This window comes from Numenius arquata, chromosome Z (genome assembly GCF_964106895.1).
Source record: "Numenius arquata chromosome Z, bNumArq3.hap1.1, whole genome shotgun sequence".
In the NCBI taxonomy this organism is placed as follows: Eukaryota; Metazoa; Chordata; class Aves; order Charadriiformes; family Scolopacidae; genus Numenius; species Numenius arquata.
This window is the reverse complement of record NC_133616.1, coordinates 85,233,324-85,377,163: the sequence shown is the minus strand read 5'-3', so window position 1 is coordinate 85,377,163 and position 143,840 is coordinate 85,233,324. Positions and strand designations below refer to the sequence as shown.

The 143,840-nt window shown below is 50.3% G+C and overlaps 2 protein-coding genes across 2 annotated transcripts in view; both read right to left on the bottom strand.

Annotated features, from left to right (window-relative positions):
* Window positions 1–6,728, bottom strand: part of GRHPR (glyoxylate and hydroxypyruvate reductase) — a 7,687-nt gene extending 959 nt beyond the window's left edge. Inside the window, exons 1-8 of the mRNA XM_074166143.1 lie at window positions 6,633–6,728; window positions 6,405–6,535; window positions 5,916–5,988; window positions 5,367–5,483; window positions 4,759–4,847; window positions 3,972–4,076; window positions 2,675–2,810; window positions 1,893–2,023 (exon numbers count right to left, since the gene is read on the bottom strand). Coding sequence (XP_074022244.1) covers window positions 1,893–2,023; window positions 2,675–2,810; window positions 3,972–4,076; window positions 4,759–4,847; window positions 5,367–5,483; window positions 5,916–5,988; window positions 6,405–6,535; window positions 6,633–6,697 — 847 coding nt within the window. The 5' untranslated portion in view covers window positions 6,698–6,728. The remainder of the gene's footprint in view (window positions 1–1,892; window positions 2,024–2,674; window positions 2,811–3,971; window positions 4,077–4,758; window positions 4,848–5,366; window positions 5,484–5,915; window positions 5,989–6,404; window positions 6,536–6,632) is intronic.
* A 24,632-nt stretch (window positions 6,729–31,360) lies between these two features.
* On the bottom strand, window positions 31,361–140,951 carry ZCCHC7 (zinc finger CCHC-type containing 7). The gene is made up of 8 exons (XM_074166693.1): window positions 140,247–140,951; window positions 69,239–69,282; window positions 67,955–68,080; window positions 67,266–67,436; window positions 56,263–56,298; window positions 39,143–39,238; window positions 33,170–33,287; window positions 31,361–32,703 (listed from the first exon to the last, which is right to left on the bottom strand). Exons 1-8 carry the CDS (start codon window positions 140,932–140,934, stop codon window positions 32,261–32,263), a joined length of 1,722 nt encoding a protein of 573 aa, XP_074022794.1. The 5' UTR covers window positions 140,935–140,951; the 3' UTR covers window positions 31,361–32,260.
* Window positions 140,952–143,840: the final 2,889 nt, after the last annotated feature.

Below are 143,840 nucleotides of genomic sequence, written 5' to 3'. Positions count from 1 at the left end.
TGAACATCCGGCACGCCACTGCCCCAGGGGGAGAAGGTTCCCCAAGAAGGACTGTGGGGCCATGTAGGTCCTTTCTCCCCAGTGGAGAACCAGGCTGGTTCCCTGTGAGAGTAATGTCAGCCCTTCTTCCTCCTCTACTGACGCTGTGCTCCTCTGGCTGCTGAAACTATTTGGCAGTTTTGGTGAAATCTGCGAATAGTTTCAGAAGCCTCATCGAAGCCTCATTTCTGTGAAAGTAAACATATATGTATTTATTTGTGTATTTATATGTATTTGCTTTGTGTTGTTCCAGAGCTCTAAGATCTCTGAAGTCCTGCAAATATTTCCAGAAAGTCTCTGCTTTTAGCATTTCTCACACTGTCTACTATGGGAACCAAAGCAAACCAATAAAAAGTAGTTTTTAGCAAAAAGATAATCAAAGCCAACAGCTATAAACTTGTATTTCAGAAACAGACAACCAGTCATGGGCAGTTCCAAATTTTCATGCATGTCTCTACAGTTCCTTTTGGAACAGACTTTTCCTACTCCAAGAACATCCTTCCTGGAGAGAGGACACACACTCGCTGTTGGGAGGAGAGGAAAGCTCCCGGTCCTGCATCGCGGGGGAAGGGCCGGTCACTCACTGAGGACCACAGGAGGGAGGCAGTGGCCACCCCAGGAGCCGCCCCCAACTCATCCCAGCCTGTGGTGCCTGTGAGGATGGAGCTGCACTGGTGTGTGGCCAGGCCACGGGAAACAGCCCCCTGCACAGCCCCTCAGTCTGCAGCAACAAGGATCCCAGCAAAACACCGAGGGCTGCTCCTGTCCCACACCGAAACATCATCCTGCCCCCACAGCAGCTCCCAGCTTCTGGGGAAGCAGCAGCAAAACTAATAGTGACAGGCTACTGCCCTGGTTGCGGCTGCTCTGCTGGCAGCCCACCAGCGCTGAAGCACAAGAGTGGCCAAACAAGCCCGTTCCTGACTGAACCTCTTCACCCAACCCAACCTCCTCTGCAGAAGCCCTAGTCCTGGGACCAGCACCTTCCTACTCCCCTGGTGCCTGTTGCCACCCAGAAAATGGGCTGTCTGAGCTCACTGGGCGACCCTCTTGCCTTGGGCTGTCCAGTGGGAGGTGTCCCTGCCCAGGGCAGGGGAAGTGGAATAGATGATCTTTAAGGTCCCTTTGAACTCTAACCAGTCTAGGATCTATGATTTTATGATTCTAAGCCTCTGCTCATCCCATGGTGTGAGCACTTGCTGGCCTCTGCAGCTTGGGGAACATGGACGTCAGGACAAGGCCAGCACTGGAATGAACCGTGCTCCTGAGCAGGGCGCCAAGCCTGTGCCTGGCAGCCCCGCAGGGTGGGCTACCAAGCCAGTCCTGCAGCAGTGGCAGCGCTGCGGATGCCGAGATTCCTCCAGGCAGACTCAGCACCCAGCTTTGTAGACACACGGGAAGCTGTTCTCGCAGAGCATACGCCCAGGAGCTTACGGAACAACAGAGCTCAGTGGGACAAGAGCAGGGATTTGGTTTCTCATTCAGGCACCTGCTGGTATCAGACTCCTCTGTGAATTTCACCCCATGCCCCAGCCCACAGAATGGAGATCCATTGGGAACGTGTTAAAAATTGAGCCCATGTCAACTGCTTTCTGAGAACTAAAATACCTCCCATGCTTGTTTTACATCTTGTTGATGAGGTTCTTCCCACCTGGCAGCTCCCCGTGTTGTACGATGGTGACCTACAGTCTGCCAAATACACCCAATCTCCCTGTCCTTCCACATCCCAGTGCTTGTTGGCACCAGCTGGCTCCTGGGACTGGGAATCCCCATCCCACCATCTGGTGGGTCCAGGAAGCACCGGATGCATGGTGCTGGAGCCAAGCGGGGCCGTTGTCCCACCAGACACTCACCGCAGTTCTTGAGGGAGAGCAGGGGGTGGTCGGTGGGCAGCGGCTCCGGTGTGGTGACGTCCAGGCCTGCTGCTGCGATCTCCCCCTGGGCCAAGGCATCGTACAGGTCCTCCTGGTTGACCACGGCCCCCCTGGCACACAGAAGGAGAGGCCCACGCCACTGACCAGGGGCCCCACGGCCTCCCAGGGACACAGGGCCAGGGCATCGGCCATGCGCAACAGCCCGGGAGGTGGCACCCGGGTCCCCAGGGCTGCCCGAGTAGAACTCAGACCCCTCTGGACACAATGAGCTGCTCGGGCTCCAGGCCATGCGCCAGGGGGAGAAGAGCCAAGCGCAGCCAGCCATGGAGGAGGCGCAGCAGCCTGGGGCGTCCCAGGTGGACGCCATGTGTGGGGCTGCACGGGTTCTGCCCCACCACCACAAGACGGTGGCAGGAATGGGGGGCTACCACTGGACTCGGCCAAGGACCCCTGTCACAGCTGCCTCTGTCCCCAGAGCAAGGCTTATGGTAGTCACAGCCCTCTCCCAGGGAACCCCTCAGCTTCACCCGCCTGTCACCCAACAGTCACCCATCCATCCACCCCACTGGGCAGGGCCCTGGAGAGGAGACAGAGGCTTTATCCACCCTGAGCAGCTTACCTGGCTTGATCCCAAGGGACCAAGGGCTGGAGACTGCAGGCCCCATGCTGGGCAGATGGTGCCGGCAGCCGCGATGGCCGTACGTGCTGCACACAGTCTAAGGGATCCCCCTGCAGCCCCCAGGAGACTGCGCTGCAATTACCTGCTCGTGTTGACGAACACGGAGGTCTTCTTCATTCTGGTGAAGAAGTCCTTGTTGCACATTCCCTGGGTGGCTGGAGTCAAAGCGCAGGTCACCACGACGAAGTCCGACTCCTCGGCCAGCCTCGTGAGTGGGACTGAGTGGAGAAACACAGGTCACAGCTTTGCTCGGGGACCTCAGGGCACAGCCCACCACCCCCTCTGATCCCCAGGATTCACCAGCGAGTGCTGCTCTGGAGAGACGTGGCTGACCCTTCTCCACAGACGGGGAGACACAAGGACCAGCATACACCAAAGAGAAACCACGCACGTTCCTACAGACACTACTGCAGTGCTTTGTCTCACTTTTAAATTAAAATCAGCCCATTTGGGAATCTAGCAACACTTCTGCCACCTGGCTCAAAGGAGGCTCTGGTATGTATTTCCCACTCAGACAGCAAGGTAGGGCAGCAGCAGCTCACACCAGCTTTATCTCCCTCCACACAGTCCTACAGATAATGCCCTGTGCCACTTCCACTCCTGGGGGTGAGAGGAAAGCGCAAGGAGCAGGAAAAGTTTTGTCAGTGACTTTGTGCAAAAAAAGTACCAACTGGAAACGTGCTGGCTTTGGATTGAAAAATCAGCACTTGATGCACACCTTGGGACTCCAACAGGTCCACAGAAAAGTCCTGTTCGGCATCTCAGAGACATTCCCAGCCCTGGCTGGGCTGTGACGTTCATTTTAAAGCAGGAGGTTTAAAGCTGACATTTGTGTCCAGCAACCAACAGCTACTCTCAGTGAAGATCTGTGGTCCTGTCCCCTCCTCCCCACAGGACATCTCATACCCGTCCCATGGGGGATGCCCCGTGAGACCTTCCCCCCCTCACTGGGGCAGCGCCACTTTCCCCTCTGTGTCCCTTACGTTCCACCTCCTTGTGGGGATGAAACTAACTGGAAATCACAAACAGACGGACACGGAGAGAAGGTGAAAGGCCAAAGGAGCAGAAGTGGCCACAGTTCACGACTGTGGTCAGTTGGAGCCCCGGGGTGTCCATCCTCCTGGCCAGCACTGCGCAGCTCAGAGCAGGCAGGTTTCCCTCCCTGCCACCGCATGGGAGGTGTCTGGATCCACCATCCCCTCCTTTGGGGTCCCCACAGCGGTTCACAGTAAGGGGCCACCCGGAACTCCCAGCTCACCCCCTCCCTCCACTGTCCCACCCCCATGGGTGACACCCTCCCAGAGCCATCCCAGCCCACGCTGCCCTGCAGTGGACCACTGACCACCAACTGCCGCCACTGCTCTGGGCGCCTTCCTTACCGAACTCAGCTTCAAACTCGGCGGCGTTCTCCGGTTTCGGGCGACTGCCACTGTATAAAAACTTCTTGACCCCAAAGGGCTTCAGGCGTCGGGCGACAGCCTGTCCTAGGAGCGAAGCGAGAGAGATGTGTGTCCAGCCCCTGTGCCGGTGCGGGGTGTGTGGCAGGGAGAGACGCCAGGCTGCGGGCACCCATCAGGGCTCTCCACGCAGCCCATTCGTACAAGCTGGTGCTTGGTGGGGCTGGCAGCGCGGCAGCCAGCAGGACACATGGCTCCATGAGGGGCGGCTGAGGTGGGATTGCTCCAGCCAGGCTGCATCCAAGCCTGGAGCGTGGTGGGCATGGGACGAGGGGTGGGTGTCTTCTGCTGCTCCTCCAGGAGCAGAACAGCCTCCCAGCCACAGTGAAGCTGCAGAAAGGGAGCTGCAGGCCATCAAACCTACCTGAGGGAGCACACTGGGAAGTAAGGAGTAGCCACCTGCTGACAAAACTCCACAACTGAAGGGATGACGAGCACGTCACCTTGGACTTTGTCAGGGCATTTGTTTAACTCAAAGCTGAGGGGACGACGTCCAGTTTGCTGTAGCACTCAGAGGTAGTGCAACTGTTTGAACGCTTTAAAGGTCTAGGCCTGATGAGTCAAGATGGCTGTTTGGAGAGGCCAGCTCTCCTTGTTGTTCCCATAGATTTTAAAGAGGTGAGCACTGGGGACACCACCCTGGTTGAGCGTCCAAAATCACCTTGCCCTCGCTGGGGACACACAAACCTTGCACCTGACATGCACTTACCTATTCTCCCCAGCCCTATGATGCCCACGGTACTATCGGACAGACCATAGCCACACATCCATAAGGGCTTCCACGTTGTCCAGCCACCACTAGCAGAGAGAGCGAGGTAGAACCAGATGTCAGAGAGCAGCAGGGGAGAGCCTGCTCCGAGCCCAGCGCTGGAGAGCACAGTGCTGCGGGGGGCAGCCCCTCTGCCACGGGCGGATGATCTTACAACCAGCCTCTACAAGGTTCCTACTTCAGGTGACCTCGGTGGTCTCCTGCAGGAAAAGCTTGGACCTCTGGTGCGCAGCAGTGGCAGCCTCGGGATTGATTTAATTCAGGCATCACCAGCCACAGCCCTGGAGCGACTGCCGGTCAGTGAGCTCTGGCCAGTGACCTTTCATCTGTGTCCTACCCGAGGGGTCTGTGGTGGCCTCAAGTGTCCCCTCCTGCAGGCCCTCTACCTCACGCAGGGAGGGGAGCTCTGCCCCTCTCGCAGCCCCTGAGCAGCACATCTGCTGTCACAGAACTGCAGGAGACTCCACCTGGGCCTGCAAGACGCTTGGTGCAGCTCTGCCTTCGTCTGCCGGCGGCTCCCCCCGGGCTGCCCCCGCTCCCATACTCACTTCTTCACCTGCTCCACGGCCTCGGGCAGCCGGCGGCAGGCGGCCAGCAGCAAGGCCACCGAGAGCTCTGCGGTGGCGTCGGTCAGGACGTCGGGGGTGTAGCCCACGCGGATCCCTCTGCAAGGCAAGCACAGCTCGCCGGGGTCAACGCCGGCGACCGAGGGGCGCGACCTCAGAATTCCCAGGCAAGTGGCTGCCGTTACACCTCTTCCAGGTGTCTGCAGCAGCATGTGCAAGAGGACATCCCTTTGGCTCCTCAGCCCTTCCTCCAAAGACTGTTCTCAGCCACACCTGGGGGGATTATCCTGGCCTCACCCCGGCACCTGAAGGCTCCTCCAGCCCCAGCTGGGTTGGGGGTGACCCCAGCAAGAGGGAGGTGCTGGTGGCAAACCCCATCCAGCCCCACGCTCCACAAAAGCCCACCTGCCAGGCCCACGCGAGGTGACCTCCAGCTCTGTGGGACAAGTGACTGCTGAGCTCCGCCCTCCTTCCCTGCCGCCTCCCCCGGCCCTCCCCATCCCGCAGAGGGGCAGGAGAGTCAAGGCTTACCGCTTCTTGATTTCCTCCAGGGCGAGGTGGTCAAACCCCACCGACATCGTGCTGATGACTTTCAGGCTGGGCCCTGCAAGACACCACCGGCACAGGGCTGCCCTGTGTCAGCCGGGGGTCCGGGCAGGCAGGGGATGGGAACAGGGGGAGGGGAAAGGAATGGGAAAGAAAGGGAAAGCGGAAGAGTGGGAAAGGGAAAGGGGAAAGGAAAAGGGAGGGAGGGGAAGGTGCAAGGGCACGGCCGGGGGGGGGCAGGGTACGGGGGGGTTGGGGCAGGGTAAGGGGAGTGAGGGGCAGGGGGAGGGGCACCGTACGGGGGGTGGGGGGGCAGGGTACGGGGGGTGGGGGGCAGGGTGGGGGGCAGCGTAAGCGGGGTGAGGGGCAGGGTACGGGGGGGTTGGGGCAGGGTAAGGGGGGTGAGGGGCAGGGTAAGGGGGGTGAGGGGCAGGGTACGGGGGGTGGGGGGCAGGGGCCGCAGCCCGCACGCACCGGCCGCCTCCAGCACCTCGCGGTCGATGCGGTCCGAGAGCAGGCAGAGCAGCCCCCGCTTCCCCGCCACGCCGGCCAGCAGCTCGGCCCGCGGCACCGGCTCCTCCGAGTCCCACTGCTGGACGCGGCACCTGCGGCGGCAGCGCGGCCCGTCACCGGAACCCGCACCGACACGGGCCCGGGCCCCGGCCCCAGGCCCGGCCCGCCCCGCCCCGGCCCCGCGCTCACCCGCCGGCCTGCGACAGGACCCGCAGCCCCTCAGCCGGGATCCGCCGCGTCACGAACACCGCCATGGCCGCGCCGCCGGCCCGGCCCGACCCGACCCGCAGCGACCCCGGGCGGCCGCGGCGGGGGCGGGGGGCGGCGGGGGAGGGAGCACGGGCGCGGGGCGGGCCGGGGGCGGGCGTGAATGTACACACGCGGGGCACACGTGAGATACGCACACGCGGGGCCGGCACACGTGTGCGCGCGTGCAGTGCACACTCAGAGCACACACAGGTTACACACGCAGGGTGCACGTGCAATGCACGCGTGCAATGCAGGCACACAGGTTACACACACGGTGCACGCACGCAGGGCACGCATGGAATACACACACGCAGGGCAGGCACGTGTGCACGCGTGCAATGCACACACGGTGTGGATGAAGCCAGGACGGGTCCGTGTTCAGGCTGGGGGTGGGCCAGCAGCTTGTCGTGGGAGCAGATGGTAAACCATTGTAAAGTCTCAGGGGTGGGTTTCCCCTCGCAGAGGGCTTTGCCCACTGAGACCATCAGCACGTCTTTCCTGGGAACCAGCTGGTTTGGAGGCCTGGGTGGGCGCTGGCACAATGTGCTGTGCCACCGCCTCCACCTCCAAGGAATGCATCCCGCAGTGCGGCTGCCCGTGGCAGCACCCATCCTGCTGTCGGTGCTCGGGGGGTGGCAGGACCCCAGAGACCACAACAGCCAGGTCCTGCAGGTGCTGCTGGTGGGGCTCCCTTGAAGAAGCCGCTCCCCTCACAGCCTGCAGCCCCCCGACCAGCACAGGACAGATGTCCCCAAGCCCAAGTGATGGCCACAGGAGGGAAAGGCTCCTGGCCCTTTGAGCCGCTGGGGAAGCAGGGTCTGTGGGTACCTGGACAGCCTTGCCTGCAGGTGGGCATCCCTCAGGCTGGGACCCTGACAGGAACGTTTAAGTGTGGGAGAGGGGAGGGGTGGATTCCATCACAGAGTGGGAGGTTGGACCTTTCCATAGGCCTTTCAGACACCAGTAGCTCTACAGGACTTGGTGGGGAGACTGCAAATCCCAAGATGGGGAGCTCTGGTGGATGGCAGTGGAGACCTTCCCTCTGTTAGAGCTCACAGATGTCGGCATTCAGAGCACGGCTGCCACCGATCTGCCTGCCTGCTCTCTTCTGCCAGCTGGCAGGGGACTGAAATCTGCAAGAGTCCTGCAGGGCTTTTAAAAGAGTTTTTAAACCTAAGATGATGTTTTAATAAAATCTGGCTGGATTCTTACAGATGTCAATGTGCTGGTGGCTCACAGGAGCCGGGCAGGCAAACAGAAGGAGAGAACAACCTCTGTGTGTGTGTGTGTGTGTGTGTGCGCGCGTACACACAGGTACACATGCCGATGTGGAGACAAAGCAGCCCTTGGGGCAAGGTACACATGCACACACACATACACACACACATATGTGTGCATATACATTTGCATATGTTTATTTGGGTTCCTTTCAACTTTTTTTCAGATTCCTTACAACATCAGGGTATTACTGTGAGCTCTGCCATCTCGTCCAGAGCTGGTAGAGGGGCTACTACTGAATATTGCAAACTGTGACACTGAACCGTGTCCATCATCATGGTGATAATTTCATACCTTTGTACAAGAAGTACAGCTGTAATACTATAATGTGTAATGATATATAATATCATCACCAATTAGCCAAGAGCTTGGTAATCTAAGTAACCAAGGTGGGATGGGAACTGCATCAACCAGCTTTTAGACATGGCTTTGTGCCATTTGTGTCGTTGAAGCTGCGTTGGTGATGACCTGCACCGCTTTTTCTGGGAGATGGTGGGTTTCTGGACTGGCTGATGATACAGGGTGATGGGTCCTCCCAGATTCTGTTTTGCTGTGATCACCCAACTGGGTCCTTGACCAGAACTGTTTTCTGAGCTCTGACCTATTTCACTTCTGTCTCCTGAGGCATCATTTAAGCACTTCTGTCTCTGCTGGCCAAGGGGGCATGTAGGAGTCATGATGATACACGCTACTGGGACCCAACCTGTGTCTCTAGGCAGAGTGTACCTACTCTGAAGCACGAGTGAGAAGGTCCAGCCAAGAGGAACAAGCGACCAAACTTGCAGCTCCAGGAACAGCATTCATCTCCCAAAGGTCCCTCTGTTCAGCTACTCGAGGAGATGCTGCAGAGCAGCCCTGTCCTGACACATCACCCCACAGCAAGGGTCTAGGCTGAGCTGGTGGCCTAGCTTCATTGACGGAAATGGATTGTCACCTCTAGCAGGCAGCTGATGCTACAGGTATTGGGTAGTGTTTTGGGATGAGAGTTTCCACCTCAGAGCCTTCAGGGACTACTTTGAGAGGTTTCCGTAGGCAGAGTAAAGCCTCTCCCAGTGCTAAACAGACTTTGCTTGTTAATAGCCAGATTTCAATTTGCTGGAGACCTGATCTGGGTCTGCTTTATGATCACAAAATGAACACAGCTAGGTATGGGGAGGGGTGGGGGAGAAAACAGCACAAAAAGAAGACATGAGCTTGTATGGGCAAGTGGGATAAAACAGGTGTGTTATCCCTGGGAATGAGCACAGGGTCATACCAGTAAAGAAAACACATCCATGGATGTAGGGAAAATGGAGTTTAATGCCCCAGAATATCTAGCCAGGTTCCTTCTGCTGTTCTGCAGGCTTGTGCCACGCGGGAGATGTGGATGGGCTGCAGCACACACACTCCAGGAAGGTTTTGAGTTTAAAAAGAGGATGTTCTGCAGGCAGAGGCTGTGATTCCTGTCTGGCAGCTTTGATGTGGCCACGGGGCAGAGCATGGCTGGGTCACCATGGTCCACTGTGCCAGCCCTGCTGGGAAAACAAAGGGTCTGTTAGCTATGGGCTTCTTCCCTGTCATTGCCCCGGGAGATAAGAGCCTTCGTTATCTGATGGAACCATTAACAAGAGAGAGCAGAATGCACAGTACTCTAGTCTTAATGGGAGTTTTATAGCAAACTTGGAGGCCAGGGACTTACAGTACTTTTCTCTGCCACAAATCATCTGTGCTATATGAGGTATCACCTTATCTAATGAGACTGTACTCTACTGTTGGGATTTTCCTTTATCATGAGCATGTCTGCTCACACTGTCAGTATGTTGTCAGATTATGCCAGCAGAATCCATTTTATTTTGTAATAATTGCTTGAAGTTTATTTTATTTTATTGAGCTGGGTTACCAGTAGAGCTGACATTGTATCTCCCTCCCTGATCACGTAAGGATTTGTGTCAGGAGTATCTGCTCTCCAGCGTGACATCTCCGTGCTAATCTGGTGGCGCAGTGGCTGCAGGGGTTCCTCTCTTCCTCCCACTGCCCTTCCTGCTCGTCCCGGTGTCGCTCCCTCGGGGACCTGCTGGTGCCTCGTGTTGCCAGAGCCAGCACGTGGCAGCGGCAGCAGCGCCTGGCCAGTTCCTCCAGTGGCACCAGTACCAGCAAGGGGGAGACCCCCACAGAGGATTTATTTACAAAAAAACCCACACAATGCTGGCAAAAGTGTGCTTTTATTGATACATTTAAGTGGATAGAGCACTGTCTCCTTTGTTGTCTGGCTTCAGATTCAAAGTCTTTACTACAAATGTGCAGAAGCCATTTCCTCGTGTGCCCTGGCTTGTCACCACCATCCTGGGCCACCGTCTCCAGCTATGGGGCTCTGTGTGGGCTGCTCAGTGAATACACCCCGTGCACAGTCTATGATGCCTCAGAAAACCACTGCTCAGTGGCAAGAGCCTGTGACAAGACGATGCAGGCGGGGAGAAGGGGACATGCTCTTCCCTGCACGCAGCTGGCCGTCAGCTCCAGTGGGACGAGCCCAGCCTCTCCTGCCACACCTGAGGATATTTTGCTCCACAGACTCAGCCCTGCGCCTCTGGATCACGTCACTCCTGTAGTTTGGTGACAAAACCCTTTTGCATCACAGGAACTGGTGGCAGCCCAGCCCTACGTGCCTGTTCGCTTCACGGGTCACAGCCCACCGGGACAAGGAACTGGCTGCCTCTTGGAAAGACTTTGCCTCCTCAGTCCCTCCGGAGGCAGGGCCACTGTCAGTTCTGTGCTCTCACACTGCATCTTACGGGGGTCCTCTGTGGCGGGGAGCAGCTGGGAGCCACAGGGGCACTGAGGCTGGAGGTGCCTCCAGAGGTCACCTTGTCCAACCTCCGGCTCAAAGCAGGGTCACCTAGAGCTGGTTGCCCAGGGCTATGGCCAGCTGGGATTGGGGTGTTTCCATGGATGGGGGCTCCACCACCTCTTCAGGCAGCCGGTTCCAGTGTTCTGCTTCAGAGTGAAAAAGCACTTTTCTTCTGTTTCAGTGGAATTTCCTGTATCTCAGTGTGAGCCCATTGCCCTGCAGCTGGACACTGCTGAGGAGAGCCTGGCTCCTGTATCTCCATTCCCCCACCAGGTGTTTATACACAGGGATAGGTCCTCTGAGCCTTCTCTCTCCTCACTGGTCAAAGCTGTGTTGTCAGGCCAGGCACAAATGGGATTGCACTTGAGGCTGCTCCTGACACCCACAGCATCCCCCCATGGATCCCCTATCTCAAGCACTGCTCCGAGTCATGGTGTTGTGGGATTGTGTGCTTTATTTTAAAAAAGCAGGAGTTTTGTGAGCAGAGGAACAAGTGGAGCTTGATTCCCCGTGAGTCTGTGCCCTGTGGATGACTGCGTTCGGTGTGGGAGGAGGTGCACATCTCGCTGAAGGATCACTGAGGGATCCCCGGGGGATGAGGATGGAGGGGGTGAGGGCACCGATCGATGTCTCATAAGGCTTGATTGTGCAACACGGCCCTCCCTTCCATGGGATGCTGGCAAGGTCCTGGCCCTCTACCCACCCACCTCTCACCCTGAAGGCTGTAGGAATATGTCTCACATCTCCAGACAGAGAGAGCAAATCAAAGTGGCCCAATGTTTCTAAGCCCTCACGGTTCTTGAGCCAGAAAGTTGGGGGGGACAGGAGGAGAGAGCACCCGATGTCTTTTCTTTGAGTAGGGGGGGAACGTTTTTAGTACCTTGCCTTCCAGTGCAGGGGTGTCAGGAGCTTCTGCTACATGTCCCCTCCCTCCTCGCAGGGATGGGGGCTGTGATGTCTGGGTCTTCTCTGCCCAGATGTGGACACAACCTCTGTCCACTTTCACCCCTGCCTGGCAGCACCCCAACTTGCTCGAGCTGGGTGAGGGAGGAGGGCCAGGGCCGGGGTCCGGTGCTGCCGGTGCTGCCAGCCTGCCCATTGGAGCAGCATCCAGCCCCCCGAGCACTGGCCATCTCCTGCTCAGCCAGCACTTGTATATATTGGGGAAACTGGGAATGCTGCGGGAGAACTGGAGGGACTGGGGCAGGACCATCAAGTCTGGGGGAAAGGTATGGGGCTTTCGTGGGGGCAGCTGCTGGGAGGTGGAAAATGTGTAGGAAATCAGGCAGGAGACGGTGCTGCGTACCCAGAGGGGCGTCCAGCGGCCCTGACGCTGCGGGGACTGATGCGGTTTGAAGCCATTGCTGAGCTGGCACCCTGCTTGTCCTTCCAGCTTGGCGGCTGCACTGTCCCCCTCCGTCCGCTCCTAAGGCTGGCCCGTGTTGGCTGCTTTGGACCTCTCAGAGTGCGAGTATCAGTAAGCCACCTCAAGAAATAACCCCTATTAATTAGCACCGTTTGCAAAAGGTGGCAGTCACTATTTCTAAGCCTGAACTTTACCCCTTTGCTGCCTGGCTCAAGGGCATGCCATGCAGCGAAGGAGCTACTTCATCTCCTTGGTTTTGCAGTGGATGCCGTTCAACCTAACACATACATAATTTACATTTAATATTTTCTGTATTCCTCTAAGCCCCTTCTTTTGGTGAAATGCCAGCCTGTGTGCCTCCCTGCAGCCCTCCCTGGCCAGCTCTCCATCCCTTTGTGCACTCTGTGAGGGTGAACACACCAGGCAGCCTCAGGCTTAGCCATGGCATCTTTAGCTGTCACTGTATTCCTGTCCCACCTTTTCCTTCTGAACCATTTTCCTGATGCATTTGAGCTGTCACCTCCTCGGCCTCAGCAGGCCACTAACAAGGGTGGCTGCTGGGAGGCCAACACTGCCGTCCTGCTGCCCCTGCCGGCTCCTCTGCCCCCACTGCCGTCCACCCCCCCGCCTTTGCTGGCTCCTTCTGAAGTGCTGCTTGGTGTCCATCAGCCTGCCGGACCCGGGGATGCCTTATAGCCTTTCCTTGCTCTGCCACGCTTTGCTTCATCCTGGAGTTTCAGATCATTAAAGTAGTTTTCACTCTGAGGGTGGTGAGAGCCTGGCCCAGGTTGCCCAGAGAAGCTGTGGCTGCCCCATCCCTGGAGGGGTTCAAGGCCAGGTTGGAGGGGGCTTGGAGCAACCTGGTCTGGTGGGAGGTGTCCCTGCCCAGGGCAGGGGGTGGCACTGGATGGTCCCTTCCAACCCAAACCGTTCTGTGATTCTATGATTACTCAGTCTCTCATCCCTGACCCAGCAGCTTTCCTGTTATCTGGACACCCTGGTGAAAACTGAGCTGTAAATTCTGTTTTTGCCATCTGCTTTGTTTCAGACAGACCTGGAGACCATTTCACCCCTGGTAAACCCTGCAGAGCCTTGCAAAGCCTTGCTGAAAGCTGAAATGAGAGAGATTAATGGATGCCGCATCTTTCTCTGCTTGCTGGTTGCTGCTGGAAGAGCGGGGACACTGGGTGCCCCCCAGCCCGGTCTGGGGACAGCTTTTCTTTCCTCCTGTGCAAACTTGCAGGGGTCTGCCTTAGCAGCACATTGGTGTCATCACAGCTGGAAAAGCCTTGCTGTGGGATTAGCCTCCCTGAACACTGTTTTCACATTTCCCCTGTTCGATCCCCAACACTTTGCTTTTATTTCTTCTTGCCAGTGGGCTCAGCGGAGCCAGCTGGCCATCTGAGTCAGGATGCAGCCACAGGAGATGTGTCTGAGCATCTGTCAGATGCCCCAGCCTCTGCAAGCCACAGGCCATTGCCAGCGGGGCTGTGGAGCTGCTGGGAGCTGAGCACCCGCCGCTGCCGGGGCCCCTGCCGTGTGTGTGCCCCTGGAGGAGGAGGAAATGTCACCCTCTTGGGTACAGCCGGAGTTTGGTGGGAATTTTAGGAGTGCATGTCAGGGCAGGACAAAAACAACCACTGGCTTTCACTGTCCGAAGGTAATGTCCTTCGAAATATAAGTCACTGCTGGCAAAGGCTGCAGATCTGCAGGAGATACAGGAGTGTGGAGGCTCCTTGTGAAAAAACAGCACTATGGCTGGGTGTTTGTCCGTCCATCCATCCCCTCCTGGCCATACACGGTGGGTTTTGAGGAGCGATGGCTCTCCAGGGAGTGCTGGGGGTGTGAACCAATTTCCCAGGGTTTTACGTCAGCCTGGACTGGAAAAACACCTGCCAAGGGCTGGTGGTTGGACCGAATCCAGCCCAACTTACACCCACCAAATTCATTGGTTGCTCCTCAGAGAAAAGCCTATTTGCCGGGATCCAGCTGGTTAATTACTAACTCTGCCACAGGGCATGGCTGCGTTCCTATCCCGGGTCCTGCTGTATGTCTCCAGGGACAAAGCCAGGCACCAGCAGCGGTGCTGGCTCCCAGGAGGAGCAGGGGACCTGTGGGTCCGTGCCCTGCGGGTCAGTGCCGGTGGCTCTGAGAGCTCCTCATCCGCGGAGAAGAAGGCTGGGTGGGTCTTCCACCCAGAGCCCCTCGGCAGCCCCTGCCCCACACTGCGGGGAAAGGGTCTGGACGTGCCCCCACGCACTGCCTGCCTCCTCTTTGGCCCCCCTGGCGAATGTGGCCACGTCCCTCTGTGGTGCTGCTGACACTCTTGGGACTGGGTTCCTGATGTTCAAGAGTGAAGCTGGGCTGGGGGTGGTCTGCAGCCCCCACCAGGGTCTATTCACAGAATCACAGAATCGTCATGGTTGGAAAGGACCTCCGAGATCACCGAGTCCAACCACACACGTGCACAAAAAAAATCCCCACAATCTCAGCCACTAGAGGATGCCCTGAAGTGCCACATCTAGACATTTCTTAAATACCTCCAGGGATGGTGACTCATTCCTGACAAAATGGGTAATCTCCTGCTGGAAGGGGCTGCCCTGAGCCAGAACAGCCATCCCGGCAGCAGTACGCTGCAGCCGCCAACAGAGCAGGACCTTGGCAGTCACCCCCGTCACTGTGCCTACAGCCACTGACTGTCCTGGCACAAGGCACTTTCCTTGCAGACGATGTCCCCGTGAGGCTGGCAGCCCCCCCCTGCTGTGGGATGGGCTCATAGAGTCCTCCATCAGCAGGTCTGGTGGCCTCCTGCCACCCTTGCTGGGGCCGGGTCTCCTCCAGCAGCAGACACACAGCCCTGGGCTCCCGGACACTGGTGTTGGGATTTCTGGGCAGGAGCAGGGTCACCAGGGTCCCCTTGCTCCATGAGGCGGCTGTGGGGGTGGGATGGTGGAGAGGACCAGATATGCACAAGCCTGTGGGTTAATTTGCTGAGAAAGTGCCACTGGTCCCGTTATCCCATAAATGCCGGGTTGCCGGGCAGGGTGGGGGCTTGGCAAAGCTGCCTGGAGGTGTCATGGCCCTGCACGGGCAGTGAAGACTTTGGTCCATGGAAGGTCTCCATGATGTGGTCCCACAGGCTGTGCCAAGGCACCGGTGCTCGTCTATCCTTGCCCTGTCCTGTGGCTCCAAACGCCTCTCTGTGCTGCCCCTCGGCACCCCCGTGTCCTGGGGAGGGACTGCCACATCCCGCAGGGAGCCAGACTCTCGGGGTGGCTCCTCCGAATCCACTCACTTCCCACCGCTCATCTCCCCTCGATCTCCAAGCATCCCCCTCAGACAGAGGGACCCGGAGCTGCCCATGGGAGCATACTGCCCGCCCTGCTGGGGCCTGCGGCAGCAGGAGCTGGGCTCCCCCCATCCTGTCTGGATCTGAGCATCCTTCCATTGGAGCTCGCGCTTGCCTGGCTGTGCCCATGTCCCCATGTCCCTCGCTGTGCCCACGTCCCCGCATCCCTCGCTGTGTCTGCATCCTCTCTTGCCTCACTGAGCCCGCATCCCCACATCCCTCAGTGTGCCTGTGTCCCCGTGTACCTCGCTTTGCCCGTGACCCCACTTCCCTCCCTGTGCCCATGTCTCCACATCCCTTGCTGTGTCCATGTCCCTGCGTGGCTCGCTGTGCCCATATCCCCATGTCTCTATCTGTGCCTGTGTCCCCATGTCCCTCGCTGTGCTGGTGTCCCTGCATCCCTCGCTGTGCCCACAGCAGAGGAGACTCCTCTCCCTTGTGGCTTGCAGGGCAGGGGGGCTGCAAGGAGCCATTTCAGGCTCCATGGCGTTCAGAAGTCTATCAGTGCGATGAAAGTCTGCCTTTACTGCAGGGTGAATGTGTACTTAGGCTGTTAGACTATTACCACAAGATTATTTTTAAAGCATTTCCAGAGGTTTCCTGTAGGGAGGAACAAACATATCATCTCCATTAGGGATTTCAGCCATACCAGTTTCTTTAATCCTTCTTAAGGGGTAGGTAGGATTTTGTATTTAGGAGCAACCAAAACCTTTGGACGATGCTGTTCTAAGGAGCAATATTTTAATTTTCCTTTCTTAAAACAGAAAACTGCCACCTTTAAAAGGAGGCTCAAAATTCTACCTGGAGAGAATTCGCAGCCTCCACAGACCAGCATGGGCGGCACCATCTTTCCGATCCGGCCAGGCCAGTGCCGGGGGCAGGGGGTGGACACCCCCGCCAGCCTGGCCAGAGGGAGGGGTGTCCGGTCGGCAGCGTGGGCTCTGCACGTCACAGCCCCCCTGGCCCCACGCCTCCCGGCATGTGGGGAGGGCATTGGCCCCCCGGACACATGGCCTGGCACCTTGTCCCCCCCGGAGCTCTCCTCTGCTCGCCCCGACCCCTTCCCTGGCCAGGGCTGAGGCCGGGTTGGCCAAACCAGGACCATGGTTCCCAGGATGAGTGAAGACTGGTGAATCCCCAGACTCCTCCGGAGCCGGCTGCAGAGGCGCTGGCAGCTCTGGGACCATTTTTAACAGACCTCGTCCCATCCCCCAGTCTTACCAGATGAGCTTCCATCCCGGACAGCGATACTGGATTTACATCACTTTCCAGAGACATAATGGATGCCGAGGAAGCTCGTCCGGGGAGGCCTGTGTTTTATCGTTGCCATTACGCAGGGACCCAGAAGCCAGCCTTTGGCCGCATCATGCGATGCCCGGTGTGGGGACATGGCAGCCTGTGCTGCCCCTCCTGCCCCATGGTGCCGGGGCTCTCCCAGCACCGCAGACCCTGCTGCAGAGTGGCCAGGGGCTTGGCAGCCCCCTCCCAGGATCCCCATCCTGCCGGGACATGGGGAGGAGGGTCCATCCCGTGTCCCCCGCAAACGGCCCCGTGGGGAGCTGGGGATGGTGGCAACACACAGATGGGAGTGAAACCCCCTGAACAGGGACCAAACAGGGGACATCGTGATGAGGCACTATTTGCTGCTCATGGCTGCCAATTACCAAAACAAACCTTCCTCCTTTTAATGCTCTCTCAATAAAAATGTAGCGGCGTGCTCGGGGTGACTACCCACGGCAGGGTGAGGGGAGAGGGACTGAAGGCAGGGAAAGCAAGCAGGGTATGGCTAACAATGGAGCATTTAGAGAAAAGAGAAAAAAGGCAGGCAGATGGCATGAATATTAGTGCATGAAAATGACTAACACTCTGAGAATTTCCCAGCGTACTTCTGACTGGTTTGGGCTTGCTTTTATAATTAATTTATGGAAAGCACCTAAATTGGGAATAAACACAATCTCGCAAATCCCTTCTAATCTCTGACTGTATTTTTGAAACGATACCCTGAAGGTATAGTTTCTTACAATGATTAAACTGTTTTCCTTTTAAGAATTAAAAGGGACTTTTTCATGCAATTGTGCAGAGCATCAGTGGTCAGGACCAAACCCAGAACTGTTTTAGATGCAATCTATTGTTGGAAATGCCCGGATGGGGGCATTTCCCCACCAGACCACTGGATGCTAAATCTGCCAATATTTTCATTTTGGATTCATGTATTTTAACACAAAATATGACCTGGTGTGTTGTCAGCCACCTAATGACTCAGAAGTGTTCTGACATTAGCATAAATTTGGAAACTTCCTGTAAAAGAAAAAAAATAAATGTATTTTTCATTAAGTTGCTGGTTCTCTCAGCAATACAAGCAGAACTCCCTCCCCGGGGCAGGATGTGCAGGAAGTGCTGGGGGCGGTGGGGCGGCTGCGGCCGTGGGGGATGCTGGAGATCCTGCTCTCTGGGTGCAGCTCTGCAGGAGAGGAGAAGCCCAGAGAGACACAGCTTTGCCCCATGGACCTGTACCATGACTCCTGCTGCTCCTCATGGGGGGCCACCAGGACCCCCCTGTGGAGGCGGGGGAACAAGGGGCGGATGAGCACAACAGTGCCCTGGGATGTGTTCTGCTGGCTCTGGGGTGATGAGCGCCCCCCAGGACAGCTATGGGCAGCGGGTCACCCCTGGGGAGGTGCATGGCCGCAGGAGAACCCTGGGCCCGCAGGGCAGGTGCGTGGCATGGCAGGAGGGCTGGGGACAGCCAGCTGGCATGAGGTGTCATTGCCATCCCCCGTCCCATTGTGCCCATGCAGGGGCAGGAGGAGACCCCACGAGTGCTGGGGAGCCCCCAGCCTGAGAGACTGGAGCTGGGAGGACGGGCACTGTGATGCTGCGGTGGCTCTGATGGCACAGCTCCCCGTCCCTCCTGCTGATGCGCAGGGTGGTCCCTGCCACACGTTGTGTTCTGCTGCACCTTCTGCCACGGTCAGAGTGGCAGGTCAGCAGCTCCAGCGTCAGCCAGGAGACCCCGGCCCTTGGGATCTGCTGCGGTGGGCACAGGGACAGTGCTGGCCCAAGGAGGCTATGGCAATTTCGGTGGTGTTCATGGCCACAGGGCTGGGCTCAGAGAGGGGTCCGGTAGTGAGGACATGAGGGTGTGGGAAGGAAACGGGGTTTTTGTTACACAGCTTATTGTGTTTCAACCTGGAAATCAGGGTAAGAATTACCCAGGGCACAACCTGTCCCTTTGATTTGGCCTTGCAGCTCAGTCACGCATAGGAGAAGCCTCTTCCTTGTTCCCTCCAGCAGCATCTCCTTGTAATGGCTCATGGGAAAATATCGCAGCGGTGAAAAATTCTCCCACCCTCATAAAGCCGGTGGGAAGCGATGGGTCTGCAGGGCGGGCAGGGCGGTGGGGCTGCTCATCTCAGGTGAGTGATTCCTCTTCCGATGGCTCTTCACATGCGCTCCACGAGCTCTGGCAGTAATTCCAGCGACTGCCCAACAGATGATGAGAGAGGGGACGGGCAGAGGACGCCATGACACTGGTGTCGCTGGTGCTGCCGCCAGCACGCAGCTGGGACCTCTCACAGCCCAGGGGTGGCCACCAGCCTGGCCGGGAGGGCTGGCTTTGGCGCAGCCCCTGAGGCTGCCCGCGCTGCAGCACCTCCTGTCCCCTCCCGTGCCCTGGTGGTGTCGCTCCCCACAGCCTGCCGCGCGTCCCCAGGGGCTGCAGCCCCTGGAATCGGGGCCAGGAGCTGGGTTGGTTTTTGCAAAGCCCACGCCGGGGTATTCGCTTTTCTCCTGTTGTGGCCCGTTGTTTGATCACAACCTTCCCAGGGCTCCGCACGCTCTGTTTTCCTTAATGGTTCTCTCCTACACGTAGGATTGCTAGGTTTTAACATAGTTCTGTTCTTTAGGGAAAAAGAAGAGAGAGTGGGAGAGACTGAATGTGATCTTTGTTTTCAGAACATTACTGCAGTAATTAAAATGCTTGCGAAGATGTTATGTTCCCAAAAGCAATAAATAGTTTTGAATGTTTTGCCCCATTAATTGCATATTAGTTAAACACGTACTTTTTATAACATGCGTATTCACTCACCTGCTTACTCTGACAGTGAAGTGCATATTTAAATATGCATTATACCCTTTAATGCATAGTAATTATTTGGTAGAGAGCAAAGGCTCTTCCTGAGGAGTCCCTTTCAAGGGAGTAGATGTTTGTCTGCACGGTCTCGCCTTGACTCGGGGAGGTGAAACACCTTGGCTCTGCTGAGGTTGCGGGGCACGGCTGGGCTGTCCGTGTCACCCTGCCGCAGCCTGGCGTGCCCCCGGCACCAATACGGCACCCGCAGCCTCCTCCCGCTCACAGGGAAACACCCCGGCTTTTGTGAGGATTGGGCTTTGGGGGCGAAGAGGAAGGGCTGGTGGCCGTGCCCTGGTGCCCCGTGGCCCGGTGTGGCCGGGGAGGGTGACAGGCGCTCTGCCAGCGCAGTGGCATTGGGTGGTGGCATAGGGCAGCAGCTCTGCTCCCGGGGACCATGAGCATGTTCTGTGGCAGAAGTGCCAGCAGGAGGGGTCCAGAGAACTCGCTCGGGCTCCTGTTCCTCCTCCAGATCTCAGCAAAAGAGGCCCCAATCTCCAATGCCCAAATTCAGTGAAGGCTCCGGACCCGGCGACCAATTTGCCAAAGGGGCAGCTCCTGCTGCCTTTATCTGGGCGTTTTGCGTTGTTGGATTTTGTAGGAAACAACAGTCGCACCTTTCCATGGCAAGTTGTCCGGTGCCTTGAGTCAGGAGCTGCCTTGATGACGCCGACCGGTGATCAGTAAAAGCTGAGACCTGCCCGGGTGAGGGGAGCGGGACCACCATTCCCTGGGCCAGGCCAGGCCAGGCCATTCCCATGGTTGCCGTCACCCCTCAGGATTACCTGGTTTTGCTTTTGGACTGTAGGACATGACAACAAGGGCTCAGCAGAGTCACCATCTGTAAGGGGAGTGCAAATACCTTTCGTTAGGTCATTTGCTAACTGGGGGGCTCTCTGTGTGTCTGGAAGCTCTCCCGCCTTTCTCCAGCACACCTGGATGTCCTCTCGTGGTCTGCCCCTGCGCTGGGGGAAAACAGCTGGCAGCTCCTGGTGCCTGAACCGGCGCTCCATCAGAGATGAGGTCCACAGCCTGGATGGGACAACAGGATGGACACACCACCCCCTGCAGCTGATGCACCTCCTCCTCCTGGGAGCTGCCAGAGCCCCAGGGCCAGCGGCAAGAGGGCACCTACCTCTCCCCCACCATGGCTGGGTCCTGTGGGACATTTTCAGTGGCACCACAGGCTCGGGAGAGGAGCTGTGTGGGTGACACACGTGCTCTCGTCCCTCCGGTGGAGAACCAGACCCTAGACTGCTGCCGCTGTGATCACCTCCTCCTTGGCTTCCACCCTGGAGGCTGCTGGCCGCTGCACAAGCCCAGTGGCCCCATGGCCCTGCTCCGTGGCCATGCCCTGCCTGTGCCACCCTCCTGGTGGCAATTTGCTTCTGGGACAGCAACGCTGTGGGGAAGACTATCGCGTCATTCACCTGGTGTGGTCCGGGGCCAGCTTTCGTGGGCCAAACAGGAGAGCGACCCAGCCCCTTGCCTGGGGACCCTTGCGCTGCCCACGTCCTTGCTGTGGCCATTGGTCTTGGGTGGGACCAGGCTGAGAGCAGCCGTCGAGGGCTCAGTGTGGCACTGGACGCCCCCTGGCAGTGCCGTGGTGGTGCCCCCTCCCCAGGAGCCGCGGCGGCCCCCACTGGCATCACCGCTCAGATGCGGCCGTGCTTCCAGCGACAGGTCCGGCTGCAGTCTTCTCAGGAACAATGCACTCCTACTGTATGGTACCAGATTGTACATCAAAACTATTATTTCCAACATCTCTGGCTTAATTGTGAAACTATAATACAAATGACATTGGGGGTTTGCTGGAGTTAAATTTTAATAGCAAGCCAGCGCCCTTTTAATGACATTTTATACATTTAAATTGGGCATGATCCCTTTGGGAACAGTAATTTTATTCATGGAGATTATGTCTAATTTGAATATAAAAACACCACTAAAAAGATATTGGATTTGCTATTTTTCACTTCCAGGAGCTCCGGAGTCCAATCTTCCCAACTGACTGGGCTTTGGTGGATTAAAAAAAAACAACAACCCCCCCCCCCGCCACCCAACTTCCATCCAGCAAAGAGTGGTGCAGAAATCTGTGTGTGCACAACTGCCCCCGCTCCCCCTGCACTGCCACCGCCTGCCCCACGGCTGTGGCCCCGGGCACGGAGGGGCAAGGGGGAGGAAGCCGCAGGGCAGCCCCCGGGACAGGCCATGGCCGTGACCAAGGGGTCACGTTTCTGGAGCAGCCGGGACGGCTGGCCCCAGCCCTGCTGCGGCCGCGCTGGGGATCTGATGGGGATGGGACGTGCTGGAGCTGCCCAGAGCCTCCAAAATGCAGCACCAAATTCCTGTGACTTCTGTCAAATCGGCAGAGTTTGGTTGGGGCAGGATGAGGCGCAGCTGACCCCATGCACCGGTGGTGGCAGTGCTGCTTGTCTCTTCTCCTGATGCCGAGGTGAAGATGGACAGCAAGAGGCAAAGCTTCTTGGAGGATGTCACCCACCCACACTCGCTGCCCACTGTGCGTGTGAGCCCCTTGGTGGCCCCTGGACCCTGGCACACACCCGGCACCATGTTCACAGGGGCACCGAGGTGGCTCCTGTGGCGGGGAGGATGCTGAGCAGAAGATGCCACCTTCATAAGAAACAAGCTCGAGTCCTCCCTGTCAGGGAATTGGGGCTGTTTCGGTGCAGACCCTGCTCTGGCTGTACCTGCTGTGCCTGCTCCACGTGGTGTGGCAGGAGGGGCATAGAGAGTGGCCAGGCAAGACCTCCAGATGGAAACCAGCCCCACTCCCACCCAGGGACCGGGAGAAAACCTCTGGGGCTGTGACCCCCTCTTTGCTCGCCGGGGAGCGTGAAGGGAGGGCAGGAGTGCTGGTGGCCTCATGCAGGAGAAGAGGTGCTGGTGAGGACCTAGGGGCACAGGGGGGGCTGCCTCAAGAGGGCTGTGCTGGGCAGTTGGCCGTGCGTAGCCCTCCCTGGCCACCAGCCGTGCCCCGCCGAGCCGATAACGGCGCTGAGACTGATGGGCGCCTGCACAAAGCTGCAGCCTCATCTCCAAGCTGGGATAAACTGTTTGGCCTTTGGACAAGATTATTTCTGTTCAGAACAGGATTGTTATCACTTAATTGAAAATAATTATCCAATGCAAATTGGCTTCAAGTTGGCAGGCTGAGTTGAGAAGACAGTGCGTTTCCAAGCTGTCCTGAGGAGAGCTGAGCGTGGTGGCAGGGTGAGAGGCTGGGACTGTCCCCAGGGCTGGGGGGATGACACCAGGGGGGCAGATGTTCCCTCTGCAAGCCCCCAGGAAAAGCTGGGAGGGGTCGTCTGTCCTGCCCGCCTGGTGCTCTCATGCCCTGGGGCCCTCCAGTTTGCCTTTCCAAAGCTCAGAGAAGCTTTAACTCTCCCCTGAGAGCAGGAAGCATCAGCCCATCGGCAGGTGGCCCCAGCCGCCACCACCTGGCTCTGGTTGCTGGCGTCAGCTGCAGCCAGTGGAGAGAACGGCTGCAAAGGAGACGAGATGCCCCTTTGGCCTGGGGCTGGCTCCGGGTCACGCACCAGCATCCACCCGCTGGGCACCTCAGGGGCCGGACACATCGTGTGGTGAGGGAGGGCTGGGGGGCCATGGTGCCTCCACAGCCCCCATGAAGGCGGTGGGAGAGTTGGCACTGGAACCAGCTCCTCGAGGGACCTCTGCTCAGGTGTAACGGGGAAGGTGTTAACGAGCCCGTACCCCATCCTGGGGGTCTCACCTAGGGTTTCTCCACATGAAGGATGCATGTCTCCTGCTGCTGGTCAGGATAGCTGCAGTTGTGTCCAAGGGATGGAGACAGCAGGTGCCGTAGAGGGGCTGGGCCACAGCTGGGACATGGAAACCTTCAGAGACCCAGGCAGAAACAGACCTTCTGGAGCTCCGACCCAAGGGGCACCTAAGCCTCGGCTGGGCTTGTGCCTCTTCTGCTGAACCTGTTCTTGCTACACACAAGGAGCCCATCGTTCAAAACCTTGCCTGTGTCAGCATGTTCTTGCTAGAAAACTTCTTCTAAGGAGAAGCAGAGATGCCTACACCACTTCAATACCTGCTGAACCTTCCACTTCTGGGGTCCCTGTGGCCACCCTTGCCTGCAAGCTCAGCCTGAGGAGGGGGATCTGCCAGGGAAGACCCTGCCTGGTGGAGATCATCACCTGGGGACTTGTCCTGCCCTGGGTGAACATGGGCACATGTCTGGTGAGGAGCCTTTGAGCTCTCCCTGTCTGTCTGCCACGGGGACAGCCACTGGGGCCAGCCACTGGGGCCAGCCGGAGCCCAGGGAAAGGCACAGGGACTCTGGTTGTTCAAGACCACCAGTGGGGACAAGCCCTCTGTGGTGAGAAGACCCTGGGGCAGAGCTCAGTTTTTTGGCTTCCCTGTCAAAGGGGAATGCATCACCCATCTCACCAGCTTCCCGCTCCCTTTCCCGGTCCTGCTTCTCTGGTGGAGGGGTGCAAGGGGGCACCCCCTGCGCAGGGGTGCCCGGCAGAGGAGGCAGCAGCAGATGACGGCTAGGATGCACCACCAGATGACCACGCCAGTGTCCGCAGGCCCCAGCCACTCTCCCAACAGGCAGGACCTCCCCCGCCGTCCAGGGGCTCTCTGCTGCCCTCCTGCCCCTCGTGTTTTCTCCTCTCCCTCTTCTTTTTTTCTGCCTCTAGGGGTTTGGATTAGAGGAGACCATCCTGAGTGTACGCAGCGCCTCTGCCAGCACACAAATACGCCAGAGAATACTGAGTTTCCACAACAGTTTTTACATGATTTGACCAAACTGGTACAAGGTTAATTAAAAAACCCAATGTTTAAATGCAGTCTCATCAAAAGAAGTGTAAAGTGCTTCTGCAAGAATCTCTGTCAGGACTTTTCGGAGATAGTGTACTTTACCTGGCAAAGCACAATTAGACACAGTCAAATATTGTCCTGGTTAAAGACTATTAATTTTCCTTACATTTGTCATGAATTAATTTTTTCTGGCTATATCAACAGTGTTTCCTTTATAAATACAACTGGCTCCTTTACATTGAAAAATTAAATTTGCTTTGATAATGAACTGAGGTGCTAATAATCATTTTGCAATGCAAAAAAGTGCAATTACTGGCAGCCGTGCCAGAGTCAGGGCACCTGCCTGAGCATCTGCGCTGGGGAACACGGTGACACGGGACAGTGGGGTGACTGGGGTGGCAGAGGCCGGACCGGCAGGTCTGAGCGCGGAGCGGTGCCGAGGGGCCGTGGGTGCTTGGCTGGTCCCCGGTGGGTCCACGGGCTTTGCCAGGGCTGGACCCCACTCTGCCACTGCCCAGGCTCCTGCAGGCTCTTCTGTGCCGCGGGTGCTCAGGGTCACCCCCATCCCATCTCCAGTGGCCTGTCCCAGCCATCACCCTGGGGTCCTGCCACTGCCCCACTCCCTGCCAGCGCCTGGCGCTGCCAACAGCCTGGCAGCCCCCCGCGCTGTCAGCAGCAGCTGGAGTCAATTCCTGCTCCCCCAGAGGCTTGGAAAAGCTGTGCCAAGGTGAGGAGACTTTCCATCCCTCTCCAGGATGTCCTCATCCAAGCCGGCAGCGAGGAGCAGAGGGAGATGCAGCCGCCAGCTTGTGTCTTCTTGCCTCAACGTTCTGCCCAGGCTGAGGACGGGCACAGGACTGGAAGCGACAGCTCTTCAGTCCCCACACTCCTCGGAGACATTTCCACCCGTCTGCGCACACACAGGTTGGGCACGAGTCTGAACTCCACTGGCTTCCTTGCACCCATGTAGAAGACAGAAAAGCAGAGGATTTTAGGTGCCAAATCAGCACTTTAAAGATGATCTAACATCTAAAGATGTTTGGTCGATCCACAACATCCCCTTTAGCTAGTGCTTCTTACCTTTAACTGAGGCAGTGCTACTAATGTATTTTGAAAGTTAAAAAAAGCTCAGAATATGTGAATGTGTGTATTTTTAAAAATACATAATTTTATAGCTTGGTGTTGACTTTTTTTTTTTGTTGTTGTTGAAAGTGAATCATTAAAGGAAAAATTATAAGACAAAATGAAAAACCACTGTACATAGAAAATCCAGCAAGAGTCCAATAGAAACCTCTTAGCGCACAAGCAAGGGGAGGAGGATAAAGCTCTGCTTGGTCTGCTTCAGCACGTGCAGAATTTCCCATACAGGCTCGCACGGCGTGATGGAGGCTGCTCAGGCCACAGGGGGGACACAGGTCTTGTGTGTCTGGCAGAGACCAGAGGTGGTAGGTTCTCCTCTTCCCAGCTGAGACCAGGGCTGCTGCCTTAAAACACAGCGCAGTGTTTATCAGACAAAGCGGGTTAGGATTGCCAGAGCGGGAGGCAGTGGTGCCCTCTGAGTTGTGCTCTGCAAATGACTCACAACAAGAGACCACTTCTTGGCAAAGGCCAAGGGCTGAAAGCTCCAGGGCTGCTGAGCCGGTGTAGCTGCAGCTCCTTGCCTGGGGGAAGGAGGATGGTGTTAGGGGTGATGGGGGCCGTGCCTGGGCTCAGCTCCTGGCTGTGCAGCAGGTCTCGGGTGTACGTGTCAGGGCTTTGGCTCCACAACAACAGAATGGGGTGATAAATGCTCCCTCCTCAATCCCCCAGCACGTACCTCCTCGGCACCAGGAGACCCTGCTCCATGTGGTCCCACAGCAGCCTCTGCCCGGGCAGGACTGGGACATGGCTCTGCGCTGCGGTGTCCTGATGCCACTGGGAGCTCAGGCACCAATGTTCTGCTGCAGGGACCCCCCCCGGGGCAAACACCTTCACCGGCTTCTTGACAACTTGGAGAGCTGTGGTGGCCAGGACAGCGTACCCAGTGCTGCTGCCGGAGCAGCGGTGATGGCTCGAGGAGGCAGCAGACCCCAGTCAGACCCGCACAGGACCCCACACCCGGCCACAGTGTTGTCTGGTGGGGGAAGCCCCGAATTTTGGCCCTGCCGGCAGCAGGACCATGCTCATGCCTGGTGCTTCCCTGAGGATGTGGCTGGAGACCCGCAGGGTGCTGGTGACATGGGAGCAGGTCCCCTTGCATGGGAGCAACCCCTCTCTGCTGCAGGGTTGAGACCTCTCCTCTGGGGGTGGGCGCAAGGGCTCTGGGCTGGACACAACCATGGCCCCAGGTGTCACCGGCTGTGCGGGGACACGCTGGGTGGCTCTCAGTGTGTGGGCCAGTGGTTGCTGGTCCCAGCGGTGCGGTGCAGTGTGGCCGTGGCTCAGACATGCTTGGGTGAATGACTTTCCCAGCAGATTCTACAATAGCTTGAGCCGAGAGAGATGTATTGATATTTCTAGGCAGACTTCAGGGAAAAGACAGCTTCAAGAGAAGCCAGCCCCCTGCTCCACTGTGCCCCAAAGAGAAGTTTAATCCTTTCCCAGTGCACACTGATGTGCTGTGGAGATGTACACCTCAAATCGCAGCACTCCTTCCCTCCTCAACCTTGCTGTGCAGTGGCTGCAACAAATGATAGACCAAATACTCTCTTCTCCCCTCTGCACTCCTGGGACAACTGCCCCCATTATCAAACAAGACTCTGACCTTTGGATCCATCCATCTTGTCTCCTCCACAGAGCCTGGGCTGAGCTACGGTGCTTTATTTATTCACGCAATGTAGGTTTCCTCCTGCTGCTTCACCAGGGCACGTCAACTGTGACCTGGAGACACCGTCCTCTCCTGGGATAAGCATGTTTTTCAGTCCCAGGCATCTCTGGAGTAAAGAGTGACAGTTCTTTAAAGGAGGGGGCAAAAGCAGGTGGGAGGAATGACAGGCTGAAGTACATTTTGGTTTAATAGGATAAAATGGAGCTTCATGAAAGCAACAGTCTGAGAGTCCCCTGGTCCAGAGCAGGATTTAATGCAGAGCTTTCCTTTAACTAGCGCCTAATGTGGTGACAGTTTTTGCTGGTGGAACTCCCACCACCACTTCCTGCCATTTTTCTTATCCTGTCCCCTCATCTCACGCAAAACCATCTTCAACTGTATTATTTTCACACCAAGTTCTGTAAAATTTGTCACCTGCCAGACAGAAGCCTTACTGGCAGCACTGGGAGGGACGGGTTACCAGTGAGCACCCACTGGTGCCGGACACGACCTCTTTGGTTTGCAGTGGCACAAGAAAGAGACCTGGGAGCAGATTCCTGCCACGGGCACACAGAGCAGACCCAGGTTGTGCTTCTCCAGCAGGAGGCAGAGATGGTCCTGACTGGTCCATATGGAGTCTAACAACCTGGGAGAAGGTTCACTGATCAGGTGTGCACCGTGGGACTCCATCTCTGGGGCTGGAATCCTGTCTGCAAATGAGGGTCCTGCCACAGCTCTGATGGTTGGCAAGGGACAAATCCATGCTGTCTCACAGCTCCTTGCTGCTCCCAGGTGCAAGGAGGCTCCAGCATCCCATTGGAGAAGGTTCTGAAGCTGGAGCAGAGCACACCGGCTGTGAGATGTGGGGCACCGAGTTTCAGGCTGGGGAGTAATTGCCGAGGATGGGGCAGTCCCACGCAGCTGCTGGGGTGTCAGAGTCTTGGTTCTCCGGCTCAGGATTCCAGCAGTGCCTGGCCACGGGCGTGATGGACCTCGCTATGCCCAAGAGCAGCTGAGGGCACTGCTGCCTGGGCTGCGGGGAGACCTGTGAAGGAGGGACCTCAGCCGTCTGTGCACCCACCGAGGTCCACCACCTCTTCCATCTCCGGCAGATGTTCCCTGAAGCCCACAGCAGGACTGCGTGCTCTCCTCAGACAACTTGCTGCAGTCCACTTGTTGTCTTTACCATTTTAAGATCTTTTTTCTCAGCTACACTTTTCTTTCTGTTCTTTAAGCGGGTGTTTCATTGTCCTGGTCACCCCTGTATTAAGAACAGCCATTTTCCTTTGCACCTTATTTACCCAGCTGATTTTCTCTAGAAAAACCAGCCTTGTTCATGCCATTCTTTCCTTGCCGGCTGCACTACCTGCACCCACTGATTCTCCTCTATGTTCTCTGGTGGTCCCCCTAGAGCAGATCCACTCTGTCTTCATCTGCAAAGCCTGACACCATTCAGTATTTGAGCCGATGCCTCACCCCGCAGTGACCGGAGTGGACTTGTGGTTCATGCTCCAGTTTGTCTGTTGCTGCAGTATCTTGTCTCTTTGACCACGGTTTCAGATCTGCACCGCGACACCGCTCCCTGCTCAGGTCCTGGCCTTCACCTGCAAGGCTGCCAGAGGGACCTCCTTCATCCACCTCCCACCTCCTTCCAAATGCTGCTGGTTTATCTTTTTCTCTTCCCATAGTTCTAAATACCCCACTTTCTCTGTGCTTTTGCTCATGTTCTTGCAACCACAAGCAACAGACATCTATCAGAGCAACAGCCAGAGAGATGTCTGTAGGACTGGGACTCAGAGGGAAAAAGTGAGATGTTTCCACCACAACGCACCATCTGGTGCTGACAACAGCCACCCCAGTGACAGGCAGAGCCGTGACCTACAGGAGGCTTCTCTGGGTCTCACCCAAGCTCCTGTGTAAGTTACTTTGCCTGAACTTTCCACTGTTGCCTTCCCAAGACAAGGCAGGGGTTTGCTCACCAGTTCAAAACTGGTTTTGAAAGAAGAGTCCAAGGTGGAGCATCGTTGGCTGAAGCCTCTGAGCATCAGAGAAACAAGTGGGGAGTCCCGGCTGGCTGAAATCCTGCCAGGGACCAGGCACCTTGACTTCGGAGGGGGAGCTGGGGAAAACTCGGACTCTCTCCACATCTGGCCCCCTCTGGACACTGCCCACGGACACCGTGAGGGCATCGGCAGCTCCTACGTGCTGGGCTGCGCTGCTGGAGTTCTGGCCTTGCCATCCTGCAGCAGCCCCACCAGCGCGGGTATCGGCAGAACTCTTGTGCTGAGCGATTTCACCACGTGAAATTTTCCCAGTCCCGATGTCACCCTGCGCACTGGCTGGGCTGCTGAGGAACACGTCATCAGATAAAGCCATTGCAGGATGCCTGAGGGAGGGGTACATCACACTGTTTATTGCCTTGCAGGTTCCTTTGAAAATGCAGACGAGAATGGCGGAAAGGGGGCAGTTAGAGACTCAGAGAAGACTTATGTGAGGAACCTCTCCAGAGTGTGCCATCAGAATAATGGTCTGCTGGCCTCCATGTCTAAGAGCGACTCTCTCATTTCTTTTACGGCTTTTACCCCACAGCACCCACAAAACACCTCACAAACTGACCGAGGGCTCAGAGCCATCTCTCGTGAGATGTCGTCACAGTTCACAGTGTTCTCCTTGGCCTCTTGGACACTGCTGCAAACACAGCTGCTCAAGTGTCCGGGCAGTGAAGAAGAAAACTACCTGCTCTTCATGTTCTTCAGTAAAGGAGAGGTGAGGAGGATCTCAACATCCTCCAGAGCATGGACCAGTCCTCACCACACTGCTGTACAGTGGGGAGAATGGTGAGACCACAACTTCACTGAATCATTTTTACTTTGAAAAAAAAGCCTTAAACTTACTGAATACTAGCTTCAAAACAATGGAGAAAACAGTTCTGGGAAGTGATTCCCTAAAATCTGCCTCACTGTGGGGCAGGGGTTTTGCCCAATCTCTGTTTTTGTACTTGTGTGCTTTGTGGTTATCCCTGGAGGTAGAACTGGAACACGACCATCTGAGCGCAGCCGCACTGTCACCCCTTGTGAGACCGTCCATCCCCACGCTGTCCATGAACAGGTTCATTATGTTCCCCCAGACAGAGGTAACTCCTGATGCCGGAGCCATCCATCTTTTGCAGGAAGATGGTCTCCTGAGCTGCTGGTGGCTCTTCAAAGGGTGCAGCTCCTGGAGATTTACTCACCCCATGACAGCCTTGCTGGCCACACGACCAAACCGGTGCTTCGGAGAAGCTGGAGTTGATCCCAGCACTCCATCTAACCCAGCCCTCCTTCCCCATCCACCCGCCCACCTGCTGGTTCAGCTAAAGGCTGCTGGAGACTTCTATTCAATTAGAACCAGGTACTGATAAAACGGGATGTAAAACATGGCACGTGGGAGAAGATGAGTTCCAGTGTCAGGGGCAAGTCTTTTCAGGAGTAGAATTAATTTATTACTTTTTTAATTAGGGCTAAAAGTGATTTACTTTTTCAAAATCACCAAGAACTTTTCAAATAATCAGCAAAGTTCAGCAAAAGTAAATTTCAGTTGCCAATACGGAGACGCTTAATCAAAACCGGGCACTGGGCTCCCGAGCAGTGCGTGGGTGCAGCTCGACCCCACACACCCCTGGGCTGAGGTGACATGGCCACTGAAACACCAGTGTTCTCTCTGGTGACTTTGCCAAACAAAAAGCCAATGAAATTAGGGAGTACCAGCAGGCAATACTACTGGCAGAATGGATTTTTTCCTAGAGTACCCATTTGCCCTCCTCAGAGACCCCTGCATTAGCACAGCTTACAAATACTTTCTAATTTTAAAGCACAACCATGGCCAAAGGCTTGTTTATGAGTAAGAATTAAGGGTAGAGATGCACCTTTATGAAATTGTGACGTTACTTTTGCTAAGCCTTAGACAAAGCAGTGGTAAGGTATAGAGCGGGCCACGAATGAGTGTAGTACAGATAATTTCCTTTTCAAAACCAGAAAATCTCTTGCCAGAGGTGATGTAGTTTCTGCTCAGCAAAAAGAAGCAGACAGTGTTTTTAATTATGCTTGGTAATGCAAGAAAATGTAGAACAAACCTGTGTTTTTTATATCCCCCATGTAAAGTTTTATTTAGGTTGTTCTTTGATGAAGCATTTATTCTTACAAAGCTTTTAACAACACACTTGTTTAATTCCAGTGTACAAAAATAACTGTCCTTAAAAAAATTATTAAATTTTAGCACAGTATGTCTGGAATCAAGTACATTTTTCATACTCTGCTATTTTTCCTCCAGAAACAGATTCCACATCCAGGGGAACACAGATGTATTTAATTCTGCTCCATCCCTCCTGCGGTACCGAGAGTCAGCCGGGGCGGGGAAGGGGCTCGCGCGGAGCTCGCCGGCGCTGGGCGGCTCGATGGACCCACCACCATGTCGGAGCATGAGGCGGGAGACCACCACGGCCCTAAGTGCAAGGCAACGACCTCGCAGTACCTTCCAGAAGGGAATGGAGGAGAAAAAGAGAAAATCTGCCCAGCTGCACTCCAGAGAGGATTAAGTGGCCACAGGGAACGTGCTTTACACCCACGTCCCTGAGCTCTATCCCCAGTTTCCCCCTCCAGCGTCAGCTCTGAAGGCATCGTGCTCCCCAGCAGCAGAGCCTGCTCCTGAAGGCAGAGCAACATCTCATCGGTGAAGAAACAAAACCTACCAAACCCAGCATGGCCCCTTTCCCCCCCAACCCCCAAGCAAAGAAAATAACGTTACAGCCTATTCTGGGACTGCTGAGAAGTGCAGCATTCCCGGCACAAGCCCCGTGTCCCACCAGTGGGCTGTTCCCATAGACACAGTGCTCTGTTCAGGAGCGGAGACGGACGTCGGATTGTGGCTGGTGCCCGGACATGCCGGCATTGGGGACGGACTCGAATTCAGTGTGCTAAAGAGGGACGAAAATAAACAGAAAGCAGAGCCAGAGCCAATAACCAGTGCCACCCATCCCCTTCCTCATCACCAGGATTTCTGTTTGGACTTCTTCCTCCTCTGTTTTATGAGGAATAAATTCTCGTTGACATCAGGACTATCGTCCTTCTGCTTTTTCCACTTCTTCTTCCTTTTAGCACCTTCCAGAGGCCCCTGCGTGGTTTTGCTGCCTGAGAATACCCGGAAAATGGACTTGTGTCGGATTTTGCTGCCCTTCCGTGCCTGCCTTTTACACCCTCTAGGGAAGTCCTCCTCCAAATTGTGGCCGATTTCAAAATCACTTCTGTGTTTCTCTTCTCTGTGTTTCTCTGCCTGGGACATCTTCATCTTTTTGTGACACTTGCCATCTTTGTCATGTTTCCTGTGGTCTTTCCAGGGCTTGCTCTTTTTCTTATGACTGTGCCCCCCATGTTTTTCTTCCTGCCATGGTGTCTCTGCCTGTTCTGGCAGAAGGCCGGCTTCCTGCAGTTCTGTAAAACACAGCAGTTTATCTCAATATCCATGCAGAAAACCTAAAACCTAGAGCCTAACCCATCAGAGCTTTCCCATGTATGTATGAAGTTAGTTAGAAAAAATATATGTCTCTGATATCTCTGATACATTTTTTCATAGTGTTTTTTTTCCTGTCAGCAGACCAGAATCTTAACCACGTTTAATCCTCTTCCTGCTAGTTTATAGCATTTTTAATGTCAGTGGGTTTTCTAGAGTGAAAACACCTGACAATGCCCACCTAGTGGCTTTGACGTAATAAATTCCCATGGTAGACCAGGTGAATAAAGTCACAAACCTTTCACTGCTGTTAGACTGCCTGTTCCAATCCCTATAGCTCATGAAACACGTGAAAGTAATCCCACAATATTTCTAATAGCAGCAAGTGCAGGAGAAAGTATTTCAAAGAACTGAGAGGCAGGAGGGATCTCCCAAAATATACCGTACCTGCGGCCTTCCGTTGCAACCTGTTCGCTCTTTTCTTGATGTCGTGCTCATCATCGTAGTAGTAGATGAATGGAGAAGTAGGGAACATGCTCCCTTGCATCCGCTTCTCTGAGCACTCCTGCAAAACACATTGCAAGTCACTCAGCGTGGCCGAGTTGTGATTTTCCTGGAAGGGAAACGGGTCGGATTCTGCAGGTGCTGCTCCGTACCTGTGGATGATGTGGCCAGCAATTTTTTAAACACTGATCATTTTATTACCATCCAATAACCCTCCTGTGCACAGAGAAAAACACGCATGACATCAGCCAAGCTGCAGTTCTCGCAGCAAAGGAAGGGCCCCCCACTGCACGTCTGCAGCTCCGCCAGCAGCAGCAGAGCAGGAGTGGGTCAGCACCAGGTGAACTGCAAAGGGGGCTGTCGGGTCTGGGAACAGGGCTCTCCTACCCAACCCTGGGCTTTCCCCACATCTCGCTGCCCGCTCCAGTCGCCCAATGCAGCCGCATGCCTGTGTCCTCTCCAGGGACAAATACTTCCTCTGCCAGGGGAGCTCTTTCACCCTGGACCATTTGGGTGGAAGTACGTGCAGAAATGTGGCTGTCTCTGGGGGCTGGGCGGGCTGAGGGAGGAGCGAGCAGCAATGAGGGAGCAGGGGCACCGTCCTCCCAACAGTGTCCATCGGCGCCCCAACGGCGTGTCTGACCCTGCGCTGTGTCCTCACAGGCACAGACCAAAGCAAACCCCGCAGGAGGCTCTGCTGCGGTGGCACATGGGACCTGCAGGGAGGAGGAGGAGAGCCCCCAAGAGTCGGCTGTGGTGAGGAAGGGGCTGGCTCTGGCTTACGGGTATGTCAGCCTGTTTCCCAGACACTTCATTCAAGAATGTGAATTTTTTCACCGCTGTGCACAAAGTTTTAGCAACGACCCACGAGCCAGGCTAACTGGGATGCTTCCTATGATTCTGTCTTTTTTCCAGGGTACCATGTGCCATCAACCGATGCTCTCTTATCCTTGTAAACTGCTTGTTGACTGCTGTACTTTCAGTATCATCTTTCTGCTTCTGGGACACTGCCCAAATCTAGTGAACTCTGGGCCTTGACATCCTCAAGAAATTGTCAGCAGCTTTCGCTCACCCTGGTGTCTCCACCACAAGCTCAGCAGCTTTCCTTCCTGTGTTTGCTCAGTGCCAGCTCTAACATGCTCCTTCCCTGCGTGTCCTCTGCCTCCTACCCTCTCTTTTTTAAAGGCAGAGTACATCAAAGATGCATTTCAGATGTAATTCACGTTTCTCAGCTTGTATTTGGTCTTTGCTTGGCTGAAATGAAATAGAGTCAGGTTATTCCCTGTGCTGTACTCCAAAAGGGTACTGTTGGGGTGTGTGACATCTGTCTCATCTCCACGTGCATGGAGGAGCACGAACCAGCAACGGCGGCTGGAAGCTGGAGCCCACCCAAGCCTGAGGGCTCATCCTTACCACCTGAGAAATCGGGCTGACGGGTACCTCGCAGGGGATGTGCATGGCCATTTGCCGCCTGAGGCCGTTCTTGGCAGCTATTAATCTGAAATATCCATATCCTGGAAGACGGACTGGATTTCTCACCAAATACCTTCAACGACCAGCTATTGCCCCACCAAGAAACCTCCTCCCTCACCTTTCCTGGGTCCTCCATCCACCTCCCTCAGACTTAAGAGGAGCGAAAAGCACAACAGAGAAATGACACTTCAAATACCTGTGTTTCACATGAGTGAAACCTAAGAGTGGCCTTTGGGCAGGGCAGGAAGCTGCCTGCCTATCTGGAATAAACAGAATAGAATATTATCCCTAAACTTTGCCAAAGTTGTTACTGATAACAACAGAGATTGGCTTCACACAGGAGTATGCAAAGACCCATTCATCCTTCTGTGATACCTGTGAAATGCACCGATTGAGACCTCACACCAAATCCAGGGCTTGCTCTGCCGGCACGTGCCTGTTCATGATTTTCTTTGGTTACTGTGCTGGCAGAGAAGCCCGAGTGACTGAAGCGCAGGTGCCACCCGAATTGCCGCTCCTCTCCTTCTCCCTATCTCCCCCGCACTGATAACTCGGCCCAGCAATGTCCAACAAGTGCTGGCCGTACCCTCTCTCCCAGGGAAGCTGCTCTGCGCTGTGCACTGTGAAACGCTCTCGGGGGCCCCCAGTGCCGGGGGGACGTGCAGGGGATGGAACAGAGCCCCCGGCACCCCGCAGGAGGGGTTCTCTGTGCGCTGGCACACAGGGATGTGAATGCCAGGCACGTCCATCGGATCCCTGATGCCAGCTGCAGGAGAACTTGCTGCAGCCCCAATAATGCAGTGGGATCTCCCTCCTTAACTCGCCCTCCCTCTTAATGTTCCTTCAAGGATGCCCCTTAAAATGCGCACATCTTTGCTGTGGAGCACAAGAGACAACGTTTTGGATGTTTGAACTGCTATGAAATGAATGATGATGTGAAGTCTACTAAAGTAAATAAGATTTCCTGTCCTTATTAAATCCTTAGTTTACGTAAAAGCATGACTGTCTTAATACTTTCAGGCTGAAAGAGTTGGGGAGGTTCAGCCTGGAGAAGAGAAGGCTCCGGGGAGACCTTAGAGCTCCTCCCGGTCCCTAAAGGAGCTCCAGGAAAGCTGGGGAGGGACTCTTGATCAGGGAGGGGAGCCATAGGACGAGGGAGAAGGGTTTGACACTGAAAGAGGGGAGATTGAGATGAGATGTGGGGAAGAAGTTCTTTGCTGTGAGGGTGGTGAGAGCCTGGCCCAGGTTGCCCCGAGAAGCTGTGGCTGCCCCATCCCTGGAGGGGTTCAAGGCCAGGTTGGAGGGGGCTTGGAGCAACCTGGTCTGGTGGGAGGTGTCCCTGCCCAGGGCACAGGTGGGACTGGATGATCTTCAAGGTCCCTTCCAACCCAAACTGTTCTATGATTCTATGATAAACAATACAGCAAATTCAGGAAACATAACTGCCAGGTGCTGGGGCCTCTGACAGTTTGTGTTTTAACTATTTCCATTTCTACAAACATCAAGAAGTGATCCGCAATGAGCTCCTTATGGGAACTGCACAGTTAACTCTGGGATTTAGCATATTTTCTGCTCTTGCCTCTGTTTTTGGGAAAGGTCTCACTAGACCTCTGGCAAAGAAAAGGAATTTCAGATGTTCCTAAACTAGATTAAATGGTAATGTGAAAGGAAACGGACTGCAGTGGGAAGCACTGATTATGATGCATCTATACATAACCAACCGCAGCCTCTTCTTCTTGGTCAGTTTGTTATTCCTGTGCTTTCACCACACAAAAAGGCCAAAGAGCAGGGTTCCTGTAGTACAGAAGAGGTAAAAATGTTACGAGATGCTTGTCGTCAGCAGTATTTTTTACCTTCTTAAAAATATTTACATTTAAAAAAACTCTGTCAACAACCTCCCCTTTTCTTCCCCTTCAAACTATGGGCAGATCTTTCAGGCCCTGACGAGCTGCTCACCGCAGTGACCGCTCAGGCCCTGGGTTTTCTCCAGCGGGAGCTGCTCATCGGATGCATTCACTGCCCAGGCACCGGCTGCCAGTCCCATTTTCTCAGCTGTTCTTGGACAGAAGGTTCAGCGATTTGAGGGCAAATACTCAGTTATCATTACAAAATCCGATGTGTGTCCTGGGCATTTTTCTGTGTGGATACAGAAAGATACCTCTCTGGTATTTCTGCCCTTCTGTGTTGTTACTGACTTCTCCAGTCATTGCTCAGGCTGTTTCTGCTCCTTGTAAGCTGTTAAAAGTACTGTCTTATCTTCTTTAACTTTGATAGCCATAAAGTGTTATCCTGGAGGCACTTTTCTCCCTTACTGATTTTATACAGTTTCTACCATTCTCTATCCAAGTAATTACTACCAGCTCCTCCCACATATTTACTAATTATTTTTACAGCAGCCATATTTGTATCCATTTAAGTCTGCCTCCCTTGAACGGCATTTTTTCACAGTTTAATTAAATGCTCCTTATCGGCTGCCAGCAATCGGTCTCACTTCTTTAACCCTGTCACTTCAGTTTTTACTGTACATGCTCCTTTTAGTGTTTGTACCACTGGCAGGGGCTTGATTCTGGTTTTGTTTCGCAGGATCAGTTCCAGGGCTGCTTTCTCAGGTTCTGTCAGCTCGAGTCCCCAAGTACGGGCAGAAGAAGCTGTTTTTCATGGCCGCATAGCTGAGCTCTCACGGTGCCCCATGTGTAGCCGTGTCTGGAGCGGTGTCTGAAGCCAAGGGCCGGGACTTGGGGCCGTGGCAGTGCTGGTGGTGCCGCTGTGCCAGGGTGCTGCTGGTGGTGCCAGGGTGATGCCGGTGGTGTCACAGTGCTGGGGTGATGCTGGGCTGTGGGCAGACGCCCCTCTCTTACCTCTCTTGGGGTGCAGTAGCTGCTTATGGCCCATCCCTCCAGCCCTGTGCAGGCAGCAGCCTGTCCTGGGACTTGGTGCCCCCCTTGACGAGGAAAATCCTCACTTGTCTCCAGGACAGCCTGGCACTAAAAATCTTCCATTCATCTTTCAGCTCTGCCGTGAGAAGGTCCCAGCATACCTGCCCTGCCTGTCCCACCGTCACCCGCAGGGATGATCTATTTTAGACAAAAACAGCAGCAAGCTTTTAACGATACATCTTCAGCAGTTGTAGGAGTCAACACACAGAGTGTGCAGGGGAGGAGGAAGGAAATCGCTGGGAATTTTCTCTCTCTAAGCTGAAGGACAGGGAACTGCTGGAGAGACTCCAGCAGAGGCTACGAGGATGATAAGGGGCTGGAGCATCTCTTTGCTGAGGAAAGGCTGAGGGACCTGGCGACGCTGATCAATATCTAAAGGGCGGGTGGCAAGAGGATGGGGCCAGACTCTTCTCAGTGGTGCCTGGTGACAGGACAAGGGGCAACGGGCACAAACTGGAACATGGGAAATTCCATCTCAACACGAGGAGGAACTTCTTTCCTGTGAGGGTGGCAGAGCCCTGGAACAGGCTGCCCAGAGAGGTGGTGGCGTCTCCTTCTCTGGAGACGTTCAAACCCACCTGGACATGTTCCTGTGGGACCTGTTCTGGATGGACCTGCTCTGGCAGGGGGTTGGACTAGATGGTCTCCAGAGGTCCCTTCCAACCCCTGCCAGTCTGTGATTCTGTGAAACTATAAACTTAACCCATTCAATGCATGAATAACATTCATTTTCTAGAATACGTGTGGCTCCTGGACTTATTCCATAAAAGAAAAGAACTAACATTTGTTTGTTGTTGATACCTGCAGGCAGAGAGCTGCACTTGTGACAGGGGGATTAGAAAGGTGACAAACAACAGCAAGCAGTCCTAAAAGATGCAGCACACCTCCTGTCTTTGCTGAAGCCACATAAGGCTCACGATGCCCTCCTTCACCAGGTCGTGTAACTTACGGAAGGATGATGCCAAACATAATTCAAATGTTAAATGAAACTAAGAAACTACTAATAAGGATCATCAAAAGCAGGCAGAAACAGAAAAATCTTGAAAAAAGAATACAAATTGTTGGGCTGATTGTGGTGAAAAACCTTACACGATATTGAACGGAGCACTAAGGCACTAATACTTCATCCTGTGAGTCACAGGAAAACAAAAAGAAAAGAAGGAAAAAAAAAAAAAAGCTGTGTTCAGCAATTGTCTGTTTTTCAATGAGTGTTCTCTTTCCCAGGCAGTCTCATTTTGATTTAGGGTTCAAAAAACAAATCAATAAACCTGCCAAGGAGAGATAGTAACTTTTCTTTTCCTCCATATCTTTGAATTAGATGTGTGAGATGGCTTTACGCATTGGCCTCCACTGATTGCAGCAGTGCTGCAAAGTCACAAACATTTAATTAGAATGGCCCTTAGAATGGTACAGCGTTAGCTCCTTCCTCCAGCCACAGGCGCTGGCAGAGAGGGATCTGCAGCCGGAGGGCACCCTCAGCCCCGTGGCGGGGGTGGCTGGGACTTACATATCCGAAGTGTCCTTTGCGGGAGCAGTTGTAGCAGTATGCCGACGCGGAGCGCTCCGGGTGAGGACTGCCTGCCTGGATGGGCCCTGGCTTTGTCTGAAAGATGGAAACGGGCAAGAATCAGGTCTGGCAGTATTCCAAATGTGGAATTAAAAATAAATTAAAATTACATAAGTATAATTTTATTATGCTTAAATCAATACATCCCTGCTTGCTGTTGGAATATTAAGTTTGAAAAAGAAGTCAGTGGCTCATGTTACTGTAATTTTGCAGAGCAAGGTTCATCCTGAGCATCACAAATGAGGTGGGAAGAGGCATCCCCAGCATCTCTTCCACCTGGCCGTGTTATTCCAGCTCTGAATACAAGAAAATAGGCTGCTGATTTATCTCTCTCCCCTCCTCCTCCTCTCCCAGCCCCCTCTCGCAGATGCCCCACCATCCCCTGGGACGGAGAGGGTCATCAGATATTGCATCCACCAGCTGGAGGCACATTTGTGTGCTGTTGAGGGCAATATGGCAAAGATGCGACAGGGATGCAGGTCCTTCACCCGCTGTGTCCCACAGCCCTGCCCAGAGCGGGAGAACCGGTGCAGGGACCGGCCCTGCTCCCAGCGGGGCAGACACGGTACCACGGCCGGAGCCGCTCTAGGGGCTTACGTAGGGCAAAGGAGGATTCAGCACCCTCCATAATTCAGGGGAACCGGCAGCTCATTTTCCTGTCCCCAGTTAGCACCACTGATGGAACACGGGAACATACCATCTATTCCTTTACGTTTCACCCTGAAGAAGGGGCTGCCAGGGACCCCCAGCCTGGCAAGAGCCGGCACAAGTACAAACGAGTTGTGCACGAATTCTGTCCAAAAATCACCGGGGTGGAAGAGCAACCTTGCTGCCTTCAGCCTTGCCTGCATCCCCTTCTCTCTGGCCCGAAAGGGGTGGCCTAGGTGTCAGAGAAATTAGTACGACTTGGTAAAGCTCATTACAGGAATTGCTTTTTTCTTTAAATCTGTAGCACCAGGCTCCACTGCGAGAGCCTCTGTGTTCTCCTGCACAGCCTCCAAAGAGTGACAGCGCTGCTTGTAAAATGGGCAGAAACAACAGAAATCTTCCAATGCCCTTTTTTTATGAATCTGATCACACTTGCAGGGTCACCTTATTTTGAACCTCTTCAGCCTTGGGTTTAAACGTGTGTTTTGGATTCATGTTCCTCAGCTCATATTCACTCACCAGAAGGGGGCTAAGGGAGGACTCAGAAGAGTGACACATCCAACAGTGATTTGTGACAAAAGGCGGGAAAACAGGGAAAGGAGAAGAAACACCACCTATGAAGTAATTTGTATATTTCTCATCCCTGTCTTACAGTGAGAGCTCTCCAGCTAACAGCAGTGTGGAAGCGACTTACTAAGCCGGCTTAGTTTTTCAGGTGTTCTTTTATCATAAATACATAGACCAGACAAGGGAAAAAAAAACCCAAATGCAAACATTTGTGTAATGCCCTTGACGTAAAATTCGTCAGTTTAATTTACTGCATCAATCACCTGTATTCTAGTTAGTTTTCAGCACGAGGAGCGGCCCCAGAAATCACCTCCACTTTGGTCAGGGCAATAATCCCTAAGACTGGTACCTTTCTCTGCCTTCCCACCACGTAGAATTTTACTCATATTAAATCTATTTTCCAAGCTGGTGCCCACTGAAGCCCACACTGGAGGAGGAACCCCAGAGGTTCCTCCAGTTGGTCCCTGTCTGCTGGAGAGCTCTGTGACCCCAACACCTGCACAGGACAGATGGCCTCAAACACAAACCCAACGCCACCAGCTCCACCTCAAAGTGAGCCATAACGTCCCTCTGAAAATGACATGATTACACTATCTGGTCTTTGCAAGGTGCAGTGTAACTACAACATGCCCTTACAAAAAACACGTATTATTCCAGAGGCACGGTCCTTGCATGACGTCTGCTGGGACACCCGCTGAAGACCCTGACACCTTCATCTGCTGAATGGTCGTCCTCTGACATAAATAATGATGATCTTGGTCATCGTTTGTGTTCTTACAGTGAAACTCCAGTAAAATTTGCACTGAGTTCAGAACGCTATTACTTTTTACCAAAAAAAGAGAAGTAAGCTCTTGTGCTGTTTTAAGTTGGGATTCTGAAAATAAATGCCAGCTGTGTGGATATTGACAAGAAATGGAGCACGCTCAGCACCGTCCCCAACACTGTCCCACCCCTGCCCCTGTCCCTGTCCCCCCACCGAGTGGCCTGGCCTCACTGGGGACAACCGCCCCAAACCTGAATATCAACAGACACCCGGGGCTTTCCCCGGCGCAGGAGTCCCTCGGGCTCTCCCCTTCTTCAGGAACGCTCACCCCGAGACCCCAGCTGCCCCCGAACCCTCCCCAGCTGCCTCCCCCCCTCAGATCGCCTTTTGTTTAGCCAATAGAAAAGGTCACATTTAAGGAAAGAAATTAAACCGAATACTTGCAGGTCAGATTACAACTCTACATAACTTTACTCCTTCCCAAAGCCAAACAAAAAGGAAACCCCCGTGTTATAAACCCTCTATTTTCTTATTATTTAAGGCTTAAAAAAGCACCTAAAGACTCCAGCCATATGGGTACAAAATAAACTATTCATGAACGTAGCTTCTTTATGTTATAGTTTTTTTGTTACAAACATTTAAATAATCTATATTTGTAGGGTGATATCTTGGAGATTACTTCACTATCAATATATAGAAGTAATAACCTGGTAGATAGCATTACCTATGAAAGGTCCATCCCATCTGCTATTCTTGCTGAAAGCTTTTCATGCACCAGTAAACTCAGTAAATATCAGAAGATAAAGCATAAGCCTACCACGCCATGGATTTACTCCTAATGTCTCCTCAAAGTGCAGCCTGATGCAACGATTACAAATGATTTTTCTTCTAATGTCATTTTACATAACCCTTTTTTCTGCATGAGTAGTTAGTGTGGAATGAATGAATGAATGCCATTAAAACAGTTAATCATTATCTGGGACACTGGCCTTCCTCCCTTCTCAACTAGGAATCTCCATGACAAAGGCCAAGAGATCAAAATGCCAGGGCTGCCTCGCTGGCCTATTTCTGACAGTAATTTTTTATGCAAATGGCCCTGCTGGGCAGCTCCCTCTGTGACCTTGAGCTCCCCTTATCTGCACCGACTTTGATCCAATGAGGGCTGGCTTTTGTGCAGCTCATTACTACTTAGGATCTGCAATCTGGCTAAATCTCACTAATTAAGGAAAATCTTCTGACCTCCGTTTCTGTGTATTTCTCCGCTCCTCCGTGTTACGCGACGCAGGGACCTCGGTGGTGCCAGACCCTCTGGTGCCACTCGACCTGCCCACGTTGGCCAACGTGTCTCGCAGCTCGCCCTGGCACCGACGTCTGCCCTGCACACGCCATGGCACGCGCGGGGGTTCCACTGGTGTGATGGCACACCCCCCCTCACCCACAGCCCGACCCGGGCACAGCCATCTCTCCCGACTCACAAAGACGCAACGGACCCGAACTGATGAAGTATCTGTCAGAAGAAAAGCTTCCCACCCTACCTCATGCACCACTGAAACTACCCAAACTAAATAAAACTCAGAAAAGTTCCTCATGCCGTCCAGAGTCTCGTGATCAGATGAAACTAAGGTGAACGTGGTGGAGATGCCGTCCATCGGCCCACCAGCCTCCACCGGCCACCGTGCAGCCTCTGCCTAAGGCTCACAACAAGTTCTGGATTTTGGATACCTCCAACACCAGTTTGGGCAACCCCATTTTGGCCTGTGAGGGAACGATTTTGTCAGCCCTTCGCTGAGCACATCCCAGGCCTGGCTTGCGATGGCTGCAGACACCACCTCCAGATCACCCAGCACTGCTCTCGCGTGCCGAGAAGAGACAGTTACTTCTTTTCATCCCTTAGATCAATTGCTGTGCTCGTATTAATCTATGTCATAACTTTTAGGGTTATTTCTTGTTGCACTCTAACGATAAGCAGTTAAAGGGTGGATTATGGAAAGAAGCGCAGGGGAGGACACCGACACAAGCCCAAGGGCAGACGCGGGGCCCTCCTTCCAACAAGGTGCCCACCACAACCAGTGCTCGAGTTCCGCAGGACGCGTGGTCCGGTGCTGCGCAACTCACCGAGACAAACCAGACAGAAGGCTGGGAGTAAAACTCATTAGCAGCGACATTTCACCAATTTCTTGAGCTACTGAAAGATGATCATCAAGTGAATCATTAGACGCTGCAGGTTGTAGACTGGAGCCGGACAGGGAAAGGGTCAAACAGCTCTATCACTGAAAAATATACATTTATTTTCCCTTTACAAATTACCATAATCTACTTGTATAGCAGCTGAAACAATGGCAGGTTAGCATCACTCCCTTATATTCAAAATTGCCAATATAAGATATCATGTAATATTGTAATTATATTGAGGGTTTTTGTTGTTGTTATTTTCTTTAACCATGTCATGCACCCAGTAGACTTGCATTCCATTGGGTAATTCCTTAATTAGGCAGATTTTTGAAACAAGAATTATGTACACAACAGACCGGAACGTCTCCTTTGGAGTCTTCCTAGTCTATCAGGTGATTGCATCATTAAGCCACACATGCTACGTAGTAAAAATCCTTATGAAAATTCATGACAGAAACATACTGAGCTTGATGCATGCTAATAAGTGAGAAACATATAAATCCAGTATTTTAACTTTTAAACCCTCCAAACAATTATAAATAGAATAATTTCTCTACCAAATTTTATTTCTTCATTTTTTTCAGCCATCTCAAAAAGCTTGCTCTTCCAACAGTATCTGTGGAGGTCGCATCTTGAGTATCTTTTCACAAATCGCACCTTGTAATTGAGTTTACTAAATGTGCTTATAACATTCCTTCCACCCCTTTGGGTATCAACAAAACACAGAGAAATAACCAAGAAAACGGGGATCTAACTAAACTTTTAGTTGTGGTTTTTTTTTTTTTTTAAAGTGCATGATACACCGTAAATCACAAATCAATGGACAAAATTTTATTTTTTGACTGCGCAGTCTGAAAAACCAAAGCCTTTCCCAGAATAAGGAATATAACTTGCTTGGTCTGCAGTACAAGCACTGTGAAGTGGTCGTTTTCTACAGAAATAAGACATTCATATAATGCATTTTAAATAGATGCAAATAGCATCTACAATCGACTGTGAAAACGCTAAAGGAAGAGACAAAAAGTACAATATTATATATTTAAAAGAAATGAATGTAATCTTTCAATACTCTTACAAGCAGAGAAAAAATACTAAAATATTAATTCAAAAAGTCTTTTCTGAAAAATGGACAAAAAAAAATCTCAAGTTCATAGAGAAAATGAATATATGCAAGATAGTAAGGATAACAACAATACAATCCCTGAATGCCTCAAAATCTTCATGGTTTAAAAGGCATCCCAATTTTCTCCAAAGGTGGTGGCATCTATCCAGTCGTCCATGGCTAATTTTACACGGAATGCAAAACGTTATTTAAATAGGACGGTGCATTAAACTTCAACTATTTCTGATGTAGCTCTCAAACTACAAACCTATCTTTCTTCTATTTTAATTTTAAAGTAAGTTAGCAAACACTTCCTTCTTAATCCCCAGAGACTATCTATAGAGTGACACAAACGCACAAATTTATGACAGAAACATAAATGCTCCTCCGAAGTAATGTGCAACATTAAGTGAAATCGTTTCCTGGAAAGATATTATAGGTATCTATATTTTATTTGCCATCTTAAACATATCTGGGTCTTTATGACCTTATTTTTAAAATGTATTTCCTTTTTACATTTCCTGGTGCAAATGGACTGCATAAATAAGCAATGTGCTATGAGGCTTCAGACTAGCCGATAAACCCTTTCAATTTTCATGCCAGCTTCTTCTTTTGTAATTCAAATCTGGCTGAAAACTGGCAGCTCTGAAAACTGAAACAAGCACTGCCACAAATACCTTGTAATGCTATCGACCTTGTCTGCCCATGCAGTGAGAAAGGGGGATGCATATGTGTCTGCAGTCATCCAGATAACACAACTCATTTTTTTGGGGGGATAACAGAAGCCAGCCCCGGACTGTGCACCAAAAGCAGTCATTACCAAGCAAGCTGGAGAATAAGTCTCTTCAAAATACACAGCGCATTTAAAAACCATATACAGGGCTCAGCCACTGCTTTCATTACCAATTTTAATTTAGCTCCTTCAGTTTGCCAGCCAGATAAACTCTTTAGTGCTGTTTTTTAATCTATTTGCCACATTTTATGTTTAAGATTATAGTAATATGGGACAGGAGAAGGAATCACTTTTAGAGGAAATAAAGAAATAGATCCGCTTATCAGCGCCCATCAGAAAGTTCATTAATCAGCCAGGCTTTGTGCCCCCTAAATTGAAAGGTTAAATAATCCTCTCAGGAATATTTCTCGGCACCACCGCCAATTGTCCGGAGAGAAGCTGCCATTCACAGCGCTCTGGATCGGTGACAGGGTATTTTACCACCGCTTGGACCCCAAACAATGATGGACAAATGGCCTGGCTGACAAAGAAACCTTTTAGTACAAGGATGGAGAAAGGACCACAAGCTTTGAAGTGGGGTGGGGGAGGTGGGCGCGGGAATGGGCAGGGGGGAGGAGGAGGAGGAGGAGACTCGTGCAGGGGGACACGTATATTGTATGTGCGTGTTTATCGGGGACGCAGTGCCTGCGCCCCGCGAGCGTGTGCGTACGGACACATACACCCACACATCGGCCCGAGAACACACGTCGCAGGGCGGTAAAACCGGGGGATGAACACAAGCAAAGCACGGTTATGTTTATTAGCCAATACACTGGGGAGCCCGACAAACCCCAAGGTTTTAATTTTTACTGTCATTCTAGATGATTACAGCTTCCTCCCTCTCTCTTTAACCTTTATGTCGTCTACTAATCACCTTTCACCATCAGATGCAGAAGGAGGAAGTACCACGTTTCAAATAACTTTCTTAGAGGAGCATTCTTAATGGATATTTACTTTGAGATGATTTCTGATCACAGCCAAAATTGAAGTAAACAGACAAAATACAGTGCTGCTGGAGGACAGGAGATGCCGAAGGAGGGGTGCATCAGTTTGCTAGAAGTGAGTTTTTGCTGGGGTACATTCTAAATGAACAATAATTCAAGATATTTCTTTAAACTTCCAGCAGCTAGGCTGCAATCCTTTACTGATGGACAATTTAACAGAAACATTTTCCTTACATTACCTACACATTAACCGCAAATGTTAATGTTCATCAATTTCCTCAGAATTTTTTCATGTATTCTCCACTGCAGAGCATGATATATATTCAGTAATACCATAATTATTTCTACCTAGCTTTATAACTAGTGATATTCATTCAGAATATGCCCTTGAAGAAACGCCTGACAGCCCATTATATGATTATATATATATATATACATATGCAACCATTAACGAACAAAAGCTTTTCCATGTCCTTCTTGCACGTCTATTTCTTTAAATAAGTCTCAATTCCATGAAGTTTTTACTTTCATATGACTCAGGACTTTCTGAATAGTCTAGAGCATCTAGAAGTGGATCCAAAAATTTCCAATTCTCTTCCCTCACATCCCATCAATACGCCCTTGAGCATCTCCAAACCAAGTTTTGAGTGTCTCACTGCCATTATTTTCCCTCCGTTTCCCTCCTCAGACCATCATCAGAAAAGCAGAATTAATTTAACCAGGGTCTCATCTGCCATCAAAATAAATCAGACAGGAAGTGGATACACGTGCAAATCCAATGCCATTAATTTTAAAGCAGCAGATATTTCAGGGTTATTACAGCCCACAGAAACCCCTCGGTGCTGTGGACGCTCGGGCACAGGCGCTCACCACGACGTTTGTTACATGCCAAAGGAAGTTACACCTTACAAACAGAATTAACTGCATAGTAAAGAAATAACGTGAAATTGCTTTCTGTTAGCTACGAGACGAGTAGTTACTACAGGCAGAGAAACTGTAAGTTTGAGGGGAGAAAAAAAAAAAAAACAAAGAAGAAAAAAAAAAGACAATCAGCTTTTGGACTCGACGCTGCCTCTGAGCAGCCTTCAACCCAGGCAGTGACCGTCCATTTAGTGCACATCTGTCACCCGCTCCGCTCTAGAAATAGCACCTCTTCCTGCAAGCACTGTCCCCTCCTGTCCCCGGAGCCAAAGCCCTGCCGAGCATCGCCCCGGCACCCCCTGCGCCACCAAGGGACCAGTCTCGGGCACCCTCGGAGCAGGCACGGACCGGGCGAGAGTACAACACCCGACGGGACCCCAGGGCCTCTGAGGGACCAGCCGCGGGCACCCTCGGACCGGGCGAGAGTTCAGCACCCAACAGCACTGCCTGCGCCACGGGGGGGACAGCCACAGGCACCCTTGGAGCAGGCACGGTTCGGGTGAGGGTACAACACCCAGCGGAACCACCGCAGAAGGTTGTCACCTCCTGAGGGTGGTGCCAGCCTGGGCAGCGCAGTCAGGGCCTGTGATGGTGCTGCTGAGCGCGGTAGAAGAGCGGCTGTGCCCGTCTCAGCCGTACCCACGGCCATGTGTGTCCAACGCTAATTTAATCCAGAATTAACATTCATAACCAAGTTAAGACTGAAGGCCTGACTTCCCCCCTGACGCATAAATTCCAAGGGATGGCTTCTTCCCCAGCCATAGGTGGGTACTACCGCATATATACATACCTCATGTCAACCTCCCGCTGCTCGGAGACTCCCCCAGCGCCGGGGTAAAGCTGTACCCCCGTACGGCAGGAGGCTCCACGCCACCCACCGCTTCACACGGGGCTTTGCTTCCCTCTAGTTCCCTTTATGCCTGGTTTTTCAAAATTTGAAATCAGTCAGGCTAATACTGCCAGCAGGACAGTAACTTTTCTATGCACATGACAGGAGCTAACAACATGTGTTACTATCGACATGATATCGACATGATATTGACCTCTCAGAATTAAACCAGTGAGTACTTTTAGGGAATCCTAATCGCAGATCATTAACGTGATGGAGCACAACTCGAGGACGTTACCGTCCAACCTGCCCCGGCGCAGGGGTCGCTGGTGGGAGCGAGGGGCGCTGGCAGAGAGGCAGGGCGCTGCCGCGGTAAATACCTGTACCTTGTACACCCAAAGCACCGGGACCATAGAACACAACAGCTTCAGGACCACAAAAGCACACCATTCAGGGAGTGGACACAAGCAAACGCTGCTCCTCGTTAGGATGTTCGTGCCAACGGCTTGTGGAGATTTATGCTCTACTGGCACTTCACTTTTTTTCCACTTTGCAATACAAAAATGCACCAAAATATCTTTTACGTCACCCGCACCAGTGTAATTTATATATGTTTTGACACGTCTGCTAAATCACAGGTAATTTTTTGTTTCTTATGGAATTTTGAAACCGACTCTAAGTTCTAACAAAACGAAGAAAGAACATCTGCACATCAAGTTCAGGGGAATAATTTTCAGCAATATACTGTAAAAAATTATTCGGAAGAATAATTTTCAGGAATAATCTTCAGGAAGTTTCAGGGAACTTTAATACAACTGTTCATATACAGAATTTACTGCAGAAAAAGGGCACAGAAATATTTAATTTTTTCTTTCTCAAATAAAACCCTGCTTTTAAAATGCATGGGAAATCTCATTCTGGCTCGAAAATTCTATTTTCCTTATTTGGATGGTTAACATTTAAAATAGTAAAAATTATTTAAATAATCATATAGTTTCACTTTTTCACACTAAAGGATAGGGAAGTGAAAATTTGTACCAAATCTGAAAGCACCAAAGAAAAGATCATCTCAGTCCTTTGGCTTGAGAGCAGAGCAGTTAGGCATACGACGGGGAGACATTTGAGCAGTGACTCTTACCATGATTATCCTGTTTTCTGTTTAATTAACCACATACCCAACAACGTTGGTGTAGCACAACAATGGGTGTGAGGGCAGATATGGCATGTGCGGGGTGGAGGGGGGTGCACAGGGCCTTTTTTGGGGCGAGAACTCCTGCCCAGGGGTCTGCATGGGGGGGAGCAGCTCTCCCCGCTGGCACAGCACTCGGAGGTGTCACACACCCCACAGGCGCCTTCCTGGGCACCCAGAGGCCAGCCAACCGCAGATTTAAACATTCAAAATACTAAAATATAGTAATTTCCACCCCCTGCTCTTCTCTCCTTTCCCATGTAAAGGCAGGGTCAAAGGGTATCGCTTTACCAGAAAACCGAGTTCCTCAAATAACAGGAATGGGCGTACTGAAGTCAGGTGTCCTCCGAAGGATGCCACTTCTCAAAGACACACGCTTTGAGGGGGTTATTTGGAACCCCAAAGTCAGAGCAATGGAGAGCCAGTCAGCCAAGCTTTCTGTTTGCCCCCAGTCCCAGACTGCTTCCAGAAATGTATCCCCCCAGCCCCCCGATTTCCTGCTTCCAGAAATGCATCAATACGCAATTTCTGGCCGAGGCGTAATCAGTCTTTCGCCCTCAGTTCAGAAGCACCAAGTATGTGATTTTCTGGGGGGGCAGGTGATGCCGGGGAGAGCAGGGAAAGTCCCTGCCACGCTCACAGCAGGGAGGGGAGCCGCAGCCCACGGGGGTCACGGAGCCCACCCAAACCCTCCCCTCGGGGGGTGCGGGCTCTGCGTGTTTCGGGTCCATCCCGGCGGAGGCAGGGTAAGGACCACAACCCGTGTGTGGGACGGGCACCGAGCGGGGACCCGTCCTGCAGCAGAGGCACTGGACACCCTCCCTCCGCCCCAGGACGGGCAGCGCCAGCGCAGGGACCTTCTGGCATCTCACAGATAAACTGCTCTCAACTTTCTGCTTCAACTCCGCCGGCACACAAACACCCCTAATTATTCAGTACTCGCTACCGGCACGGGGGATTAGTTAAAACCCAACATTTTCATGAAAAGGAAAGCTCTATACAGAGTTCAGAGTAAATAGTTTGCAACTATTTTTTGTAGGTGTTACATATATATATATATATATATATAAAGTTATTGTGGCTACGTCTTTTTCCTGTAATATTTTAAATACAGTTTTAAAGTAAAAATTGGGGAAGAACCCTGTCTAGCATGCTTTCGTACCGAAAGTGATAGCATGTGCTTTGTACTCACACTTATTTCAGGACCTGAAATTCTGCTTTCTGTAAAAAAATAGCAGAAAGAGTACCGTCTTTTGTGAAATTTGATCTCTTTGCAACAGAAACAAATCTTGGGTTTAGGTCTCCGACAGCCTCAAAAATACCTGAAACCTGAAATAATGTGGGACACATTATAATTATTGGGGGAAATAAACAGACAGTGAAATAAAGCCCACAAGAGGCTCTGGGCAGCACGGAAACCACCTCTGGCACCCGTGTGTCCACCAGAACGGCGGTGCAGGGAAGGCATTCCCGAGGCATCACTGTCACGGAGCGGTGGGACTTGGGGCTGAGCAACGCCAACAGATAATTTAAAGGCAAAATATCTGCCAGTTGTGGTCCAAGACCGGCCCTACCTCCTCCCCTGGCCGAAGAGGCCAGCACGCATTTCCAGAGAATGGAGAATCTGGAGCCCAGGCCCCCAAAGGCACCTTTCCCCATCGTGGGGACAGGGTCACGCTCCAGGTGCTGGTGTTTCCCCAGCCTCGGCGGGAGGCAGAGACATCCTCGCCCTAAATTCACGTCCCCAGGAATTTTGGGGTTGCCTCCCCTGGGAAACATCCCACCGAATATCCTGCTACTGATGTGCTGACACACGAGGGCCTGCGCTGTGATTCCAGAACAGGCAAAACCACACCATCTATTGCACAAAGTGGTATTTTTACTAGAGTTAATAAAATCAAGCTCAAAGCACCTGGAGAGAGACTGGCCAAGCGGTGACACACTGAACAGGGACCCGACGATGAGGTGGTGGCAGCCGTCCACCGGGCCACGTCCCGGCAGCTCCGCAGCCCCATCCCCGCGTGGGGACGCCGGGCTCCATCTGCCCCCGAAAACACCTCCAACCCCGTCCCTCACCGCACAAACCCCCGAGCTGCTCTGGAGACCAAACACTCTTGCCCTCAACCTTAAATGTTTTTTTTTTTGGCAGAGTCACACTTTAAATTTTCTCTTTCTGAAAGTCACATTTTCAAGGACACAAACGGACTTTAAGCAAGACTGCTTATGCTTTCATTTCAGAAAAAAAGTGGCAGGCCAAGAGGATTTTTAATAATGCACACAAAGAAATCCGAGCGCAAAATTTAAGCACAAAAGGTGCATTGTCCCTTCATGTCTTTTACACACAGAGGCCAAAACCAGCCAATTCCTGGTTCACCTTCTTTTATGTAAGTGGATTAAAAGTAAGATTAACAAACTGTCAAAAAGCATGTTAAATGATAGCTCCTGCTAGTTAAAAATTCTGATGGTTCTAAAACTCTGTTGGTGGCCATCTTGGCCAAGGAGCTTTAATATAAATGAGAGTGGTGAAGGCAAGGGATGGGAGAAGGAGTCCCGCAGCCCGAGCAGTACCGGGGGGGAAGAGGTTATTAAAAATGAGCAGTCTCTACAGAAAGAAAACACCTAATTGGAGCGGGATTTCTGTTCTCATGTATGCATCTGTACTGACAAACACACTAAAAAAATAAATATTGCGCTCTCTCCCCTTTTTGGGGAGGGAATGTCACCCCTCGGTAGACGTTTGCTGAAGGAGACACTAACAAATTCCCCTTTGACTGTAGCACCCGCACCCTGGCTGCATTCACACTCCCTCTGTGTGGCAGGGGAGCAGCAGGGCAGAAGCAGGTGCTGCCGCAGGTACCCCCCTTTGTCTGGCAATGCCGCCGTGGCCACCGGCAGGTCCTGCTGCCCCTGCCGGGGGGCTGGGCAGCTCTGGGGGGGACATGGATGGGGGGACGCAGCTTCGCGCCCGGCACAAAACACAGGTCGCTCTGCCCTGGAAATAGATTTCCTCTTTATTCTCCGCCGATGTCGCCTGTTGGGTGGAAATGCGGCAGCTCACACAACGCCTGCCCCCAGTTCCTCGGGCCACGGGACAGCGGAGGGACAGGAGCGGGTCCCTGGGCCAGTTCGGGTGCCGCGGGCAAAGGGTCCCTTCCACGCGTGGTGTCCCCACAAAGGCCAGCCCCATTCCGCTGCAGCCCCCGCTGCCGGCAGACCCCCTGTCTGGGGAGAAGGGCCGAGCCCCGGGGAACACACCGACCCTGCAGCCAGCCCCCGTCCCCGGGGTGTCCCGGTGCCCGTCCCCCGACACTGTACATGGACCCGATGAAGTGGGAGCTGCCAGCGGATGCGCAGGGAGCCATCGGACAGCAGACCAAACTCGGGCAGATGAGATTGCATTTTTCTTAAAATATACTGCAAAACTGAACCAAATGAATCAAACCCATAATGTGTCTGAATCTCACAAGTTTTTCCACTCCTTTCCTTTTTGTAACTAGAGGGCTATAGACTGGCCTCCACTTGAGGACAAAATATTCCATAAATGCCTCTACCTTCACAGCTGGAATCTGAAATGACCAGAGGACGGGAATGAGAAAGAGCCAAGCGTTCTGGGGACGCAAGCGCTCTGCCATGGGCACCCCCAGTATCCTTGGGACACGGGAAAACGGGGTGCGATGGCACATCCTTTGGAGCACAGACCGAATTTTCCTGGGTTTTGGAGCATTTAGAAAGACAAAATTGTAAACTAAGCGTCCTCATAATCTAGAACAAAGAGCTTTGCAAGGCCTTCCAATACCTCGTCTGTGAAAAAATTACACGTATTATTATTTACACTGCAGTGAGCTATGATCAAAACTGTTTATCCCGGGTCTGCACATGAAGTCCTCGTGTTACTATTTGAATTGATAATAACAGCTTTGATAAACATAAGCGGGTATCAAAACCGGCCTATTTATTGCAAATAGATACCTATATGAAGCAAAACCTAAAATATGTTTTGACAAATGTAATTTCCCTCCTCTGATACAGGAGAAATACATAGAGAGCAGACACAATGAAAATGATTTGTAAAAGTTTTAAATCACCATCTTAAAGAGGTTATTAAATATTATTTTAAACCTCAGTGGGAATTGGATTGTTCTGCTGACTTTGATTGGTTTTTTGCAGAATAATTTTAGTTAACAGAGTTGAAAGAACAAGTTTAAAGAAACTAACTTCATCCAGTTATAAAGCTTTGATTATCATAGAGCCTTTAAATTTAAGCTTCATTGAATACAATATGATAATCTTTTTTCCATCAAAAGGTAAATTAAAATATTCCGCTTATAATCCTTTTTGCCATTTCAACTACTTGTGAGACTTCTTGCACTGGCAGTCTATTTTGGTTGGAATAAGACATTTCTGCCCATATAACAAATTATTTGTAATGTGCCAAAATTTGTCACCACAGCTAATGTAAACAAAAACCCACCACCATCCATAACAGCAGAATGGTTTTATTATTTAGTCATTGTTCTAGTCAATCCCCGTTTCTGTGCAGCGGCTACCAGGAGTCAATAGATGGCAGTCCATCTCTTAGGAAAGAGCCAGATAATGAATAAAATCACCAAAGCTTCACAAAAGAGAAAGGTGGAAGGCTGTGTGGTTTTCCACAAGCATTCACAGTAATTAACTAAGAATACTTTATAGAATGCAAAACATTTAGACAAACTTTGTCATGGCTGTTTCAAAGCAATGTTATAAAAATGGTCTTTTATTACAAACCCAAATGCCTTGTTTTATTTGTGCTTACAAGTACCTGCATGTGTGACACTTGTGATCAATTTACCAAAATCAATTTAAATCTAGTGATTCTATCCACAGCGAAAGCACAGGAAAAACTCACCGTGGCCTCAGTCTGTTTGCTAAAAATCAGGCACAGCGACAGTGACAACCACAACAGTATTTATTTTAAACTTCTATTATTTTTCTTTTAACAGTTATCCTGCTTGTACAGAAATATTTATTCTAACCTAGGAAAATTATAAACTAATTTCTATACTTGAATACTACTATGCTGATATGAGAGTAAAAGATCCCAGCATTTTAGTTACTTTTCTATATATATATAAAATATACATTATTCCTACAGAAGTTTTGATTCTTGTGAGAACACTATTTACTTCTGTTCTGCCTTGGGTGCAAAAGAGAATATTTAAATGGAATAATAAAAGCTGAGACTCGTACATTTAAACAATTTTGATAATGCAGTTTACTGAGGTATAACTTACTTTAAATATCAAGCATGTCTTTTACCACACAAATTTTCAAATTGCAGGCTTTATCTGGCTACTAATGTCAAAGTGAGTCTTCCCAGCCAAAAAATGGAGACGTGCAAAGCATTTCCCACATATCAGAAATCTGGATTATTTGCAGATAATTCGAAGTTCACGGCAAAATAAAAAATTATTTATCAGTAGCCAGGGCCTGACTCAATGCCAATTTATCTGCGCGTGCCCACATTTCAAAATGTCCCTAAAATGCACTAAGCATTTCCAAATGGGTGCTTTTAATAATACATTTGTATTCATAACTACTACATTTTCTAACAAGAGCTTGTTTTGACAAACGTCAGCTTTATACTAAGTAAAATGTAAATTCAGAACAGTTTCTACAAAATTCACAGATATAATTTTCTACCTCAGACACCTCAAATTCTGCCCCAGTAACCATCAGGGCAGGTTTAAGCTCCCCCACACTTTTATACAAAAATAAATATTTTCTAAGTGTTGACTGCAACTCACTTTTAGAGGAATTTTCAATGGCAAGCAAGACTGAAATCAATTAAATCTTAAACCTCAGTAAAAAATAGAACCCAACATATTACTACATCTATTATACCTATCTGGTTATTAGATTCTAAATATCATAAACATAAACACCCTTAGGGATTATAATGAAAGACAGTATTTACCTTCTTCCTTCATGCAATTTTAAAAAAGCAAACAAAAATACTCAGTGAATACACCTTTTACTCATAATGTTGTTTTTTTTAAAGTCCATACCAATTCTGTTTAAAATAAAAGCAAATGCTTAGAGAAGGTGCAGGATTTCCAAAATAGATCTTTGTTTTAAAATCATTATGCAGAAAAAACAGGCAAGACGTTTTAAGCACAGATTTCCCTCATCATTGAATTTAGAACCAAAAACAGAAAAAAGAGCATTCCACTGCCATGAAGACGTGGAAGCAACAAATTATAAAGCACATCCTATTTATTGCTCAAAAGAAAAAGCCCACACCAAAGACCCATAGAGAAAAGTAGTGGACAAACTTTTCCACTGTGTTCTGAGCAGACAGCAGTGATTAATTATCTGCAGCAGCTAAATACGTATGAGGCTGATATGGACAGCAATGACAGCAAAGATTTAGATTAACAGCAAAAATCCTAGTCTTTAAAGGTGTTTTTATGTATAATAATTTTATAAATTAATATATTGAAGATTTGGGATACCAATCCATTGAAAATTGTTTTAGCCAGTTAAATATTGTTCCAGGTATCAGTATTAGCCAAATCTGAATGCATTTTGTTTTATTTTTATCTCTATTTTACATATGAGGAAAAACCTTAAGTAATACAGTGGTGCAGTTCACAAAGTTTTATTTTCTTGTTTCAACGATTAAAGATCAACTAATGCAGGCCAAAGAAGAAGTTATAGCTATAGCCTTGCCAATTAGAAATTATCTGCAAAAGTTTGTAAAGTGTATTTCTCAAATTAACATCTACACTCTAGCAGAGATTTATTTTACTCATTTAAAAAGAAAGCTTTGTCACACACAGTGATTAATTATCAGCATCTGGGATATCTGAGATGGGATTATTGCTTCTGCTATGCATTTCAACTTAAAATTTAACCCTCTTTATACGTGTAAATGTAGTCACTGAGAGGAGAGAGTGCTGCAAGGCACTTGTTTAATGATTACAGTATTAAAACGAAATCATAAGTTCTAAAGATGTTTAAAAAATAGTGTTTCATTGCATTCTTCAGTTCAAAAACTCTTCAGATGTTTATTATCTTCTCGCCAAAGATGCTTGTCTATATTTTATGGTCAGCAGTTCACAGAAGAGTAAATAGGTTGGGTGTAGAAGAAAATAAAAAAGGTGTTTCTACTTACTGTTAGGTGATACTGCCTCCATATTTCTGGGCAAGCCTGGAAAATAAAAATATTGATCAGCTAGGAGCATGAAACAAGGTGCTTTACAGCCTGTTGGTTTTGGCATAACACAGTATCCACCGGTGTCGGTCACAGGAAAATAAGAAGCTTAACTGAAAGGGTCTGCATTTCAGCTTCAAAAACCTGGCTAGACAGTTTAATTGAATTTTACACTGGTTTAACACACTCCCTGCCATTGTCAGAAAGCCAGTAACAGTTTTCTCTCACCCCTTCTTCTCTGAAGGTTAGAAGTTTGGGAGACTAACGTGCTCTTAACTCTAATAAGAATTAATACTGAAAAACTTGCAGAAACAAGCAGAAATGAATTTAAATTCTAAATTTTCTGACATCTTAAATTTACATAACGTTTTGGAAATTAAGTCACAATGTACCTTCCTTTCATGTAGGAACAGAAATATTTTAGTATTTTTGTACATATCTCTATCCTAATCAAAATATAATTGTTACATGTAATAATCCTCAGTAGCCTGATGTCAGATGAGTTGTAAACAAGAACCATAACAGATTGCTTTAATGTTTCTATTTTTACAATGGCTTGCTGGACTTTTTTTAAATTGTTTTTTTATTTTATTTTATTTTTTTAAAACTTGCCAGACTTGCACAAAAAATTCTAAATGCAGCCCATTGTAAAAAAATTTACAGAGCAGATTTTTGAATCCCAGCAGTAACACAATAGACCTGAGGAATACATAAAAAACAGGAAAGAGGAAAATGTGGATCTTCTTCTTTAAACAAAATCAGAATGTTTTAACGATCACTGAGACAGAGGTTACTCTCTCAAGGGTTCTTAATATTTTTACAAAATTTACAACATTTCTGCCTTCTCCTATGACCCCCACGCCATAGAGATGCAGAAATAGTGGTATTTCGTCTGTTAGCCATTTTAGTGTTTAAGAGAGCGTGCATACAGCTACTTCAATAGAGGTCTTTCACTTCTCTTTAAAACATTTACCCTTTTATTAAAATAGCTCCTTAATCATTTGAACAATTAGCAATTTGGTTTGCCAATCTCAATTTTCAGTATTTTAAGAAGAAATATTAGTTATTCTGTGGCTTCTACATAATATGCTGTAGCTCTAATTTCAAACATTGAAGCCTCATGACTACTTGCAAATGAGTACTATTAACATTTCTTTAGATTTCGAATAAATTTTTCTCTCATGCCTAAATTCTTGCCTTCTTTTTTTCTGACAATGCATGTTAATTAAAAAAACCCCACCCAACAACCAATATTAGCAACTGAATCTCTCAAAAAATAACCCAAGTTTCTGACGGTCACCCCATGGCATACACAGTATGTTTTTCCCGGATGTGATGGAAATTATATTATTTATTATTCATTCCGTCAGTAACACAATTTTCTGGAGAAAAATCTACAATCTGTTCTGTGTAATGGCTCGACATTGCTCCTCTTACTCAAATACGCCATGTAAATATTTGAGTTTTATATTAATATTTCTATAAAGGAAATGTGTGAAGTGCATCACACATTTCTAACAGGAACAGACCACGACGCCTGACAGTTTGAGCGCGCCGGAGCCGTCTTCCAGTGCAGACAAAAGGATTTTCCTCCTTCGCTAACTTACGGGGGATTCAGAGGCGCGATATATAAACACTCTCTGGCGTATAAAAACACCGTACCAGAGACCCTGCCTTCCCTCTCAAACCGGCAAGAGGCTTCAGCCGTACAGGAGACCTTTGCTGGCTTCGCGCAGGGGTAGCAGACAGTTATTTATACATTAGTTCTGGATAGTTTTCGATTACCACAGTGTCCCCAGACTAATATGGTTGAAAAATCGCAATCAATGAGTTGTCACATACTGGCAAAACGCCACTCTGTGATATGACCTTTACTCACACAGCAGCTATTTAATAATAATTAAAAAAAATTACTTTATTTTTGAATACTAGTTGAGTTGGGTTTTTTTTTCACTCTGGACACAAAGACATCCCTTGCAGCGAAAACCCGTAACTCGGAGTAGGGATGGGCAGTTGGCAAAGCTCTTGCCACAACACGGGGAGGGGGACGGTCCCCACCCCTCAGCGCTGATACCCAGCGGCAGATTTTATCATCATTGTCTTTAAGGGTGTTTTAAGGCTGTGGGAAAAGTTAAGGGAGGTAGGAAGAAGGTGGCCAGGGGAAATTGGCCAAGCATATTTCTTCATTCAGATGGTGATTCAGTGCAATACTTTTGGCCTTCACAATGATCACTTACCAACTTTGGGAGTTGAATACAATAGTGCAAAACGGATGCCTGGCTAAACAACAGCTTTTTAGAAGTGATGCTTTTAACTAGGAGTCCTATTACCTTGCATCAGCTCGGAGTTATTGTCTGTATCTTCTATCACGGAACGACAAAAAATATAATTAACAATTACTACTGAATACTGGCTTCTCAAATGAAGCAAAGAGGTTTGCCATGGAAGAGAGCATAACCAAATACAACAACCACCGAGCCCGTGATCTTTCTTATTTATTTAAAAGTACTTAACCATGAATGGCCCTCATTTAAAGAAAAGCCCTTGTGGTATACAAGTACGATGGCAGTGTGATGAACTACATTAAAATAAAATTGCATTTATTTCCTGCCCCAGTGGTCTGACCTTACCAGCATTTAGATGTACCAGCACAAAAGCTGCCAGCGCCCCTGGCCGCGGGAAGCGCAGGCGAGGAGGCTGCCCCACACCTTTCCCCACCGCCGCCCACCTTTTGCCACACACAACTGATGGGCAATTAATTGTACAAAATCTGTTCTGTCCCCCCCCTTCCCCCCCCCACCCCCCCCAGTCTGCTGTTTTTTGTTGCGGCCCACATTTGTTTAATTTGGAAGGGCGATTATCCGGACCCAAGCCCGCTCCGGCTGAGGCTGCCACACCAGATGAATCCAGGCTGGATCCTGCGCATTTTGACCCGTATTGAATTTTATCAGGTGCTAATTATTGTTTTACCAGAACAACGGCTTAATGCATCTGTTGTTTAATTCCCACTTCCCTATTCTCAAACGTGAACATCAAAGAAAATAAAACACTCAATCTCCAACAGCCCCTGACAGCAGACCAGGACTCGAGTGCTCAATAGACAAGGCCCTTGCCACCAGTTCTCATATTTCCACAACAATGAGCAAACACAAAAACAGCACTAAGCGGCCTTTCCTCCTTTCCGCTCCCTTGGCCGGTGTCTGCCCTGCGCGGCGCGGGCCGCGGCGGCCCTGCTGGGAGCGGGCCGGGGCGAGGATTAGCCTCGCTAACATGCGGGCGCTCGCCCACGGCCAGCAGAAGCCCCGCTACTGTATTTGGCGTATGAATAACCAAAATGCACGCGCTGACAGGAGACCGGGACGGGCCTGCGGCTCCCCGGGAGAAAATGTAGCTGTGATGAGTGACAGGGCTTTCAGGAAATATGTTCACAATCACAGACAGTGAAGGCCATGACCTAGATCGTTTAAGAGCTTGTCTTGTCAAATTATCAAAAGCTTCTTCCTCTCTGAATAAAGAGTGACATAAGTGAGTGTCAGAAAGCTGCAGGCTGACAAGCCAAGCATACAATAACAGCATGCACGTCACATACTTGCCGAACACCGCCACGGCTAGCGGCAAATCTTAATGAGAGCGCGGCTGGCCCAGGAGACTTGGGTCCCTGCTGGCACAGCTACTCATCTCGCAAAAATCCTTCAGCTCCAAGTCAGTTATGGTCTGACACGACGACTACAATTACTAAACACAACTTTTTAACAGAATCCTCTAGTGCTTTGTCAAAGCGGCGGCTGCTAGGAGCTGCCCCGCCGCAAGCCACCACAATAAAACAAAAGATTTGCCAAAACACACACTTTTCATCACCTCCGCATGGGAACTGCTGCGGAAAACACACAATGCCTCCCTTCAGAACCACTCCCGCGCGAGCAGATGTCAAGACCTCTCCCCGGCGCAGACGGCTGCCGCGGCGCGGGCCGAGGTAGTCAACCGCCGGCGCCGGGCAGGCTCCCGGCAACACCGCCTGACGCCTACCCTTCAGCGGACACGGCCTGACTGCGGGCGTGGAAACGGGGCAGGAAGGGCAAACCCCGCGCTGTGAGGGCCACTGGCGCAGCCCCGCGGATCTCCCTCTGCCACCAGCCACACCCCGGCCCACGGAGGCCATGTCCCCACGGCAAGCACCGAAAACGACAAAGGCGGAAGGAAATCTCCTGGGAGAGAGGCGGCCAACGGTGGTTGAGGTGTGAGGAGGAGTCCCTGGGAAGGAGCGCTGGGTGCAGGGTGCCTGGGTGTGCAGACATGGAGGCCTCTCCCTTCACGCCCCGGGGCCAGCGGGGCTGAGAGCGCGGGGCCCTGGGCTCTGCTGGCTGCGGCTCTGGGATGAGCTGGGGCCAGTCACTGGGCACCGCAGGCCGGTGCTCCCTGAGCACACAGGGAGACCACGTCCCATCACCTCTGCCTCCCCCCTGCCTCATCATCCTCTTTGTGAAGTTCTTTTCCCCGCCTGGCAGGAGACAGGCCCCATGACACCCTCCCGACCACCACCCAGCCTGCCAAGGCAGGACGATGGCGGCACGGGGCTCTCAGCTCGTACAGAGAGAAGTATATATACGTACATGCGGATATCCTCATTCCTAGGAACACACAGCGCTGGAGGAGATGGACGTGCTCTTTCCATATGGGACAAACAGCCACCCCTGAAACGTCTGAACACCTCTGCTCTCTGCTCCGCCAAGATCTTCCCCAGGAGAGCACATGCGGATGAGCTCCTTCCAACACCCCTCCATCTAAGGAGACTCCATACATTCTCTGGGCTGTTTCAGGGGAAGTGACAGACCTAACAGATAGTCAATGTATTTTCCTGAAAATTGAGCATTTCTCAAATCAAACTAGGCAAAGTGCCTTGAGCTGCCTCGTGTTCACTTCTGGACGAAGGCATGACCATGGAGAGTCGCTCTGGGACAGACTGGGCACAGGAGCTTCTTCTGCATCCTTCATGCACAGCAAAAGCGAGTGAACTTTCTGGGAAAGACAAATTAAAACTTTTCTTGAGCATCCCAAGTATTTGGTAACAACTAAAAAGAAATCAGGGAATATATTAGTCTTTTCCCCAAGACTGTATTAAGATCTGCTGCATGAAGGCTGCAACAGTGTTTGCAGAGTGTTCTGGGGAACTCTGGGGAACGCTGGACTCCTCCTGCCCCAGGCTCAGAGCAGAACCTGAGGCTGGCCCGTGGACAGCAGACACTGCCCCACAGGCAGCCCAACCACAGAACCATCACCGTAGCTGGGCTCGGTGAGATGCCTTCAGGCTTCCTGTGCAGGACTCCTAATTCTTTACAGAAAGTAATTAGCAGAGGCACAGAAATATGGACCTGTTATGATCAGCTTACATCGCCATGGTCTCTAACTGCGGCCATCAGGCGATGCCTCACGGAGCTTAAAAACGGAGCAAGCACACATCCCTTCCCTAACGCTCCTCCACACTCATCTGCTGAAGCTCAGTGACTGCACGAGCTGGATAAAGTTTCTGTGTGTTCGATAACCTTCCATGGATTTCTCTTCCATGAACTGGTCCCGTCTCCTCTGGAAGCAGAGCAGACCTCTTGCACCCCTCAGTAAGGAGCCTCATGGGTCTGCTGCCTATTGCACCAGGAGTCACCTCCTGTCTCTTCTGAACCCACCTCCTGCTCCCTTCCTCACATGCCCCCTAACTCTTGTACTGGAAGAAATGACGAACAATTGATCGTTAAACAGTGTCTCCCATCATGGATGATTTTGAAGCTCTTTTCAGATTCTTCCCTCTGTCCTCTGGCTTCCAGGCCGAAGAGTTGTACCCGTGCTGAAGGACACACAAGAGAGGGACCAAAGTTGCACCAAAGCGTCCGTTGTTTTCCTGTCAATTCCTAATGTTTCACCTGCTTTTTTTTTTTCACAGCTTTTGAACACTGAACTGATTTTTTTGGGGGACTGTATCTCATAACTCTAAAATTTGAGTCCTGAATGGTCATGGTAAGCTCAGAGCCCATCAATCCACATGCAAAGATGGGATTATTTTTCCCTGGCTATTTTACTTTACATTTATTGCCACCCAAGTTCATCTGCCATTTTATTGTGCTCTCCCTCTGTTTCTTACAGTCCTTCGGCAGTACTTCACAGTTGGCTCACAGCACTGACACTCTAAATAATTCAGTCTTCTCAGCAAATCTTGTCGCCCTATTGTTCACCCTTTTCCATGTCACACTAGCATATCCTACCTTTATCCTCTTATTCCATGCCTGTTTAGTTTCCTTAAAAGCTTTTGGTCAGGAACTTTGTCAAATGCCTTTTGGAAATCGTAGACTATGTCAACTGGATCATGTTTGCACACATGCTTGTCGACCTTCTCCTTTGAAGAACTCCAGAGATTTCCGAGAAGTGGGATTTTCTTCACAAAAGCAATCTTGAATCCCCCCACGTATATCATATTTATATATCCATCCCAACATGCCGCTGCTACTGCGTTTTCTGGCAGTTTGCTTGGTGTTCACGTTGGGCTGGTAGGTCTGGCAGCCCAGCTCTCCCCGGCACCCATCTAAAGGATTGTCGCTGCATTTGCCACTTGGCTTCCAGCCGGACACAAAGCAAAGGGTTACACACTGCCATCCTGATGCGGGTATTCACCTCCCAGTCCCTCCGCAGCTTGTGGGTAACCGTTACCCAGCTCCGGTGGTGAGTCAGTGTCCGCAGGTTAGCAGTAACCCCGACATTGTCTTCCATTTCAGAGGGGCTCTCTGACTCCCTCCACACCACAAAGTCAGATTTCAGTGTGGGAGCATCCCCGGTTTCTCCCACTGTGAACGCCGGATGCCAAAACACTGTATTTAGGTTGTTAGCAATGGCCTTATCTTGGCTGCGCGTTCCTTTCACACCTTGATCATCTGTTGGCCTCACAGGCTCCTTGCTCTGATGTGAAGAACGATTTACTGTTGGTTTTGATTCCTTTGTGAAATGGCCCTTGAACTCTTTTTAGCCTCATTTCTGCACTTTCACATTTACTCTGGCCAGAGCTCACCATCCTTTCTGCTCTTTTCATTTGCATACACTCACCAGGTTTGGCAGGACACCCTCTTGCTTTTCGCAGCTTCTCTGACCCTGCTCTGCCCCGCAGCCTCCCTGTCCACTGCAGTTCTGCCGAGCCGCCCTCTCCCCTTCCCAGGACGGGACAGGAGCTGGCTCCCACTCCCCAGCGCTCGCTTCGCGGGCGCCGCACGCCCGTCCTGCAGAAACGCGGAGAACTGCCCCAAAGTCCCAAAGACAAACCCTTCCCTTTTAAGGTGGACCTAAATGAGCAACCAAAATACATGCTGTGATGTTCCTTATAATCCACACAACTCTGGTAGGATTTAAATTGTGGGATGATAGAGGACTCATAGTTTTTTAAAAAAAAGAAAATTACTTTACGAGAACTGGCTTAATAAAATGTGTAAAATAGAAAAGGTGGCAAGAGACACAAAGAAAAGTTACTTAAGGTTACAGTTCTAACTGCTTACCAGAAAGGGGTGCAGAAATACGCCATTCTTTAAAGAAATGGCACTGTGCACACATGAGCTATGAGCAAAAGTGCAGCTGGAAGAGGAAGGTCAAATTTAAATGTCTAACATTCAAATACCAAAAGAAATACTGAGCCCAGTCCCTAGAAAGCAGGTGAAGGGACGTCTCTCGTGTCCAACTGCTGAAACACGGGGTAAATCCTCCCACCGAAAGGCAATTATTCTGTGATTCGGTGGTAAGGGGATTGCGCATGATGACAGAGGTTACGGAACAAAAGCTTTGCCAGGCAGAAGAGTTATTCGGATAAACTTCTGTTTTCAGGGAAAGGGAGGAGAACGACGTCCCAGGTTCTCTCTCATTCTTTGACCAAATGCATGAAACAAAAGTAGGGAGGACACATTTAGAAAGAGATTAAAATATTTCTGAATTTCGAAAAAACCCAATGTTTAGGGGAATCAAACAGAAGTATTTGAAAGACAAACATTTAAGCCATATTTTTAGACAGAAAATGAAGTAGAAATGTGTGCTGATGTTATCACAGCTTGCCTTTTATCTTCACCTTTTTGTACTTAATTTGAGAAAAAAAATAATATAAAAGGTTAATTACTATGTACAAGACTGGATTTCTGGGACATAATAATAATATGGTAAAACCATAATAATATCACACAAGGTTAAAAAAAGATAAAATACTTAATCGTTTTAATTTCCATCTGTGTTTTATTTTAGTAGATCCTATCAAACTCAAAGGCCTTCGAACTACTTCTGTCTGTCTCTTCAGACCTCACAGCACCGACAAGCCACAGGGAAACTAAAGAAAGGACACAGTAAGTCTTCTACCTGTACTTGTGAAACATGAGGACAAATCTTCATGTTACAGTCATACCTGAACCACTTACTAAATGGAATTGTGTCCTACTGTCTATTAAACTTGAAAATTTTGCTTGTTTTGCCAATCTCTTTTATTCTTCTACCAAAGTTCCAATTGCTATAGCATTTAGCACTTAAGTCCAATTGCTATAGCATTTAGTCTTAAGAATATTAAAGAATGCTTTTGTATAACAGTCTCCTTCAGAGGTGGAACATTCATGCCAAAATAGTTCATCCTGCACTGAAACTTGACATGAAATTGCTCCTGCAGGAAGCAAAAATTTTAAAACCAGTGGTGTGTAGCTTTAAGGTACACCATACTTAAAAAATAAGCCAAAAGTTCCTGGTTTGTAAATTCTCTGAGTTGTTCCAAAAAAAGTCTGCTTATATATATATATATAAAAAATTATTTTTTTTTTTTAAGTACTGATAAAAGCTTTACTTAGGCTACATGATGTTCGTAATAACTGTAAAGGCTCCTGCTCAAAACGTTTAGGTTTCTTTCAGAGCAGGCAGTGGTGGTCCTTGACATTGTGTTCCTCACATCCAGGGTTCCTGGCAATTGGTGTAGAACTGACCCAGCCTACTGTGCGGTGTCACAGAATCACAGGATAGTTTGGGTGGGAAGGGACCTTAAAGCCCCCCCAGTGCCACCCCCTGCCCTGGGCAGGGACACCTCCCACCACACCAGGTTGCTCCAAGCCCCCTCCAACCTGGCCTTGAACCCCTCCAGGGATGGGGCAGCCACAGCTTCTCTGGGCAACCTGGGCCAGGCTCTCACCACCCTCACAGCAAAGAAGTTCTTCCCCAGATCTCATCTCAATCTCCCCTCTTTCAGTGTCAAACCCTTCCCCCTCCTCCTGTTGCTACCTGCCCTGGTGTACAGCCTCTCTCCATTTACTAACTTTCACCACCAGTAACAACAGCTTTGTGCAGGCTGTCAAGAGCAAAAACAGTTTCTGCCTGTTTCAAAATACGTTCAGAAGAACTGAAGAAATATTTTTAAGACAGGAGACCCTGCACTGAAGGGTGTGTTTCCATCACAGTGCTGTTTAAATGATAAAAGTTCTGAGAAAAGAAGTCTCAGCCAAATGAAGTCCATGACCTTCCCTCCCACCTACTTTTGGGAGCAGAGGACACCCTGTATCTGGATGCCCTTTAACACTCCTCAGTAACCTTACAGTACCTGAACATTTTTGGTATTTCCATACCTAGTTTTGTGCCAAAGTCACTCATTCCTTTATCCAAGACAGCTTTGAATGCTCAGTAAAATCTAACAGCAGAAAGTGTGTATTTCATGGGGCCCCCATCTCCCTGTAAAATAAATGGAACCCCTTCCCCCGTTGTGCTGCTCCACCTGAAAGAAGCAGTTAAGCATCTGGTGGGAAATAAGCTGAACATTCAACCTTTTAGGAGAGGAGCTTCCATGCTCCCCCCAGAGAGAGGCACTTGTGTCTGAATACAGGTGCAGGATCGCTAACGCCTCTGAAACACTGCTTTGTTAGGTAGGGTAGGGAGATGATTATTTGCAGTAAATACTTTTTTCTCCCCAGTGTTTGTGACACAGCAGCAGCAGAACACAGTATGAATGAGGAATCAGAGTGACTGGCAACAGGACCAGCGTCCACCCAGCCTAGAGCCACGCTGGTATAAGTAGAAAAAGTTGAGGTTTGATTAATAATAGTGAAGATGGAAAACATCAGTGCAGTTCTCCTGGGGTTAAGGCAACACATTGGTACGTTCCAGATGTTAAATGTTTCTATCAGTATTCTTCTCTTAATGGTAGAGCACACAATTTTGCAACTGTTCCACTACTTTACAAACTCTCTTACACTGTATATGTGATGGGCCTGTCCATAGGGATACAGAGGTGGAGAGACAATTAATTTCATCATTATCTTTCTTCTTGCATGTTCATAAATAATAGAGGACTCTACTGAAAAGTGGGCAGAAACTAAGCTAAGGTGTGTGAGTATGGTTGTAGAGCTGCTTCCTTGTAAGCTGATGTCAGATGAAACTTTTATTCACCTATACGTCAGTAAGAAATAAATGGTACCATCTCCATTTTGTTCCTAAAGTACATTTGTAATGTAAAATGTAGCACAGTTATCAATGCCCCTCAAACCCATTCACACATTGGTTTAAACTTTTAATATTTTCATTGATGAGTATGTGATCACAGTGGAAAAAACACGTCTCTGGAACTCTCGGAGCATCACAGCATTCTTTGCCTCTGGACAGCAGGCTTGCAGCACACCACGTCTCCTAAGTCCAACCTCCCTACACCTTCCGTTCAACACAAACAAGGCTGTTTCTCACCACCCAACTAAACCAGACAGAACCAAACCAAAGAGTGTTTACAACGCCCCAGTTTGTCTTTGAACCACTCCTCATTAAGACTGTGATACTGCTCGATAATGACTAACTACAATATTTTCATAAGCTTATACAAGTATGCACTATATAAAATTAAAGAAAACATGAGATGACTCCGTTTGTCGCAAATTCAATGTCTGACAGATACAAAGCCAGTAACGACTGAGCTCTTTGCCGTGGGCAATACTCACATCAGCGTAATGTCCCTTCATGTCGCAGCGATTGCAGTGTTTATTCCAGTAGGCTCTCTCCAGACATTCCCTGAAGTAGTGCCCGGGCAAACAGCAGTTCAAGCAGAACCGTGCTGGGCAGCTGTTCTGTAGGTGCCCTTGTCCTGCACACAGGCTGCAGGGGGGAACTTTCTGTGGGGAAATAAAAAAAGAATTATGTCAAGTGAGAATATTTCAACAGATTAAAGGAAATGATAAAAAAGTCCAAAGACGAAATGAAGAAGAAACCACCCCAAATAAATGTCTGCTGCTTACTAGGAACTGCAGAGATTATAAATCAATAAAAGCAATGACCTTCGCAAAACAGCCAGCTAATTTTAAGTAGTGATGTGGTGGGCTGGCCCTTGCTGGACACCAGGTCCCACCACGCCGCTCTATTGCTCCCCTCTCAGCAGGGCCACGGCGGGGCTGCGGAAGAGTGGCCAGTGACCACCTACCGGTGACTAAACAGTCACTAGAAGTGACGGGCTACCAGTGAGGGCTCTCGGGGGAAAGCGCACTCGGTGCCCGCCGGGCCCAGCACAGGGGGAGTGACCCTGGGCAAGCTGTGCTTCGGCCCTCAGCAGCCTCCCATGAGGTAATAAACCACGGAAGCACAAAACAGCACTAGAAACAGCTGCCTCTACTGGCAACCGAAGCGTCGCACTTGCCTTTGGAGTGGGGCAGTTCTTGGAGAGGTGGCCCCGTCTCCCGCAGCTCCTGCAGGTCACGTTTTTGTCGGGGGTGTAGTATCGCAGGCTGCTGTGCCGCACGCTGGCGTAGTTGGAGATCTGTGCCTGCCGAGACAAGGAGCGAAAAACGGACTTATTGTTTGGGATTCTGTGGTTCAGGGTTTGTTAGAGCTGGGAATTTGTAAAGGTCCCTGCTGGCAGGTTCAGTCAGAAATCTAAGTTTTTACAAGTTCAATCTACACATCCAGGTTTGAAGTGGATAATTGTGTTATGGAGAAACCTGCACAGTCTACAAGAAAAATATTGTCTCCTTCAAACTTCCACTTTGGGTCATTCTTTTTTTGCTGTTTAAAATTGCAGTTATGAAGTTATGCTTTCTCTTGATTAGTCAAGACACTTTTACTCACTATGCTATTTCATGATGAACTGGAATTTTTCCCAGAACAGAAATATAACTAACATTAATTGCAAATGCAAGTTAACGCATCCCCCTGCACACATGAAGGGAACCTTCTTGGACAATGCACAATGCTACACAAGTCTAGACCAAATCTGCAATTTGCAATTGTAAAGAAAGATTTAAAAAGGAAAAGGAATAAGAAAGGGAAGAACAACTCTTTCTCTCTCAGTGACCTCACACATGCTTTCTGTGCAGGCAGAAAAAACTGAAAATCCTATCTTCAACCTTATTGCTTAGTAAACCACTATTTTTAAAAACTGAAATAAAATGTTGGACAACTGAATGGAAGAGGTACAAAAATACCATTTCTCTTCAGGGAAAGAGTTTGTTCATGTCACCCAAGTGTGTGAGCTTTACTGAGCCTTGGCATGAGAAACCGGAGGAGTCGGACCTCAGGGCCGAAGCTCTCCTGATGCCACCACATCCAGTGCTCCAGGTCCCAGCCCAACCACACCGACTCCCCAGCCCCGCCAACACAGAGGGCTCACGGTGCCGCTGCTGGGAGTGGGGTTTGGCTGCCACAACACAACCAGGGGTCTCTGAAGAGATGGGGCCAGCGCAGCCGAGTTCCTCCCCACGGGGTCTGCGGAGCAGCTCCGGTTCCTGGCATCCGCTTCCCGCCCCGCTGGGACCCGAACCTCTTCCCACAGCAGCAGAGCCAGCCTCCGCCTGCCCTCGGGAGGACACTCCTGAGGATGACCCACAAAACTACAGGTGGACTCTTCAATCCCATTTATCTTGCTCTGCTTGCTAATAAACATAAAAAATAAAGAATTATGGAACAATTTGATTGTTTGTGTTACCTCTAAGTCTTTATTACAGATGGACCAGTCCACATCAACTTCTCCTGAAAAACAGAAATAAAATGAATTATACTTAATTTATATGAATATTTTTCCTATAATATATTCAACATTGTGATTACTGCACTTATTGAAACTGGTAATAGACTCTGAATGTACCAAAGCAGAGAAACTACTTCTGTCTCCAGCAGAGGAAAGCCTTCAACCCGCTCGGCACCAGGCACCTCGGGATCAGCACAACTCCAACCGCTGGGTGGCTTTATTTGACACCACCCTCTCCTCCTGCCCCCGGGGGACGAATTCAGGCAAGGATTTACTCTCTTCCAAAGCTTCCAGTCCCAGCCCTGGGAGGATGCCCCACCGGAGCCCAGGGTGGGAGTGCAGGAACAAAAAGTTAACGCACAGCATAAAATACACTTTTCCTCCTTGCGAATTGGCAAGACCTGTGTTTTCAGCACTGCTTTCTGGCTGCTGCATGCCAAAGCGGCTGTATGCATACCCACAGCATAACTGAGACTGAGAGCTGAGTAACTCTGTTCCAAAACAGGGCTTGGTAATGTGCAGTAAATCAGGGCGACACACTGCATTATCAGCTGTCACACCATAACCTCCTCACACACAGCCTCTGGGCTGGCAGAAGTAAAAAGAAAACATCAAAAAGGAAGTAAAAGGCAATAAGCTAAAAGAACAGGGATGCAGTTACAGCTGTTTAAAAATTCTGCATGTTGACTCTGCTCGCTTCTCTCCCGCACAGACAGCTGAACCTCCACAGCATCCTTCCCATCATTAAAGCAGGATCCATGTCAGTGGAGGCACTCACCTCACCTACACTTTCACAGTAACCGTTACAACTTGTGTGTAAATTAATCCTGTGTGTTTGCAGACTTTTTAATGCAAAGTGCTTCATCCTGCCCCCACTCCAAATCTGAAGCACCTACACGTGCTATTATCAGAAAACACAACAACAAATTCAGTGAAACATCCAGATTTACAAATGTTAAAAATACAACAAAAATTTATCCAACTGATTCTGATTGTACTACACATTTCCAATAAAAGGCAGATGACTAGAAATTAAAATTATACCGTCTATAGTATCATGTCTAACCGCCCGTTTACTGAAGAAGTCTGTGATTTCAGGGGAGGTACCCGGTAGCAGGGACGTCGCTCGGACACACAGAGCTGCTTCAGAGCATCGTACCCGCCTGCGGCTGTTCTCCACCCAAAGTCGGGACATTACTCCCTGCTCTGATCGCAGCGGCACTCTGAAACGTTTCCAACACTCACTAACAGCGGAAACGCTAACGACCGCCACGGAAACCTTACTGGCGGATTCAGTGGCCTGTCTGTAAAGCCAGGGGCTTTACAGGTGCTGTGTCCCAGCTGAGCCGTGGCTCCGGCACCGCCGCAGCTCGAACACAAGTGTCCAGGGGATCCTTCCCCCCAGGACCAGGTCCCCACCAAGGGACCCCACCACGGGAGGAGGACCATGTCCTGGAGAGGGCTCCTGGCAGAGGGGACAGACGGGACTGCATCGCCTCAGCTCTCCCCGGGTAGCCCAAGGGAAAAGCAGGCCCTTCGGAGTCTAGTCGTTAAAAGTAAAGAAAGGCAGTGACATATCTCAGTGCGTTATTTATTACTGGGAAGCCAGTTAAGGAAATTCATTCATAAAGGAAAAGACATTTGTAATTCAAAACTCTGCCCTGGCAATCAGCACCGAGCGCCGCGTCTCACAGAAATGCACATGCAGAATGGCTGACGGCTTACAGACCAAAATTACCAGCAAATTAACTCCTGTTAATCATCAGGCACATCCTTCCTGAGGACAAACCAACCAAGTTTCTCTTCTTCACTGTCAAAATCCCCTGCTTCACAGGGGAAAACCATGATACAATGATTCAAATATTCCTCATACTAGAAACTAAAACTGCTCAAATCAGAAAATAAATACAAGAGCTTTAATGCTGAATGAAATGTTACAACAGTAACGAGACAGTTCTCCTTACTAAATCCGTTTGGTGACCTAGAAGTTAAGTCTAACTCACAACAGAAAAGCGTAAGGATTTATTTTTCACGCAGAACGCGTTCTTCAGACTGAAATACGTGGGAAGAGCTGTGCTTCTGCCAACAACTGGAAATCTGCCTTTGGGGATGCACAAAAAATCTGCAACGATTTTTCTCATTGACCACAGCACTTTGTCTGGCACCAAATCACGAAATAAACCACAAAACTCGGCTGGAGTTGACAGACGCCTCCCCCGCCCCGCTTTTGGTTTGCTGAATTGGGTGAAGTACCTTGTCCGGGGCCACCCGCAGCCCCCGGCGCTGCGGGCTCCTGCGAGGGGCGTTCTGGCCGCCCCACCGCCTCCGCCAGCCCCCCCGGGCCGATGGAGGCTGCTCTGTGCCACGCTCTCCCGCTCGGCAGCACCCAAACCCCCCGATTCCTCCCTCAGCGCTGGGAGGGGGGTGGCTGTGGAGGAGGGTGGCTGATCTGGGGGGGACCCCAGCCCTCCCAGCACCCACACGGGACGCTCGCCCGCCCACGGCCCCCGGCAGCCCCGGCCCCCGTCCGGCAGCGGGAGGCAGATTTTGGGTCAAAGCGCAGACATGAAACACGGATGGGAATTGCTGCAGGTCCCCGTGTTCAGCAAAGGCTGCTGCAACGGAGCCGGCGTCTCCCAGGGCTGCGTTAGAGCTTCCCACCCGTTTCAGACACACGCACCCCGAGGGGGGTTTCTGCCCCAAGGAAGGGGGCTGTGAGTGTCTTCACTCCTCACGGCTCCTCAGGAGTGAGAACACCGCTCAGATGATCCCTGACAAGACTCCCCTCTGCCTCTGCGGAGAAGCTGCAGACGTAAAACTTACGCTATTACAGGGTCCTGTGAGTTCTCACAGTGTATTAATAAAATCCTCCCAGAACACCTTCAACACATTTGTGCTTTTATTCTGTCTCATCTTCATTTGTTAAAAGTGATCTCCTTTTAAAGATTAATTTCTATTCTTCAACTAAAAAAATACAGCTGACTGCCATATGAACTTCTTGTGTTTATACTTCAAAAAAACAGTTTTGTCAAATTGTAGAAGAGAGGAGAAAGGAAAGAAGAGGCCAGAAAAAATGACAGACAGGATGCAAAATATATACTGTTGAGAGGAAAATGGAAGCTCTGTGCAAGGTTCTTCTTTTATAAAGTGTCACACTTTGGCTGTCCTGTGCCCCTGTACAATGCGATGAATGGTAAGCAACAGCTTTGCCTTTATTTAAAGAAAAATTTTGAAAGATCATTGAGATTCACATGTATCCCTCCACCAGCATGAAAATGTAAATTTGGGAGCAGGGCTCACGGCGAGGGCAGATTTAGGAGCAGTGTTCAATGTGCATTCAAGCCTTCCCTCTTTCATTCCAGAAAGGGAGAGGAGGGGAGGAGGGAGGACAGGACCCGCCGTCAAGACCCCAAATTGCCTGGAGGAACAATCCCTTTCCACTGAACAAAAAACTGCCTCAGAATAAACAATAAACTGTTCAGAAGGTCTCCCTGTGGCCGTGCCACCGGGACCCCTCGGCCGGGCACCGCCACGCACCCAGCCGGACCCCGCCAACAATCGCAGGTGTATCTCGCTGGCCGCAGCCACGGCAGAACCCGTCCCGTCCCGTCCCCTCTGCGGAGGGAGGCTCGTTCCCTGCTTCATCCCACAGCACAGAGAAACCACGGAGCCTGGACATTCAGCCTTGGAAATAAAACACTCTATTTTCCAGAAAGGGAAGGCAAGTGGTGCCCACCCCCCCCATTCCCCCGTTGGAATATCAGTGCAGACCTCTGTTTTATTTAGTTTACTTTATGATCAATTCACTGGAACAGGCTGCTTCAGGCTCTGACGGTACCATGTGTGGCCTGAAGGGCAAATATGTTTCAAAGCTGGGCTTTAAAAATTGGATTTTGACTGCTAATTAATATAGCACATTACAGAATAGAGAACCCTAATTACATTCTACTGTAAGACCTCTGTGGCAAGGGCTGTTTCAGACGTATCTCTGAACGATATTCCACGTCAGGACTCAGCTTCTGGCTGCTACTGGAGTAGCAAGTAAGATTTAAAAATTATAAGCTTTAAAACCCTAAAAATTGTCTAGACTGTAAGAATTTCACATTGTGACATTTTCCGTATATCTGGAAATTCCTGTTTATGTTTGAACCGAAGTGATTCAAGCCTTACTGTGATGCCGTTTGCTGTGGCAAGTGTTGCATTTCTCGTGTTCCAGTGGCCCCTGCTCCAGAACACAAGGAATGGACGCGGGAAGTGGCACCAGCCCAGCACTGTCCCACAGAATCCCAGACCCCCCCATCAGACTTTGCCGAGCACAGAAATGGGGGTTTCTCTGCGCGAGGTTGCACTGTACGTCCCCCTCTTCTGGCGAGGTGCATTCCAAGTACCCATGTGTGTATATATATATATATATATATATACACACAGGGGTGTGTGTCTATGTACACACAGTTGTGTGTCACCAGAAGGTTTTGAAGGGAGCGATGCCTGCCCTGCAGCCCCCAAGACGAGCTGTGACCGAACCGGAGCCTTCCTCCTCCTGCTGCCCGAGGTTGCGCAGGTGAAGGGGGCTCTGCGGCCGAGGGGGGGTCCTCTCCCACCGACCCCTCTCCCCGTCACCCACCACCCCAATTAACCCCTGCGCAGAGGAATAGGATTGACTGACGGGTTTTTCTTAAGACACTTCCAGCGATTTCACAACTTTGCTTTGACGAGGAAAAGGTGGTTTACTTAAAAACAATGGATTACATGTCAGTATCTCTTCAGGGCAACTTTAAAAGAGATCCATGAACTCCCTCAGAGAAAGCAGTCGATGGAGTCATTGACAGATGCTCAATTTGAGAAATTTTCTCATGGCAAGGGAAGACTCTCCTGCCTCTCCCCTTGATATTAAAAAAAAAAATATATATGCATGCAGTAATATACATATTTTTTGCTAGTGAGAAAATACCTGCAATACTTTATTTTTAGTGACCCTTATATGACCCAGCGTGATGTTTTTGAAAAGCATCACAAAACCGGAAAGACAACAGTGAACAAACAATGAATCCCAACCCGTTTTGAGACGGATTGATTTGTGGGAAGCTGACTGAAGCAAAGGCAGCGTAGGCCAAAAGCGGATCAGAGTTTAAAAAGAAAAAACCCCACGCTTCTGAACAGCCCTGCATAAGTGAAAAAAACCATCCAAGACCTATAAAAGTAACTTTAAGCAAACTCAAGCAGCCATTGCCCATGGAAGAAAGACTCAACCGTCGCTGCCAGAGAGGAAAAGCCTGGGGGCCGGGGGCTCCGAGGTGGTCCCTACAGTCCCCGGGCAGGGTGATGCTCGGGGCCGCGGCAGAGCCAGAGCTGCGGCTTCCGACGAGGCTCCGGGGTCGCCGGGTTTAATACAGGTGAATCAGGAGCGTTCCACCGAGCAGCGAGGCGCATTTCTGATTTCCGGAAAGCAGGCACTAAGGGACACAGGAATCACCCAGGTGTCCGCACACGCTGCCCCCTCCCCGCCATGGCCGGGCCCCCCCTGCGGCCTCTCCCCGCGGGGCCGAGCTGCTCACAGCTTCTCCACGGGCAGACCCTGCCCTCCCGGCCCCGCTGCGCCTCGGCTGCGCCAGCTACGCCGGAATAAAAACCTGCGGCGAAAAAAGCACAAGACCGGTCTGTAGATCGCATTCTGGAGGAATATGTACACTATAAAATTGCTGAAGTGCACAGACACATGTTAGAACACAAATACGTGGTGTGCCTTTTCCATTATCTAAGTTTGCATAATTTTCTGTCTGTTTTTTGTCTGATGCGACAAACGCTGCTTCCTTTCCTCTTGACCACTGCTACCAATGCTAATTCACAAAACTCCGCGGCTCATGATTTTCAAAGCTTAGCGCAACATTTGCAGAACAAAGTAGGTTTTTCTCTCTTTTTGGTGGGTACAAGTATGGGGACCACAGGAACAGTTAAATTCATGGCATGGTTGGTCTACCACACAGTCGGGGGAATTCTTTAAATAGAGCCTGTCACTCTCTTTGCCCATCAATGGGATTTCCTTCTCAAACTGCTGATTCGTTCAGGTACACAACAGAGGAAATTTCAGTTAACCTTTGTTTCACCCCGGGGAAAAATCTGTCTGAAAAGTATAAAATGAATAGATTAAAAAAAAAAAAGGCAAAAAAGAAAGAAAAGCTGCAGGGTTATTCTTTCTAGTGTTCACAGCAGTCAAAGTTAAACAGAGAGAAGGGGGCAAACATGAACATTTTATTCCCACCAGAGAATAAGGTATAATATATGATTTAGAAATTCCATTGTCTATACTGTGATTTCTAATTTAGAGAAGGAAAGACTGAACACAAATCTATTGTTCTCATCGGGTGCATCAAGAATTCACTTTTTGACTATTTCCTATATGACTGAAAAAGGAATAACAGGTTACCCTGAAGAGAAAGCCTTTTTAGCTATTTGATTAAGTTGTCTTAAATACCTTTTAGATTCCAGCAATCCTTGGTGAAGAGAAAAATAATAAACGCTAACTCAGAATCACATGTGAAAAAATGCACCCAGAGAGAAAATCAGAAGTACAGTCATAAAATAATGGGAAGTTTCAGGACAGATTACTGCCAAAAAGCGCTTTGGACTATTCTAAGTTATTAATAAAAAAAAATAATAATCCTGTTTCGAGATACAACTATAATTTCAAAGTGGGAATAATAATTTTCCTTTTCTGGTGCTATTCACCTGACGCCAGGCCTGCAGAATTCACGCCGGGGTGGAGGTGGACGTTGCCGTAAGCCCCCCCCAGCCGAGGGCAGGTCTGCGCCCCGAGCTCCGGGGGAAGCCACGCTCCGGAATTTCTTACGGGATGGACGGAATGCCAGGCGCTGATGCTATGGTACCCACTTCCATGCCACCAAGACCACGTCCATGTGGAGGTGATCGTTTTGTCAGGGGCGAGGCAGGACTTCATGGAGGGAGGCTGTGAGAGAAGCCTGAGGCTTTGCAGCTGCACCACCACACGGACCTTCACCTCTTCATAGCCCATCCAGAGTGGAATCCATTGTAGTTATCAATATTAGTGTCCATAAGCCCAACCAACGCGTACCCTTTGTTCTGATGGTCTGTACAGGCTCCCACACACAGCCGGGTAAAATGGCAGGCAGTTAACGGCCGTGCCTGGCGCCTGCAGAGCACCGCTCCTTCACTTCTCAAGTGAAAATCTAGTGCTGCATCTTGGGAACCCATTGTGGCAACACATTGCATCTTTTCCCACCAATACAGAAGGAAGGGGATATAAATGTGAAAGAGGAACCAAAGTCCACGGAGCCCTGTTCTGGTGAGACTTGTGGCGTCTGATCAGGCAAAGTCTCTGGGCCTGAAGGAGGCCGTGTCAGGGACGTGCCACCAACGGGTTCTCCCTGCTCTCCCTGCAATGGAGAGGAATCCAGATTTAAAGCTTCCATATTTTAATGCTTCAACTGAATCACAAACCTAAAACATCAGCCTTCAGCTGTGTCCTAGTAGAACAGCATGGCTCTCCCGACGCTCCCATGAGGATGAGGTACGGAATAAGAATAGACAAATATCTGAAACTTGTAAAGCTTAACTGGGGGCTCTTGCCTCTACTTTTGTCACGAAATTCTAAAAATTTTTAACTCAGAAAAAAATAAAAATCAAATTTCAGCACAGACGAACTGTCAGTCTTTGGGTATGGGCTACAGTTTTGGTTGAACTTTCTTTCAAGCTGATAACCTGTCCCACTGGGCAAAACCAGCTAAATCATCCCAGTTCTGACAACTCCTTCCCACCCCCAGGGTCAGACCAGGCTCCCATGTGGTGAGGTGGGAGAGGAACATCTCTGGGAGCTTGGGAAGACCCACCACGGGGTGTCCAGGACGGGGCAGGCCCAGGGTGGTCTCGCTGCTCTCACCTTCTTCTCCTGCGAGCATCCAAGACAACTCTGCAGTGACTGAACTACCTCTGGAGAACACAATAAACAACAACCAAACATCGTGGCTGATTCTGATTCCGCACTTCTGCTGTCCTTCAGAGAAGCAATTTAAAATTACCACTACCAGACTCAGGTCGTGGCTGCAGCTCTTCAGGTATAAGTTACACATCACATGGGGCCTTCAGGGGTACAGAGGAGGAAAACCCTCAGCACTTCTAAAGGCAAATCTGGAAACGTGAATGCCCCCCGTGCCAAGGTGTAACACGCCAACAAGCCTGGGAGCATCAGGTCAGCAGAGCCCAGACGTCACCAAGAGATGGTCTAAAACCACACCGGAACAGACTGTGGGAGAGGGGTTTACACTGGGGTGACCTCCAGGTGGAAGGAGCCCCAAAAAGCCTGATCGAAACCGGGATGCAGGAGATTGCATCACTGTGGGAGCAGGACTGAAGTTTGAGCTAGAGCTGATTGGGAGATCTGGAATGGGTGAAATCCTGCGGGATATACCCCTGGTTTCTCTTTTCGATCTTCCTGAGGATTACAGCAAAGAAGGAACTGGAAACAGGAGGCTGTTTTTGGGGGGGGTGTTGGTGGGTTGTCTTTTTAAGGAGGCTCCTGAAAAAATATTCACAGTGAAAGGAAAACTTCTACAATTCAGGAACAGAAATCAACGTCACTCCATAGATCTTCCACAGATAAAAGGTCTGCCAAAGGAAACCTCCCCATTTGCCAGGCATGAGGAATACAAACAGCACCCTGGGGACTACAGGACCCCTCCAGATCCAGTCACAGAATCATGGAATCATAGAATTGTCCAGGTTGGAATGGACCTTTCAGATCATCAAGTCCAACCATCAACCCAACACTGACAAACCCACCACTGACCCATGTCCCTCAGCACCACGTCTGCCCGGCTTTGAAATCCCTCCAGGGACAGTGACTCCACCACTGCCCTGGGCAGCCTCTGCCAAGGCTTCACAGCCCTTTTGGGGAAGAAATTTTTCCCAATCTCCATCCTAAACCTCCCCTGGTGCAACTTGAGTTTGTCCTTTCCTCTTGTCCTGTCTTCTTCAAACTTGCACTTGCTGGGAAAAGGAAGGGGTGAGACGTGGCACTCAATAGTGCGTGGCGAGGTCGCGCTGTGCAGCTGGGGGTGTCTAACAGCAAGGTGTTATTTTATGGGAGGAAAACTCAGGTGTTAACATCGTGCTCTCATTTTGGTCTTCCTGACCTTTTGTGACCTCATTACCACACAGGCAGATTCTTCTGTCCACATCTGAAGGCAGCACCACAGGCACCACGGGAAGAGCACAGAAGATCTCAACACTTCCTTTGTGGCTTGTGAGCGTCCATCAGGACGGTATGGTGGCTCTCCCGAGAGTCACTGCCATGGAAGAGTATCGTTTGTCCCACCAAAGATGATCCACTGCTCTCTACCAGACATGAAGCTCTTAGAAGATAAAAGCACCGAACAGCATTGAGACGGCGTGGAGGCCTCGAGAGCTGAACTTCTAGAGAATGACCTCATGCTGGGCTCTGAGGGGCAGAGACAGCAAAGAATTCAAAAGAACACACCCTCCTTTTCCATTTCACTCCTCATTTTCTGGCACACTTTGTTCCACAGGACAAAGACATCCTTTTCTTGGGAACAGAAAACAACTAGGATGGACAACTCCTCAACATCGTTCTTCTGCTTGCAACAGAAAACAGAGTTTTCCCGAAACACGTAACTTCCATACTAAGAGGCACAATTGTAAGGTGATGAAAAATGAATCGGCCCTGAAGAACCACAAATTCTCACTGGCTGGGGCAGTTCTGTCCCTGCAACAAGGACCACAGTGGAAAAGATGTCACTGCCTTTCCTCCTTTTCCCAAAGAAAAGAGAAGGTGGGGAAATGTGGCCTCTACTCATAATCAGCATATAACAACTCTCAATGAGATAATTAAATTTTTGCTTATTGAAAAATTATTCAGTGGTGCAAGGAAAAAAAAAGAACAAAAATGGATTTGAGGCCCTTGCTTTCACCTCCGTTTGCCATGTTCAGCAGCGCCGTGGGATCGACGGCAGGTGCGGGGACCCGGGGGTGCAGGCAGGGAGAAAGTATCTCCTTGTGCCGTTAATAAATGAAATGAAATATATTTTACAAATAGTGTTTACTTAATCTTTTTCTAATTGTTTGGTTTTTTTTTTAAACTTTGTGTATGGTTTATAATGTACGTAATACATTAGCACAGTGCATGCATATAATTTATAAATAAATAAACATACATATGTTGTGGGGGGGTTGCTCAAAAATTTATCACTATAGGGGTGTGTGATCAAAAACATTTGGAAACCTCTGCATTCGGGCATGGCTTTTACAAGTGGCCACAGACTTTCCAAGGAAACAGAGTGAAGTCGATTTTCTCTACAAAAGCCTGTGATGGATCAAAAAACTGGGGTTTCTCACACTGCTCTCTTCCCAGAGCCGTCGATCCTGCACAGTGAGCGCTCGCGCCGTCTTCCACTCCTCCAGGAGAAAAGCCGGGATCCTTTGGCTCTGGAGGAGGACGCAGCGAAACCGCAGCTGGCACCAGGACGGCTGGGTCAAAGCGCCCACGCGAGGCTGAGGAGGTGTTTATTCACACCGCAAGTATTTGTATCCGCAGGTTGGGTTTCTGCTTTTTTTTTTTCTTTTTTTTTCCCTCTCCTTAAACAGATACTACAGCAATAGGAAAAACCTCCTCACTTTGACCCAAAACAACGCGTATCTTAATTATGCTGTTGTAATGCATGAGAACTGTCTTCCAGATGCACTAAATTTGAGTTCTCTGACACGGTGAGTTTTTCAAAGCCCTCATGTCCGTGCCGTGGGCTCCCCTCCCCGCAGGGACATGGGCTGCGACCCTATGGCTCCAGGGGGGGCTACCAGCCCCTTGGCCACTGGGCTCGGGGGCTGCCAGCCCCTCGGCCACCGCTCCCCCGTGGCCGCTCTGCTCTCTGGCCACCGCACTCCAGCAGGGGGGCTGCCCCACATTTTTCAGCCAAAAAGGTAAAACGTGGCGTGTCCGACTGGCCCAGCACGGCTGGAGCCCAAAAGGCAGGTGCCAGGTTTGTTTAAGAGCCCGAGGACCATCTAAAGAATTTTGCTGGTATTTCCTCCAAACCTCCGAGAGGGAAGGGAAAGGCGCCCTGCACTGGTGGGGGGGGGCAGAGCCGGCCCCGCCGCTGAGGCAGCAAGACAATGGCAACGCCGAGGCCCCGAAGGGCTACTGTCCCGGCTTCGGTAGCCAACACGCCTCAGACTGGAACCACAGGGCTTTCGGGCACAGACCATGCACTCGTGCTGTGCTTTTGCTCAGAGAGAAATCGGGTATAAACACAGTTTGTGTGGGACGTGGTCACTGCCCCGACACCTGCAGCCAACCCGCGCTGCACTCCAGAAGCCCTGTTCCATGATAAAACACTGAACCACCTGCAGGTTGTCCGTTTGGGTAATACCGGGGGGCGAATAAACCCGAGCCCGTGGTCCCGCGCCGCATGGAGGCGGTGGGTGCAGGTCTCCACGGCCCGTACCGGTGTGCTCGGCCGCGCGGGGACAGACAGGGCTCACACGCCTGTACTTGGTTCTAAGCGTTTAAATTCTGAGAGTTTAACAAGCCTTTGCTGAAAGTGTGAGAGACAACAGAAGTAATGAATAGCTAAAGTGCATATAATTACTTTTAAGATATTTAACAGTGCTTTTTCCTGACATTAACAGAACTGGAAGGTCTACTATACACCAACCCTTCCTACCTGAATTTAAAGTACTGCAACTCTCAACTTCTTGCTGTTCCAGTATGAAACTGTTATGTGCTTCATATTTATACACCTAAAAATTTAATTTATAATGGTTTGTTTGAGCAAAGCAATTTTTTTTTGTTTCAGTGCTGATTTTTAAACACTAATATTCTTTAAAATATGTAGTTATTTAATTCAGCTCAGTAACTTCGTGCATGGGACTGACACATTTGTATTAATCCAAGAAAGCTAAAACATATTTGAAGTTGTGATTTAAGTCATTCTTTTCTGATAAAGGCTGAATAATCTAACCAATTTAACCCACACACCTCAGGTGAAAGCCCCTTACCCTGGTCGTTGCGGTAGAGCTACGGTTTTACCATGTAAATTTACTGAGTGCACTTCCCATACTGCAGGTCGGGGTAGCGCTTTCTGAAATCTTGGGTTCAGGTTTTCCCCCGTCGCGGGGAGAAGCGCGAGGGGTGTCGGAACCAACAGTGGGAGGGCTGGTGCGGAGCGGAATCCGTTTCTACTTGGCAACACTCGGAAAAAAACAGCTCATCCTACCGCTGAAAAAAATTATCAATGCCTCATTTAAAATGTGCAACCAACCAAATTTCCTGAGCAGCGTGGTGGCTCATCACCCCTTGAAAAACAAATAATGCAGACACCCTCCAACTCCCACCTTCTTTCTCCGGGCCGTAGACAGGGAGGAAGGGGACAAGAAAGGCAACAAAACACCACGTCGGGTGCTCTGAGCCCCTCGCCGGGGCAGGGGAGAGGAGCCACCACCCCTCTCACAAAGACCGACCCCACTTCTGATGGTCCTGAGGCACTGGGGAGAGGGAACACAAGGTACAGGAGGTACTCATGGACAAGGACAGGTGCACTTAGGACACAACTTTAGCAAAGGCCAATTAGACTTTAGAGGAGGAGGCAGGAGATGACTCGCGTCCACCCTCCCACTTTCGGCTGGTCATGAAGCACGGACAGGACCAGCACGTGGGGCACGGCACCGGTGGCCACTCGTGTTTGCAGGGGCTCTCCAGAGACACAGAACATCTGTCCTACTTGTCCTGTACCACTTGTCCTGTCTTCATACAGCACCTGCCCTGGGCAGGTTTCACATGCTGGGGGTCTACCAGACCCTCTCCTGCCAAAAGCCCCCAGCACAGAGGGGGTTTGCTGCCCGTGCTGTTGATTTTGGTGCTGGATCAGGCCCCAGATGTCTCCACCTGAGCCTGAAAGAAACCACGGCCGGTGAAGGAGTTTTCTCTGGAGCAAGCGCCCAGAGCGGGGACTGCGGCCATCACCGGTGTCACCGCGTTGCTGATGCATGGGCGCTGTCATGAGGGTGTCACAGCCCCACGCACGAGTGGGGAGCTGGCACTAAGGCCATCACACGCGTGTCCACTCTGAAGGCCACGAGCTGTCACACGGATTGGCTTCCATGCTGAGTGTGTGGCTTAGGAAAAATAATCCAAATCTACATAAACAACTAAAACCAGACTTGGAGTGGCCTTTCCATGGGCTCAGCTCCTGGACGAGGCGAGACAGGGGCAGGACATCGGGGCAGGACAGGGGCAGGCGTCACCACCGCTGCGTGGCAGCTACGGCCTCTCTGAAGAACAACCCCCAGTAATTTTATTCCAAGCCCGTGACACCCTAGCAATAAGGAAAGGCTGGGATGGTAGAGCTCGCCCCTCCTTTTACCCTAGGTCAGTGGCTCAGAAGATCCACTATGACTGAATTCAGACGTATATTTTAGATCTACTGCAGAAGTTTGGAAATCATATATTAATTTTCAAGAAAATGTGAAGAGATTGCATGTGAAATGCATTATTTGCACATTTGCTTTAGTGTACTCCTGTGTTCATCTGAGGTCAAGAGCTCAACGATGCAACAGGAAAAACGTGATCGCGTTGTTATTGTTTTTTTAACAGAAGTGCAAAGAGAAGCATAAGGGAAAGATAATCTGCAATTTGTTACCCAGTAAGACTCTTCAAATGATTTTTAAAAATGAAAGCACAGTATGAAAGTTGAAAGCCACCTACTCAACATAAATCCATCCAAGGTAACAAACTATTTAAGCGCAAGAGATGACATCACTCACCGGCCACGTTCAAAGCACAGGGAAAGGTGTGGGCCAAGCACCCGCACAACTCGCCTCCCTCCCTTGGAAATACAAAGAACGACAAATTAACTGGTCGCTCGAGGAGAATATATCTTAGGATTTGTAGAAACACTCCTTTCCTTTTCTGCCATTGTCTCTGATGACATGCTCTTTGAATTACATACCTGCCTCCAGCCTTCATTATTTCTGTGTTTCATTATAATGAAGATTATAGGTTGGCTTCCAAGGCTGCTCGCCATTATAAAATCCTGTAAAACCTTCCTTTCTGTTGCAATCTTACAGCGCCACAATGAAAACAACACAGAATTCTTCCATGTATTTCTGTTACCCCTCACACCCCCCTGCCACCACACAAACCCAGAAAAGGCAGAGAGACGAGGGCGCAGGGAGCCCACAGCCACTGCTGTTCCCCGTCTGGAGGGGGGTAACGCTCAGACGGCAGTGTCTCGGTGACCTGCTGCAGTGAACAAACAAGTGGAAAATACAAGTTGCTTAATCACAGGCAATATTTGCACTGTTAAAAACGTTCAAAAGTGCTGAAATACCCAAAATGGTTAATTTTTTACTGAAATCTCCAACTATTTTATGAAGTGCACACGAAACTTTCATTTAAATTCCCCTTAATTTTGCATTGTCTGGTCACCTGCGGGCAGACTCGGCTGACGTTGCTGAAGCATCAGTGCGAGGACACTTCCCGTGACGTGGCCGGGGACTGCGCTCGCGCGACGAGTAACTGCCAGAAAACCCAAATGACGAAGCAAAGGGTGCACCGCGACCTTCTGTTTCTGCCCTGGACGTTCCTCTGGCAAAACAGAGGAGCCCCAGCGCCAGCACCGTCCAGCGGCTGGAGATGCTCCAGGCGTGAGGGTGCTGCTGGCTGCACAGCTGGATCTGCGCTGCACAGCTGGATCTGCACCCAAAGCCAGGCACACAGCTGAATTTGCACCCAATGTCAGTGGCACAGCTGGCTCTGTGCCCATTGCTGCGTGGCACAGCAGGTTCTGCACCCAATGCTGGGCCCACAGCCGGCTCTGCACCCAGCACTGGGTGGCACAGCTGGCTGCGAGCTGCACAGCTGGATCTGTACCCAATGTCAGTGGCACAGCTGGCTCTGCACCCACTCCTTCCACCCCCGTCCCGGGGCACCACGTCCTGCCCTGTGGCACCATGGCAGGCCCTGGCTCACAGAGCCCCTGCGCCGGCCAGGCAGCCCCTTGCCCCCCCGGCAGCTCCATCCAGCGCCAGGCACCCCAGGATCCACGTCAGGGCCACCACCGCTGCGGCGCGATGGATGGGCGGCATCTTGGGCAGCGGGTAATTTTCTGTGCGACCTTTCGCTTCAGGTTCACGCTTGTATTTGCACTTTCACATGGTGTTTCACGTGAGACTTAAGGCAGAGTTATCACCTCGAATCTGTGGCTTCAACAAAAAAATCAGTTAGGTTCCTGTTTAAAGAAAAGCAGCGTTGGACTATTTTGTCAGAACACATTCTACCTGCTGCTTTATACTAGTTGTTTAGACCAAAGAAGGTACTGCAGCAATCCCTCTGGGTTATTTTGGGCATAGTTTCCAAAGCCCCCTCACATGCCTGCAGGCTTTATTCCTGTTGAATAATACAACCTCCTTTGTGTTTCTTATTTTTTTTTTAATTCAGCCACTCTTGCACTCAGACTAATTTTAAAAAATTAAGTTTCTGTAAACACAGTGTTATCTTAATAAGTTCAAATATTATTAGACTATTCCCCAGGGGAAGGAAAGCAATATGTTCTAAAGCAAGTAGCTGTACATTCTGCAGAAGGTGGCTATTCTGAAATTAAGAAATGCAAACGATTCTACAGTTTATGTGCCTCAACACATATAATACAATGATGTAAAAATAATGATATTAAATTTTTAAAAGGTAGCACAAGATATTGCTGCTTACGCAGGGGCGTGAGGATGCCAGGGGACCCAGAGCCATCCCCGGTCTCGGGTTTTCAATGGCACAGACTAGTGATCACAGGATGCTGGTGATACTCCTCAGTTACCCCTGGCAACCCTCCTCAACTGTAACGATGCTGCCCTACAATAGCTTTCTCTGGGCAGCTTTCTCTTCACTTAGCTGAATGCTTTGGGACCATCTGCGTCGGAAAGCATAAAAGGCCAGCCTGCCTGTGGGCCCGTCACTCTGAACACCACCTCTCTGACCCCGATTAAATACAACTTTCAATCCCTTTTGTCCTCCCTGTTGACTTCTCCTATTAAGGGAGCCCTTTGACAAAGAAAGCGGAAGAGTGGACTAAGTGCCCCCAAGAAAGGTGATGTCTGATACTGCTCAACACAAGGATTAGCAAGCCAATACATAACAAAAGCAAGTTTGGGGGAGGGGTAAAGAGGAAAAGAAAAAAAAAAGGTTTTAGCCAGGTCTTTGACTAATTCAGTAGGTACACAGTTCAACAAATAGCTATACAAGAGGCCTGCTCCCAAAGAAACAACCACTGGAGAACAATAATTTGAGGAGATACCTTTCAGCATCGTGACACAAGGCCGTGACAGTGACAAGAACGGTGGATATATCATTTGCTACCTGTGGCTTTTTAAACTGAATTTTGTGGGGAGGAAAGACACCGAGAATACCCAAGAAGTTACTGTAAAGACAGACTGCTTCCTACAGAGGGGTCCTGCAAAATATCCTAACCCCAGTCGCTCAAGCTAACTTTAAAGGCAGTAGGTCACAAAAGGACAGAAGATAATGCACCCTGGGAGCGTTTGCCCAAGGCACCGGCCAGTAATTTTAATGCGATTATCACAAGGGACAAGTCAGGAAGCGCCTGGGTGCAGAAGAGGTCTCCACTGAAGAACCTGAAGCCAAACAGAAGGGACTTCTGTAGAGTGAAGCAGCAGAACACATGGATTTTATTTCCAGAAAAAAAAAAAAAAGAAGATACTGAAATAGTAGAAGTGATCAGAAAAGAGAAACAGCAGTTGGAAATCCATACACAAAACACACCTTAAAAGAACCCCAGTGAGTTCTGGGAGCAGACCTTATTTCTAACACCAAAACAGGCAATAATTAGCCTAGAGAAGCAAGCAGATCAGACTGGACCCACAAAAATGTCAAAATATGGTAAATCTACCCCCCAGCCCGCTGTGCAGGATCACAGCACGACCACCCGCCAGCACAGGTTTCTTTCTCACTACAGCAACACAACATTTTCTCTTCCTTTACAGCAGCCTCTGAAGGTACATCCCTGACCCCTCCAGCCACAGACCAGAAAAGACTTCTCCAGAGCATGCCAGGAACACGTAATCCAGTGGTGTCTGTGCAGAGCATCTCAGTGCAAAGCCTCCTCTCCTCAGTCCTCTTGGTGGGGCAAATCACTGCAAGGAGCAAACCTTTTTGGGGATTAAAAGCTCGTTGGCACATCATCAGAGCTGCCTTCGCTCCCCAGCCATTGGGAAGGTCTGATTTTGCTATTTACAACAACATGAACTATTGGCAAAGTTCTTCTCTACACAACTGCTCTAAATGTCCTGATGGAAGCTTGATCTGCAGAGGCCTCAGCACTGCTGCCCTGACCTTATCCCCCTCATCCGGCCCGTTCCCACCGACAGCCATGGGACAAGGGGAAGGGTTTGACACTGACAGAGGGGAGATGGAGATGAGATGTGGGGAAGAAGTTCTTTGCTGTGAGGGTGGTGAGAGCCTGGCCCAGGTTGCCCAGAGAAGCTGTGGCTGCCCCATCCCTGGAGGGGTTCAAGGCCAGGTTGGAGGGGGCTTGGAGCAACCTGGTGTGGTGGGAGGTGTCCCTGCCCAGGGCAGGGGGTGGCACTGGGGGGGCTTTGAGGTCCCTTCCAACCCAAACCATTCTATGATTCTATGATTCATTCTAATCAGGTGGTCATACCTTATCTTGTTAAATATGCAGCCAGCCTCCAGGTTTCACCATGTCACCAGAACGTTCTTATACGGCCTTTAACGCTGTCTGAAGGGCATTTTAGTGCACAAATGACCATGACAAATATAATGTGGTCCTAACCCAAGAACTGGTTCCGTGTTACAACAGGCAGAAATGGGATGAAAGCTCGTGGAATGAGTGAAAGTCTCTGGCTGCCATAGAACAGCAACAGAAGGAGTTTCTAAATGAAATTATGAGAGGAGATGGGCCACTGCGGTTGGTCCAGGCTACAGAACATCAGGGCTCTCGGAGGCTTCTTGCCCCTCTGGATGGAAAACCAGAATTATTCATTCAGCGTATGCTAACTGTACCATAATAGCATGGCATTCCCTCTTTGAAATAAAAGGTTAAAATCCCACTTGTGTCAGTGAAAGACCTCCCTGCACCACGCACAGGGCCAGCGCTCCCCCGAGAACAGCAGCGCAGGGCTCTCTGGAGAAGATTCCCTCTCCAGAATGTGCCCGGCTGCACCAACACTCCCCGCGGCTCCCACCTGGGCCCCCCATCGCACCCCAGGGCAGAGGCTGAGGGACCACCCTGGACCTCCTCTGGCTGAGACCCAACCAACAGGCCATGGCACCAACCGCCACCCATGGCCAGGTCCGTGTCCCCAGGTCCGTGTCCCCCAGGACCATGTCCCCTGGGTCCGTGTTCCCCCGGACTGTGTTCCCCAGGTCCATGTCCCCAGGTCCGTGTCCCCCGGGACCGTGCCCGGCCACCGCTCGGGGCGCAGCACCCGCCCCAGCACTGCTCCTGCAGCAGCCGGGTCCTTCCCGACAGCTTCATTAACATTAACTACGTGCCTTTTACTTTCACTATTGAAATTTAATGTTTTATTTGGCACAGTCAATTTAGGCTGCAAATGTATTTCCTTCTTCCTCTTTTTGTCTTTTTTGAAAGGGGGGCGAAAAACATCAGTAAAGTCCCCGAATGGGCACCCCTGAAAATTGGTATTTCTCTATGCACTCAAGAAAGTAATAGATGGGAACCCGTTTCTAATAGTTTTACTTTCTGTGTTATCTGGAGAAAAACAGATTCATACATACAAAGTGGACTGTTTCAGAAGATAGTGCTGTGAAAAATGAAAGACTGTTCCAAAGTAAAAAGTGATTATTTCAGATGAAATGAGAAGCTCCAATGTCAACCCTATTGCCTGAATCAGCAAAAATCAAAGCTTTGCATAGAATACGAAATTGGAGATTTTCCTTAAATTTACATTTCTTTTTGCTGAGCACATTTTTGCTTAAACGTGAAAGAACTTCTTAGAGACACTCCTAGTTTCAGACATTGCTTTTTGCTACGGTGCTGTAAAATGCTGCTGCCTGGGACTGGAATTCCATTAGTACAATTGGAAGAATTTATGTATTAATGCTAGATATGAGCCACAACAGCCCTGGAAGCCAGCTATTTTTAAGACTTATGTCTATGGATAACATCATCTAAATGAAATTATTATTTTTTTTTTTTTTAAATAAGATCTTCTCAGTCGTATTGACAACTGTCCAACAGAAAACCCAAAGCCATATAACCTAAAAATATAAATTGTAGTTTCTGAAGGCAGAACGCATCAGAAACGTAGGCAGAGTATCGACATAAAAATATCTGATATTCTGTGCAGTACCACAATAAAATCAGGAAAAACTAACTCTAGGAATTTAATCATAAAGCATTGTACTATTTATTTTTAAACCTAAGTGATAAATAGCATTTGTACTCCATCGAAGTAGTACCATAATTACATAATTTAAAAACATATAGTTTTGATATTACAATCTACCTAGAAGAGGCTTCTTCTCAAGACTATCCTGGTGATTCTAGGCCTCAAAGAACCGAAATTGAAAAAAAGTGAGAAAAGTTATCCTGATGAGTCAGGAAATATGTGTGCTCTATTCCTGAGGTGCTGTATCCTCCCCCTCACAGGCACCGCTGGGGAAATGCCGAGTGTCCCCCCTCCCTCCCCAGGCAAGACCCGCAGCAGGAACCTTCAGAGCAGAGAGGAGACCAGGGCAGGACACGAGGCAGCACCAGGGTGACTGCTCTCGGCAGGGCAGGGTGGTAAGATGGTGTGTACCCAGCAGATGCACCGACAGTTTCCGGCTTCCAAAAAACCAACCACCCTCGGCCAGCACTATGACCCTAACCCTCCGAAAATTAACCCTTTTCTTAAAGCCATTGTTTTTCCTGGTGACCATTCCTGAAGCACCTGCTGAACTTCTGAAAGACACATGGAAGTACCTGCGAAGTCACCGTTGGAGCTACCCCTGAAAATACCAGGATCACATGGAGCAGCAACACCTCCCCTTGCAGAGACCCCCCTGGTTTGGGGGGACCCCGACCCGGCGCCCCATCCCGCGCTGACGGTACCTGCCGCTGCTGGCCCTGGCGACGCACATGCGAGGCCCATCGCTGGAGGGGACCCCCAGCTGGTGGCAGTGTGGCTGGGGACCCCCCGAGATCAGGGTCTCCAGGACTGTCCCCTCCGGGGGCTCCCGAATCTCCTGGAACCCACTTGGCCTGGGAGGCAGCGCGCGCTCGCACAGCCCCGCATTCCTCAGGACAGAGAACACCCTCACATCACACCTTGAACAGATTAATAATTTACAGAAAAGACTGATGTATGAACTGCTGATTGATCAACAACCCACAGCAACACCCACAAACAGGGTCTCCAACCACGGGCAGGGAACCGGGCTTCATCCAGGTCTCTCAAACACCCCAAGAGCTGTTGTTTTAAAACTCAAAGTAAAACTGCCCTGTATTGGCTCCCTCACTCCGGCACTATGTATTAACCCTGACCGACGATCTCCCTCTGTGCTTCTGTCTCTCTTGCTGGTTACCATGTGTTTTAATTGTGTTCTGCCTCGTAGAAATGCAAAAGACTCAACCGTGGGTCACCAACGCCTGCAAGTAGACGGACAATCGAAAAAAAAGGCAAATCACAGGCAAAGAGCAAAGGATGTCGCTGTAAAAGATGAGCAGAAAGAACAGGCACAAAGTAGTCAGAACTATGAAAAATAAAGTAAAAACACCGGAGATGCTTTTTTTGTGCGGAGTGTTTTTTTGTGATGGTTGCCATCAAAAGCAGTGCACTTAATTATTAAGTGACCTAACTGGGGCTTGATCTCCGTTTACGCTGTGCTCAGCCCCAGGGGCATGCCAACGTGTCCCGTCACCTGTAGTACGGAAACAAACAACACTCAGCACAACAAACGTGGATAAGTTGCCTTCAAGACACTTTCTCTTAAGACTGGATATCCATCTTCTTCTCAGAATTCACACCTAGGTGTTTGCGGCAGTAATTCATATCTAAAACCAAATAATCACAAAAATGCCCTTTAGATTACTAATTTTAAGGTATTTCATGACACAGAGTGGTTGGGTGGTGTTCTTACATTGGAGACCTCATTTAAGTACCGACACTGTGTGACAACAAACACGGAGAGCAGGCAGAGCCAAGGACAAACCTGCCTGCATTTTCTCTGTTTCTTCTTTTTCTTCACAAAACCTGTCCAGTCCCTGATGCACGCTCCGTTATCAGACAGATAACAATGCTGGGGACACAGGGACAGGGCACAGCGACCGGGCGCTGGGTCAGCGGGACCTGGCCAGTGGCCATGGGTGGCCACAGGAGGCTGAGGAGGGTGGTGAGGAGAAGCACCATGGAGGGTGGTGAGGAGGAGCACCATGGAGGGTGGTGAGGAGAAGCACCATGGAGGCTGGTGAGGAGGAAAACCATGGAGGGTGGTGAGGAGGAGCACCATGGAGGGTGGTGAGGAGAAGCACCATGGAGGCTGGTGAGGAGGAACACCATGGAGCGGTTTTCAGAACCTGCTGTGGCAGGATGGGTCAAGAAGGAGAAGGCAGGTGGTAGAAGCAGAAGCAGGGGAGAGGGGCAGGAGGGGTGGAGAGCACAGCCCACCAGTGTTCCCAAACCTGCTGGGTCTCCACAGACACAACGCCAACGCTAGCCCTCACCCAGGGCACTGGCAATGTGCGACCTGGCAGGAACCCTGGGGTGGTGGAGGGGATGGTGACCTGCAGAAGGTGCAGAAAGCACGGGGGCTTCTGGCTGAACTGGGGCAGGGGAGGGCAGTGAAACAGGGGGACACGGGGCAAAGCCAGCAGGAGCGGGTGCAGGTGGAGCTTGCCCACAGTGAGCCATGATGGGGCTGGGAGCACATGGGAGCCCATGGGAGAGCACGGGAGGACACCAGAGCACACAGGAGCACAGGGGAGCAGAGGGGTGCATGGCAGCTGGGCCACACCACCTGCAGCAGGGCTCTGGGGCCCAGAAGCCGGGAGGTGCCACCTCCACTGCCCTCCGTCTGGCTGGGATGTCCCTGGGTGCCCCAGCCGGGGCAGGGCAATGTCACCTGGATGCTCATGAGGGAATGAGTGAGGGCTCTGCTGCTCAGGCTGTACAACCGTGGATGCTCTGAGGACACCTCATGTTCGCTGCCCTGGGAACGGGGAGCGGGTGGCTGCGCACCCAGGGGTGGAAGCAGCCGGGGCCATACGCTCCAGAGCCAGAGGGGGACGCGCGGCAGCCCCGAGGCCCACAGCAGGGCAGCACAGTCACGTTTCCCTCCACTCACATCACCTCGATTTCATAGAATTATAGAATGGTCCAGGTTGGAAGGGACCTTTCAGATCATCAAGTCCAACCATCAACCCAACACTGACAAACCCACCACTGACCCATGTCCCTCAGCACCACGTCTGCCTGGCTTTGAAATCCCTCCAGGGATGGCGACTCCACCGCTGCCCTGGGCAGCCTCTGCCAAGGCTTCACAACCCTTTTGGTAAAAGAAATTGTTCCCAGTCTCCATCCTGAACCTCCCCTGGTGCAACTTGAGGCCATCTCCTCTTGTTCCATTGCCAGTGGGTTTGTCAGTGCTGGGTTGATGGTTGGACTCAATGATCTGAAAGGTCCCTTCCAACCTGGACACTTCTATGATTATGATTCTCTCTCCCTTTGCTGACCCAGCCAGCTGAGGGCTCTCCTGTCACCCCCTCACTCAGTCCCGAGCCAGGAGCAGTGCAGGGACACCACGTGGAGACACCACAGGGGCACCCCATTGGCAGCATCGCTCTCCCGTGCCCAGTGCAGCCGAGCACGAGCCAGAGTCCGGCTCTCCGGGACCAGGTAACAACCCTACACGAAAGGCGTTTCCATGGATGAAAAGTCTTTTTGTCAATTTTTTTTCAATTACATTTTCACACTCCAAAAATGTCATTATCTGCAGGATAATGGTGTCTGACAGGAGTTCGCTTTCACAACATACTTGTAATTTGGGTACGGAGAGGGGCAGAAGAAGGGTTACCTGTGACCCAGCCGGGAACCACCATAAACGGAGCAAACCAGCCCAAACAAGAGCACGCGAAATGCGCACTTGGAGAGGGGTGTTTTCCTACCCATGTGTTTTAGGGGTGAAATTGCGCTGCTGAAATGGCCCGGCGACACCGGCGGCGCGTCCCTTGCGCAGTCAGCGGCCGAGCCCCCGCTGCAGCAGCTCGTAGCCCAGGCTCTCACGGCAGATTTACCTTCGCGCTCTTCAGTCCCCTTTACTCCTCCAGTGACACAGGCTGCAAATAAAAGGCCCCGGTGTGACATAATTCAGATATTTCAAACTTTTCTCTCTGCTGTTTCCGAGATGTATCTGTTCCGTTCAGGCTCCAGGAAAGGGGACGCAGAGCGGGGTTAAGTGCATCCTTTGTCAGTAACCTGTCTTCTCCCTGTGGTCTCGTAAACAAGCTGCTTTCTTTAGAAATACAGCAGACCTTCAATTTAAATTTATGGAAAGGCTGAACCAGAGGAGCCCGCACTCAAATAATTTTAATAACCTATTAAGTTGCGACTTCAGATTCATTTTATAACCATGTTCCTTGGGGAGCAGCACTATCAGGATAAAGATAGAATTTTTTTTCTTTTAAAGATAAATAGCATCATTAATCTGCAACATTTCTTTTCTATTATCTTTCAAAATGAGGAGTTATTTTGTTCTGATCTTGAGGTAATTAGCCTTCATTCACTAGCCAGAAAATGTCTGTGTTCTGAAAATTAAAAATGTGTCATTAAGTGGAATTTACCATAATGTCATTTATCTTTATATAGTTCATCAGTGACAGCAATGGGCCTGGGAATCCATCAGCTTTTACCAAGGAAGCATTAAAACAAATTGAAAAACAGAATAATCCCAGGCACTCTTTAACACAGTCAAAGCCATTTGGGTAATTAAATAGTGGTATTTAAAGTTTTAATTTAGATTTTCCCCTCTGTTCATCAGCAGTCAAATGAGATGTTCATATTCATAACTGTTTGTAATAAAGGGTTTCATAAAGCAAACGGAATATCAATGCCGTCAAAATTAAAGAGAACACAGAGAAATCTTTCAAGTGCAAACAGTGAAGTTCATTCCTACTGCACCCTCTTTTCTAACATTACATCGGGAATAAACCCTGGCCGTACCCGGCTCACTTTCCACACTAATAAGGCACGAATTCCGGGATGTTTGGGCTCCCAGCAGTTGCAGCAAACTTCATTTGCATCACCCGTCTTGGAGTGTTTTGTTACACAGAAAAGCCAACTTCGGGAAGTGCTACAGTTTGCCTTCTGTTTCCATTGTTTTTCAATTGTTTGCATATTAATCTCAAACATCTTTTATCTTGTATGTTCAGCTCTGGAGAGGTTATCGTTCTGTTGTGCTCCTGCCACGATTGCAATGCAACAACGTGCACCCAGCAAACTCCTACCTACGTAGTATAAATAATGCTAACAGTAATTATTTAGGGACGCGAGCAGAATGGCTAATGAGCAAGCCGTTGCAACTGCCACCAACTTCAGGGAGTTGTGGGGTTTTTATGTGTACAGGGAAAATATTAAGAAAATGTGTACTGAAGCCTGAGGCATCCCCGCTGCGCGCCCAGCGGGAGGTCACCGGCCCCCACAGCTCCTGGGGACCCCCCGGGGCCCGGCGACTTCGGGCGTAGATGGTTTAACAGATGCCATATCGTGAGATAAAACGCAATTAAATTTCAACTTCAGGACACAGCTCTAAATTTGCTAATTACAGTTTAATTATGTTTGACGACAACCTCCATGGCAGGAAACCCAATGTACACAACCTTGCTCAGACCGCTCTTAATAAATGCTATTAAAGCCTACTGTCAGTTTTTGCCAAAATTAAACTAGGGAGGTAAAATCAAGTAGTTCCTCATGAAACAGTTTCAGCTGAGGTACGTCTGACTAATTAATAACACTTCCAACACACACACATTCCCACCAACGTGCTATTGGCCGCGGCACAGTTATTTAAAACACGGAAAAAAAGCGTATATCCTCTCTTCCGAGTGCAGCTGGAGCTAAATTAGACCAAAACTGTCAACAGCTCAGTGTGTGATTTTTGTCCTCTTCTTTCACATGGTAAAAAGTGTTAAAAGATTTCAGCACCTTTTTGAATGAAAACTCTAATAACTTTTGTTCCCTCTCTTTTAAATAAACAGAAACCCCCAAGATTACGACTCCACTTGCAGTGTCACAGAGACTTACATGTCTGCAGAACCGCCCGAGATGTTCTATTTTTCACTTCCAGTGGGCAACACATTAGGCAAGAAAAGATACTCTTATACAGCACTGGAAAGAAACGTTAGGACCTGGGGCGCCCCTGGAATTTCTGCTGTAGGGAGTGGAACGGTGCGGCTCAGCCTGCAGCAGAGACGACACAAAACCAGCACAAGCTCAACAACTCCGTAATTACCAAGACTCTGATAAATCAGGCTGCAGCATTTTCTGCTGTATTCGTATTCCCCCTTTGCTGAAAAATACTGTAATTTTTATCACACTTAGAGCACAGAAAATTCCAGAAAATATACATGTTTCAAGAAAGGCTGGTCTCTATAGAAGTAAGAAGTTTTTAGCAGTGTAAATTTTATTTTCTGACAATAATGAAGTATTCCTTTCAGTTACCCTTCCAAAATACCTTCCCAAACTTACTTACCTCTGACAACCTGTTTCCATGTACACCATTCCAGCAACTTTTCGTTTTTTGGTGTTTTTTTCCCCCAAGTTTAAGGCAACGCCTTTGATGCCGGGCTGCGGGGCGCCTGCCCGGGGCAGGGTGACGGGGCGCACGGGGACGCCGGGCTCCGGTGGGTCCCGCTGCCTCCAGCAGCCCCTTTTGTTCCAAGCCCACGCCGTCAGGGAAGGAGACGGGGAGCAGCTTCCCACCGCGAAGCAGGCAGTTTGTGTGAAATTGCCCCATTTCTGACGCCTCTACCCAGGCCCTGCACTCACCCCATCACAGGCGCTGCGAGACCAGAGCCACCCCGCAGCCGGCCAGACAACGCCATACCCCAGCGCAACAGGAACACCTGCAGGACCCGCTGGAATCAACTGATTAGCAGTTCATTCCAACTTAAAAATCAAGTTGGGTCACCTGAAGCCTGTCACAGACTGCTTTTAGAGGCGCACATGGAAGGAAACAGCCCGGGAGGCGCAGAGCGATCCCTCTGGGCAGCAACTCAACGGAGAAGGGACGGGTGAGCTCCCCGCGGTGCCCGCAGGCCCTGGCAGGAGCAGAGCCCGTCCGTCTGTCTGTCCGGTGCCCACGGGACAGACACCCCCCCCCCCGGCTGCGGGGGCATGGGAGAGCCGGGATCAAGGAGACCACCAGGGCACCCTTCTACCGGGAAACTGACGGACGGGAGCTTTCCCACCACGTCCTGCGCGGCCGCGCGAGGGGAGAGAAAAGTGGCGTCCCTGAAGTCCCCCCCCGATGAGCCAAGAGAGACAGACCACGGGCAAATATGTTCTTTAGAGCCACCTCTGCACGGCGGCTCTGGGTGGCAAACTGCAGCCAGCGTGGTGTTGGGGGCGAGCACCCCGTCCCCCAAACCCCCAGGAACCTACCGGGGTAACGAAAATAGCTCGACTTTCGGTAATGTGAACTCTATTCTTGTAACGTTCAACCCAACTTCCTGTGTCTTTGTGCCATTCAAGGAAGTGAAACTCATGCATAGCATGTTTATATTATTCCCCCTCATAGCCGACTGGCAGACAATGTCAGGGCTGGAGAGATAAGGGCTGCCTCCAGGACATGAATTCTCATGAGGATTAGACAGCCACCATCTGGGGCCGCGCGTTTATCTGCGGCAGCTGCAGCCTAAATATCAGCGCTGGATAAAAACGGGCGCTGCTCCTGAAGTGCTTAACAACTTGCTGCAACTTGGTTTCAATTACACTTTGCCATCTTTTGAGAAAAAAAAAAGGAGAATAAATAGCAGAGTGAGCTCCCTGCCGAGCAGAAGGGGCCGGGGGAGGGGGGGGTCAGTGCCACCGTCTGTCCCGCTCCCGGCACCAGGAAAACCCACATCACGGGAGTGAAGGTGAAACGCTCGGTGTAAAGGACTATTAAAAAAACAGGACATGGCAAAAAGAATCCAAGTTTCCAGTTCACTCGCCTACCAGCATTTGCTGATAAGTGAAACTCCCAAATGCCTGAAACGGGTAAAACGAACCCCATGAGGGGTGCGAGTCGAGGCACCCCGAGCGTCCAGAGCCTTCCCCGCCAGGGAGGGATCAAAGGCCCCCGACCCAGGGGTGCCACGCTCCCGCCTGGCACCAGGAAGACACGGGGGAACTGGGAAATGGCTCGCGCGTGTTCCCAGCTCTGGCCCCCCGAGAAGTGACCCCAGGAGGCGGATTGCCCTCTGCCACCCTGGCCGGGCAGAGGAACAGCCCTCGCCCAGAGACTTCGGGCACCTTCTTCTCTAACCGCTCTTCTCTTCCTCACTGTACTTATTTGCAGCTGCAGCTGCACCTCGTTTTGTAATTCGGTTAGGCAAATCACAGGGCACTCCCTAAAAACAATCCATAAACCTCATTAAAATAATTAAACTAACTTTTAAAAGGAAGTACTGCTGATGAAAAAGCTATTAAAAGGAAAAAAAAACAACTAGCAGGAGGAAGGAAAAATTCTGGTGTGATCTCCTGACCTGCCTTTCTAAGCTGATGCTTCAAAACGCAGAAGTCTCACTGGTTTCTTACTTAGACCTTAAAAAATTTACTTTTAAAAGAATTCTTTGGTTTTGTGACAAGGTCTGCATCACTGCATTGTGGTGAAAAGGTGGTGAAAAGGGAATATTTCTTACTTAATTCGGTTTCCATTAATTAATTCCTTAATTAATTCCTTTCGGTCAGTGTCCTGGGTTAGCTCTTTTATACACATGCTTTTACACGTATGTACACAGCCTGCGTTCCAACACCATCGCTTAAAACAAGACTGAGGTGAAAGACGCTGTTTTTGGGCAGTTTGAGAAGGGCAGTGCCTCTCAGGAGCGGTGGGTGACTCTCGGAGCGGAGGGGGGAGCCCCCAGGGCCCCGCGGCTGATGGAACCGGGAGCAAAGGACAAATCCCGGTGGGAGAGGGCCTCCAACCACCCTCTGCGATTTCTGAGACGGCTTCTGATTTGGGTCAGAAGTTCCTGCTGTTGAATCTGCCACCATTTTCCTGAAGCCGGCTGGAAATGTCCACTGTGTCCCATGCCGAGTGCAGGAAAGGGGATGGTGAAGCCACCAAGGTAAGTCAGACGAAGCAAAGACAAGCCAGATTAGCAGAAAAGAACCAAACATCCACCCTGATGCCTGGAGAAAGCCTGGAAGGACCCTATACCTTTCTCAAGTAGAAGCCAGGTATTTCCCAACAAGGTGTTCTACAGGGTGGCACCGAGTGACCCTTCACCACAGAGGAGGTGCAGCTTCTGTGGTGGGTGCTCAGCACCGTCCAGGCAGATGTGATGGTCAGGTACCTCAAAACAGGTCCTGGGAACTACACTTCTAACTCCATATTAAACCTTTAGCAAGCCAAGTCTACCTAGAAGACCAATTTTAGATGTTTTGGGGGGGTTTTGTTTGGTTGGTTGGTTTTTTTGAATATTAGACTAGGCTACAGATTCTGGACATTACGGCTGCACACCAGAGCACCCTGCCTACCTCGCTCCTCCCCAAAGCAGAGGTACTGCGGGTGGCCCAGGGAACGTGACCGATCCCCAGCGCCTGCCCAGCTCCTGCTGTCACCCTGTCTCACCCCAGCCAGGGATCCATCAGGTCTCTGCCACCATCCGCCCTCCCCGCTGCCGCGGAGCAGATCCCAGACCCACCAGCCTGTGGGGAGGCGTGAAAGGCAACGTTGGCAGATGTTCTTGGGAAAGAGGGAGAGAGGGAAAACCAGCCGTGACCAGCAGAGAGCCAGGATCTCAGCAGGTGACCGAACCCTTCCTCCGCCCGTGGCCACGCTCAGGCAGCTCTTTGTGGCCACTGGGACGTGGCCTCAGGCCACTGCAGCCCCGACACTGGTCGACCAGCGTGAGAGCCTCCTGCTCCATCTGCTCATGTGCCAACGCCGAAACCTACGCTGGATGTGGAGTAACCAACCTCTTGTCCCCTGGGCTAAGCAGCCGAGGGACACTTTAGGGAGAACTGCAAATGTGATGCTTCCCACAGCCCCCAGGCCTGGGAAACCTGCCAGAGGGAGAGGTGTCTACCCTGGAGAGGTTCACAGGACAGACTGACACGGGAAGGGCTCCCAACCCCTGCAGCTGGGGGGGGGCTTGGGACAGGGGAGACCACGGCCCACTGAAGGAAAGACCAACTTCTCCGTCTTCCATGTGGGCCCCTGGAGCCGCCATCGGCCGTGACACACTCGGGGCCGGCAGCAGGACGGGACCCTCGGGGGACACGGGGCAGCTCCCCGCCGTGCCCCCCGCCATGCCCCTGAGCCGCCCCACACAGCCCAGCCCTGCCCTCCCCGCCGCTGGGGACCATCGTCCCCCGACGCCGGGTCACCGCAGCGGCACCAGCCGGGAGGAGCAGCCACGGCTCAGGGGATGGATGTCACAGCCCGACGGCGTGGTGGCAGCGAGACGCGGAGGAGCTCGGGTGCCCAGGGCAGCACGGACTGTGCCAGCAGAAACACCCCCCCCGCGGTGCAGCGGAGGCAGATCAGATCAGCCGTGAGACGCGGCGAGTGGCACGGACCCTGCACCTTCACAGTAACAGCCTCTTCCACCCGCGAAGGGATGACGCTCCCGCTGCCTCCCAGCTGTCCTGCGTGTCACCCGGACACCGCCAAAGACTCCCGTCCAGCTCCTGTCCCCAGCACCCGCCCAGAGCTGGCACAAGGGCACCGAGACCCCTCCTGCTCCCCCCGCCGCGGCCCCCCCTGGGTTTCCAAAGGCTCGGAGCATCTTGTGGCCTGAAGCCACGGCTCAGCACCGGGGGGAGCCCGGGGGGGACTGCGCTTCACACTGGCGTCACTGGAGGCTGCCCGGGTCCCTGCACCCAACCGACAATGAAAACCTCCTAGCAGCCCCCTCCCCACACACAGAGCCCCCTCCTCACCCTCCCACGGTCTCCATTTGAGGCCTCGTTTCAGAGCAGCAATTAAAAAGCACTTGAGATCACCACAAAGGGTCACACATGCCCTCTTCGAATGCGTAAGTGTTAGTTTTGTGTAATGACAGCGTTTAAAATCATAAACACACACACTATTTCAAATGCCTAAGATTCAGATTCTGGCTCCAAGACGTCCTGATGTGTGCGATAATCTTCACTGCTGATAAAAAGAATTGTCTTTCTGTAACACACAACCCTGTATGTTTTACCTTTTACCTGTTCCATCCTTGCCAGACAGCCTGTTCATGGGCACTTAACACACTTTTAACACACAAGTACAGCAAAAAAAGATGTACTGCTGCTGTGTCACTGTGATGAAGACACACCGTTTGACAAGAAGACACTAAAACCAGAGCTGGAATCCTCTCGTGCGGCCGCGCAGGCGGTTCCGGAGCAGATCCCAGAGGTCTGTCTGCGCTCCCTGCCGTCCCCGCTCTGCTCCGGCCCCAAGGGACCCCTTCCGAAAGCGTTTGAACGTCCTCTCTCTGAGGGACTGGAATGCGACAAACCGGCTTCCTACCGCCAGCACACACACTTGTTGCTGTGTTTTCACCAGTACAAAGGGAAAACAGGCAGAACTGAGACGCTGGCCGTCGGGTTTAGCATCGGACACTCCAAAACCCGCCGCAATTCCACCACCCCTGAGCGCTTCACAGGCTGCCACTCCTAACGCATCCTCTGCTACTTTAAACATTCTCCTAAAAACACGAAATATAAGGGTGTAAGCGAAAGGCCATGAGGACAAAAGGCAGGTACCACTGTGCATCAGTTTTCTGCGAAGCAACTGTGGTTGATTACAGGCTCCCCCCATTCCTCAGCTGGTGCTAAATATCACCACTACCAGCGCCCCCCATCACCGGGAATGAAGAGATGCTCGGAGGAAGCGGGGGAAAGCGCCGGGTCTGCGGGTGGGTGTTTGGCACAGCAGAGAGTGCCCGTTCCATCGGAGACACTGCCGAGGGAAGCCGGCCTCGCGCCGCGACGGTGCCCGGGGGGACGGGAGGGACAGTCACCTGGGGACACCCGCGATGGTGCCCAGGGGGACGGGAGGGACAGTCACCTGGGGACACCCGCGATGGTGCCCAGGGGGACGGGAGGGACAGTCACCTGGGGACACCCGCGACGGTGCCCGGGGGGACGGGAGGGACAGTCACCTGGGGCCACCCGTCTCCACCGCTGCCCACAGGCAGCCCCACTGGCCAAGCACTGGGAGCACTCATCCCACAGCCCCGGGGCTGTCCCCCCAGGGACACGGTCATGATGACCATCAGGGAAGGGCCCTGCTGCTCAGAAGCATCTCTCACCCTGTCCCCAGGGGCGCCGGTGGCTTTGTCTCCAGCTGTGGATGGTGTCCCCCAGGAACCCCGGGAGCCGTCCCCTCCTGGCTGATGGACTGCTGCCCCCCCTGGGGACACTCGGTGGCCAGCCGGAGCCACCGCCGGCTGCGGGGCTGGACGCTCTCCCTCGGAGGCTCCTGAGGCCGATGAAGACGCGCTGCAATTTCTGTGGAAGCGGCTTTAACAGCCAGTAAACAAACGGTTCCCCGCTGCGCTCCTAACAGAGACAGCAGCGCCGTACAGTCAGATCCACAGCCTGCCCAGGGAGGTGAAAAAAACAACAAAAAACCCCAAGCATGACTGCTTTAAGGGGAGTGAAAGGAGCGTACAATAGGTACAGCACGCTATATACATTATTGCACCCGGCCAGGGCTCTAAGGAGACAATTACATGCTTAAACGTTAAGATTCCCTAAGCTGGCTTAGCAGTCTCCATAACATAGTTTGAAGTATTTTTTTTACCAGAAGTAAAAGCCTGTTTAGAAGTTGAAGAATAAAAGGAACAGAAGCACAAAAATATGGTTTTACGGAAAGCAACAATTCTTCTGAGAATAAGCGAATAGCAGTATAGAAGGGGCTTGCCTTTCCCCCCAAATGAAAGCAAGTTTACTGATATCACTATTAAAATTAAATTTCTGAATTTAAGTTTTAATTCCTTAAAATTGCCTGTTACACTGAAAATGAAAAAAAAAAAAGAAAAAAAGAAAAAAGAAAAAAAAAAAAGAAAAAAAGAAAAAAAGAAAAAAAGGCTAAGTAGTGCTTCCCATGACTAAATGGATTAATTCTTTAGTACAACACAATTACTGCTCTCTACACAGTTTCAGTGAACATCTAAATAAACACCCAAAGCTTATTTTACGCAAAGAAAAGGTCCATTCTGAGGAATAACCCAAATGCTAAAAAGTTGACTTTTTGTGTAAAAAAATAAAGAAAAGCCATAGGGGGAAGGGGAATAAAGAAAAGGACATTTTAGGTGGGTTTATGGGGTGACATCTCTGACACGCGGACACCTTTGTTGCAGCCACGCTGTTCACACGCCTGTTTTACTTCTGGATGTCTTTCTCCAAGAAAATTTTTTTTGTGATTTGGGGAGTTTAGTCCTCAGCCCTTCCCGAGGGATGAAAGGGCTGGGCTGGGACACGCGGGGTGAGGAGGAGAAGGAGAACTTACTGCGGGAGCCGAGGCGCAGCGAGCGGGAGCCGGAGACAGGAGCTGCTGTTGGTGGCCACTCCAGGGGTCTGGTGACCACCAAGAGCTCCCAGACAACGGCTGCGCTGGGAGAGAAGGGCGGCTGCTTCATCGCCCTGGCCCTGCAAACCCTGCATGGGGAAAGGGAAAGGGAAGGGGAAGGAGAAAGAGAAAGAGGAGAGAGGAAAGGGGAAAAAGAAAAGGGGAAGGAGAAAGGAAAGTAGAAGAGGAGAGCAAGTGGAAAGGGAAGGGGAAGGGGGAAAAGGAAAAGGGGAAAGGGAAAGGGGAAGGGAAAAGGAAAGTAGAAGAGGAAAGGAAGGGGAAGGGGAAGGGGAAGGGGAAGGGGAAGGGGAAGGGGAAGGGGAAGGGGAAGGGGAAGGGGAAGGGGAAGGGGAAGGGGAAGGGGAAGGGGAAGGGGAAGGGGAAAGGGAAGGCAGTCAGGCAGGCACTCGTCTCCCATCACTGTAAATATTCACGCTGTGTATCACATTTTTTTAGTGTAGAAGTGGTCTTCTTTGATGTTTGCCAGGTGGATGTCCACATTTCTAGGTGGTTACACAGTGCTTTTGACAGATACGTTACACAGGGCTTTTTTTTTTAAAAAAGCAAAGAATCTCATGAGCTGCAAACCATTCTGGGTGGAGGAACAGGGAAAGGCATCCCCAGCTGCGAAACTTCCCCAATTCCCACCCCTTCACGAAGAGTCCTGCCGAGCTGGACCACCGGGGCTCATTGTGTGTCTCTCCGGCAGGTGCGGGGCAGGAGCCCCCCGCCGGCGTTGGGCCAGATCTGGGGTCCCTGGCACCGGGTTTGTAACGGGCTGCAGCCAATTAATGTCAAAACTGTGTTTCATATTTAATGAGACACACCTTCTCACCTACACAGAAACTCTCCTCTCTCATCCCTCTCTTACAAACACTTTGCATTCCAGCAGACCAGTAGTGTTTCCGTAGATTTTTTAATCCAGAATTAAATGGGAGAAAAACCAGGCCTGTGTCTCAAAATCAGTGTAAAACCACAGCCTTTGCGGGTGCAAATGCCTGAGTAACTGTTGTGAAAATACACCAGAGACAGAACGTGAATGCAAGTCACATTCCTACCTTACCAGTGTATTTCTAAGTTTGATGATGAGCTGCCACAGGGATCAGACTTACCCCCGCACACAACTGCCCCCGCAAGGCTCGCCGCTGCCGGGCTGCGCCTGTCGCCACACTCGGGGCGCTCTCTCAACCCCCTCCTCTCCAGCACATGGACCGAGATTTGTAACAACACAACAACCTCTGGATGGGCTGGGGAGGTTTTCCTTCTCCCGAAGAAGACAGTTCATACTCAACACGAGGGCACAGATGAAGCTCCCAGTGACTGCAGCCCCCCACCGAGGAACACACAAACGTACTCTGCATCCTCTTCAGGACGGGGAATTCCTGGAAACAGCACCCGGCCACGCTGGCAAAGGACGACCATCTGCTCAGGAGAGGGCACAGTGCAGCATCCAGCCAAAACCAGGGAGACGGGGTACCCCGAAATTAGATCTTCTGCAAAGTGCCTTTTTTTTTGGCACAAGAAAGGGGCAGATGAGGTTCTGAATCCTGGGTGGTATGAAACCCCACAGAGGCTTATCTTTGTGGGATATTTTAAGGGTTAAAAAGGGAGCTAAGAAGATGTACTTTAGAAAGCACAGAAGCACAAAGCAATGTCTAGGAGTATTTCGTACTGGGGCAGGATGGCCTGGCGTGGATGGGCACTTTACCACTCGTTCAATGGGTGCTCCACAACACCGCCCCGCACAGCACCCTCTGCTCCTTCACTTTGCTTACACCTCCAGAGACTGTAAACGACACATTACCTGTTCCCAAACCATTTGGTTCAGAGCTTCATACACTGCAAGACAGTAAAGAACTTTTATTCCTCTGGTTGAAGAGAAATACCGTCTTTTCCTACCTACTGGGGCACTTTCTAAGTAGCTCTTTAAAACACACCCTCAATCACAGCGTCTTGCTGACGTGGAGATGCAAACACCCTCCATGTCTAACACAAATTCCCCTCAAACCAGGACCACCTTATCCTTGGAAGTAAGATGCTGAATGCATCAGGTTTGTACTCCATACTGCTTATAGAGATTTCTTTAATTCCATTAACGCCAATAAAAGCAACAAAAGTTCCATAGACAAGCCTATGTTCCTTGTTTTCTCATGTTCGGGCACCCTTACGTTGAAGGCAAACGGTAGGTTCTGCCAACTGTACTTAACGTGTTTGTAAAACCATAAAGATTAAACAGCATAATGTTAAAAATCCTATTACAGTATATAATCTCTAAATTACATTCAAGTGGATACAAAAATACACAGCTCGTTAATGAACTTTACATTTTCATAACACCATTCACACTGCATAGAAGAAGTCCGTTACTTTGGATAAAAAGTTTATGGAAATCCATTTCTCACAGCGATTACGCGCTGGGGATTCTGTTTGTCCTGGGAATCCATTTCCCTGAAAACGGGATCGGAAAGGGGTGATTTCCTCACCCCGTCTCTCCTGCCCTCATGGGGCTCTCACACAGCACCGCACGTGGGGGCGAGAAGTGAAACGGAGGTGGCTCCTTGGTGGGTGCAGAACAGAGACCTCGGGTCCCCTCCCCGGCAATCGGGAGGGCATCGATGGTGCCGGGATGGCAGAGGGGTGGCAGGACATGGACACTGCCATCACCCACGGACACTGCCATCGCCTGTGGACACCACCATCACCCACCGACACCATCAACACCCATGGACACTGCCATCGGCCATGGACACCGCCATCGCCTGCCGACACTGCCATCGCCTGTGGACACCACCACCCTCCAATGACACTGCCATCGACCACCGACACCGCCATTGCCCGTGGACACTGCAATCGCCTGTGAACACTGCCATCATCCGCGAACACCGCCATCGCCCAATGAAACCACCACCCCCCAATGACACCACTATTGCCCAGCGACACTGCCATTGCCCATGGACACCGCCATCCTCCAATGACACCACCATTGCCCAGCGCCTGACACTGCCACCTGCCAATGACACCCACCATCACCCACCAACACCGCCATCACCCAGTGACACCGGCCATCGCCCATGGACTTCGCCATCGGCCACCATCACCTGCCCATCCCTGTCCCCACTGAAAACCCTCCTTCTTTCCTCCAGCGGCAGGAACGGGGAGGGCAGAGCTGCGCAAAGCACCGTTGGGTGAAAGGGAAAAAAGTATCTGTGTTCCTGGTGGCCCCAAATGGAGGAAGCTGGAGTTTCAGAAACAGCTTTTTTGCAACGGGTGAATGAGCTTTCCCGATCCCCCATAAATAACATGGAAACTAATGTAAATCTGCGAAGCCACAAAGCCCCACCGGTGCCTCCTGGGCGGGTTTTTAAGGCATCAGGTTGTAAAGCTGCAACTTTCCCATCAAAAGCAGAGGAACAGTATTTACCAAAGCACGTGGAGTTTTAGAATATTTTCACACCAAGTGAGCTAACAAACCTTAAGCACCAAAAATCAGCAATTCTGAGTACAGCATACACAGGGGACCTTGTGCTGCTTCATGAGCAAGGGGTTGCAAAATCCTAGTAACGCTATTTTTACTAGTAAAAGTGTTAGAAAAAATAAGTAAAATTACGTTCAAACAAACGTTACGGCTGCAATCACTCTTCTAATCATCAAAATGCGCTAGCATCATAAAAATAGGAGTGTGTGAGGAAACTGCAAAAGGGGAACATCCCCTTGCCAGACTCAAACTGCAAAACAATAAAAGGATATGAACAACAACCTATATCTAAGTGATACTAGAATAGCCCTTCTTACCTCGGCTACTCAGACCAGTATGTTCAACCAAAAAAATTCAAACTGCATAAGCATTTACTGTAACACTACTCATGTGGACTAAAAAAATGGCATCACAAAAATAAAGCAATGGAAAAACACTTCACCAGTGACATTTAACAAGGCTGACCATGACTGAGCTACGAGCCATGAATCCTGTTACGCTGTTCCCCCCGCTCTCCATACCAAAATTCGGTTTATGAAATCGGGCATGCCTGTCGTCACAGCTTTGAGAAGAGGAATTGAAGGAGCTGGCACCCTTTAGTCAGCAACAAGATGATTTGAATGTGGGATTTAAAAAATTCATCTCAAATTCCTTAAACTCCACAGGTTTGAAGCTTTTTGATTTTTCACCAAGAGGCCGTGGAATCCAGCGTTTCTCAACAGACAGCGCGGTTTTGCTGCAGGCAGACGTCTGTCACGTTCTGTCCCTGCAGCCGCCTCTCAACCCCGTCCCCCTGGCGCGGGGCACATGGCCAGTGTCCCTGCCAGGGCACGGGGCTGCGGGACGTCAGCGACCAGAGTCGCCAACCCAGCCCCGTCAGACGGCGGCATTCTCGACGGGAATCCCGGGTGCCAGGCTCTGGGATTGGGAAGACAAGCCATGTGGCGGGGGGCAACCAGTCCATCCTGGGGGACCAAGGAGTCAGGGCATGAGGGCAGGGTGATGCTGGGGTCCCACGGCAGCAGAGCGGTGTCCAGCCGGGCTCCTGCGGCTCCCGCTGCTGCCTGGGACCCTCCTGCGCTGGCTCCTGCCAAGGGACGGGCAGGACTCGGTGACACCTGGGATTTTATGGCACGATTTTCATCTGCCTGCTCATGGCAAAACTGTCCTCTTGGCAGGCACAGTCTGATCCTTGGGCTGAAACCGAAGGAGGGGTAGGAAGGGGATGAAAGGGGTCCGGGAAGGCACCGGAGGTGAGGGAAAGGGGAGTCAGCAGGAAGGTGAGTCTGGGATTTTGGAAGAGGCCAGGACGGAGCCAAACCGGGCGCAAGGTGCAGCCACACGGGAAGGACAACCTCCCCTGCCTCGCTGCGGGCATCCATCAGAATGAACATCCCCATACTCCATGGTCCGACTCCAACCCAACGGCTACAGAAGTTGGTGCCATGACTGACAGATACGGGGGCCAACGTTTGACTCCAATTGTTCATTTGGTGCCACTTACTTCAGCTCTTCAACCTTCAGGTCCTATTTCATGGACCCCTGTGACTGGTCAAGTGACTGCACATCCCAACACCTCTTGCTTATCTGCTGCCCTAATAATACCCTGGTGTAGGACCTTAAAAATATTTCTGCTGGTCTGATTCGCCTTTTGTCTCTTTCATAATTAGCTCTTACCAGAAGTTTCATGTAGCATGTAGCTAGATTCCAGTCCCTTGAAAAACTTGAAAGTAAGGACCTCTACAGAGCATGGTCTCTTCTCTGCACCATGAACAGGGTGAAGCTCTCAATTAAAAGGGATAGTAAAATATTCTTGCAGTCATTAGAGAGGGATGGCACTTGTCAGCGCCGACAGACACCTTGCGCTGGTCCGGCAGAAGCATCACTGAGCTTTCCACCACCGCGCCGGGGGAAAGAGTGTCCCAGGTGAACCCACCTCATCTCCCAGACCGTACAAACATAGCCCGTCCAGCAAACCCAGGGGAAACTCTGCTGAGCAGGTTTCCGAGGCTCCTTCATGCTGTCACTGTTCCCACACATTGGCCAAGCGGGCAGGCTCTCGCTGAGACCTTCTCTGGGGCAGGAGGACCTTCACAGATGGACTGAGGGAGGCAGAGGGTTGGGTGATGGGGGGAACTGCGATAACAGGATTCACACCAGAAGAACAACCTGCTGCTGCCCACAGCCACAACGCAGGTCGGGGGCTCTGGCACGAGAGCAGACCCGGTGACCCCAAGGTGCTCCCTGCACCCGGGTGGCTGGTCCTGTGCCCTGACCACCTGCAGCAAGGCAGAGCACAGTGTGACAGCGGGTGTTGGTCACCCCTCTTGCCACAGAGGGACCAGGGGACAGCAGGGAGGTGTGGAGGAAACCGGCACAGACACTACCTCCTCCCCTTCCGCAGCTGGGCTCTGCTCGCTCCCAGCAGAGTGAATTCTCATGGAAACTGAGAATGGGGTGAAGGTCCCCTGGATTCCTCTGGGCTTCCTCACGGCACCACGGGGGACAGCGTCTGCAGGCGGTGTGTCCGGCAGCACCATCACAGCAGCCAGTGCAGCCCCCCCAGGGGATACCAGCGGAGACCCCCAGCAGTGACACACCAGCACAGCCTCCATAGACGACAGCCCCTGAGTCCCCCCCAGGTGACACCAGCACAGCCCCCCCGGGTGACAGCAGCAAACCCCCCAGGTGACACCAGCACAGCACCCCTAAGTGACACCAGCGCAGCTGCCCCAGGTGACACCAGCACAGCCTCCCCAGGTGACACAAGAGGAGACCCTCAGATGACACCAGCAGAGCCCCCCAGGTGACACCAGCACAGCACCCCCCGGTGACACTGGGCACCCAAACCCGCTGCAGCACTGGCCACGCCGGCCCCTTGGCCACCACCACGCCGACGGTGGTGAGCTGTCCCGCAGGGGTCAGCAGAAGAGTAAGCACGCAAGGAATGAGATTCCCCCCAAAAAACAGTTTAACCACTTTTTGACTAGCACTGACTGAAAAACAAAGTAAACACTTCTCAAAAAATGATAATTGAACCCTAAATTCTACATTGAGGTACTAGTTATGGAATGGATGAGGCTGCTATAGGTTTTAACATCACTGCATAAAATTAAAATGTTAAGATAAAAATTTAGCTGAAGAGGAAATTCTGCAATTTTTTCCTCTGGTGTTAAGTACACAAAGTACAACACAGATGTACTTGTTTAACTCTGACTTTATGACTTATGCAAAGCATCACCTATTATTCCAGTGCAAGTCTCCTTAAACAAACTTTTCTAAGACATTGTGAAAATGGAGGTTGTGGATTAGCGAGCGGCGAAAGATGAGGTCATCTACGCCTATTGAAACCGCGTTTTGAGACCTCGCGGACCAACAATAGCGGAACTTCAGCAAATCCTCTGAAGTACACCCCCTTGTTTTCCACGCAGCCCGGATTAGTCTTGAGCTTCTAGATCTAAAAATACAATAACCCTTTCACTCATATATAATAAAGAGAAATAGACTATACTAAAAAAAAGCCCCTAATAGGTTTATTTACATGCCCAGCACATAGAACTCTTCTGTATTTACAATACAGAGGGCAAAACAATACAAAACAAATGGCAATTCAAAAAAAAATGGGTTTTTTTTTCCAAGCTGTTTGGACGTGGTTTGCCATTTTCACAGTGGTGTAAAACCAGAGCCATTCATGTCTTGGAGTGAGGAACGCGCCGGCCTCGAGCAGTACCCAGGCGGTATTTTAACAAACCTTGTTTTTAGGAGAACATGAAATAAACAAATTCACATGTGCAATTAGGTCCAGCAGAAATCCCTGAAAACACGCAGAAGCAGCAGCCGAGGAGCACGGGTGGCTCCCTCCCATCTACGGTGACTTTTGCCAGTGTTGAGGCAAAATTGAGGTGTTTCTCGGGCAGATCCCACAGCTGGGAAGGAAGAATTTTGCTACCGATCTCAGACATGGGAAATCAAGCTCATAATAGACTGTGATTTTTATATAAACGCACGTTTGGCATCTCAAAGCCACTGGAAAATAATCGAACTTATGACTCTGCTTTCCAAGGTGTTCTGGGAACGAGAAAAAAGGAAAATAACTCCACAGGCCGGCTGTAAATAGCAAGAGTAAGGATGAGGCTCTGCTCAGCACAACAAAGCCCGAGGGAAGGGCATTTCCACCCCACACACAGACTTCGACACCAGAATTTTAGTGCTCAGCTCCTCTGCAGAGCTGTCATCACTTTATGCCGTGGGAACAATGTAATGGGGTCTTGAAAGGCCGGGAATACCCAGGCTCGCTAAGAATAAGTGGGAAAAAAACGCATTACTGCTTTCTAGGCCAGCTGCCCTTGGCCCTGAGCACAAAGGAGGAGGGGACACAGGGAACGGAGTAGATCTCCAGCCTATTTATTACCTCCAGCAGCGAACAGCCCGCTACAGGCCCTGCAGCAAACCCAGCGCGGCGTGAAACCCCACCACGGCAACGGGGCTGCAAAGCAGGAGCCGCAAGCACCGTCCCATGGAGACCACGCGGATCTGGGAGAGGAACGGCCCCCGTGCGTGCAGGGACAAGACAAAACATTTTACAGTATTTTCCTCAGCTACGTTAATATGAAATGAATGTAAATGTAACTTGTCCTCTCATAGAAATTGTTACTTCTTCCTAGTTTTATGACAGGAGTGAGATAAAATTATTGTAGATCTTTCCATAATATCTAATTTCTGCATTGAAAAAAACCCCAAACCTGAAGAAAAGGCCAGCAATCTCATCTGGTGGAAGGTGTCCCTGCCCAAGGCAGAGAGGTTGGAACTGGACTTTAAGGTCCCTTCCAACCTAAAACATTCTATGATTCTATGAAAATGTCTTTTTAGCAGTAGAAATAAAACAACGCAGTGCCCATACAGCACACGTGCTTTGCAAAGCTGGGCAACCAAATCTGTGTGGCCGGCTGGGGAATGAGGAGATAACGAAGCCACATGCCCAGGCTCACAGAGGAGTCGATCTCACCAGCCAGCGCAGACTCGGCTCTCATGACTGTGCCCAGGGACCAACCCGGGGTGGGATCTGTGTCCAGCCTTGTGTCATCGAGACAGAACAGGCGCTGGCTGCGAACAACCACCCCGAGTCCTGTGGCAGCTGCACCAGCATCATGTTCATGGGCATCACGTTCACGGGCATCAACTTCATGGGCATCACCTGCATGGGCCCCACATTCATGGGTGCCACCTTCATGGGCATCATGTTTATGGGCATCACCTTCATGGGCGCCACCTTCATGGGCGTCATGTTCCTGAGCATCATGTTCATGGGCCCTATCTTCAGGAGCATCACATTCATTGGCATCATGTTCATGGGCATCACGTTCATGGGTATCACCTTCATGGGCACCACATTCACAGGCAACCGTGTTTGCTCCCATCCTTTGGAGCTGCAGCCTTCAACTTCTAGCTCCTCCCCAGGTGAGAGCGGGCACATGGACGAGGCAGAGCCATGTCCAGTGGCTGGGCTGGGCTGATGGTGGCCGGGTCCCTCGCAGGCTTACCCAGCCACACACCCCCGCAGACCTGACCCTGGTGTGAAACCACTGCTGTCCCTGCACCGGCGGGAGCTTCCCCGGCTTCACTCTGCAGACGAAACAAGCTGCAACAGCAGGAGGAACGATGTTGGGATCACCCGGCGGTTTGTCAGACACTCTCCTCCCCCCGGGCCCGTGCCAGCCTCCAGCCTCCAGCCTCAGCCTCCAGCCTCCAGTCTCCAGCCTCCAGCCTCCAGCCTCCAGCCTCAGCCTCCAGTCTCCAGCCTCCAGCCTCCAGCCTCAGCCTCCAGTCTCCAGCCTCCAGTCTCAGCCTCCAGCCTCCAGCCTCAGCCTCCAGCCTCAGTCTCCAGTCTCCAGCCTCCAGCCTTAGCCTCCAGTCTCCAGCCTCAGCCTCCAGCCTCAGCCTCCAGCCTCCAGCCTCCAGTCTCCAGCCTCAGCCTCCAGCCTCAGCTTCCAGCCTCCAGCCTCCAGCCTCCAGCCTCAGCCTCCAGCCTCCAGCCTCCAGCCTCAGCCTCCAGTCTCCAGCCTCAGCCTCCAGTCTCAGCCTCCAGCCTCCCTCTGAACTATTGAAATAAACGCTGGAAGTGAAAATCTGGGAAATCTGCTTTCTTCTGCGAGGCACTTATCACTTAGAAGTAAATTTCTCTTGCATGTGCCAAGAAGGAAAACCTTTTTCTACATTGCTGGCAAAACTGTCAATCATCTTGATGAGCAGCAAATAAATGAATGCCCAATGATGGGATTCTATATTATCCTTAAAAAAGAAATCCATCAAATAAACATCAACAGGTAAATGTTTATACCCGACAGCCATCAATTTCAGCTATCCATGCAAAGAGACAGGTGAGCTGGACTGGTAAACCTCGAAATTAGAGAGGTATTAATCATCTGCTCCCAGCCAATATAAACAGATGTTATTTTTAAACAGGCAAAATCATCTCTTCCTCTGAAATTTATTTGCAACAGATAATGTTCTGTTACATTTTTAATCAAGCAGATGAAGTTACATTTAAATTGAAAATCTGCTGCACTCAACTAATCAGGCAAGTAAAATTCTGCGATGATTGAACGACCACACAGAGCACTCCACTACAGCAGGTAAATTGTGAAATTTACCTGTCACACCACACAGCTCATTGTTCAGCCACCGCGCCCGCACGTTGGCAGCAAGGAACTAAGACAAAAAAAGGAAAGGCGTGTTAAACATATTTATAAATCCATCATATTTTAGAAAAACACCATTAACGGTGACAAGAAAAAAATAATAAGCTCCACCTCCTTGCTACAAAAAAGCCAATAAAGGTTTACGCAGGTTACTCCTGTCTGCTTCGTGCCAGTCCATGCTGCACGTCTGGATACGCTGAGATCACACAGGAAAAATATCTCCCACAATAAAATAAAAAGAAAGACAGAAAAAAAATAATCTAAAATATCTCAGGGGAAAACAAGGTGTGATTTTTCTGTTAGTCCATTCCCGTCTCTCTGCAGAGAGGTCGGCAGGCTCTGTCCCACCACCCAACCTTCCAACACCGCCATCATCCCCCCTTCTGACACTGCTACCCACGGCCCCACGCGGGGCTCCACCGACCACCCGCTCCTTTGTGTGAAGGCGGCGCGGAGAGGGGCAGGGCTCATCTGAACAGGGGGAACACAGAGCTCAACTCCACACTGCCTGCAGAAACACCCGAAAATACTTCGTGACATGAAAACGCCAGAAACGAGTATCTTTCATCTTAATCTTAAAATGAGATCCATACAGTCTTACAGACGACATCTATAAATTATGCATGGCTGTGACTTTTTGTGTATGTCAGGACGAACGGGAACTGACAGCAGACACCTGGGAGACTGTCAGTCATCCCCCTTCCGAAGCGCGCACACCTCGGCAGCGGTGCGGGGCAAACGCCGGGCCAGCCGGGGCGAGATGGGGATGAGGCTCCGCACCGGCACAGGGCGACACCCCGCCGAAAACCACCCCAGCAGTGGGGGTACCCTGTCCTCGCCGGTGTCTGGGATCACGGCCCGGCTGCGGAGCCTGCGGAACGCGGCTCAGCACCTCCCAGACACAGAGGATGCCCGTCCCTCAGATGCGGCTGAAAGCTGCCGCTCTCTTTAGTAACACGTTATTTGTTAAATAACATGAAAACGACACAGAGACCCTAAGGTGCCAGGGTGAACACACGGTACGTGCCAAAGACTGCCAGAAAGTCAGATTTAAAAGCAGAACACTTGAAAAGTTATTTCCGCTACTATTTACAAAATAGCATTAAGACTAATTTCTCCCTTTTTTCCTCCAGGAATTTAATAAACTGGGTTATTTTCATATGTTGTTTTATCTGTTAAACACTTTTTCCTACAACAAAAAGTCTAACGGTTAGTCTGGCATGCTGTATGTGGGCACGGGGTATATCCTGCCCTTTAGAGTCTGGATTAGGAAAGTAAAAGTTGCTTTAAAAAAATCAATACAGTAATTTTACTTTGGCATATTTTAAACACTGCAACAGTTTAGACAACACAGCATCTTAAAAACTAAAACTGTACATTAAGATGTTCAGTTTCACTTAAAATACTTAATCTTAAATTCTGAAAGTCCTGTGTTTAAACCCCGGTTCCCCAGGACCCGGCAACAGAGGGTGCTGTCGCTGCCCCGACCCACGGCATCTGCAGGAGAGATACTGCCTGCCCCAGAGCTGGGGCATCCAGCTCCAGGGAGACCTTAGAGCCCCTTCCAGTCCCTCAAGGGGCTCCAGGAAAGCTGGGGAGGGACTCTGGATCAGGGAGGGGAGCCCTAGGAGGAGGGGGAAGGGTTTGACACTGAAAGAGGGGAGATGGAGATGAGATGTGGGGAAGAACTTCTTTGCTGTGAGGGTGGTGAGAGCCTGGCCCAGGTTGCCCAGAGAAGCTGTGGCTGCCCCATCCCTGGAGGGGTTCAAGGCCAGGTTGGAGGGGGCTTGGAGCGACCTGGTCTGGTGGGAGGTGTCCCTGCCCAGGGCAGGGGGTGGCACTGGATGGTCCCTTCCAACCTGAACTGTTCTGTGAGTCTGTGATGGACAGGGCCCAACGGCTCACCTGGATTAGATGCAGCTACATCCACCTGGTGGGGGGTGTCTGGAGCTCCTGGCCCTGCCTGCACCAGCTCCATCCACAAACCACACGTGTGCACAGACATAGGGATGGGAATTTACACACTCCTTCCCCAGCTGCCAACGTTTTCCACAGCTTCGCTCAGAAGTCACAGGATCCCTCATGTATTTTTCCACCCGCCTCCTGGAGAACTGGCTCATGGACGCTGGAGGAGATTGTCCCACAAAGGCCACGGAGGATGCTCGTGTCTCCAGAGGAACCTTCAGAGCACTGGAGACCAGGGACTGGCCCCACGCAGCGCTCAGGCAGCGACCCCTCACAGCAAAGGAGCGCAGCGCTGACATCTCCCTCAGCTGTGCTGAAAAGCTGATAAAAATATGATTGTTTCTTAAGGGAGGAAAGTATTTCTTCACCGACCAGATGAAAAAATTTTCCAAATTTTGGAAAGAACTCTGCTCACATGACTAAAAGACCAGACAGTATTACATCCCCCCGAGGCAGGAATGTTTGGAAAAAACGAGAAACATTAAAATAGCGTTTCTGATATCACTGCTACCACTCCATATCAAATATATCAAGCAGTGAGAAGAAAACAAATATTATCCAGAGTGTACTACGTTCTGGATTTTATTAGTACGATTCAGCAAACGTTAAGAAGGAGTGAACGACGCTAATGCTGCCCCAGCAGCCGCTCCGGCTCGTGGTCCCGCGCTGCCTGGGACGCTTGTGCCAGCCAAAGGAACCCCACAGCGTCGCCTCCACACGGCCGGGGGTTTGATGGCTTTTGAACACCTTACAGAAACCCACAGAAAGGCTTCAGGGGAAGGTTATGTTAGAATGTACAACAGGACATCCAGAACGAACGCCCCCGAAGCCGAGCTCCTCCGCGTGTCCCCGCACCGCAGCGTGTGGCACGGGCAGGATGGCGGGGCTGGGGGGCACAAGTGGAGAAAACAGGCTTTTTCTTAAGAATTGCTGCCCCGTGAGCTCTGTCTGCTGGGAAGTGAAGTGTCTCCGAGGGCGGCAGAGCCGGCAGGGTCCTGGCACCTCCCTGGGGACACCTGCGCTGTGCCCGGCTCCACAGCAGAACCACCCCAAATCCGGGGGACACAGACACCCCTTTGGAATAAAGCACGTGTTTGAGTTTTTCCCGAACCACAGCCTTTGCGTATTTCTGCCTCATTCACCGCACACTGTTCAATTTATTAATTAAACGCCTGGGCAATTTTAACATTGGGTTTTATTGTTCAGAATACTTCAGCTTTTTTCTTTGGTGCTACTTATTTCTGTGATTTTTCCCAGCGCTTATAAGACATTCTATGGTGTTAAAGCTGTACAGCAGCTACACAAAGCTATGCACCGAGATGGGCGTGCAAAAAAAATCCCCCCTCGATACATCCAGTCTTTAAACCAGATTTCATGCTGAAAGATTGTAAGAAACTTTTTGCAAGAAATAAACCCCTGCGGGGGAGCCCTCCCAGCACTCCCCACCTCACACTCACCTCTCCTCCAGACCAGGGCTCTTTAGGAGTAACTTGCAACAAAATATTGTGATAAATTATTTTAAACTAGTGTAACATATTACTATAGATGAGCATTTAATGTTAAAACTGCATTGCTTTGATCCTTCAACTTAACACGTATATTAAAGATTATTTTTGCACATAATTTCCCTTTTAAAGGAAACTGAAGGTAGCCAGAATTATTGGCAAAGCCTTTAAATTTTATCAAGTTAAAATATCAGATGACATAAGCTCACATATTCAAGAAAACTAAAAATTCTTTTCAAATGAGAAACAAATAATTTCTGATCTTTCATATATCTGCAAGTACTGCAGTACTGCACAAACTAAATTTTGCATATAGTCTAATTTCTTTGGTATTTAGCATGTCTTAAATTCGGTTTCTTCCCAAAATCAGGAAAAAAACTTTGAAAGCAGCAGTCCAGCATTATAGTGACAGACTGATGATGAAATGAAACATAACTTTGACTAACATTAAATGGAAATGGAAGCAACTGCTAGCAAATTCTAGGATTCATTTATTTCAAATAAGAACCCTCTTCCCAGGGGTTCTTCCCCACAGCAGGTGTTTCTCGGGAAGAGGCGGCTGTGCACTGCTCTTGTGTGGGGATGGTTTTATTTCCACACAGCAAAGCGGAGCCCGGTGCTTTTCCTGAAACCAGGGCCGGGCGGGAAACGGCCCTTTGGGATGTTCGATCCCAAACGGCAAGATTCAGTACGGGGGTGAGATTTCAGCTCCCCCGTCACAGCCCGACAGCCTCTGCCTGCTGGGACCTGCAAACCCCGTTCCGCCGGGACTCCTGCCCCGCGCTCGCTCACACTGCTCCGGACACAGGCTGCACCCAGCCGTGCCCCCTCGTCCCCGCTGCCCACCAGTCCCAGTCGCTCCACAAAGAGGGGGAGCACACAGAAGGAGCAAGGGACGGTGCCTGGGCAGAGGCAGGGGCAGAGGTCTCCCTGGGCAGAGGTTTCCCTGGGCATGGACAGAGGTTTCCCTGGGCAGAGGTCTCCCTGGGCATGGACAGAGGTTTCCCTGGGCAGAGGTCTCCCTGGGCAGAGGTCTCCCTGGGCAGGGGCAGAGGTTTCCCTGGGCAGAGGTCTCCCTGGGCAGAGGTTTCCCTGGGCAGGGGCAGAGGTTTCCTGTCTGCTCTGCCCGCCACCTGGAAATGGAAGCCTGGGATAACAGGAGCACAGGGCAGGGGTTTCGGGAGAGCCCGGCACCGATGCTGGGTGCCAACAGCCAGAGTGAGCCCTGCAGACACCCGCGGCTCATCCACAATATTCACCCTTCCCTTTTCTTGCCTTTTTTTCCAATTAAAGGAAAGCTGCCGGAAACTGACTGCAATCGAGACTTTTGGCTTCTGGAATCTGTGCTTGGTGACCGTAACGCAGCCGCTAGTTATTTCCTAAGATTTTGGGTATGGTGGTGTGCAGCAGATGAGTCTTGGCCGAGGCTGAAGAACGTCACCTCCCGCAAGCGTTTCAGCAAACCCCTGCACCGCTGGGCTCCCACCCCTCGACAACCAGCACCCCCTCCTCCACAGCCCACTTCCCTCTGTGAGGAGCAGCACGGTGCCCTTCCACCTTAAATCCAACTGCTTTTACTGGGTTTAAGGAGATTTCCATGATAGCATGAAATAATAAGAACTTCACTCAATTCACTGATTTGATAGTCTCATTAAACCCTGCTGTTCCCAGAAGAAAATATTATGTTTTTTAATTGTGTGTTTATCATAGAATCATAGAATCGTCCAGGTTGCAAGAGACCCTTGGGATCATCGAGTCCAACCATCTACCCTACACTACAAAGTTCTCCCCTACACCATATCCCCCAACACCACATCTAAACGTCTCTTAAACACATCCAGGGATGGTGACTCAACCACCTCCCTGGGCAGCCTATTCCAATGCCCGACCACTCGTTCTGTGAAACATTCTTTCCTAATGTCCAGTCTAAACCTACCCTGTTGGAGCTTGAAGCCATTCCCTCTCGTTCTGTCATCAGTTACCTGTGCCAAGAGACCAGCACCGACCTCTCTACAGTGTCCTTTCAAGTAGTTGTAGAGAGTGATGAGGTCTCCCCTCAGCCCCCTCTTCCTCATACTAAACAGTCCCAGCTCCTTCAACCGCTCTTCATAGGATTTGTTTTCCAGGCCCTTCACCAACTTCGTTGCCCTCCTCTGCACTCGCTCCAGCACCTCGACATCTCTCTTGGATTGAGGTGCCCAAAACCGGACGCAATACTCCAGGTGTGGCCTCACCAGTGCTGAGTACAGGGGCACAATCGCCTCCCTACTTCTGCTGCTCACGCTGTTTCTAATACAAGCCAGGATGCCGTTGGCTTTCGTGGCCACCTGGGCACACTGCCGGCTCACATTCAGCCGCTTGTCAATTAGAACCCCCAGGTCTCTTTCTTCCAGGCAGCTTTCCAGCCACACTTCCCCAAGCCTGTAGCGCTGCTTGGGGTTATTGTGGCCCAAGCGCAGAACCCGGCACTTGCCCTTGTTGAGACTCATGCCATTGATTTTGGCCCAATGATCCAATCTATCTAGGTCTCTCTGTAGAGCTTCCCTATCCTCCTGGGAATCGACACTCCTGCTTAGCTTGGTGTCATCTGCGAACTTGCTGATGATACACCCTATGTCCTTGTCAAGATCGTGAATAAAGACATTAAACAGAAATGGTCCTAACACTGAGCCCTGAGGCACACCACTCGTGACCGGCCGCCAGCTGGATTTAAATCCATTGAGCACCACTCTTTGGGACCTTCCAGTCAGCCATTGCTTGACCCAGCGGATCGTATGCTCATCCAGGCCGTGTGAAGCCAGTTTTTCCACAAGAATTGTATGGGGGACAGTATCGAATGCTTTTCTAAAGTCCAGGTATACAATATCAACAGCCTTTTCCTCGTCCAATAATCTGGTTATCTTGTCATAGAAGGAGATCAGGTTCGTCTGGCAGGACCTGCCTTCTATAAACCCATGCTGACTAGGCCTGATCCCCTGGTTGCCCATTATGTGGGTTTTGATGGCACTCAAGATGACCTGCTCCATGACCTTCCCTGGTATCGAGGTCACTTACCTATATTGTCACGCTTCAAGCATGATAGCCAGAATTCCAGAAATAATAGCAAATATAAGAGGAAAAAAAGACATGGACTGAAGTCTCTCTCTTGCACTGGATTTTCTCTTGCAGTAATAACTGAAGCCAAGAGGAGGCTTCAAATGAACGTTACAACAAAAACCTGAGCCTAACTCTGCTCCTTGGGTCACCATCCCTCCACCATCTCAAGGGCAAGTCTGCTTTCAACATTTTTCGTAACAGACATAAGATGAGAAAGTCAAGCTGTGCCTTGAGTAAAGGGCCCGAGGTGAGCAACGCTCAGTTCACCAAGTACCCTATGTAAGCGAGCAATAAGAAACCCACACTTACTATTCACCCTAATAAAAACCATGCACTTCATAGTTTATATTCTGGAAGTTTCCCCCCAATTCCGTGAGCGGCATGTGACTGATTTCCTTCAGCCTCTGTCTGTGGAGACCTCAGTGCCCCTGGGATGTGCCCAGAGGGGGAAGATGGGGAGCCCTGTGGCTGCCGGACCACCGCAGCTCCATCGCCAGTCCTCCTACACCGGCGACGGACACTGTACGGACTCACTGCAGAGGGCACGTGAAGCACAGGAAATTAGTTGTGGTCTTTGAAATGTCTGTTGCTAAAGCTAGTTTATTACAGAAGACCTACTTACTATTAAAAGCTTTTCAAAGTTTTTTTATTGTTTTTCTAATTAAAAAAATAATAGGAGTAGTGTATGTAGCTCCATGTGCCATGTATCTTTGCCTGAATTAAGGAAGCCTTGTTATTAAATAAGCAAATTAATTTTTGTAAGTATCAGACGAGCATCGGGAGCAGCAGCCTGAGGAATAACTGAAACTCACTCAAACTGAGACCAGGAGCTTTTTCGCCACAAATCACAAATCTCACCCAACTGTAGCTGCCAGCCCTGGCCAGCTTCCAGCAAGGATGTCCCCAGGTGCCAGGCTGAAGGAGCACAGCCTGGCCGGGCAGACCATGCTCCTGCGGCACGGCCGGCGGTGACCCACCTCCCCTCCGCTCCGCTCCGGACCGAGACCCTGCACTTCAAGGAGAGTCAGTGGTTTATGGTGACTGCAGCGCCCTTCCCCAGCACGGGGGTGGCCGGCTCTGGGAGGGATGGGGAGCAGGGAAGGGCTGCTGCAGGAAGGGGCGGCAGGGCAGTGGCTGTGGGACCCTTCCCCACTGGCCCCGAGCCGGCGGTGGCCTGGGCGCGTGCCTGTGAGCCACGGGATGCAGCACCCTCCTTTGGGGCCGGGGGCCACCTGTGCCCCATCGGAGCCCCCCTGCTGGCATGGGCTCTGCTGAAATCCCGTCTCACGGCTCCCTGGCCACCAGCTCACGGCTGAAACACGGCTCTTCTGACTTGCTCCCCCTCTCCCACCAGGCTCCAAGGCGCCCATTTCCAGACTGTGCCGATGCCCTCCCAGTGCACCCCTTACACCGCACACTCCTCTCTCCTTCCCTCCGCAAAGACAGAGCTGTTGCCCAGACCCTCACCATCCTGCATCTCCACCAGCCAGACGCCTCCTCCTCTGGCCTGGAACGCACGGCCCATCATCTCCACCTTCCATGCCCAGACATCTCTCCCCGCCGTGGCCCTGCACCGCTCAGGGGTCCCTTTGTGCCACCAGCCGTGGGCTCCCCAAGAAGCCCCCGCACTCTTCTCCCTGCTCCTTTAACAGCTCACTCCTGGCAGAGAACATGTGCTGGGGAAGGAGGGGAGACACTGGGAGGATGAGCGAGGGGTGCATCAGCCATGGCAGAGGGTGAGGACCCCCTGTCCCACGGGAAGGAGGGCTGGAAGGGCTGGGTGCCACCGCAAAGCCCCCAGCACCAGGGGTTATGCCAGGGGTTTTGCTGCAACCAGGCAAAACCTACCTGTCATGACCACAGAGCAATCAGATGTTGCCCAACTTCACCCAACATCCTCACTCTGCTCCTTTCGCCACACCAGTCACCCCAGTACGCGCTTGGCTGGCTGCACTGGAGCTGGGACTCCCACGGTGCTTCTTACCAGGAAGGTGCAGAGGATGCAGGGGAGAAGGGCTGAGGTTCCACCTTAAATAAAGTGATAAAGTGATAACCTCCAGAAGACAGCTGGAAGGGAAGGCTGCAGCCCCTGGCTTCTTAAAAATTAAAAAGTGGTGGCGTGGCTGTTACCAATATCCAAGCGGTGAACCCACTGACCTCACCGTGCTAACTGCACAGCCAGGCTGCTCCTAATGGACAAACATTAGAAAACACCAAACTCCTACTTAAAATGTAGGGTTCGTAGACAGAACGCGACGTCTCAATGCATACCCAAAGTCCATCCTGTAAAAAACAAAATGAGCAAAATAACACATTCTAACTATTTCCCTCTGAGCTTACTACAAAGCTTCCCTTCTGGGTAGTGCACATCTCCCTTTCACAAGCCTTAAACGCCACCACAGCCTCGGCGGGAGTCTCCCTGCTGCTCCAGAGATGCTCACCACAAATGCACCGAGAAGTTTTGTGCTGTAAGATTTTAATTACCGAGGTAATATAATCCTTGTTTCCTTGAATTACAGTCCTGGAGCCTGAAACCCCCAGCTGCCCTGCAGGGATTTCCTGCCCTGCAGGGTCATCTCCATTTAGTAACAAGAGGTCCCAGACAAATGCTCTTCCTTTTTAAGATGTGAGAGATTACTTATTTGGATTTCTGCTTTTCCACATGTAAATGAGTGCAAGAAACTTGGTATGTTCAAGGCCCCTTGGGTTCAAAATCTGAGTCTGATAACAGGACTGAGCTGCCTTCTTCATTTACTTGACCAAACGCTGGAAGGGCTGTTGGCAGGAAACTCTCCCATTTATAATTTTACAAAGGTATGAAATGTTGATAGATAGTTGTCCTATCTAGATGGTTATACTACTTTTGCTCTTAAGCAGGATATATTAGCAACCCACATACACAATGCACCTTAAACACCAAGAAACCCCAAATTTGCTAACACTGAAGATCCCCAAGGTTCAACTTTTGAGTCGTGGTGGCTGGTATCACCCGGGGACGGGGAGGAGCCCATACGTCACCGCACGGACGTCAAGGTTGCATGGTGGGACCGATGACACAAAGCTGCAGGAGAACCTGGACTGGAAGCAATGAGACATTCCCCATCCCATCCGATCCCATCCCATAGCATCCCCCCAGGACAAGAGCCCAGCGCAGAGCGAGGGTTGCGGCTGGACACCATTTGAGTCCTGAGCTAAAGCACAGGTTGGCTCCCATTTGCCACTGAGCACCTTGCCCAAGGCAGGAATGAATCCCATGAGATGTGCTGGCACACACAGCCAGCCAACAAAGCTCGGGTTGGGCACACGAAGACGTGAGCACCCCAGCCATTTTGGGCCATTTTGGGCCATGCTGACTCGCTCACCGCTGGTGCTGAGCTTAAGCACTTCTGCTCTGTGCCGCAGTGGCCACCCCAAGCCCAGGGCTCAGGGGAGCACCATGTGGAGACACATGAGCAGCCCAGTGGCCAGTGTGGCTCTGGCATGGCCAGCAGAATTCTGCCAGGACTCATAACCCCTGCAGGGACCGAGCCACATTTCACAGGCACCCAAAACATAGAATCACAGAATCATGGAATTGTCCAGGTTGGAAGGGACCTTTCAGATCATCTAGTCCAATCACCAACCCAACACTGCCCAAACCACCACTGACCCATGTCCCTCAGCACCATGTCTGCTCGGCTTTGAAATACCTCCAGGGACGGTGACTCCACCACTGCCCTGGGCAGCCCATTCCAAGGCTTCATAACCCTTTCCGTGAAGAAATTCTTCCCAATATCCATCCTAAACCTCCCCTGGCACAACCTGAGGCCATTTCCTCCTGTCCCATCACCTGTTCCTTGGGAGAAGAGACCGACCCCCATCTTGTAGTGCGTGACCATCAGCCTTTTCTACTGGCTTGGTTACTATATCTTTTACCTAATGTGAAATGGATAAGCGCCATCGCAGACACTAGTCCTGTGCCCATATGGGTAAGAAAAGGTACCACTTGCAGAAGATCCTGCAGACGGATCTTCTCCTTCCCACCTGAGGTCACTTCTTCCTCAGCCAGCCTTGGGGCTGCCTGATTGCAGCCGCTCAGCACAGGTCTCCCTAGAGGAAAAGCCTCGCTCGTGGTGCTGGTGCAACTGTCTCTGTTCTTCCACCTCCATCCTCGTCCCCTTTCATCACCCGTTCAGGGGCACTGAGGAGGCAGAGCAGCAAAGCAAAGCCCCCTCAGCTGCCACCACCCACAGAAGACCTCTGCCTGAGCTTCTGCCCCCTGCCCCAACTCCACCCGCAGCTCCATCCCCACCTCCCATCTCCTCCTACAGAAGGTCCGTAGATAAGGTGACCACAATTCAGAATTATTTGAACGGCAGCAGCATTCTGTTAGCCGCAGGCCTCCTTAGGTCCCGTGTAGTGAAGAATTCACCAGCACTAACACTAAGATGATGTACTGGACAAGAATGCCACTCGGCAAACATCAAGAAACAAGCCCAAATCCAGCAGCAGCGTCAGCGTTAAGATATTAAATAAATTCACACAATTCAGGAGATTCCCTTTTCCGAGCCACTGAAAATAATCTATGACTGAAAAATGGCATTTAACAGTTTTCCTTTCTCCTTCTTCTGCTGTGAGAACTAACGCATACCTTAAGGCCACCGAATCCACTACACAGCTGGTTGCTCTCTAGCCCTCATTGTAGTTTTCAAAATGTATGAATAATTTAAAGTGATGACATTGACAGTATTCCAATTAAATAACAATTTGACTGTATCCTTCAAACTATCACATGCACTATCAAAAATGTTATCTGTATAATTCCATAGATAAGTTCCTCATTATTTGAAATTATGTCAAGGGATTACTCAGGGTCAGGGAAGTACAGGGCAAAAAGGCCAAGAAAAGTAATTTGAACGCTCAAAGATGGAAATGAAGAGCTTTTGGCAAGATGACTAGAGGCCATTTTCTGTACTTTGGATGATATTGTAACTCGCTGGTGGAACTTGGAAGAGGTCAATAAATTTTTAACCAGAATAAGCACAGAAAAAAGAGCACAGTAGAGAAGCTGGCAGCAATGTTTTGCCTCTTTTAGGATCAAAAATAAGTATTCCTCATTTGGGAGGGGGTGACAAGACTGGCCGTGTCCCGCTGTGCCCCCATGCCCGCACTGCTTGGTCTCTGCTTGGCCAGGCTCTCAGGCGCGGTGGACGGGGCACACCTCGCTGTGCCATAGAGCTCACCCTGTGCCTAGAGAAACATAATTAAAACAGGACAGCTGTAGGAAGTATTTGTTGGAAAGCGACATTCAGAAAGAATTTACCCAATGAGCTCTGGCAGCTGAAGAGGATCTGATACTGGGAGAGGAGCATCCCCAGAAAGACACCGTTTGGACAATGCTGAGTACAATGTGCTGGCTCAGTACAACGCTCAGTACAACGTCCTAGCTGGGCCACACAACACCTCGCCAGCGAGAAACACCTAAACTGCACAAACCTGTTACCAACACAGCCACATTTTCTACACGCGGAAGCACGCAAGTGAGACGTTAAGGACAATCACCGTTTTGACCTAGCTCAACCATGATGGATGGACTCGATGATCTGAAAGGCCTCTTCCGACCCAGGCAACGCTATGATTCTATGAGTTTGCACCTCTGGCCACACACGACAAAATGTACCCCGAATTCCCTTTCCACCAGCCTGGGCTTTTCCTGGGGAAGATGATGACGAGTGATGGAAGCGGTAAGAACCCAACCGACAAACTGGTTAAAACACTGCTTACCAACAGCGTTTGGTAACAACGCTGCTTACCAACAGAGACCAACAACAACTTCTATTGTTCTCCCTCCCCTTGGATTGATGATTTATCTTCAAACACAGGGATAAAACACTGTAGTGTCAAAATGAAGAAAACAGTTACCCTGATACCACGTTAACACTAAAACATCTTTCCAAAGGTAAATCTTGTTACTGCACTAAAAAGACTGACAAATTAAATTTCTCCAATATAGCATAAGACATACTGGAAGTTCAGTCATTTTTCAGCTTCCAAAATAACTTTTGCCAAAATCTATGTGAATTATTGATTAACTTACTCCTTGTTACCAAAAAATAAACCTGAAAGTGAGAGTCTTCTGTTAAAGACAGAAGTCATCATTACTGTGTTTTTTATAACTTGCAGTCAAACAAAGATTTCTTGTTTCCTTCCAACTTATTTGTAGTTTTTAAAAGATCACAGTATATTTTAAGGAATATCTCCCTTAAAAAAAAAAAAAAAGAAAAAAAAAAGAGAAAGAAAAGTTAAACCAAACAAGAAATATAGCAAACGTTACTTTAAAAGTCAAGCCTTGGTAGTTGCCGTGTATTACCATACATTGTGATTTCTGTAAAGCTTGTACAAGGTGACTACCTCGCACCCTGTCACAGGTTGCTTTGAAGGAGTCACTTTCGACAGACAAGTGTTAAAGGTGAAAAAATCCCAAACGGGGCTATTCCAGCTGTGAATCACCCCCAACGGCAGCCTTATTCCCACACGTATTATACACACACATCCTACAACATTTCCTACGTAAGCTCATCTCATCTTTCTGCATCAGAAAATGAGAACGAAATAAAACTGGAAGTCATATTTCTCCATTTTTGGTGGTTTAAGAAGATTATTTAAATGCCAGGAGCTTATTATTTTGCAAATTCATTTCACCTGGTTTCCCGGCACATTTCAGCCATTGATATTTGGGTCCAGGACAGAACGCAGCTGAACTTACCACTCCAATATTTTATTAGCTAGTTGTATAGTTTATTAGCTAATTATTTTATTAGCACCACTGCTACTATTTTATTAGTAGTCTCCGGCATCAGCAACTTGGCACAACTGTGGGTTTTGCAGGTTTTTGTAATTGTTATTAGATATTCTGTGCTTAGATTTCAGAAATTACTAATGTGTATCTCTCTACAGATACTCCATCCAAAATGTCTCATTTAGCACTTGTGTAATTAGAGATACCATCCATGCATAAATGTCTTTGCTGTAAATAAAAATACAGGGATGAGTTTTGTTAAGTGAAATTTGTGTGTGCAGAGTTGCAATCCACACAGGCAGCATAACTGTTTCTGGAAAGATAACTCTTTCTGGTTGATTTTGAAGCTCTATGTTTATACTATATTTTGTATAAATATTACAGAAATTGCTCTATTAACTATGTGTTTAGGAAAAAAACAAAGGTGCTCAGAAAACTCGATGCTAAAATGTAAATGAGCAAGTACCAGGTCTTTCTGTTGGGCTATAAAACGAGCCGTTCCCCCCTTTTTTTCTGATGTCTCCTTCAGACCACTCCCCTCGCAGTGCTACGAGGGGACAACAACCTTAACTTCTGAATTAAGAGCATATTCTGAGGTCACTGATGGTTTCCTACTTATTGCCTCCTGAGGACCCTGAGACCTCCTTCCCCCCGTGGTGTGCGGTGCCCGGAACATGAGACATTCCGCACCAATCACTGACGGCAGAGCAGAATTAGTGATGTTAATTACTGCGGTAACACACAAAATACCACTGAAAACGCTGTACTATGCAGCCGTACCTGTTCCTCTACTTATAAAGTAGACCAGAAATTAGAGGACTAACTGTATTTTTAACACAAAAAAAAAACCCCTGTATTCCACTGCTTAGAGCAAAAAGCTGAAAAACCATTGTTTTTTAATCAAGAAGCAAATGTGGAGTTAGGATGCCAGTACTATGGAGCCGAATATGGAGGTGCAGCACTGTCACCTGTACACTAATTTGATTAACCAAGTCATTAGACAACTATTTTCAACCCTCAGCATTGTTAATATTTACGCTTAGATCACTTGTCCTAATTTTTGCTCACTGAACCCCACTGACATTGGCCAGTAATTAAAACTTGGAATTTTTAAGCGTGGGGACAGGTGAAGAGAGCCTGATACTGATTCCTTGATGTTGTTTTGATTTTTCTTCCTTTCTCCCTCGGCCTTTTTTTCTTTTCCTTGACAAGAACTGTCTGAACAGATTCTGATTTTTTATTTACTACATAGAGAATTGTGTCCTATATGGCATTTCATTTTACTAATAAACTTCAAAATTACAATAATAAGGTTAAATTTTGGAAAGCAAACTGAAAAGAACTTGCTGACTGTCTAAATTTCGCATTCAGACTGGAAGAGCATTTTTTATTCTTTCCTTCGTCCTTGAATTATTTGACATTAAGAGTAATTTTCGTGTTTTCCTCATTGATGATAAGTATACCATTTTAAAATAAAACAAAACTAACTAGACACAGGGAAGCAGCTGCTCATTTTGTCTAGAACAGGACCTCGGTTATTTCCCAGCCTGATTTATGCCTGAAACTTCTGAGGAGCCCCGTGGTCAGGAGGAGGTGGCAGACGGAGGCGCAGATGAGGGAGACGGCAACACAAACGCTGCCACAGCTAACACCAGAAATCAGGGGTCCTCTCCGGCTTCTCCTCTTTATTTCAGGTGGTGCACACAAAATTAATGCCAACACAACCACCCACCCCTGACGGGATGCTGACCGCTCTCCTTCGGACATTTACATTCTCAGAGAAACCACAGAAACAGAGGGCTTACACCACACTTACACGTTGCTCTTGCAGCTGTGCCATTTCCCAACTATCGACAAGGATTTTTTGGTGTTATTTTTCATTTATGTATGTTTTATGAGTCCTTTCTATAAGATACAAACTGGAACGGCAACCTCTGAGCAGACTGAGAAATGGTCTCAGTTTTGCTGATGAAAAAAATCAGGCATTTGCCAAATCAAAAAGAAAGGAAAGATTAGGTGAAGTTATCCTTAATGACCAGTAGATCCACAACACTATAAAGTAACACTACAAAAACTGTCATTTAGGAAGAATTCAGTTCCCAAAGAGCCTGCTTCCTCCTTCAAAGTCCTACAGATTTTTAGCTTCACAAAGCAACTCAAGATTAGTTGAGCTTTGAAATAATAATAAAAAAAAAAATAAAAAAAGAAGGGGGGGTGACTGAAGCTGCATTCTCTGTAATGATGAATATGGGTGACCAAACAAACGACCTGACCAGGCTTTAACTAACTCAATACATCAGATACAAGTAACTTGCAGGCTTAAAACCAGCTGGCAGTGTGAGCACCGCTCTCCCGGCGGTAAAGGAATCCACTCTAATTCCAAGGGCAGGCCTGGAATAGAGTGATAGCCCCTCTACCATCGTGAAGAGTCTCTGGTCCAAGCGGTACTGGTGGGTGCCAGCCGTGTCCCACCCTGTGACAAGGGGGTCCACAGGGAGCTCCCAGCCTTTCTCCACCGACGCTTGTTTCCCTTTCCGGTGCTCGGACCACATGGCCTGAAAAAGCAGCTACAGCAGCTTTTTCTTCCATTTTGATGCAGCATTTTGCTGCCTCACCAAGCACCTGGAACGTCCTAATTACTGGAGTCCACTGGAGAATGATTTTCGAATGGGTACTTCCATACAGGGGGAAGTATTCCTCAGCTTTTGTCCTTTCCAGAGTGCACGTGTGAGCCATAAAAAAAATTGCTTACATCATTGACATACGTCATAGAGGTGTCATTTGTATTTAAAAATGTACTGCACCTTGAATACGCAGGCTAAGAGATATAACCAACCTGTAAACGTCTCACCTAAGACCTCAGGGATTAAATAATGCTTGCCAAAAAAAAAAAAATAGGATTTTTGCAATGTTATTGTTTTCTGAAGTACCATCTCTACCATCATTTTCAACAATTGGTAGTTGTTACGGTAAATCACAAGCCCTTGGGTTCAGAACTGCCCGTTAGCCACCGCGCTTCTGCCCCACAGGCAGCACAGGAGACCGAAGCCCCACGGGCCCCACAAAAGTGCTCAAATGGTGAAAAAATACGGCAAGGAGAGAAAAAAAATCATCATGAACCTCTCCGACGAGAGGCTAATTGGCGCTGAGCACACACCGGCTCACCTGCAATCCCGTGGCTAATCGCGCCGGGGCCCCCCTCTCCCGCTCCCCCGGCACGGACCACTGGCCCGACGGGCCGCTCGCCGGCCGCGCCGAGGCCCAGGCCGCCTCCCGCTCGCCTCGGGCTCCCCCGTCAGCGGCGAGACCCGCGGGCAGGGCCGGGGGCGAGGGGCCGGCGGGGAACGGGGCTGCGGGGGGACAGGGAGAGGGGCGGGCGGGGGTGGAGACAGGGAAAGGGATAAGGGAAGGGACAGGGATGGGGGACAGAGCCGCGGGCACGGAAGGGGCAGCGACGGCAGCAGGGAACGGGGATGCGGGGGGACAGGGAGAGGGAGAGGCGGGGGCGGGGGCAAGGACGGGGACAGGGACAGGCAGGGACAGGGGAAGGGGGACAGGGGCAGTCGGGGTTCGCGCGGGGTCCCCCCGCTCCGTCCGCCGGAGGGTCCCCGGTAGCGCCCGGCGGAGCAGGGACAGAGCGGGGGGGTCGCGGCTCGTCCTCCCCCTGCGCCGGGGGGTTCGCACCCCGCTGAGAAACACCCCGGGGAGCACTGACAGCGTGAGGGTGAGACACAGCACCCCCTCCCCACAGCACCCCTCCCCACAGCACCCCCTCCTCACAGCTCCCCTCCCCACAGCTCCCCTCCTCACAGCACCCCCTCCCCACAGCTCCCCCTCCCCACTGCACCCCCTCCCCACAGATCCCCTCCCCACAGCACCCCCTCCCCACAGCTCCCCCTCCCCACTGCACCCCCTCCCCACAGCTCCCCTCCTCACAGCTCCCCTCCCCACAGCACCCCCTCCCCACAGCTCCCCTCCTCACAGCTCCCCCTCCTCACAGCTCCCCCTCCTCACAGCACCCCCTCCCCACAGCAGGGTGAGCGGAGCGGCGTCACCCCACAGGCACACGGCTACTGCTCCGAGAGGAAACAACCTCAACATACCCAAGGGAATGCCTGGATTTTAAGAATTCGTTTTTGACAAAAGGGTGTGGCACGAGAACATTTTAAATAGTTATTTTTTTCTACCTAGAAATCTAAAAGTTTCCAAAAGATTTTTTAAAAAGAAGAGTGCATCAAAAATCAAGTAAGGTAAGAACGTACAAACTAAATCACTACCACCTTAAAAACAAAGGTCAGCATGGGTGTATTTCAGAAAAACAGAGGGAATAAACTGCCTTCACCACCAGCTCAACCAAACCCCACAGAACAACCCGAGTAAAATATATATGTATATACTACACATGCCAACTGAATTGTCCCTCTGCTCTGACTGCTGGCACTGATTTATTAAAGGAATCCTCTTCTTCGCTATTTTAAATTTTACGCAAAGCCAAATTATCACTGATGATCTGATGAGGAGACCCCCCCCTCGTGCACGCCCACTCGGCTGCAGCTCTAGAGGCATGAGAAGTTGAGTGAAACGCTGGGGGAGCGTGTCCCCGGGAGCCCCGGGGAAGGGGTCTGGGCTGGGTTGGGCTGAGGCCCCTCACCCCGACCTCGGCCCCCGCAGACAGGGAGGGGGGCTGGAGAGGCCGCTGCCCCCCGGAAGACTGCTCTGGAAGGCGGGAGAAATCCCTCTTCAAAGTTGGCAACTTTCCTCGCTGGGGTTTCCTTTGTGGAGCCGCGTCCCGGCTCTCCCCCGCCGACACCGCGCAGGTGGAAAAGCGGAACCCTCGCACACACCTCCATGAGCACACACTCACGTACACACGTGTGCACACGCTTACACGTGTGTGTACGCACGCTCCTACAGCCACTCGCAGCCAGCCCCCGGGCGCTGCCAGAGCCCCCCACGGCTTGGGGGTGATGGTGGGGGAAATCCCTGCGGATAAAAGTTTTAAAAGTACACCGCGGTGACCGAGCGGGTGTCTTACCTTGCGCTGGGACGCACGCACACCCTGACGCCACCACCGCCACCGCCCGGGCTGTGCGGCACCCCCGCCACGGAGAAAATGCCGCCGTTTCGCCGTGCACAGAGAGTTTTACAAAAAGAGACCGAAAACAGCATCTGGCAGCCTCCCCCCGCCCCCGCCCCTCACCCTCTGTGGCGGGGGGTCAAAGGGGTTGGTGGAGGAAGATTTATCAAGTGCTGAGGGTGCCCGGACGGGACCCTCTTCTGGCGCCTCAGGACTGCGAGGACGGACGAGCCCCAACAGTCACAGCACAACAGCAAAGCGACGGTAAATCCACCCGCTTTGGGCAAAGAACCGCGTTGTGGCTGTCACCAAACCCTGCTGCATCCACCAGGCCTTCTGGGCGCCTGCGAGTGTGTTCCCCTCACCTGCACCACAAAGGTAGGGAAATGGGAGGAAAACAGCCACCACGTATTGGACCCCACGCTGTGCGAGGAGAGCACAGCAACTCATGGAACTGGCACCCAAAACACAGGGTGGCGGCCGGTCCTGTGCATGTGGCTCATGGCCCTGCGGCTCGGGGTCGTCAGCCACACACCACCATACATCGCCCACCACCAGAAGTCCAGCTGAGCTTTTACCTTCTTGTTTTCTCACTCCTAGTGAAGTCACTATCTCCCAAGGCACACCCAAGGTACCTGGTGGTGTTGCACACAACATAAAACCAGAGACATTCATTAGGAAGGGTACTAGAGGAAAAACAAACACAACCACCACCATGGGAAGTGCGGAGAGGTTGAGCCTGGCAGACGGGAAACCTGTGAGCCAGAAACCCTCAGCACAGGCAATGGGTGACGGGCTGCTCGTACAGCCTCCTGCATGGTCCTTGGTGTCACCCTCACCTCTCCCACCTCCCGACGGTGATGGGCTCCCGAGGAGAGCGAGCCCCCCAGGAGAGCCCAGGTGCCATGACCATCAGGCAACTGGACAGGTTCTGGTGACCCAAACCTCCCTCATCCAGAGCTTCTCTGGAGGTTTGTAGAGTTATTTTGATTTACACGTGGAGGCTGGGGACTGTCTCAGCGCCAAGGGGGAAACAACCCGGCCAGGGCTGGGAGCAGGGCAAGGTATGAGCCCACACCGGCCTCTTGCTGGCCAACGGCACAGTTCTCACCAGCAAAACCCACTGGAGGAGCAGGTTATGGGTGAAAAACATGAAAATCACAAAAGGCATGCAATATTTATCAGTAAGAACACTGGAAATATCAGATATATACATTAATGCAGTATAAAGACAACCAAGCTAATCATCCCAGGACCCGGCAGGTTGTGTTACAGACACTGTGTGTTTGTACCTGCACAGGCACAGACACTGCAATATTAAGGATCTACGCTGAATCTCCTCCAGGCGGAAAGAGGAAAGAGCCACCAAATCCCAGCTGTTAGGAGATTAATGGTCGCTGAGACGGTATCACAGCCCAATTTCCCTGCTCTTCATTAAGGAACCGGCAGATGACCTAATGTGCGGCGGCTCAGCCCACCTGCAGCTCAGACCTCGGTGGCCAATCCCCCCGGACCCGGGGGAAAACGGAGTTCTCTGCAGAGAAAAGGCCCCGTTTTCTCTAGAAACATGCCAATTATAGCCTCAGGGCTCACAAAGCGAACTATCAGCCATCCTTCTGCCTTCCTCTGAATGGGGATTGTGCCCACAGCTTCGGAGCACAAAACCACTTCCACTGGGTGCTACGATAAACAGGAAAACACATAATAAAGCATTAACAAGAACCCATTTTATTCCTCCTGTCAGTCCCCCTCTAGACTTTTGTTCTGTTTTAAAATCATTAATATAAACTCGGTTTTTTTCCTGTGCTTATGCCACACAGATACCTGCATGATTTACGTCCCTTTGTAGCCCTGCTCAAACTTTACTTTTCCCCTTTTTAAACCACTAAGTCCTTTGTCTTCAGTATATTCTCTGTTGCATTTTTTAATTACTTAAAAATCTTGGACTTCTCCTTCAGAAGGATTGAATCAGTTTCCCATCAGGGTTCAAAAATTCAATTGCAATATGAGAGTTTTTCTCCACCTGTAAGAAACCCAGAGAAACAGGGACAAGGAAGAAAGATCAAACTGATGACAGAAGTGGAAAAAAAATTCCCCTTATAACAATCAACAGAGCAGAAAAAAAAAAAAAAAAAAAGGAAAAAAGAGAAAAAAAGAGAAAAAGTCACCCAGAATATATGACCATGTAAGCATGGGCACTCTTGCAGAAAACCTAGTCAGCAATCCAAAGCCATGGGAAATTTAAATTAGAGCTAAGGTCCACAATAGCGGGGAAATCTGTACAGATAAAAGGGCCCGCTCAGGTTGCAGGTACACTTAGCCCAGATCTCTTCAGATTTGCAAAGGAACTTTATTAGTTTTATTAATTTTTTTTTTTTCTTAAATAATCAAGAGATTCGAGTGTATCCACATTACACGGTAAAGAAGATTAAGTTTTTTTTTTTTCTTTAATCAAAATATCCATATGCATGTGCTGTACCTTCCGAGCGGTGGGTGGATTCCCACGGCTGGTTGCCGCCGCGGGAGCCTTCTGCCGCAGTGGCTCCCGCACACAGCTCCCACCCCGGCCGGGTGCCGCCAGGGCTCCAGCCAACACCAGCCAGAGGAAAAAAACCCCAACCGCAGGAAAAGCCCGAGCGCTCAGCGGGGCGCAGTTCTGAGGAAAGAAAGCTGAAAAAAGGGTCCCAGCAGCGCCTCGGCAAACACAGAGCAGTGGCGGGGGGTGACCTGGCCCCATGCATCCGCGGCGGGACCCGGCACTGCTTCCCTGGGACCCGCACATGCACCGCAACGGCGGGAAACGCAGCACCCGCCAGCAGCCATCAATAATTAACACGTCTTAACCGCTGAACTGGTCTGCACCAAGAAATCTGTTTTACTTTTGAAAGCAACTTTGGCCGAAATTGAATTGAGCGATTCCACAACTCAGGCACCCAAAAAGCAGAGGGAAGGGTGGCTCCTCAAAGAGTTTTTCTGTGGCCTGACAAAAAGAAAAATTTCCTGTAGAACTGAAAAATCTGTACCTGAACCTGTAGGAATGAGAAATACTGTAGAATTTTTGTAGAAAAAGTCGGTTGGTGCTACAAATATCAGTGCTCTAGAACAAAAACATACCATACCCTGCTAAGGTCGTGCTTCAAACCATCGGTCAAGAAAAAGGGTAAAATAAAGAAGAAAGGCACAACTCACTATACTTTTTTTGTCATTTTAGAAATAAGCTTACACCTTTTCACCATTTAAAAATACACCAAGGGATTTGAATAACAGCACAGACAGAAAAAAATGCAGATGTGGTCAGATTTTTGAGTAGTTTCTGTAGTACCACGCAGAGTTAAGAGAAAATTAAGTCATACATCTAGAAGAAGCCATTTACAAACTGATAGTTAACAAAGCGTGTTTCCTTTTTGAGCATGGCTGAGAGAGATAAAACAATAAGCTAAATTTATCAGAGACTGCTATTTCTATTTTGACCCCAAAAGCTGTAGTTACTGCTGCTGAAGCTGCTGAATAGAAAACTCCTTCCTACATCAATTTTTAGGGAAGAGGCAAAAATAAAATGCTTTCGAATTTATCTTTTTTCATTTTAGGCATTTTTTTTTTTTTATGGTTTCATTCACTAAATGTTTACATCCCCCCCCCTTTGTTTTTTTTTCATTTTACAGATGTATTTTTATTATGGTTCCTTTGACTAAATGAGAGGCTTGATTACCGAGGATGAAAATCAGTGCAAGACCTCTAAACCTGGAAAACGAGATGGAAATGGATGCCAAAAGGGAAAGCTGAAAAAACTGCTTTGGAAATACTAACTTGCACTTCGTTTTATGTTCACTGTTTCTTTTCGTATGGGGCAGTTTTGCAGGAGCAGAAGTGCACAGAAAACCCTAAGCCTCGAGTGAATTTATTTGCCCCTTGGACACCGGCTTCCTTTCATAACTACTTTCAACACAGAAGATTAAAAATGCTCTTATTTTACCAAATTCCAGAAGTCAATCTGTTGGGAAACACAAAAATTACTTCATCTATTCGGACAGCCAGAAGGTCAAACAGATTTTAAAATCCCTCGCAGCTCCCCACAAGCCTCATTTCGCACTTTCTGCCCCGAGTCTCCCGCTCTTCCTTCGGCCGAGGTTACCCCCAGCCCCAAAGTGACACCCCGTACGGCGTCTGCACAGTCAGGGAAGAAGATGCTTAAATAAAAGCAGGGTGTCCCCCTTGGCAGCAAGCCCCTCTGCGCACCGGGGCTGGAGCCAGCACCAGCAGAAGGTGGCTGGGGGCTGCTGCTGGGGAGGGGAGGACCCCGGGACCCCCAGCAGCATCCACGCTGAGCACCACGCGTGGGAATGGCCCCAGCTACCACCTGCCCTGTCACTGTCCGCAGGTATCACCAAAACGTGGCCAGAGCTGCCCAGGAGGTGGCCCCGGTGCTCCTGGGGAGGTGCCACCACGAAGAGCACCTGGAGGTGACGCTGCGTGCTCGGGCAGAGCCGTACCCGGGGCCGGCCCTTCTGAGAGCAACTCCCTGTGCCAGAAGTGGAACCTCTAGCGATGCTCTCGTAAAAGCCTCACTGCCCTGTGAATCAGAAAAAAAAGCAAAGCCGAGTAGGAAACGGCCGTTCCCTCTCTGGGAAGGCAGCGGAGTACGTATGTGCTGCCGTGTGGAAGCTCTGGATTAAAGAGCAGCCTCACGCACCGCACTCCACCAACCTGGCAAGCCCGGAGAGAGATCGCATCAGCCCGCCGTCCCCAAGGAAGGGGCTGGGTGGGCAAAGGATGAAAGAGGGAGAAGACAATTTGTTTTTTGTACCCCTTAGTGGCCGGACGTCATTGCTGCAGCTTTGGAAGCTGTCTTTCCAAAAGCCGTGAGGGAAAAAAAATGCAGAGATTAGGATTGCTGCGATACATGGGAGAGGAAATATGTTAAAAGGAAGCTTTTAATGAAGGAATGGATGAAAGGTTTCCAGCTACAGGAGATTAACTTTCTTATCATATATACTCCTATTGCAAAGAGGAGGAAAGGGGTGGGAGGAAAGGGGTCTCCTGCAAAGACCTGGAAACTCTCCGACACTGAAAATGAATTCGGTACATTTAGTACAGTTTGTAATGATTCTTTTTGAATGCTTTCTTCTGGACTCGATAAACGTTTATAAAATCAGGTAAATAATACCAAACACCTGGGTCTGCTGAATTATCAAATTTTTAAATGCCACGTGAAGCAGGTAGGGCCCTTTTTGCAAAGCAACCAGCAGCAGCAGCATGCACGTTTCCCAATGCCGTGCCGGGAAACCCACAGGCGAGCAGGTGGGGGCAAGTAACGCACACGGGCTGGTGGCCGCTGCCTTTCAGCTTGACGGAGGGTAATTCACGTGCTGCTCCGCTTCCCAGCGATGCACAGCCTCACCACAGAGAAACAGCCGGAGCGAGGAGGGAGAGAGCGGCTGCAGGCACGGCAAGTGCTTCCCCTGAACCCTCTGTGTGGAGCAAGGAGCCAGCGCCCCCCTGTATCCCAAATAACGAAAGGCCAACCAGCCAAGAAACCAGCCGGCGCACAACCAAAAGCTGGATTTTACAGAAATATGGGGATAAATGGGGTTTTGCTTAACGTGATACTAGACAAGCAAAAATAAAAAGTGAAAGGCATCTAGAGGCGTTTGGAGAGAGGGCAGGAAGGGAGGAAAGCTTCCCGCTGTGCACTGAGGGCCACCCTAGCCTTCAGGGTGTCAGCTGGAGGCAGGAGGGTAGAGGTGAACCTTGTTTTACCACCAGGAACCAGAGCTCGTTTCCCAGGGCAAGGGGACATCTCTTTCTGCCGGGGCAGAGGGTGGTGGCTGAGGCTAGAAGGCCACATGGCGGGGAAGACTCTGCACTGGAGGCACCAAGAAAGTGTTACTTGTTTATAGAGAATATTAAAAATAATAAGGCTGTTAGACAAGAGTGGGGTGGGCAAGTAAGACGTAGAGGGGCTAACAGAATAAGGAGATACACATCATTCCTTTCCTTGAGGAGCTGCTGCTGACTCCAGTGGAACCTCAGCATCTCAGGGACTCATCAAATAACTGACACAACAGGCTACCCAGAGAATTGTTCCCGTTTCAGTTTCCTTTTCAGCGTGAAACAACCTGGACACTAGACATACCATGACACTGTCACAGGAGGTCTGTCCCATCGATGCCGCCACAGGCGGTTTCGGGGCAGAAAGGACAGGGCAAGGCTTCACCCCTCACTACACCCTGGTCCATTCTTACTGATACTACAAGCCCTAAAATAGTAATTTACATACTGTGTAGTCACCTAAATACTTGGTCTCGTTCTTCAGAAACCCTGAAAACAGAACTGTGCATGTCTCAAAAGAATTTAAATGAATTAGCAGAGAAAATCTTTGAGACAATAATTTGCCAACACACATCTTTTTTAAATGCATTTCTTCCTTTGGATTTAAAACTTTTACGTTTACGTTTCAGCAAAGGAGACCTTTATAGAACTGGAGTTCTATACGCCGCGTAAGCTCAGTAAACAAATTATGGTTACTTTACATTAGGAAGACTTATGGATTTTGTTCCCTAAAACTATTTTGAAGCTGGTTTGGCTTTTCACGACACACACACATACGCACACCACCAATTTATTTTAAGCCTGTGTCTGTGCATCCCCATCATCGTACATGCTACAAACAGAGCAGCTGAACCAAACTTTTGCATTCCAGAGCTACCTGGGTACTATTCCCTGGAATCTGGGATGAGATGCAGGGTTTGAGGGCAGCCCAGCACTGTGGTGCCCCCGGAGCCTGGCAGGGCACAGCTCCCACTCTGCCTGTGGCCACAGCAGAGCCAAACGGGTCACCATTACATTTATCATTCTGCTTTTCATCGGAAGAAAAGCGCAAAGGTGAAGGCTTCCTGCAAAGTCCAACACAGGCAGGAAGGTGGCAGATAAACTGCAGAGGGACATGGGGCTACCCGCGCCCCCGAGCACCCGCGCCCAGAGGCCGGGCTGATGGACATTCCACATGTCTCACGAGGCAGAACCACCACTGCTGGTGGCAAGCAGCAAAAAGGGGCTTCGAGGAGGTTCTGATGGAGCTTTGAGAACGAAAATCACAGTAGGAGAAGAACAGTGACTGTCTGTGACTTCCCATTCGGGCATCGCAAAAAACGCTTACGTCGCCCACATTAAATGAAACCAGCTTAGCTCTGAAGAGCATGGCAAGTTTATGCAGCACAGGAAAATTCTGCTCCCATTACCTCTGAATGTGGATGGCTTACTGTCAACATCTATGAATATATCTGTATGAATAACAAACCATACTACAGATGTCACAGAAACATACTGTAAGTGAGCAAAACCGTATCCTGATATTAATCTCCCAAATCCATTTTTAAAAGCCTCTCGGTCAGCGCTGGCACCTCCACTAGAACAGCACAAACAGTGAAGGATGAATATTCATTTTCATGTTACACCTAGTAAGCATAATCACTCTGATAAATTAATTACAGAATGTTCCCCAAAATGTGTGTATGTAATTTTGAAATACGCTTAAGTCTCAAGCACTTTATAAACATTTTTCTATCGTCTGTTTTTTTGGGGGTAATCTTTAGCACTACATCAGCAATTTTGGTACATAAATCCAAGGGGGATACACAGAGTAAACTGAACAAGAGAAACCTAACTCCGGGTCATTTGCCCGCCCAGCAGTTGTGAGGGAAACAGACGGTACCCAGACAACATATTAACTGTGCGAGGCACAAACTGCATCACTGTTACGGCCATCACCACCCAGCACCAAGCACGAGCTTCCCAGCTGGCACAGTAATTTAAGAAAAAGACAAGCTAATTAGCTCTAGTTTCAAATAAAAGGACAGGATATGAAAATATAAAAAAAGAAAGAAATTTAGCAACTTTCAAGTTAATTCTTAGAAACTGCATTTTAAAAGACTTACAGGGAGAAAAAATTAAATAAATTCCAAATATGATGTGTCTGTCTGGGGTTCTGGGATGGCAGCTGAATGCCCTGCCACTCTCCTGGCACCGTGCTGGGAACAGGGAAAGCATTTATTAAGTCTCGGAGGCCTGGGCGAGCACAAGGTCCGAGACGGAGTGCGCGCCGCAGCCTGGTGAGCGAGGGACGGCGGAGAGCTCAGCAAAACACACACAGGAACAACTCTGAGCAAAAGCTATTGAACATTTACGGGCAAGAAACAGGTGTTTTACCAGAAAAGAAGGCAAAGACAATTTCTGGGCTTTCCCCTCTGGCAGCCGCAGCGTGTGAACAGCAGCCCTGTGTGCGCAGCCGCCCTGAGGAAAGACTGCATGGGCAAGGGCTGCAGAGCATCCCGTTCCCTGCACCCAGAACTGCCTCATTCACATCTGCACCATGGAAAATGATGGCAAACTTGTATTTTTAAATGAAGAAAATGATTTTTTTTTTTTTTAAATGAAGATTTTTTAAAGTCTGTCAAAGGTCCCTGCGCTGCAGCTGCTGGGGCCCGGCCACCGCAGCAGCCTCCTCCCACGCTGGCAGGGGATGCTGTTTCTGGAAATCATCTTGGTGTCGGGAAACCAGCGGGCAATAAACGAGTGTGGCTGCGCGTCTAAGACAGCTTTTAGTTGCTGGAGACAAGGTATGTATTCCACAGTATGGAAAATGACATGTATTCTTGTATTCCATGACAAGTATTCCCTAGTATGATTATTACAAACACATACCTAAAATCTGTCACACTGACCATCACATTTAGTAACCTTCTGCATGGTAATGTGGAAGAATATTGTGCAAAATACCAAAATGTTAGACATTAGTCTTAGCGGCTGGGAATCTCTCTGGATTACGCAGCACAGGATCCATACCAGAAGTTACAGTAAGTCTTAGACCAACAGCCTGAACCGGCAGGCTCCTGGAGGAGTGGTTCTGGAAGGAGACCCAGCCCAGGTGGTCTCCCCTCCCATGACAGCTCGTCCCTTTCCCCAGCTGTAACTTCTCTGCCCCAGCGTCCAGCAAAGCCCTAAGGAGTGCTGGTGCCTGCTCGGCTGAGAGATGACCAGGCAGACGGGGCAGGGGGCAGAAATCTCAGCACAGGGAAAGAGGAACGACACCACTCCCCGGGTCACGAGCGCTCATCACCTTCCCACCCGCAGCACTTTTCTGAAAACTTTTTATTGTTATGCAGCTCCTACCTCTGATTTTCTTTATGCCTTTAGTCCTCAAACTGTTGTTTTCTGCTTTGTTTACAATTAGAAACTGTTGTATTTGCTTCCTACTTCACCCTCCTTCACCCTGCCACTTCTTATATGCTTTTAGGAAAACAAAATATATGGGAAAGTTGTAAAGTTCACAACATGAATCACTCTGACATCACTTCTGAATTTCTACCAGCAAAAATGCCGTCTTTCCATATATGACACTACTGAAGTAATGGTATTAAAATGCTATAAATAAACGGCTATTTCCTTCACCATAGTTTTGCACCCATCATTACACACTCCAATTTGCTTTCTGTTTATCTTCCTTTTCAAACACTGGCATCAGAATCATTGCAGACAAATCCTCCCACATACAGAGAATAATCAAGCAAGCAATTAAAAGAAGTACTAACCTTCACTGACAGGAGTCGCACAGCCTTCGAGGTTCAACATTATGTCTTCATCTGTGTCATCTGCTCCAGCTCCCAGAAGCATCCAACTCTCCACGTTCTCACTGTCAGAGATGAAGCTCTCCTCCTCCGAGCTATCATCTATGATGAACACGTCCTGGAGGGCGTGAGCTCCAGCAGAACTACCTGGGTCAGACTTCCCACCCGTGCTCCTCCTTCCCCTGGAAAGGTCCGCGCCTGGCCCAGCAGGAAACGGGGTGTTGCAGGTGGCAGCTTCGGTGTGGTTTGGTGTGGAAGATCCGGAAGGGACATGTATTCTACCTTGAGATGAAGAGCTTGTTGACTTCTTTGCTTTGCTTTTGTAAACACTGTCTTCATCTGGCGTATCAGACAAGACGATGACCTCAGGATCATGTGAGAGCTGAGCACCACGATCGATGAATTCAGTGATTTTCTTGTCGTCAGGCTGTTCCTCAGTTAGAACTGAACTGTGACCCGTGACTCCTGCAACATGAGCTTCTTCATCCATTTCCAGCGTGCTGATTTCTCCAAGATTTTGGGAATAGTGGATCTGGCTATAGAGATGAAATTCCACCTCGCTATCAACACTCTGCTCACTGGATGACTCCTCGTGATAAAGTTCATCTTCATACATGTCGGTATCCTCGGCGTCTTCATATCCAACAAACATTCTGGAAAGCAGATAGGCTGTATCTACAAAAAACCAAAAGGTGATATCAGAATGGTGAGGAACGTATGCCAAAACCCATCTTCCAGATGATACCTTCGGTCTTTCTGGAATTGCTAAGGTTAGTCATGGAGCTCTGCGTACGGAAGATAAAACTTAACAGTTGCAGGAACTGATGACTTAACAGCTACAGGAACTGATGCTCAAATCCATGACAGCTTAAGGGTGCATCTGGTTTAATCTCAACTACTACTTTAACCTCATCTACTTTAGCTTCTGAAAGTTGCAATTAATGGAGCTGTGGAGCCTCCACAGCTCCTCTCCACCCTGGGTCCAAAACCAGGGCACCTGCATGGATCGGGAGGCAAACGAGAGTCCGAATCCAAGTTGTGATCGTTCCGCCACCTCGTATTAACTCTGGGTACTTTGCAACTTGTTTTACTAAGCAACATCTTTTATATATATACCTGAAAGAGCAGGGAAGGCCCATTTAGCAATGAAGTAACCTGGAGCCCACCTAGACCTGGGCTGCAGAGCCACCTGAACGGGCACTTCAGAACATAACATAAAGGAGAAGTGCCGGGGCTTTGGTACAGAAGCACCCAGACATGCTCCGCCATGAGCTCAATACTGAAGGCAGCATAAAGAAAGAGAACAGTAAAGGTGGTATAGAAATCTGCAGCTTTCATACAAAATAGCACATTGCCATGTCCCATTAGGACTCACGAACTGAGTCACAGTGCTACGGACATGCAACCTCAGTGCTCTTAGGCCTGAGGAAGGTATGTCTGAGGTGTCTGCCCAGCTCAGTGTGAGCTGTGACATCTAAGTGCTGCTACTGGTGAAACAGTAAGTATCTACAGCCTTCAAAGGCCTTTTTGGTGCATCTAGGACAAAAGCCCTGATTCCCCTCTTCATGTATGCAGCAACACTGCTTTTCAGATCATGCTGTAAGAGCTGGCTGATGCGACAAAGTGCACAAAGTTTGCAGATGATGCAAAGTTGGGAGGAGTGGTTGGTATGTCAGACGGTTGTGCTGCCACTTGGAGGTGCCTCAAGGGGCTGGAGACATGGGCAGAGAGGATTCTCATGAAGGTCAAGAAAGGTCCTGCACCAGTCCTCCACCTGGGACGGAGACATGCTGGGGGCCACTGCCTGGAGAGCAGGTTTGCAAAAAAGGACCTGGGGATGGGACAAGTTGCCCATAAGCCAGTAGAGTTCTGGGACAACCAGGACGCTGGTCTCCTGAGGAGCAGGGTGAGGGAGGTTATCCTTCTGCTCTAGTCTGCTCAGGAGAGCACACCTGCAGTGCTGTGTACAGCGCTGGGCTCCCCACCACCAGAAAACATGGACATACTGGAGTCAGAGCAGTGAAGGGACACTAAAACAATCACGGGATTGGAGCATCTGACATGAGGCCAGGCTGAGAGATCTGGGACTGTCCATCCTCCACAAGAGGAGACTCCGGGGGATCTTATCTATGTACAGAAATACCCGATGGGGGAGGTAAGTAAAAAGATCGAGGGAGGGGGTGTAAATAAGGCAGAGCCAAGCTCTTCCAAGCAGTGTCCAGTGGCATGACGAGAGGCAGCAAACATAAAAAATAAAATACAGGAAATGCCACTTAAACATAAGGAAAAACCCTTTTTTACTTCATTGACCAGAAAGGCTGTGCAGCCTCATCCTGGAAGATGTTCAAAACCCAGATGGACATTGGCCCCTGAGAAAACTGCTCTGGGTCACCCTGCTCTGAGTCGAGGGGGCTGGATGAGGCAACTCCCAGAGGCTCCTTCCAACTTCATTCACCCTGAGATCCCAGCCCAAGGGCGAGTGCCTCCAGAGCTCGCTCCCTGCTCCCCAGGGAGATGGGAAACCCACAGACGTTCTGAAGTTACTTTGCCTAATTCGTGGGATACAGTATTTCATTTCCATCACACAGGGAGGAGAGGAAAGGGAATACTTCCTCTTAAAAGTCTATCTTTATTTCTTTGTTACACTTATTCCTAGGGAAGCCAACAAGCTTTTTTAGACATAAAAACTGTTGGAGGGAGTTCCGTTTTCAGTTGTGGAAGGTATTGTTTGAATTCACATACCGATACATGCTCAAAAATTTAGAATTGGAAGCCTTACACTTAAGTAATTTATGCGATGATGGTATTTTAAGAACCCAAAGGCTCTTCTTATGACAGCTTTGTGTGCACACCCTGCAAGAGTTCTTCCCTGATTGTGACAGGTTTGACCTCGTTTGTATTCCTGTTATACCAGCAGTCAAACTAACAAGGAAAACATTTTTCGCGGAAAAAATAAACAAACCGAAACCACACAAAACTCGAGCACACAGGCAGGAAAATGCAACGCTTACTGACAATCCATACACTGTGCCCTTTTCTGTTTAGGCTTCCAGTAGATGAGCGGACATCGTCTCTCAGGAGTTACACAAAGTAGTGACCCTTGCTGAAAACATGCAGCTGAACGTGACTGCTGCGTCATGAGAGTCAAGCAGCGCCCAAGGAGATGACTCACAGACACTTCATGACGAAGACAAGAGTAAGAAGAGGCAGCACGGCACTACGCTTACTTTGATCTATCCTCCCCAGAAGCTCAGGTCAACAGCAGCTCCTCCTCTTCCTCTCAGGTCCACACACAACTGGGATGACGAAGGGCTCTTCCTCTTGCTCAGCATGTATGGCAGCCCACTGGGAAATGGAAAACATCAAACATCAGTGTCACAACGCAGACCAAAGATACCTGGTTTCACCATTCACTATCCTCGAACTCAGGCAATAGCCCCACCCCACCTCTTACCCACTGAGTGAAAAACACCCATTTCAGCTGTTTGGCATCAAAGCTGACAAAAACTCTACAAAAAGGAAGAGGAGCTTGACAGACAAACTTTCGCTCTTTTTCAG

Bases quoted from the DNA above. Each gene is read 5' to 3' on its own strand.
- ZCCHC7 (XM_074166693.1), bottom strand. From the start codon at position 140,934: ATGTTTGTTGGATATGAAGACGCCGAGGATACCGACATGTATGAAGAT. The intron at 67,437-67,954 runs GCAAGTGCGACG...ATTTCCCCACAG, and splicing joins AGAACTGCCCCACTCCAAAG to AAAGTTCCCCCCTGCAGCCT. The intron at 33,288-39,142 runs GTAAGTCCCAGC...TGTGTTTTGCAG, and splicing joins GCAAAGGACACTTCGGATAT to GAGTGCTCAGAGAAGCGGAT.